The 144,179-nt window shown below is 41.2% G+C and overlaps 3 protein-coding genes across 5 annotated transcripts in view; 2 read left to right on the top strand and 1 right to left on the bottom strand.

The window, feature by feature from the left end:
* Positions 1–36,346, top strand: part of slc16a2 (solute carrier family 16 member 2) — a 38,919-nt gene extending 2,573 nt beyond the window's left edge. The window contains exons 2-7 of the mRNA XM_064326041.1: positions 19,331–19,475; positions 21,454–21,919; positions 23,325–23,468; positions 26,627–26,855; positions 27,973–28,224; positions 28,983–36,346. Of these exons, the coding sequence (XP_064182111.1) occupies positions 19,331–19,475; positions 21,454–21,919; positions 23,325–23,468; positions 26,627–26,855; positions 27,973–28,205 (1,217 nt within the window). The 3' untranslated portion in view covers positions 28,206–28,224; positions 28,983–36,346. The remainder of the gene's footprint in view (positions 1–19,330; positions 19,476–21,453; positions 21,920–23,324; positions 23,469–26,626; positions 26,856–27,972; positions 28,225–28,982) is intronic.
* A 32,604-nt stretch (positions 36,347–68,950) lies between these two features.
* On the bottom strand, positions 68,951–77,783 carry LOC135250102 (transmembrane protein 47-like). The gene is made up of 3 exons (XM_064326040.1): positions 77,356–77,783; positions 74,587–74,727; positions 68,951–69,727 (listed from the first exon to the last, which is right to left on the bottom strand). Exons 1-3 carry the CDS (start codon positions 77,549–77,551, stop codon positions 69,546–69,548), a joined length of 519 nt encoding a protein of 172 aa, XP_064182110.1. The 5' UTR covers positions 77,552–77,783; the 3' UTR covers positions 68,951–69,545.
* Positions 77,784–77,879: 96 nt separating this feature from the next.
* On the top strand, positions 77,880–140,189 carry LOC135250101 (neuronal migration protein doublecortin-like). 3 transcript variants are annotated; one of them, XM_064326038.1, is made up of 8 exons: positions 77,880–78,391; positions 104,310–104,756; positions 109,084–109,427; positions 129,891–129,993; positions 132,681–132,734; positions 135,380–135,478; positions 138,897–138,994; positions 139,591–140,189. In XM_064326038.1, the coding sequence occupies exons 2-8, from the start codon at positions 104,393–104,395 to the stop codon at positions 139,645–139,647; spliced, it is 1,119 nt and encodes a 372-aa protein (XP_064182108.1). In that variant the 5' UTR covers positions 77,880–78,391; positions 104,310–104,392; the 3' UTR covers positions 139,648–140,189. The 3 variants fall into 3 exon arrangements, with proteins under 3 accessions (XP_064182108.1, XP_064182109.1, XP_064182106.1); XM_064326036.1 differs by lacking the exon at positions 77,880–78,391 and adding an exon at positions 96,523–96,635; XM_064326039.1 differs by lacking the exons at positions 77,880–78,391; positions 135,380–135,478 and adding an exon at positions 96,522–96,635.
* The last annotated feature ends 3,990 nt before the right edge of the window (positions 140,190–144,179 follow it).

Genomic DNA, 144,179 nt, shown 5'->3' with positions numbered 1-144,179 from the left:
CTTTACAGAAATTCCACTATCAGATGTGTTCACATTGAAATTTGAGTAATTCTTCAAGATCGGGGCCTCTCTTCCAGTGTTTCCAGTAGCCTATGAGTTTGTGCAGCTGGGTTTGTCTGACAGGGTTGGTCTGACCCCTCTGCACTGTTTGATTGTCTAACAGTCACTCACCGGGGATTGTGCATAGATTGGTCTGACAATGCAATCTCATCCACCACAGCTGTTCAACTATTACATGGGTCCTAGTGAGACCACAGTAATCTTCCTCTGATTAAAAAATAAATAAATAAATAAATCATCCTCAAATTGTATGGACTAGAGCTGGTTATTCCTACGCTTCGGTTAAAATGAAGAATGAGACAATTTTGTCCTTCACCCTTGATTAGGCAAAGTCTAGCCACACTCTTTAGTTTCTTGTGCTTTTATTCCTATTTCGGATTCGTGATCCCAGCCTTTTAAATCTCTTTAATTACGCAAAGATGCCATAAAGTGTGTTTCGAAGCTGAGCCTACGTGGTGTTATGTCGCGGAGACAGCGTGTTCTGCAGAGCTGAGCACATTGTAGACCTGCGGTACTTGTTTTTGTTCGTTGGTTTTAGTGCACCCTCAATCCCGCTGTCGTCTGGTACAGATTACATTGCTTCTTACTGGAGCTCATTAGCTCAATTTCCTCAATGGACCAGCTGTTCCTCAGGGACGTACAATTTTGTAAATCACTGAGAGGGGAGTGGAGAGATGATCATTGAACCAATGTAGTTCACTCGCTGGCTCAATACTCGGGTTTCCCTAAAACCCCCCAAGATTCATCTTAACAGACAGCGTGGTGATACCATATAATCAGATTAAAATAAGGGTCTAGGCGATGCGGTATTAACCCCAGTGTGTTCGTTCAGCCTGTTCAAAGAGTTCACGGTGACATGCTTTTTTTTACCCTCCTGTTTCTGTTTATTTTTCTTTTACATTTTTTTTCTCTGCCTGTCTGATTTTAATCTTGAAAAATAGCCCCACTGTTCTTTTGTAAGCGAGGATTTAATTGGACCGCCAAAGCAAGCCTGATCCACTACTGAGAGGCAAAAAAATGAACAGAGAGGAGGCTTAGGGGTGACGCATTTTCTCAGTTCAGTGGTGCTGCAGACATCGTTTTATGAATTTTTAATACCGAGTTCTAGTTAGCTCTCAAGAATAGGAACATTCATGCTTAATCTGTCAGAGGAGAGCTCCCTTGATACCAAATATTGGTGAACGCATACACTGTTAGGAAGTTTACTTGTTTCAGCAGCAATGTTACTGTATTATAAACAGTATTTTGCTGTTGTTGTTTCATGCAGCATTTCGCTGTAGATTTACTATAGTTTTTATGTGAATTCTTTATGGCCGATGAAGTACTGCAGCAGTCCTCCTTTACTGTAATCCAAAATAAAGTTATGTTCCTTTAATGTGGAAAAGGACCAGTCAGCTGCACTAACGTGAACTATTTATATTTATATTTTTTTCTGACCACAGTCTCTTGAAGGTGAAATTAATCATCAACTTTTATAGGAGTTTTGGTTTTCGAAAATAATATTGTAGCCTTGCGGTTCGCCTACTGTAACTACTAGTGGCTAGTGCGGCTGCCTGTTTCCCTGGAGACCCGAGTTCAAGCCTCGCCAGATCCCTGCTGTTACATTGGTGTCATAAGTCGGGGGGGGGGGAGGGGGGAACGAGGGGGACAGGGCGGTGCCTCACAGGTGTGGCAGCCTGTGAGTGGCATGTCCGTAAGGGCACGCTCTGTGGACGGTAGGGTGCGGCGTAGCGGTACGCTGCTGGGGCTGCCTGACCGCTCCTCTAACGGTGAATTTGTCTTTGGTGCAGTAGTTCCCCTAGAGATCCAGTTTGAGCCGAGCCAGATATCTGCCGTTTCTATGTATATATAATTGTAATTAAAACTACAGTAGCTTTGCTGTTAATTGAGTTACATCAACTTGCTGGTTAATTGTTGCAAGCAAGTTGCTGTAATCTTTTACATTTTCCTACAGTATGGAAACATTTCACTGAAGACAATGTTGTATGCCACTCAAAGGACAAACAATTATGGGACATCAGCAAATAATCCAACAATTATTTATATCCCAGTAGGTCAATTTAACTCTTTTGACAAATAAGACTAAGATGATGATTTTTCTAACATATTCTGTACAAAAAGTAATTTAATTATTAGGCAGATCAGTTAATAAAAGCATTGTAATCTGAATTTTATATCTTTCCAAATGTCCAATTTTTCATCTTTCCAAAAAGAACAAGACCAAAAATCTGTGAGTAGATCTGCTTATGAACTTGTTCTTCCAAAAGAAGGCTTGTTTTCCTTCAGAAAATATGTTGCTGTTTTGTACCGTATTCAGACCATGGGGACTAGCTTAGCCAGTACAGGCTCACGTCTCTCAAGTAAAATCCATCATTCCATTAGTAAATACCTACACTCAGCCATGCAGTCTGAGTCTTCTGTAAAATGTACTGGCATCTGTAATTAGCCTGAGAAATAATACACCTCTATTCTTGGTATGCCCCTGCAGATTTGGTTTAACAGTTATTTTTCTTTAGCTCCCCTACAGAATAATATTTTAGGACCGTATGCTCTAAATCAGACGTGTCAGACTGAAGTCCTGGAGGGCCACAGTGTCTGCAGGAATGTGTGGGTTCCTTCCTGTCAGTTAAGGTGAATGAATTCTTCAGCCAGTCTATGACTTAAATTAATCACTGGTGCTGAAACGCACAGAGAACCAGCAGTCACTGCGACCCTCCAGGACTGGATTGTGACACCCATGCTTTAAATCTGCCCAAGAGCTCAAAATGTGACATTTTTGTGGAACTGTGGTTGTAAAATTTTTGTCAGAATTATTATCGCACTAAACCTTCAGTCATTTGTAAAAAAAAATAAAAATAAATAAATAAATAAAAAAAGACCACCTTAAGATAAAACTGTCCCTTTAGAATGAAGTAGCCAGACCTATTTATCACCTGTAAAATTTCAAAATACAGTTGGGGACTGATGGTAAAGGCACACTTGAAATGTGAATTTTTTGCTGAAAATGTCAGTTATTTTATAATGCTGATTTAATGTGTTGTGGAGTTCTGAACGGAAACTTGCATAAACTGCTAACACCAGATTTGATAATACAAATGCCAGACTAGAATTAGCTGCTTAGTACGCAGAAGGAAATGGGTACATATAATCTGTAATGTGACTAGGAAAAGGCTGCCTGTGCCTGCCAAGCAGTAACCAGCAATTGAACTGAACTACGGCATCAAAACCTGCAAACAAAAAATAATTTCATTATGAAATTGATGCCATACCACCTGCAACGAAAGATGCAGTTACCTCTGCTGATTTGCTTGACTACTGTCAGCTTATCTGAGGTTACAATTTTACTGCTGTTTTCTTGTTATTTATTAATTTATTACTGTTCAATGTCCCACAATGGCCTTTTCAAATAAAAAAATGCTTTCCCCCCAATTTGGTAAACCCAATCATATACAGCCTGTAGTCAGAGGAACACACTTCATATAAAGCTTTAGCGAGCAGACCGCAGGGACTCAACTGACCAGCAGGGGGCCGCTAGAGAGTGATAAGATGTAGATCACGGCTGGCCCTGTCCCTGGCTGGCACTGCTACTAATTATGTGTGGCCCTGTGGGGATGCTGACCACAGTCAGCACAGGCACAGTTGGGATTCGATTGTGGACCACGAGGCCCGTCCACGCACTGGAACAGCGCCTTAACAAGAGCAGTCCGGCTCTTTCGGTTTGGTGTTCCACAGGCTTGGCTCATGGGCTGGGTCAGTGTGTGATTGTGTTTGCATTCCCGTGTGTGTGAGCATGCATGCGTACCAGCACACCTGTCGTCTTTTTTGCTCTCTCTGCCCATTTGATAGCTGTCCGTTGTTTCCAGTGAAATTTGCGGCCTTGTATTTAGGCTATCAAGGAGTGATTTCTTCTGCTCACAGGTTTTTTTTCTCTTCTCAAACTTTCCCATGTCGTGACTGGCAAGTTTATGCAGCGCTCCCTTCGGTGGTAGATAAGATTTTTTTTTTTGTTGCCAGAGGTATCAAGGTTGTCGTTTTTACCTGTTCAGATTTGAAAAGGGATTCTCAAGACCTCTGTACTGTCACCACCTGGGCCTCCATGAAATAGAAAGCCTGAATGGCTGGCGTTTCCTTTTTAGTTCCACCTCACTCTAGAAAGGAACCCACTGATAGCCAGATTTTATTTGAGTTGGGCCCAAGACAATACTTTGCTCTTAACACTGTAAATAAAAATACAAATGAACACAAGGACCTGCCTTCATCTAATGTTTCATTGACTGAGCTTCGCTGCCTTGCATTGCAAAGTGGCAATAGCTTATGATTTGTGTGGAGTAAGTTATGAGAAAGGACTGAATCTGGTCTGTGTTGAAGTGCTCTGATTGGCCTGTGTGCAATGACAAGTTGGCAGTGTGAAACGCAAAGCACAGTCCAGTCCTTACAGAGCACATATTTTGCCATTCATCATCGTTATGTTTGATAAGGTGAACATACTTTCCTCATAAGTACAGTGTGCTGTGATGTGTGATGTGTGTGATGTGTGTGTGTGTATGCATGTGTGTGTGTGTGTGTGCGCGCGTGTGTCTTTGTGAATGTTTGTGTGTGTGTGTGTGTGAGTGAGTGAGTGAATGGGGCACATCATGAAGTTATTTATTGCATATTTTCCTTCACGTCTCATTCACCGTCAGGCTAAACCTGTCTCATTCTGAGGGGTATTTAGTGGTTATCAAATGACTGAAGGGAACCAGGGCTGGTTCTAGCCTTCTTGCCGCCCTTGGCAAGATCACAGAACTGGGAGGGGGGGGTAGAGGTTGGTGGGGGCGGGGGAGGTGAGGGATTGTAAGTAGAGAGATTGATGACGGGGGTGGGGTGTGGTTTTGCCAACTATCATTTTCACATTTTTTTCTTTTGCTGCCCTACAGATGGTTTGTGCCCTCCATACAGACGGCGCCCTGGGTGACCGCTTATGTCACCTAAGCTTAGAACCGTCCCTGAAGGGAACCATTACTGCTGCCAAATGTACCAAATTATCATTGTTATTCATCACAATCAAAAAATTTTAGATACCGCCAATGATATTCTTGGGGCAGAAATGTTAGTTTTTTTAAAAATGCCATTTTCAATATTTTATCGCACAGCTGTCCAAATTGAACCCCCTGGGGTTTTCTTTTGTCTTCCTCGTACTAGTAAGTCGGCTGAAAGATGATACTGCAGAAAATAGAAACAGAAACCTTTTTCACACATGTAACCTTGCCTCAGATTTTTACAGAACTTTCTGAATGTTATAGCCATTTGGGCGTTATGTGAGAGCGAGAGTTAGCATAAAAAATTTAATTTAGACTTGCAATTCACCAACTGAAAACACGCCAACATTTACAGAAATGTTTGGCACTTTCAGAGTTGGAAGCGTGAAGAAAGCCGTGTCATTAATGGATCAAACACACAAAAGCTAACTTGCTTCACTAATATGTGCACCCAGCTACACTGTTTCTTACTACTGCAAAAACAAAGAAAGTAGATGGAGCACGTACACAAAATCAATTATGCCTTACATAACTTTCTATATAGTACAGTCATGCATCAATGTCATGCAGCCTAATTAAACCAAGGCTGCTAAAGTTTCAGTATGTGCACGTGCACATTAAAATGTGGCAGGTTGATAACTGTATTCTTTTTTTCATTATCAAACTACTTGAAGTCAGCCAGCTTCTCTGGCTAGTAAGTCAGAGTTAAAGAAAATGTAATTTATCTTTTAGATTAAGCTTTTAGGATCCCCTTTTCTTCATTAGAAAACATTAGCAAACAACTTATCTTGGCTAATAAGCTGAAGTCAACAAAGTCAAAACGACTGTGTTGGCCAATGTCTCGGTTAGGCCTTGCTCTTGATTTACGTCCACATCTGTTTTTGAGCATTTGACAGCCGCAGTTGTTCAGACAACTGTTACTGGGGCCATCATGCGTGAATGCTATCAAACTGTAAGAACAACAGATTGCTGTTAGCTGTTAGCTGTGTGAACAAGGGAAGGTGCTAACATTGCTGGAAAAGTTAATATGGAAGTTATGAAAGTGACCAAAGCCAGCATGGGTGCCTCTTTATTCCATTCCCTATGCTGTGAGCATTGATGTAGAACCATGCTGCGATGTGCCTTTCCTCAGATTCGGTCCATCGCCGAGATTCAAGTTGGTGTCGAGACTCCATGCCCATAACTGAAAAAAACAGTTTTACAGTTTTGAGGAGTGCTTTTCAATACCAGTCCCATTCATCAAGGAAATGAAAGGCTATTTAAACCCCTTTTCCAGGGTACTTGTCACGCTGCCAAGAGGATTGAATTTCACCTTGCATTTATTTTATTTTTGCAGGGACAGTTCTCCCTCAGTTAAAAGTATTCAGTGGTTACAGAGTCACAGGCAGGAAGAATGCATGCGTTCCTGCTTCGAGTGGAGGTAAAAAAAAAAATCTGTTCTGTGCATCAACTGTGCCACAAAGAATAAAACATTTACTTTTTCACTTTTTAGAAATATTGTGGCAGCTCACTTTTCTGTAGTTTGGTGGAATAGTATTGCATCGTCGGTGCTGGTGGGTGATGGCAGTTAATGCAGAGTTCTGTGCTTAGCGTGTGTCGCGTGTATGTGGCCCTGCGGAAGCAGGACATCTTCCCAAAGCCCCCGCGATCTTCGGGTCCTGGGACGCTGAGCAGATTTTCCCTCAGAGCCTGTCACAGCGCATTGGTCCCCGATGCTGGTGGCGTAGCCCTTGGAAATGTGGCTGCTGTTCCTTTAAATTTTTTTCCCTGTTTTGCTCTTCAGCCAAGCAGACCCTGTTTTTTCTTAATGAGCTTCTTCACTGTGCATTATTAATGTGTTTTGGTTGTCCTGAGAGAGAGAGAGAGAGAGAGAGAGAGAAGAGGGGCAGAATGAGAAGGGGAGGCAGGCTCAGGATCAGTCTGAGCTTTTGGTTAGGGTGCCCTCTAGCATGCTGGGTAATGTGCATGGACATGGGTGCCCTTAGCCAGCGGGCCTGAGCCACGATGGTTCTCTTAGTGGCCGCTGTGGCACTGATGCTAGCTCTTTCTGATGCTAATCACCGCTACCTTCATTGCATAAAATAAAGTAATTACTTGTGTATTTTTTATGGGGCTGTCTGCATTTTGACAGTTACTCAGATTATTGCCATCAGTCTGCACGCATAAATAGTGCAATTATATTACCTTCACTAAGAATGATAAGTAGAAGGCTATCCAGAATAATGAACAGGTTTGCAGCAGGGGTAGGGTGATAAAAAATATACTAAAACCAAGTAACTGAAGTTAAATGAAAATATAACATTTAAACATTTAGGCTGAATTTGATCATGATCAATGTTTTGACAGTATTTCTCAATTGTCATTGCTTGACCATGCATGCTTGACTTGTTTTAGCTTTTTGTGCGCTATTTGAAAAGGTGCTCTTGCCTCTCTCCCAGAAATCCCATAGTGCCATTGCGGTGCTGCTTTCTTGTGCAAATAATTTGTAACTGATGAGTTCAGAAGAACTTCTTGTTCTTGTCAAATCCCGGAGTCGAGTCTAGGGGGAGTTTTGTCAAGTCAAGTGTGCAAACTTTCTTGTGGTCGAAAGCCGTAACAGCCTCAAGAATTCTTTTCACTGGTTGAAAGAAAAAGTTTCTTCTGGAGTGCATCAGGGTTGAAATATGGTGTCAGTTTCACCAAAACTACTCTAAATGTTTTGAGGCCTTGGATATTTATTGTTTTTACTGCGTTGTGTGTCTGCTGAACCAGTGTTTCGTATTCATTTTTAAGCTTAATCGTATTGTACATTTTATGTACTGTGATTCCCTCTACTCTCAAACAAGTGGGTTATTTCAGGTTTTAAGTGAACTATGCCCCTAAACCCTTGTTGCACAACATCAGCAGCCCAAGGTGTGTACTTTTGCCTAACCTGTCTTTCAGAGGGGGATTGAATGCATACTTATTAAGAATACACTGGCAGACCTCAGAAGAAACGAATGCCTTCTTTGGTAATAGTGTGGTTTGACTTCCCCCATTAAAAGAAAAATACGCCAGCTCTGTCCCCCCTGGGACTTGCATGAGTCTAACCTGCCTTCTCCGTCTAATTGGACATAGGTCAGTGTGACACTAATGAACTCAGAATGGATATGTTCTGCAAAGTAAGAGCTTACCTCTTTAACCTCAGTTGTCTTCTGTAATTTGCATTCAACTGGGGGGAAAGACTGGTGTATGCATGTCTAACAGTGTGCTGAATTATTAGTCACAGTGACTGTCAATAGAGTTAATTTTTTGTTAAAATTTCCCAGGCTTTCAATAGTGTAATTAGTTGACCATTAGTCATTTTGTAACTAAGATCTTGGCTGGACTGAAAAGTGAGCCTTCTTGGAAAATAATTTTGTTCAGGACTTTGACAATAACGGATCGAGAGTTGATTTCCCTGAAAATTTTGATGCAGGAACATAAAATGAGGGTCGGAAATAGGCCACACCTTTTGGTTGTTTAATGCCAATTTCAATTTGTTCAGTCCCTTCCCTGTGCAACATGTGCCTAATTAATAAATAATGATGAATAAATCGGCCTAATTAAATTGGATTCAACGTATGGAAGAACTCGGCGACTGAGCACTGTTAATTCCAAATGTGTTCAAATTGCTCTTCTGCACTTGCAGTTCTATGCAATGGAAGGAGGAGACACAGCATAGGACACCAGGAACCTTCACAGAATACCTCTCTATGCTTGTTATGCGTCAGCGGCATTTGTGATCTTCACTTGTGATGCTGACATTGCACAGCTACAAAGCGTGTACCACAGTCTCGTGGTTTCTTGACCTGCTCAGTCCCTTGACACACGGGCCTGTTTGGGTTCTGTGTTTCTGGAGAAACCTTTTTTTTTCGATGTGAGGCCAAAAGTGGGTACGGAGATGAAGGGGATTTGCTGTTCCTTTCTGAATGTAAACATTCATCACACGGATTACGCAAATATAACAGCGCAACCCAACAAATAGACTACAATGAGGAAGTTGGGTTTACTGTAAGGCTTGTGAAGAAGAACCACTTCCATATGACCATGAAATCCTAATCTAATCTTATTAGTTGATTAGTGCCCCTTGCCTTTTCTGGAAACTGGAGAGGGCTCCAGAGGCTAGATATTACAGCGTATTTAATGGAGGAGCATTTAGCAGGTGAAGTTCTGTGCTAGTGTAAGTGTACCGCATTAGTTCTAACTGCACTGTGCTGTTGCTTATTGTTTTCTGGTTGAATTGCATGGTGTGTGCTGTGGGTACTCATGGGAGAGGAAGTTCACAGTTCTTGGTTTTTAAAAAAAGTGCTGCTTCACTGGCATTTTGTTTCCCCCTGTGCGCCTCTGTGAAACCTTGGGTGATGATTTGTCGGTTGAAACGCGCCGTAACGATGTGCGGGTGAGCGCTTTGGAGCAAAAACGCCCGCAGGGCATCACTCACGGGAAGGTGAGTGAGGTTAGTTTTTGAGGGTAAGATTTGGGTCCGCCTGCCCCCACAGACCTAATGTCCAGAGACCACTCACATAATGCGTTCCTACTGCACCAACAATGTGAAATATTCATCACAAGGTGAGTCCTGGTGAATGAATACCAGTCTGCGCAGTTCTACGTGTCGCCGTCTCGTAGGATTTCACATAAACACAAAACCAGACAGAGAAACATGATGCTGACCTTTAAATCGCTATGACGGCAGGGGATGAACATCTGTCCCATTATTCAGAAGCTTCACAACCCTCTCCTGCAGCAGGGATCATGGGCCCCTGAGATCCCAACTGACGGCTACTATTTCAAATCGCAATTTCACCTTAAAACTAGAAAAATGCCAGGGTCTACGTGGGGAGAAATCCAAAACTATGCTATACTTTTATAGTGCAGTCACTGACCAACTATGGATCGGAATGTTTCAGTTTTCTAACATAGTTTGTTCGAGTGCCATGTTATGCAGACTTATGAGCGAATATTTGGACACCTCAGTCTTTAATTTGATCAGTTTAAATTATAGCACAATGTGAATATGCACCTTTTATTCTTCATGGCATGCATAGCCATTTCTGACAAGGTGGTTTAAGAAGATATATTATCCCTCAAAACATAAAAATTAAGAAAAATGAACTAGTAGTTGGTTAAAATTACTTTGTTTAACTACTGGAATTGGAATTTGTTGTTTGGAACAAAAACCAGCATACACCAGGGTCCCCAGGACCGAACTTCAGAACCACTGCTGGAGGAAATTAACAATTGTAAGACATTTGGTATGGTAAGATTTATCTTCTATTTTTGGGACAGCGCAGAGGGTTGGTTTGATTTCCCTGCATGTTTATTGGCCAGCATCTGGGCCAGACCATCACAGTGTGACCACATGACAGCCGTGCTGCTCTTTTGTTCAGGCACAGAATGCAGACGGCCGTGGACGAAGGCGGGGGGGGGGGGGGGGCTCTCTGTGATGCCCACTGATGGTGGAGGAGGAGTCATGTGATGGCCACACTGTCAGTGGCAGGTGTGTGCCCGCTGGAAATCCGCTCTGCAGCCTGTTAGCGCTGGCTTAGCCCCGTGTTTATATAGCGCTGCTAAACCAACGGTAGCGCGCGCGGCAGAGGATCCCGATTGAGATCACTGGGAGATCATGACCGTGCTCCTGTCCCCATCAAACACAGCTGTTGGCAGCAACAGCAGCTGTCTCGGGGTCCGTCTAACTTCAGAGTTAAAATGGAACTGTGCCAGACTATTTAAAACATCACATGTTTTATTGTGGTGTCAGGTAATAGTGATGAGCGATCAGCGTAATACTTTAAGCTACCAAGCCAGCTAGTACTTTGCTGAGAATATGTTGATAAGTCTTGCTACCTTGCTAGCAGTCCTTCTAAGGAGTGCTACCTAGCCACCTACATTTGGTTTAACTCTGTCTGTCTAGCGTACTTTGTCTAGCTAACCTTCCATTATGAAATCTCAAATAATTTAAGAATACTTCTTGTGTTGTATCATAGTTCCCCCCCATTGCTTGCTTGATCTCTCACACAGAAAACCGAGGTATGTAATTTGATACCAGGTAGATTCTGCAAGGTTAAACTATGTAATACTCAGTATGTAATGATTGGCAGCGTGGTTGCTGAACCAGTTGGAGAACAATTAAATACATTTTCCCCATAAATGTCTCTTTCCAATGACTCCATGTTTTTGCTATCAGGTGTGTTTCACACAAATTCCGGAATTTCAGTCTCACGCGTCAGCAAGTACAACGTAACCTTCCACAGAGGCCACTGTTCAGGCCTTGATTTTGTTTATGTTGATCTTGTTTTTAGGTTGGTACTAGTTAGCTCATTCTAGTCTGTGTCTGCAATGTTAAAAATGTAACCCAGGGAAAGTGTTCGGTTGCTCTCCACCTTCCATACCTTCTTTCGTACGTGGAGACCTTTATTCAATCAACATTTGTCCGTAACTTTGACATACGTGTAAATGCAGGCGTTGTACTGCTTTTCACGAAACTCAGTTTGTAGTAAGTTTTAGTGATTGCTGAACTCGATGTGCTTGTGAAGAAAATAAATTCTTGTCTTTAATTGTAAAGAACTGAGGGCAAATGTTTATTGAATCCAGGTTGAGTCCACATTGAGTCTTAATAAAAGTACCAGGTTGATTTGTGTGTGTGACTGTGCGTGTGATTGTGTGTGATGTGTGTGTGTGATTGTGTGTGTGATTTGTGCGTGTGATTTGTGTGTGTGTATGTATTCTATCAACAAAGTACAAGGCATGGCCTCTAAGAATTGGCATGTAAGCCTCTTGCTTCAAACACTCCTCTACGCCTTTCCCTGTGGAAGACAACAAACCAAGTCTCCTGCAGCTCCTACCACTTGAGCCTGGAGATGCACTGTTATTTTCATAAACAATATTTTTAATGAGAGATAACGACTCACTCTGTGAATGCATAATTATTCCATTGTAAACTATTATTATAATTGCTGTTGTAATTATTTTTTGATTGGGCTTTTGATTATTTCCCAGGTGCTTTTTGTTTTAAATTGAAATTAAAGCAAGGTAAGATGAGAACGCTATTACATTATGTGCTACATGTTGAAATGAGTTGAAATGAGGATCAATATGCATGTGTATTTGTCAGACGTATGTCTTAAGACTCCTGTTCCAAACTGTAGATGATTGGGTAATTATTTGCAGCAGTATACCCACCCTGAGGAGGACACACTTAAGAACGATAATGTCAAGATGTGTGGAGGAGTTGTCTGGCACACCCTAAAGCTTGTTAAATCCATGTTAAGTCTAATTATGATCCTGCAAGCTCAGTCCCAGTCCCCTGCACTTGATCCCTTTTCAGAGGGCAGTGCGTCTCGTTAGCTCTCCGAGCCCCGAGGGAAGCAAGGTTTGAATGAAACGACAGTACTGCAGCAAAAAAAAAAAAAAAAAAAAAACTTGAGGTCTGGTGCATCTTACAGTAGTGCTTGATATTGAACTCATGTGGGAGAGATGGTGGGGGAAAGAACCTCATAGTGAGGTCCGGGACTCTAAGAATAATAATGCACTGTATTTCGTGAAACGCTTTTCCCACACTCAAAAGTGCAGTACAGTGCATAAACATGCACGATGCAGAACAACAACAGAATCAACGTAAGTGAAATAAGAAGAACAGAGCAATAAATACATTACTCAGGAGCCAGAGACTGTAACCACTTCACATAGATGAGCATGCTATGTAAATTAAGCAATGTTATAGGCTTAGTCTAACTGGTTGATTTTTAACTGCGTTTAAAAAGACTGGATGGAGTCGGAAGACCTAAAACACTCAGGTCGGTCTTTGCAGAGCCTGGGTGCAGCTGTCCAGTAAGCCATGTGACCCATAGAGCGGAGCTTATTGGAAGGCACAGTCAGCGTGTCAGAGCCAGAGGAGTGACGACTGGACAACCCCAGACAAGGATACGTACATCTGCCTGAGCTCTTGAGACAAAATTAATGAAATCATAAGTTTGTTATCCCTCCGGGTCTCACCACAGCTTTCAGCCTTAAAAGCCGATACAAGGTGTGCTTGTCTCCAGAGATGGAGGATGTCGGCCCTGTTAATCCCTGTCCACATATAGGCAAATATTGGACACGGTGGGTTTTTGTTTATAAACCAATATTGCTATGCGACTGCTCTGAAAAGCAGTTACACACACGCACACCCACACACATACACACACACACACACACACACACATGGACTCGTTCATCCTGAATTCATCCTGACCTCTTCAGGAATGTGGTTAAAATTGAGCTCAGCAACTTCTGGGTGTTCTTTTTCAAGGCGGATATTCCAAGAAAATCGTAGGGCTAATCCTATTGCAATGCCGGGAGGAATTTCTATGGTGTTTTGAGTTTGGGGAATAAACCCTGCCTTAGGCCCTCCATGCCTGAATAAGCACCTTCCTCAGATCTGATTACGGTCTTTATATTTTGGCAAATTTGTGATATCAGATTATCCGAAGTAGACATAGCTGGATATGTGCATTTTCATTTATAAAACAAAGATGGATGTGAGGGTTATTTGATCTGAAGCTGAAGGGAACAAATTCTGTTCTATGTGGCTTTCAGGCTCCCTTTTGTCTTTCTGGGAATTTTTTTTTTTTTTTTTAGGATAGGGAAAAGCCTTTGAGTTCATCTGTTCGGTTGTTACAACACACTGTGTGTACATCTAGCCAAGCTGGGATGATTTACCTAGGGGGGTAATATTTAACCGGTGGGTGACCCAAAAAGCATTGCTTTCTCATCAGCACGCACTGTTCCTAAATGTCATTGGCATTATTGCCAGCCCTGTAGACGGGCGAGCAGACTTGGCACAAACAGTGCAGGTCCTTTGAGGGGGAGTGTGTATGGTGGTCTTGTTAAACTTTCACCGGCTTTGGCATCCTTTGAACCGGGACTGGTTCATTCTGGCTTGGCGTTTCCCTGGATGAGAGCTAGAAGTGCTCGTCGGGGGGGGGGGCTCTTATGCCTTGAGCATGCCTCAGATTCATGGCGGGGGTGGGGGGAAATGATCCATAAGCAGCGTAGTTTGTAGCTCCAGAACGTCATGTCACCTCTGGAGAAGGAAATAAGAATGCGCTTGGCTCCCAATGCTTAGAAACTTGGGTCTTAAGCCCGGCAGGCTAATCGTGTCATTTGCAGTGCGAAGCTGCTGCCGAGGTTGGTGGTTCAAGATCTGCCTCAGATCTACCCACGTTACAGAGGCCTTCTCTTGATGTTGTGGAAAGTCTTAGCCTCGTTTGACTTTCCGTTTGACTCGTTTGAGGCCTTGAAGCTGTGTTTCTGTACCTTAGGTGGCATTTCGTGAGCACAGATGCTGCTCATCGCTCTAAATCTTTTTGTAATCGTGCTCTGCATGCTGCATGCTCCAGCAGTGCTTTCCTTTACATGCAGAAAAACGCCTTTCAAGGCATTCGGTGTGATATGATTTTTATCCGCTCTCTAATCTTAAAGCTACCAGCTAACATTGTGTAAAAAAACAAAAAAACAAAAAAAGAAACGTAGGCTACACATGCCTTTTTGGTTATTTTCTGTGTGCCATTTCGAAGCGGGCTACGCCTGCTCAGGATTGTGGTGACACACATACACAGGCTAAGCAGGCGGAGCGCGAGCCGTGCTGGTGGGGTTAATGTGCTGAGCGGCACAAAGCCAGAACCGAGGCCGATCCTCGTCCGTAATGCTGATCCTATCTGGTCACCGTGAAAAACATCTCCACCATACTCCTCGCTCCATGCTGGTCACACGCTGAATAGACTGATCTCGTTCTCTCTTATTGATACTCCTCTCATTTGTGCTTTCAACAAAAATCATATCAAAGCTGCTGGAAGCTGTCAGAGGTACATGCATAGCAGATGTACACTTAGCAAACTTTAACGTAAGTCCTTCATCGGTGAAAAGATACGCAGCCTGCGTGTGTTTTATTTGTTCAAGATCTAGAAATATGTATGTTGGCCCACTGGTGATTTCCTTGTCACATTGTTTCGCTTATTTTTCAAATTCGGTGCAACATCAAAGCTATCTCACATTTACACTAGATTTTCTTTATCGGTTTTGGATTGAGTAGCAGAGGTGCTTTTGTTTGATCACATGAACTTTTGAATGTTTTCACAATTAGTGGCAAGTAGGGAATTTTCCAGCAATCATCACCATCTCGTCTTAACAACGAGCGGTTAGCAACAGGATGGCGATAAAAGCTATTTTGACAGCAAGCTAACATTGGCTGGTTAGCTTGCTCATTTTGTCGCTACATTATTAAGAACACCGAAGAGATTAGGAGGAGAGAATGATGGACAGATTATGTGTGCTGCTAAGGGGTGAGAAGGGAGAAGGGAAGGAGTATATAAGAGGTAGTGAGTTACTGCTGCCATTATATATATGCTTCACAAATGTCCTTTACGCTCTCCTAATGCAGGCTGTGCAGGGCCATTTTGGTAGTGTTGACCAGTTCGAATTATGGCATGTAAGAACATTTTTTAATCATTATTCATCATTATGTTCAGGCATGTCAAGCATTGTAAATCTCAGCCTTGGCCCATAAAACTCACAGCATACCCTTGATAGTTGTGGCTTTGACTGTGTATTGTTGCATACAGTGCCAAACAAAAGTAAGGTAACAGAGTAAAATTTGTTATTTTTGCTGTATACTTAATACTTAAGACAAAACTGCAGACAATCAGCTTTTATGTCATGGTATGTTTTGCCATTTTACAGAACAGCTGTTTTTGTGTTGGGTCCCACATTTTCAGCTGTGAAAAATTACGTTAATGGATGAACTTAAGTAGCCTAAATCAAAGCAATAAAATCTTAATATTTGGTTGCACTGCCCTTAAGTGCAAGAACTACATCAAGGCTGTGACGCATTGACATCACCAAACGTTTGGTATCTTTTTTGGAAATGCTCTTCCAGGCTTTCACTGCAGCCGCTCTCAGTTGATCTTTGTTTCTGGGAGGTTTCTATTGTCAGTCTCATCTTCTGCAAGTGAAGTGTCTTCTGCTCAATTAAAAATATATCAAGTGACTGACTAGGCCAGTCCAAAATGTTCTACTTTTTCACATTGATGAATGTTTTTGTTGTATAGACAGTGTTTTTGGGGGGATTGCCTTGGTGTAGGATGCAGCACCAGCCAATGAGGTTGGAGGAATTTCTTAGTACATAGCCAGACAATGTCTGTCTGAATTTCTGAATTCATCTTGCTGCTGCCAGCCTCCATTCTGTCATAAATAGAGATGAGTGAGCCTGTTCCAGGAGCAGCCGTGCATGCCCCAGCCATGACACTACCTCCTCCATATTTCACAGATGAGGTGGTATGCTTTGGATCATGGGCTGTCCCTTCCTTTCTCCGCACATTTTGGCCTTCCATTGCTTTGGTAAAGGATTATTTTGGTATCACTTTTTCACAGAACTTTTCTGGCACATATATATATATATTTTTTTTGGTGAATTCTAATCTGGCCTTTTGATTCTTCTTGATGAAGAGAAGCTTGCATCTTGTAATGTAGCCTCTGAAGTTCTACTCTCTAAGTCTTCTGTGTATGGTGGCTTGTAGTATTTTCAGCCCTGCCCTGTGGAGACTGCTGGTGATGTCTGTTTTAGGATTTTAGGATTTTTCTTCAAAGCTCAGGATTTATCTGTCGTCAACTGCAGTTGTTTCCAGAATGCTGTACTTGATATTGGGCTGCTCAGTTTCTCTGCTGTTCTTCTAATTGAATTTTTCTGTTCTCTCAGCTTACAGATTCGTTGTTTTTCAGCCGTAGTTCTCTGGTCTTCATGATGGTTTGTGCTTGCTGACTCCAAATGTAATCTCCACAGATGAAAACAAAGGCTGAAAACAAAGGATAAAACCAAGACTAGACACTCACTGCTATTTTATGTGTGAACAATCCAAAGAAAACACCTGAGCAACAGTTAACACTTGTCAGTCAACTGTCAACTTAATTTTGCACGACTGAAAATGGGGGACTCAACTCAAAGACAGCTTTTTCTGTAAAATGATAAGACATGTACGCATGAAAATAGCATGAAATTAATTTTTTAGTAGCAAACTGCAGCGAGGCCACCAGGGGTTTCTCACTGTGTTTATGGGCTGTAGAAGAAGATGAACATTGAAGTTTGCGCAATGAGACTTCTGTCAGTTTTCAGATATTCTCTTTCTGAATGCTGAAGAACAATCCATCAGTGTTATAAGAGCACATGGAGTCTTCATAAGGACCAAAACTGATCGTTCTTTTCCTTAAGCAATGCAGTATGTTGTAAAGTGCACTGCCTCAGGTTGTTCTTCAACAAGCCTGCTATTCTGGAAGGGGCTAGTCTTCATCTCCGTGAAGAGAATGGACCGCGTCTTATGTTATTTGGCGGGCTTCACAACATAATTATTAAAACATGTATCTTGTTTTAAAAAAGAAAAGAAACCAGTGCTTAGTTATATTCGACTTTGTGACTAATTCTAAATAATGCCAAGAGCGTGGATTCGTAAAAGATAAAATGGCCAAGTGAATCAGTTTAGCCTATTTCAAAGAACAGAGGGGTTTCGAATGAATAAAGGCACCATGCACAGACCACCATTAGGCCTACATATTTCATTTTTTTCTGCTGCCCTGTATAAAATGAGAACTGACTGGCGAGTGTCGGCGTGTCATTTCCGTCACACTCCATTTTTGTATTTCGGAATAAAGTAACTCCAGAAGTTTAATTTCACAAAATAACAACATCCTCCATCCCCTGCCCGGTGATTTCCTCCAGGAAATGAAAGGTTTACTCACCCCTTCCAGCAACAACAACGCTTTTCTTAAGACTTAAAATGCTTGAATGGAAACCAAGACAAGCATCACAGCATGTTAGTAAAACACCTCTGATGGACATCTTATTCAATCCGGCATTTAAGAAGCATCTATGAGGTGCTTGGAATTCAACTTTCCATCCAGTCTTAGGTACTCACAATGATACTAATCTGACATCAGTCTAAAACCATTCAGAAATTTCCCAGTAGTTTTAATGGTGCCTGCAGCTCTTGGTGAGCCGTCTTAATCTCCAGTATTGATATGTTAATAATTCTGACCCTTTGTAGTTGAAAGGCTGAGGACAGTGGCTGGCCTTCTAAGACGGAACTGTATGTTCTTGGCACAGAATAACCTGTTGCCATTTGGGAACGGTAGCGACAAATGGGGAAAGTGCCCCTGGCGGATTAGCTTAAGTCTGACTGAGGAGGCTTTAAGTGAGGCGCGTATGCGTCCTCGGACTGTGCCAGGCAGCAGCTATGCACCTGAAGGCCCTGTATTTTGCAGTCTTTTGTGTGCTTTTCAGACGTCTTCGACAGTCCTGGCACACTGCTCCTGCGCACACTCCGTGCGCTAGCATTCCTGAATGCACACTGAACGGCTTTGTCCTTCAGGCCTGACAGTACTGTGCACTCAGCTAAATCCCTCCAGACCGAGCCGGGATGGCTGCTGTGGAGTGAGGCTGCTGGGCAGTGGTGCTCTCAGCACAGTGTGGGACTATGAGGCCTATGAGAGCAAAGAGTATTAGGATGTTAATGAATGTCGATATGTCAAGTTATTACGATGCACGGTTAAAAGTTATAGCTGCATGAATTGTATTAAGAGACACAGAGTTCCTTTTACACTGTCAGTATTTATTTTGTCTTGTTATGCTTGCAGTTAAAACCAATGAGAGGCTCCCCGTCAGTGATTGGATGTGACTTGACTTTAGATTTGGTTATTTAACCTAATTTAACAGATGCCCATTGAGAGTACTTACCATTTGTATGTTATTTATTTTAGGGGAAAACGCATCCTTTTGTTCTTCAGCTCAGTTGAATATGACCATGTGATGTCACGTGGCCTCTCCCATAAGGAAACCACACAAATTTGTGGTTACTTGATTATGAAAGTGTTTATTTATCATATCCTGTATATGAACATTGTATATTCATTTCATGAGAAGAAGGGGAATGTAGAAGGGGATATACTTCAAAGGGGATTACCGGCATTTCCTAAAGCTTATGTCCTCCTAGTTTTAAATCACAATGTTTATACATTATTTTGATTTTATTTCCTGGCGTGCAGTCTGGGATTTGGAACATACAGCCACGACTGAATTGTATTAACTATGTCTCTCTCTCTCTCTCCCCCCCCCCCTCTCCATCTCTCTCTCTCTCTCTCTCTCTCTCTCTCTCTCACTCTCTCACTCTCTCTCTCTCTCACTCTCACTCTCACTCTCTCCCTCTCTCTCTCTCTCTGTTTTTTTTCAGCCTGGGTTGGAGCACTGGCCATAGGCATGATATTCTTCTGTTCCCCCGTGGTCAGCATGTTCACTGATCACTTTGGCTGCAGGAAGACGGCGGTCAGTGGGGCCCTGATCGCTTTCATTGGACTCCTGACCAGCTCCTTTGCAACGTAACGTGCCCTTTCTTCACACATTTTCAGTGCGATAGGATCTGTTCTGTGCACTGTGTTTCCACCAAACGAAGCTGTGAGCCACGACGTAAAAAATTTAAAATACATAAAATTTATTTTTAATGTATTTTACTACAAGATATCTTACTATGTGCTTTACAACCTGACCAATTGCGTGCCTGACCTTTTTGGGTGGTCTGATGGGGGAGTTGGCGGAGGAGGGTTGAGGTAGACTTCAACGTTTGAGATCGTGTGACATTTGAAAGTGTTCCCACAAATGGCTTTTATGTCTAGGGTGGGGGTAGTCTGCAGGTGAACAGGACAAAGACTTCATCAAGCAATTAACAATATACCACCAGCTGGCTTCTTAACACAGAAGATGAAAGCAATTCCTGTGTTTTTCTGCTGAATACATTAATGGGAACAGAAGGTACCAGTCAGTGGCAATTTATGGCCGTGTTTGTGAGGGGCCCTGTGAGTTTTTTCTGCGTTACCCCCTTTCCAGTCAGACCCCCGCTGGGACGTTCCTTTGGGATATCCTCTCTCTGTTTCACCGGACCCAGCGCTTCCCCCCCCTCCGGGCCACTGCTCCGCCTCTGAAGTTTATGTAATGTTTTTGCAAATTGCACGGCCCTAATAAAGGGCTTTAAAGAATGTATTTAAAGGCCGTCCCCGTACATTTTGTCCTGGGGGGGGGGGTGGAGGGGGGACTGTGAGTTCACTGGTTCACTGTATACGTGCCGTGCCACGGTGGAACAGACCGCATGACGCTAACTGGCTTAGCCGCCATTCCGCCTCTGCTCCTCTAATGGATTTTTATCATGGCGCGGAGGGGGCCGCACACTTCAAACAGGAACTGAGAAATCCATATCATTTCCTTTCACATTGCGCCGCTCTCCTTCGTTAAAGGGCCTCAGTATTTCCAGACGTACGGTTTTTTTTTTTTCCGTCCGCCAGAGTAGCTGGCAGGTAACCTTAAACCTTTCGTCACGTGGTCAGGGAATTCAAGGACTCATCAGAGCAGGTTATTTGCACAAAAACTGAGAACATTGACGGTAAGCCTTTGGGCTCTTTATTTAAAATATTTAATTAAACTGTTATTATTTAAAAAGACGTTTCCATAAATTGAAAATTAAAACCCTTTTCCCCTTGCCGCGCTTGCAAATTAATCCTCCTTAGTACACTTTTACCCTTCAGGAGACTACAAGTCAGGTGTTTCTCAACCCTCATTTGATAAAGTTTCTGTGAGCCACTGCATGTGCAGGCTATTGCCCTTTACTGAATACTGAAATACCGATTTAGGGAAGACTGATTTACATTTAGTATCCTTTCACACCATCTAAGAAATATGTAGTTTGGATTGTTTGTACTAAAAGGATAAATGTGAATGTTTTAAGCATACAGTTAATGAATCTGGCCAATGTGGCACAACATTTTTCACTCTTCAAAAGTTTTTTTTATTAACTGAATATTTCTCATATTTGTTTATTTGGAGTACAATGTTGCAATGTCATTTCTTAATTTTAGCCAACATTATATTACAGGTCAATGGTTGAGTTGGCTTGAATCTCCAATTGGAGGCCCACTTACACAAGATCACAAGTGATTTGTTGTTAGAAGCAACAGAACATTAGTTTAGAAGCAAGGCACACCCACAGAAGTTGGGAAGACTTATGATATCTTTCATCAGAATGTCAGCCTTGTCAGGCCATAAGTACTGTTAGGTTATGAGCATTATAAACAAAACTGGCAGGTGATGACAGGCGATTTTCTTGATAAATGCAGTCAGAATAATAATTAGTTTTTTTCAGTCAAAAGTCTGCATTTTGGAGATTCCCGGCTCTGGGTGGACATAATTGTGATTTGGGATGTTTTTAAACCTTTGGAATCGTTTGAAGATCAGGGCTGTCCCAGTTCGGCCGTTATCCTTCGCCCTGGGCTTGTCCTCCGCCCTGACCTTGTCCCCGTCCCGCGGCAGGTCCCTGGGTGTGCGCTACTTCACGTACGGGATCCTGTTCGGCTGCGGCTCCTCCTTCGCCTTCCAGCCCTCCCTGGTCATCCTGGGCCACTACTTCCGGCGGCGGCTGGGCCTGGCCAACGGGGTGGTGACGGCGGGCAGCAGCCTGTTCTCCATGGGGCTCCCCGTCCTGCTGAAGAAGGTGGTGGGGCCGCTGGGCCTGAGCCGCACCTTCCAGATCCTCAGCATCTTCATGTTCGTCCAGGCCCTGCTGGCACTCACCTTCCGCCCCCTGATGCCCAGCACTGCCCCCGGTGGCCACCCCTCCGCGGGCCCGCCCCTGGGCGTCGGGACTCGCTGGGAGCGGGGACTCGCCCAGGCCCGGAAATACTTCAACCTGAAGGTGTTCTACATCACCACCTACAGGGTGTGGGCGTTCGGTGTGGCCACCGCCGTGCTGGGCTACTTCGTGCCCTACATCCACCTGGTGAGAGACTCCTCAGTTTTCCCAGTCAGGACCCAACAGCTATTCAGCCGTGATCTGTCTGTGCTGTGAACCAGCGAAATGTAAATCGCTACATTGCACAACCAGCGTTGTTTAATTGAAATATGACTGTTATGCTTGAATACAGTTTGATATTTATGGTAAAATATGCACATAGTGAATGGCACACATTTAGTATTCTGTGTGTATGGTTAACAGTGTGGTTTCATGGAGGTATTGCAGTAATTCAGAAGATATCATTATACATTATATTGCAGAAGTAAAACATTACAGTGATTGTACTTTTAGCCTGGAATTTTATAGATGTAGCACTTAATGGCAAGTACAGAATGCGTCGTCTTGCTTAATACGCATCATAGTTTTTGTGGAATTTGAATGATGTGGCTTAACGATATTTTTAGGCAACGGGAACAAGGGTTCACACGCCAAACCTGTAACTTCAAACACTACATGTTACTTTTACGCATTGCTGGGTCTGGCTGGAAGAAGTTCCGGAACGAACCGTACCGGAAACTTCCGTCGGCTTGGAACGCGGTTGCGGTTAGCCGTCCGGGACCTGGGTTTAAATTTAGCCATCTCCACCCAACTGAAGGGGTGTGAATTGAAGGCCCAGAGCCCGCCACAGCAGACCATTGTTTACAGAGGGGAGCGACAGCGTATGAAGTCGCGGTTGTGAAGTTGGATACCGGGATCCCTTCGCCGTCCTGTTTTTTCAGGCTATAGACCAGAAGTAAACAAAACCCCGGCTTTTGTTGCACGTTTTGAGTTTTCGAGTAAAAGGGCCGTGGCGCGGTGGAGAATTCAGACGCGATCAAACGCTCCGTGCACTCCCTAAACATCACACGGCGTGGCCATTTGAAGTTGCCTGCTGCGCGGCAGCTTTCAAAGGAGAGAAAATATTGTATTTGAGTTGTAACCCTTGGGTAAAGGAAGCATTGTGTATGGTACGGTTCTGGGTCCCGAATGCTCGGGTGGGATTGGAGGAGAGCCATTCGATCTGTAGCTTTTTGTTTCCCGTATTTGGTTACACTCGTTTTCTCTTTAGTTTCAAAAAGTATGTTGGATATCCTGTGTAAATACTGTGGAGTAAGTAGTATTTTGGGAATAACAAATACTGATGTAGATAGAACATAAAGCCCTTTCAGTAACAATAGTAGTGGTAAATGGAACATAGGAAGAAAAACTATTTTTAACAATTTTCACATTTTATTACATTTTAAACTTCCATATGCTAATGTTGACCTGTCTGTAGAATAGCTTAGCAAATTAATTGGTACCTACATGTTGCTTTTTGTACCTTGCAATTGATACATGCAGATTGTGTCCTTTAACAGGGTGACTGGGTAACAGAGTGTGATTTTAGCCATTTCCCCTTCCCCTCTATCAGATGAACTTCGTGAAGGAGGAATTTAAAGAGATCAAGAAAGAGTGGGTCCTGTTGGTGTGCATCGGGGCCTCTTCTGGACTCGGACGATTGATTTTCGGGAACGTCGGGGACCTGATTCCAGGAGTCAATAAAATCTATATGCAGGTAATACACAATCGTTTGAGCATCAGTCATGTGTGTTTCTGTTATTTCCGTTGTTTTTTTTGTTTTTCTGATGACAGCTTTTATCTGTTTCTGGCACTCATATCTGGAGTGTTTTTTTCTTCTGTACAATTGTTGTTCTGTACAAATCTTTGGAAATCTAGATACTTTATATGAATGATGGTTTTAAAGTATTTGCGATCTCTTTTGCGTTGGATTTTATGAAGTATTTTTCGTTTATCTTTAATTTCAAAGTGCCATTTTTAATTCTTAGTGGCTTGACCAGTGTTGTTAATGAATAACAGTTTTGACTAAACAATGAACTCTCTCTAATCAATAATGTACGTTGCTAGCAGTAGGCCAACACCCATTGTGACAAGCACTGCAAAGCATCATTTAACCTTGTAAGCGCAACAGCATCAATACACAAAAGCACTGTGCGTTTTTACTCAGTAAGGCCAACTCAGTGAGCAATTGTGTTCTGTTACATCGCAAACAACCTCCAGAGCTAACTTTAAAAAAAATTTTTTTTTAAGAAAATACAATTACAATTACAATTCTGGCAATGAGCACATATTGAGCTGGCTAATCTCAAGATGAATTGAAGATCACTGACATTACGTAACCAGCCCATAATTCAATATCGCCACAAGAGTTTGCATTTAAACGTTCTGCCTTTCGTTCAAGGGAACTGTCTTCAATCTTCTTCAGCAGATTTGATCATTCTCAGTTCGGCCAGGAGTGGTCAGACGCATGACATCAAGTGCATAAAAAAACTCTTTATGAGTGCTGACTCAGCTTGTGTAATTCTGCACTCATTCACATCTGTGATTTTGTGTGAATGACCCATTTGGTACCCTTTGAAAAAAACTTTGAACAATGTAAGGTTAATTGCAGTTAGGCCTGCTTTCTCATGGGCAATTATGCAGACTGGGTATTTACATAAGAGGGTGCAGATAATATATTGCATTGTTTAAAGAAGAACCAGGCCCTGGGAGGAAATGGCAAAGGAGCTTGGGAAGGAACCTGCGGGGTTCAACACTTAAAAATATTTCCTGTGCTTCTCTTTTTCCCATTTTGATGTCAGTATGGACACTGCAGTTGATTGTTCCTGCACCACTGCTCGATCCCCTTATGTGAAAGCTGACTGGAGGAAGTAACGGTAAAAGCGAGCCTCAGAAATGGCTTCCGCTTTTTTCGTTTTAGCTGCAGTAATGTAACAGACCGTGGCACAGGATGTTGAATGATTCGTTCCCCCTGCCTACTCTGGTTGGTTTTGGGGGGGGGGGGGGGCGGGATGCTCGCTCATTTTCTCTGGTGCGTGGATGATCGGTGATCTGTTTCTTTCCCTGGCCGTTCCCATCTGCGCGGGCCCCCTGGAGGAACAGAGGGGCTTTTCTTTCGGAGGCACAGACAGGTTACGTAACCGGAGCGGAGCGCGGAACGAAACAGCGGGGCGGCGCAGACGTGTCCTCTTCAGAACGCGCTCGTCTGGGGATTGACGGGGCTCGCGGCTAACGCTCGCGGCAAACGCTAACAGCTACGCTCTGCGAAGTCGGGACAGGGTTTCGTGGGTCGTCTCCTGAGCGACGTAAGGCCCCGGCTAGTGTTCTAGCCTCCTCCTTTGGGTTCGTATTAGACATTAAAGCTTGTATGATTTCACTTTGGTCTTCACCGGACTGAGGTCAGGGGCCAGCCAGTCAGGAAAGCTTGGAGCAAAAAGCAAAAAAAAAATCACCATCGGGGAGCCCCTGCCGCTCGGATCTCGTTTACAGAACAAACGGAGAGTGAAAACAAAGTGTACAGTGTGCCGCGCGGTCAGGTGCAGTCTGAACTCGGTTAATGGCGCTCGAACGCCGAGTAGTCACGAGACCGGCTTCAGCTGCGCCGTAGCGTTGCCGTGGTCTGAGCTTTGTTTGCATTACCTCCCGTCAGGCATAGCGCAGCCTGGGCCAGGGCTAGCCTCAGCGACTCCTCAAACATGTCCAACAACTCAGCATAGCCGAATCCAGATGAGCACGACTGTAAGAGGGTTTTTTTTTTTTTTTTGTTCCACTTATAAAATTAGGAATGAGGAAGCCTTTCCTTCACACATGCTTCCCATAAATGAGCTGTGCCAAAAATAAATGTCTTTGCTCTTCGCTTCGGTGTGTTTCTATTGGAAACAGCTTGAGAATAGGAGGACAGGGTGTATAAAACATTTAAAATCAGAACTGTTGTTTATATTAAGCCATGCTGTAATAAATTAAGCTTCGCTGAGACTTCAAAGAGCTCTTTAATAGCTGCGTTCAGTGTATGCACGGGTTACATAATCTACAGTACGAGCACGGATCCTCGCTTGGAGAACTGAGAGACGACTGATCTTTTATGATTCCGTGCGGGGGCATTGTGTGTTCACATATGGTCAGGAAATGGCCATTTATTACAGTACTGATGATAGGTAACAAATGGTCTAATAGTGTACACATCAGGCGAATATGAATATTTCTGCTTTATATCATCTCCTGCTGCTACAGGTACAACAAATTCATTCTGCCACACTTTTATTTTTTTACATGAAATATTAGCTTTAGTAATTGTTTGGGCCCGAACGCATATTACAATGCTTGCAATGTCTAGTTGTTCACATTGTAACGGCCTGAAATATGTTTCAAGCTCAGGTTTTATTGTCATATTACAGAACTGAATTCCAATCGCATGACAGAAACAAAGTTTCTAGAAGTTGAATGTGGCAGCAGTAAGGCAAAAAGTTGGAGCACAGTAATCATGTGTCCTTCAGTGTCCTTCATGTTTCATCACATTGTTTATTTTTCCACCTGGCATCGACATTGTCAACTGTACACAACGAGCGAACGCCAGAAAACTGTGAGGTTTGCCGCTCTTCTCCATTTCCCTGAATTGACCGTTGACATCTTTGGGCAGAGGGGGTGGCGGCTGACCCCTGGCACTGCTGGAAGGGATCCAGATTCGGGTTATGCCCAGGGACTGAAACGCAAACTTACCTCTGAGCCCTGGCGAAGGGCTCCGGGCCGGCGCGGTACAGGGTCCGGCGCGCCCGGGCGTGGCCGGCGGGAGCGCGGCAAACGAAGGCCTCGGGGCTTAGGAGCGAAAGGGCGCCGCTAACCGTGCCGGGCCCCGTCCCCGCGTGTCTCTCCCTCCAGGTGGCCTCCTTCGCGGTCCTGGGCCTGGTGTCCATGATGATCCCGCAGTGCCACATGTTCGAGAGCCTGGTGGTGGTGTGCCTGTTCCTGGGGCTGTGCGACGGCTGCTTCATCACCATCATGGCGCCCATCGCCTTCGAGCTGGTGGGGCCCATGCGCGCCTCCCAGGCCATCGGCTACCTGCTGGGCCTCATGTCGCTGCCCATGACCGCCGGGCCGCCCATCGCAGGTCAGTTACGACCCTACTAATGCACAGACTCGTACGATAACGCTTGCTGTTCAAACACTCACATTTCCGTTTCCTCACTTATTCAGAATATGCCTTGCCGTGCCCCCATTTTGTTTCTTTTGCCTTTTGACTGGTACCCATGATGCTTTGTTCAAAACTTACTTTTCGTAGTGTAATTTCTTCAGTAACTGAGACTGTTGCTGATCAATTTTAGTAGACTGTGTAATTAGCTGTTTAATATGATTTTTTTGTGATTGGTCATACATTATTTGTTAATTGTGGGAATGGTGCAAATGTAAGAAATGTAGGCAGTATGTGGCTGCAGTTCATTCTTTTAGTGAATCAGCCCCTCAGATGAACAGATAACAGTTCATAGAGTTTAAGTCGTACTTCAGAAGGAACAGCTGCAACGGCAAGCATGAGATTTAATGAAACGTGTCATAACAAGAAGGCATATATTCTGCAATAGGTGAGGTGTGCTGAATTTACAGTTTCCAATTATTGACTTGGGAATTGGCCTGTTCATCTTATTGTTTTTGCTAACCACAAGTGTGCTGGAGAAAACATTCAAGTAATATTAAGGACTGTGCCTTTGCCATAAAAAACAATGCATTGCCTTGACTCATTTCCTTGTTACACCATAATGTGATGTGTTCTGATCTCATGTGGCAATGCACTGGAAGCCCACTGTCTGCTCGTTAAGTTTAATGACATGGTATTTCCCTAACATAATACGAGCTGCGATTTCCTACACAAACCCCGGTCTGGAGCACCTGCTGCGGCCCATGTCAGTCAGAGACTAGGAGAAAAAAAAAAGAAGATTTCTGTGTGTTCTCGCGGGTAATGCATTGTTGGATCGATACATTTAACAGTGCAGTGCAGTGCATCCATCAGAGCCAGCGGTTCGAGAGGGAACTTTTTCATACGAGTCTGTGAGATTGGCCTGATCGAGTGTACAGCATGTCTTTCCCTCTCCACTATAAGCCTTTAAGCTGATTCATACTCTACCTGGCCCCAGTCCTGGTATTTGTTTACATGGCGGAGAGCCCAGGTCTGGTTTTTCCTTGAGCAGGGGTCCCGCGGGGTACCTGATCTTCCCCATTCCCCCGTTTCGCAGGGCTCCTGCGGGACTACTTCGGGGACTACCACGTGGCGTTCTACCTGGCGGGAGTCCCGCCCATAGTGGGGGCCCTGGTGCTCTTTTTCGTGCCCGTCTACCACCAGCGCATGCAGAAGAGCCGGGAGGGCGCGCCCGCGGACCCCAGCGCCGACCAGATGCTGCCCCCGGCCAAGTACGCCGCCAACGGGGACATGCTGCCCGGCTTCACCGACGCGGAGACGCACATCTGAGTTTGCCCGCCATGCAAAGGTTCGACTCCTCCTCCTGTGCTCTTTCGCTGTTTCCATTTTTAAACTGTCTGTCTGTTTCTCTTCATCCGTCTGTTTATCTGTCTGTCCGAAGTCCGCCCTGCGCAGGTTTTCGGTGCGCATCAGAACGTGTGCAAAATGCAGAAGCGTGCACAAAAATTGCTTAGGCGTGCCAGTCAAACGGTCACAGACCTGTTTTCATTGATTTTCCAGATGGCGCAAGCGTTTGTTTGAGAACATTTTTTTTTTAATGCTGTTTTTGGAAGCGGAATGGATTTTTGTATTTACTCAGATGGGGTGGGGGTGTGGTTGGCAGTCAGGTGCACAATAAAATCTAAATAGTTCAGTGATTGTTCACATATGGTGTGGCGCTCCTTTCTTGGACCTAAGGATTGTGGCTGTGAAACGGCTATCAGCTAAGAAGCGTGTGGTTGCCCTTTTGCCACAATCCCATGATAGGCCAAGTTGAAATCACAATGTGCCTCTATCTTCATGTCTTCCAAAAAGAAATTTACATAAATAAATGAGCACCGTAGACGACTTGTAAAATGTCCCCTGGCACAGTGTACAAACAACATTAGGACATTCAGATGAACAAAATGAACAGAATTAAATTCTCGTCGCCTACCAGCCGTTTACCATGAAGTCGCTAATTAAGCCTTTCGAACTCATTGGGACTTGATAGCTTAGCTGTGGGGGAAACGCGGTTACTTTGCTGTCTCACACTGCCCTCTCTCTCTCTCTCTTTCCTCTCTGCAGGGATTCTGCCCACCAGCAATACTGTGATAATCTGTCGGACTCTTCATCTTTAATTCAGGTGCTCCCCATTTTCACCGTACTGTCTCCCCTGCCGTTTGTTAGATGGTGAAGGCCCAATATGAAATCTTCAACTTAAAAAAAAAAAAAAAGACAAAAAACAAAAAAACCCTCTTTGGACTGATGTTCGTCCCTGGACTTTGTGTGAATGAAATGGCTTAGGAAGGTGTTAGGAAAGTCTGACCTCACAAGCTCCTATAATGGGAAACACACATTACACACTATAGGAAAAGGGTGGGGGTGGGGGGGGGGAGGGGCCTTGATGGAGGACAGGGATTTGTCCCATCTAAAATGGCGTTATTTTGGGGTGTGAACATAATTTGATCCAAACAAATCAGGATTCAGTGTGGTGTATGGGTGAGCTTTTTTTTTTGTTTGTGAAGGAATCAAGTGGGTTCTTGATAGCGATCTTGTCTGCAGGCACTGAATATACAGATTGTCTAATGTGCGTTGGTGGGTGGGTGTGCGACAACTAGAAACGGCATGCTAAATCAAAGGTCTGATCAATGGTAAGAATGTAACCCTGTCTTACAATCCCCCCAACTTTCTTTATTCAAAGGGGCGATTCAAAGGGGAAACTCAAATTCACTAAAGTCACTTTCCCATCAAAATGCTGGCATTGTGCACTGATCGGCATTCACACTCGTGAAAAACGCTACAAATTACTGCCATGGTGTCCTTACGCGTGTCACCATTGAAAAAAAAAAAATCCAGAAGTGCTGTTCTCAGCCTGAGTTTCAGAAGGGGCACTTAACTAACAAAATAGTTGTTTTTTGACTACAATTATTTTTTTTTTTAAATCCCAAAATTTGTCTTAATTTTCAAAAAATATATTTTTGCTTCTTGCTATGAAATCATGGTTAGCTAGTGTGCTGGAACACCAAAATATGTTCTTTTTTCATTGTCTGGATCTTCACCAAATTGAATGATTAAATATAACAAGTATGGACAATGGAAAAAAGCTACTCATAAAATAAATGGAATGCATTATGAAAAACAATCAACAGATGAAAATTTTAGATCTCAAGTTTAGATCTCAAGTTGGAGAACAAAGAAACAAATGCACATTTGATAAATAATTCTAATAGATCCTGCTCTTCCCATTTCTTCTCTCCCAGCTCCTTACTGCAGTCACATAATTAGAGGGTTGCCAGTATTCTTAATCGTTGGTCATTGCAAAGCAATCAGCGGTCACAATTAAAGACATGAGAGGCTTCTTGATTTAATTTGTGACGACATTACATTTCATTACTTTACATTACAATCACATAGCAGATGCTCTTATTCAGAGCAACTTAGAGAAGTGGAGACCATCAGTGTTAGTCTTAGGAATACAAAAATGGGATATCGCCCAGAAGGCACTGATGGCCCAGTTATAATCAATAAGTGTGATGTTAAGCTAACAGACATCCATTTGTATTGGAACAAAAGACAATACCACTAGACAGCCTTATAAAATATCTTTATATATTATCCCAGAATGAAATCCAAAGAAAGAAAGAAAGGATGTCTAAAAGGGTCTGGGGGGCCATGGTGCAATCTGAAGAGCTTCAGTCTGAATTGAAAGATGGGCAGGGTTTCTGCTTTCCGGACTGTAGCGGGAAGCTCATTCCACCAAGACAAGACAAGAGTTGTGACCACATCAGGGGGAGGGGCCAGGCACCAAGAGGTAGCAGAATGAAGAGGTCTGATTGGTCTGTAGATTCTGTAGATAAACTGTTGAAGATATGGCAGAGCTTTCCCTTTGGCGTCCTGAAAGGCTAGCGCCTAGGTTTCGAATTTGATGCGAGCTCCTGGTACCCAGGAGAGGGAGATAAGAAGGGGAATGACACTGCTGAGCCTGGGAAAGTTGACTTATTTGTTGAACCATTGAGAGAACAAATATTTACCAAATTTTTAAATACAGGTCACATTTCAAAACAGGACCTGGTAATAAGTAATTTAATTACAGAACAAACCATGTGAGTGCACTTTCTGATAGGATTTTTGAAAATATGTTTTGACACTTTTTGACACACATTTATGCACTTTTCTCCCCTTGCCCCTTCTGAAAGGCTGACAAGCTGTTTTTGCACAATCTATTGTAACCTGAATTGAATTGACAATGATGAAATTTCGAGAAGGAGCGAGCAAGACATAGCCATTAATTGCTACGACAATGTAAAAAAAAAAGAAAAAAGAGTCAAAGGGTTTCATGTAACGCACTGTAAGCAAATGCAGTGAAAAGCCCTCCTTTACAAGAGGTTCATTTGGACCTCCATGCTCAGCCCATTTAATTTGTAGTCATTATGCCCCCAAAGCATAGAGCTGGCATACTGCCATTTTAACAGCTCCATTTATATAATGACTTCTCCCCACCTCTACCTTGGGTGTAAATGCTGATAAATGGGTGATTATTTGCTGGGAATGTAGTGATGGCGCTAGCTTTTGTTGCTGTTCCCAAAAGCCATGTTTTGTATGCACGTTTCCATTTTGCTGGAATGGGGTTTAGCAGAAAACAGACTTCAGGTGGATTCCTCAGTGCCCACAGACAATAATTTTGTTGTTTTAGGGTACTGCATGTGCTCTGTATTATTAATGATTCATAATGCCAATTTTTTTTTCCATGAACTTTTTTTATGTTGTTATATTAATGAAAAAAGTTGTTTTTATTTGTATTTTTTTTTAACAAAACGCTCTTATATGAAAGCCCCTCATACTAAAGCAAACTACAGCATAAATATATATTTTTCTGAAATATTGCAGTCATGTCAGTAGAACGCTAGAAGGCTTGGTATCGCCTTAAACCTCTTTCTTTAATATGTAGCACATACCTGTATATAGAAGCATTAGATTTCTGTGTCAAATATAAGATGGTTATAAGACTTTGTAATGGACTTCGATAGGAAAGTCTTTTATTTTATTTTTTTAAATCTGCCAGATGTTTTACTGACCTCTCTCATTAGCCCTGGAGTTTCCCGGACTCCTGCTCTTGACACAAATCTGTGATCCTCTTCTGTCAAGCATAGCACCTAGAGCCTCTACAAGCGGGATGCTGGAAAGAATGAACCCTGGTTAACTTAATGACAGAGCTGGTCGGTCACCAGTTTCTGAAAATGACCTCAGAGCACGAAGGGGTTCATTGATCTGTTATTGCACACGCGTACGTCCTGGTGAGGTTGATCTTACCCTTCTGCTTTTTCACCACAACAGCCCGGGCTGCATGTCCGTGTCTCCTTGGGGTGCTAAAAGGGAAGGTGTGCTTTGATTTTGAACTATTGGGCCAAAGCTGTGGGGCCAAAACTGTGGAAAAACCAAAATCGGCGTCGGCTGGTTTCTAGTCTTTGCACAGAAAATTTGTAAGCAATAGTTTGACACGTGCTGTGATGGGGCTGACGCTGGGGCTGAGCCCGAAAGGCCTTTTCAGCGAGTGAAGATCTGCGTCCCTGTCACTGTATAAACAGCTATGCATGCACTGGTATGTAAATGTACACGACGTTCTGCATGTTAGTGGTCCGCCTGGTGTCACCAGTCACCTGTTCCCACTGTCATTTTGGTCTTGCTCCGGTAAACGAGAACGGACGTTCGTATGCACTAGGAAGAAGACAAACACCTGAATTTCTAACATACTTTCTGGAAAGTATACACAGGAAATGAATGCTTAGGAGAGATGAATTTGAACCGGCATAGGTTTTTTTTCCCGAATGGAAGAGTGTGGAGAAGTGTGGACAGATGAACTATACCTCTGTGAGTAACTTAAGGAGAGTGCCTGAGGTGTAGAGCTTGGACGTCTGGCTAGTCGCTGACAGCGTTGCTAAGCAGAACTCTCTGGTCAACCTCATTGCCTGTCTGATAGTCCAAAGCTCACCCACCTGTACAGCAGCTCACCTCCAGCTTTCTGTCAGGTGCTGTCAGTTTCAGTCATCTCTGTAGGTGTGCGTGCGTGTGCTTTGTGTGTGTATGTGTGTGTGTGTGCGCGTGTGTGTGTGTGTATGCATGTGTGTGCGTCTGTGTGTATGTGTGTGTGCGCATGCGTGTGTGTGTGTGTTTGTGTGTGTGTGTTTCAATGTGTCAGTGTTACATTTGTGAAACAGGCTGATTTATTTGGTTTGGTTTTGATTATCTTTGCAAGAAATTGTCACATTATCATCTTCTCTGTCTTTTCTGCACATTTGATGTGCCGATTACTGGACTCTAAGTCTCACAATCACAATGCCTTATATACGGGCATTATGGTTTTTTTCTCCAGGAACTGTAAATAACTAGGGGAAAACAGGAAAAAAAAATCTGTTTCATGATAGGCCAGTGGCAACCACAGGATTAGTTACCTCTCAGGATTAAGGTTTCAATTTTTGCTTTTGATTAACTGTTACTCAGATCATTTTTTTTACAGATAGATTTTTTTTTTTCTCTTTCATCAAGTAATTTGAGAAATAGGGGCCGATTCACAGACGGGCGATACACTGACCGTTTTGCCTCACGTAGACCCTTTCTCAGACTGAATACCTGTACCGATATATAACATATTGTGCTGTTTCATTCATGTCATTCCAGATTCCACTATTCAATTCCTTCTGAGCTGAGATTGTTCAGGGACATGGGAGTATTTAATGATCCAGTGGAAGCCTGTGAGTGAGGGGGTGGGGGGGGGGCGTGTGACTGCACCTCCAAGGACGTACTTACCTCAGTAATCTCGTCGAAATAAGTGTACTCATAACATTTACTTTTGCTATATGAACAGAAGAGGAGCTAGGGACCTTCATCTATCATAATGGGGAGGGGGGGGGCTATAAAAGCTGTTGCCTTTGCCCATATTCTTCTTCTGTACAAATCCACTGTGATGTAGCTGTCTCTCCATACGCTTATGCTTATTAGTATCTGCCTTAAAGGTGAAAAAAATGTTACTTGGGATGGAAATTAAAGGCGAAGTTTAGTCCGAGGCCAGCTACATTTAGATATAAATGCATATGGATACCTCTGTATACAGTTGTATTCAATGGAAAGTTACTGCTTGCATGCTGTGATGTGGTGCTCTTTAATGGTCAATTTATTCTGGTGCAGGAGCTAGTCTGTTTCGCGGTCTGTTTCTCCTTGAGTGTGGAAACAGTCCAGGAAGGGGGTTTTCCACCCAGACTCCACCACTTTAAGAACGCAGTTGTTTCACGCGTTACCGAAGTGACACGTGGAGATTCACTCACGGCGAAAGAAGCTTTGAAAGACCCTCAGGGGTCAAACTTGAGGTGGGGCCTCGTCAGATTTTCCACATAACCCACCACCATGAGTCTGAAAGGCTTTATGTAGAAAAACAGTAATCCTGCTTCGTATGGAAGAACTGTATGCTTAGCATATTTTTGTATGTGCACGGTGTAGTACCTGTTGACTAAGTCCAGGCATTGTTACGGAATACAATTCTATCTCATGAAATGAAATTTTTGCCATTGTTCGTCATTCTGTCTGCATGTGCCATGCACTGAACTCTGCTATTCAGGTTTTGGTTTCTCATCTGCATGGGGTGCACCACATAGATCATAGAACATAGATCTGTCACTCATGTTGTCTTCCTTTCAGTGTATTTTTTTTTTGGGCAGTATCTCCCGAATGTTGGATCCCCATGTTTCATGTGCCAAAGTAACCCATGTAGTCCTTGTTCTTGTTTTGACTGTGTATGTCAGTGTTTAGTTTCTGGGCACATGTCTTCATAATGCTAACAGGGATTCATCCACAGGATGCCTTTAGTATCGTTTCCATTGAAGGAACCAGCACCATCCACTGTCTCATTAGGCACATCCTCATCTTCATTTCGAATGTAGACAAAGTTTCAGGGCTGGTAAATGCTTTTGCCAGTTAATTATGTGATCAGGCGTGATTGTTTTCAATTGCACATTTAAAAATGTGATTTGTCGCTTGGAATTACTTGGAAAAAATCTTGGCGTGAATTGTGTTTTTTTTTTGTGTGAGCAAATTCACAGTTCAAGATGGCTACTGCTGTAGTGTGCCTGTTGTTATTTTTTCTTTAGTTCACACAGTCGGTTTTATTTATTAGTCTGTTCGGTTTCTGCTGTGGACCTGTGCTGCGCATACTCACACATCTATAGAGTAGCGGTGTCCTCTCGTAACAATATGGGGTGTAATATACGTTTAAACTGAAAGGGATCGCCTCACAGGTAGGCCAGGGAGTAGCCCACGAATGGCTTGGTTTCAAGAAAGCACAGAACTTCTGAGAAGAAATCTGCAGTAGTGAACTAATCACAGGAATGTTTAGAGAGTGTGCTTTTCAAAATGTGTCGCCCTGTAATTTGGTGTTTAGTGTATCATTCAGTTTTGTGTGTACTGTTGCTACGATGTGCTAAAAGCAAGAGTTCGTCTAACAAATTGCATCTAGACAAGTTAGCATGAAACAACAGTTGAGTCCCATGTATAGTTCAGTTGTCTCACACGTTTTCTACAATCCTTGTTCGTGCCCAGCTCTCAGTCTGGTTGAGTGAATTTGCCCCTCTGGAAAATGCTGCCTGGGCAATGTTTTAACATTTTTAAAAGCTGGAATTGCTTCTTGGATTGGTTTCCAATGGTAATGGTTCCTTTACTTCAATATGAAGGTTTCAGTGTATGACATTACACATACGTAGAGAGAAATAATGGAATGTGAACGAATGTGGAATTGGTTTTTGATCAATCATATGATGTTTGTGAAACCAGACGAAAGAAAAGTCTAAAAAGACTATTTAATTAAAGTTATTCATTTAAAAAAATACTTAAAGCTATTTTTTCCTATGTGTAAATAGATTAAATGAATTATAACAAATTGTATGGATAGTTTAGTTTAATATACAACCGCAGCAGTTGTCAGATATTAGATTTTAAAATTTGAATTCTGAACTGAGCTTTCAGCTTGATGATGTTGTAACGCATAAACCACTTCTAATTCAATGCAGTGAGCATGTCAAGTGCCTACCTCTGTGTCTTTTCTTACGCAGCTATAGAAAAGGACTCCTCAACAGTTACGTATTTTGAAAACCTGCAAAGTGGAGCTGATCCTGAGTTTGCTCAGTATTGCTGCACTAGCAGGGGCAGATGCGTTGTTACTTCTCTCCCAGGGCGAAATAACATTAACCTCACTACTCAATTCTGGAAGACTGGTGATATTTTTTTCTCTCTACAAAATACACTATAAAATAATAAAAGATAGTGAATCATTTAAAAACAATGAAGTGTAAAGCTGCTAGATATGTGTATGTTAATCTGAATTATGAGTAGGTTTTGGATTTTTCTGTAATAAAAATGTTTTTTTTTTTGTATTAAATCATCAATAAATGTTTAAAACTGCTAAATGTTTGGTTCAAGTTTGTTTACCAGTTATCAAATGTGTGCATCCTGACTACCAAATGATAGAATGCATGGCAGTGTAGCATAATGGATCGGGAGCTAACCTTGCAGCACTGGGTGTGCATTTGATTTCCAAGTGGTTTCTCAGGTGGTTACTCTTGAGCAAGGCTTCAAGCAGAAGTGCTTCAAGTAAAAGTTCCACCTGTGTGAATGGATTGTGTAAACGTTGCTATGGATACGAGTGCCTGCAAAACATCATAGGCGGTGACATCCATCTCCCAGAAAATCTAAAGTTGGGTCTGACGAAGAGAGCAAATAAGGATCCACTTAACAATATGTTCCAACGTTTCTTTCTTCATTTGTATAACTAGCATATGCAGTCAGTGGACCACTGTTAAGTTCAGAAACATTTCGGACATCTTTTAAATAATACAAAACATTTACATAATATGACATATCTTGCTAAACAAGGTGATGTGAAACGAACAGTAGCATTGTTTATGTTAGACTGTGGATTTACACATTGCTTCCTGTTCTTTTTCCCTCATTTTTCTCTTTGAAATTGAAGTGTTGAAATGTGTTGTTGTAGATTTTGGCACATTCTTCCATGTACATTTACACTATAGCAGATCTGGCTACATATTTGTGCAGGTCATCGTTTGTGATCCACAACGTAATTTGAATGCAAATATACAGTGCAGTCTGTAAGCATTTGGACAGTGACACAATTTTTGTTGTTTTGACTCTGTGCTCCAGAACTTTGGATGTGATATGAAACAATGAATATGAGACTGAAGTGCAGACTGCCAGCTTTAATTTAGGGGCTTTACATCCATATCAGGTGAACCATGTACAAATCACAGCCATTTTATACAGGTCACTGGTTATGGATGTGAAACAACAGCAAAATTGCCATTGTCCAAATACTTCCAGACTGTACTGTAGCCGGACCGATGAGATAAAACAAGGACACAGAGACTTGCCTAGCAGTCGCTGCACTTGTTTCACCCTGTAATGAACAGGTAAAGGGAGTCTGTTTTCCTCAGGTCAGTCAAGCGCTCACACTGTTCTATTGTGCGAGTCTGACCTACTTTACTGTTCTGGAATCAACAAGCACACTCTGTCTCCTGACAGAGAGAGAGAAAGAGAAAAAACAGGTCCTTCCATCATACTGTGTATGAAATCCTTTTCAGAGCTGTGCAACTCTCATTTACTGGGCATAGTGCTTTAGGTATTTTATAGGCTTGTCGGTCCTACTGGTATCACACCGAATAATTAATTTTAGCCCTTATACTTTCTATGCACAAAATGTCTTCCTGTTTTAACTTCACATTTTAACAAAGAAATGGCTAATGGCTAATCAACTGGGCTCAACTGTCAACTGTGTTCATTGAAGAAACACAGAACCTTACCTTACTTGAAAATATGTTTCCTGTGAAACATATTAATGATGGATTATTTGTAATTTGGCATAATTTTAATGATAGTTTGGTACACAGACAAATGTTTTGGAATTGTTAAGGAAAACTTCACAGATGTATGTTTTGTATATGTGAAGAACTTTTTTCTTTATATTGAAAACAGTTTTGAAATATATAGTATATACACAAAATACAACATGAAATGGTAGAAGTAACATTTCTCAGTGAATTCAACCAGGCATTCACTTCTGCTCTATATCTTATGTCGCAAACAGATAAAAAAATATGCCAATACACAGGGGATTTTGCTTTTGTAGAAATTGTATAATTATGGTACTGTGTACCCATGGCATAAAATAAACAGTCAAAATACTGTACATACTGCATGCCATCTAAAAATAGAGACTTTAAGAGATATGGGGAAAATAAATAGATTTCTCTATTCTGCTGAGCTTGTTCTACCTCTCTTTACTTAAACCTCTGGTATTTTTTTGTCATCAGTGGTACTGAGTTACAGAGGTCAGTGCTCCAGGGGACAGATTGAAGTCCATTATACACTACAGTAAACTATGGGCCATCTTCCTGTTTCACCGCTGCGGTCTTGCGAGAGGTGCTGTGTGTTTCATCAAGTGGTCTGTGGGGCGGCCGATTGTGGGTGGCGAGGCGTTCGATCCCCCACCATGACACTTTCTATACCATGCTCCCATCTCTGCCTACCCTCTCTGCTTCCTCCTGTCTGAATACAGAGGGAAAAATACGTAATGCGTACAATGTATGCTGTCCTTGGAAATAAAATGGCTGGTGTTCAAAATTAGGGAAAGTTTGCCTTAAATCAGATCCTGCCATCATGTTATTTCTTCTTATTTCTTTCTTCATGAATTATCTTCCTATTTGTGTACATATCTAAGCAACAGATCGGGGGATACAGATTTAATACACAAAAGGACAGTCTTTCCAAACTGTCTATGAAAGGAACTCATTTGCAGACAATAATTTGTGGAGTTGAGACCTCGGTCAGTAAAAATCTCTGTATTTTTAGCTTAATATTAACATGTTTAGAGCAACACTACCCAAACATATATGAATGAAATCTTTGTAGTTTTACTTTCCTAAGCATGCCCCAAGCAATAACTGTCTACCAAACAATAATATTTGGGTCAAAGGAAACAAAAAGCTTCCAGATTATGGTGTCATAAAGAGATAGGGAACCGACCCATTCAATAAAAATGTATATTGTGAATGAAATATTTCTAAAAGGCAAGGTATCTGTAACACAGAAAGAGATATATGAACTGATAATTGACTGTAAAATAATTCCTTATGCTCTATGCACGCTGTATCCTGTAATTAGGTCTTAATATTTTCCTTATGTATGGAAGACGTTGGTGAGACACCAAGCATCTTGGAAAGCCCTTCGTAATGACAAAGAGGCAACTGCTCCATTGACTTCAAAGGGAAAATTAAAAAAATAAAATAATGAATCTGTAGTTCATCGGTGGTAAACTGCTTGATGGATGTGACCTTCCATGTCTTGGTTCTCAAGAAAGAGGTCTTAAACCTGGCTATTAGGTCATAAAGCCATTGAACATATATGACACTCCATTGATATTCTGAGAACACAGCCTGTTGGTGCAGTTGTAAAGTAGAGGACTGGAGAGAGGTAATTGTAAAAATCTGAGCTTTAAAACAAAGAAATGACAAGTTGACGAGAAATCAGATAAGAAATCATGGCGCCTTTGCTGAAATTATTTTTTTTCATATCATATATATTTGAACTCTGTGATGCGGGAAATTACAGCAAATGGATAGAACACACTACAGTGACCATGTTAATAATTAGATTATGCTTCTTCTGCGTTATGTGCCGTGCTTAAAGCTTGCCCGTTATGCTTTCTGTGACCTATTTAACAGTAGGGGATCGTTACTGGAACAACTGACGGTAAGTACATTGTTCAGGGGAAAACAGAGTGTTCTCTTCGCAAGCTTCTCTTCTCAGATCCAGGGTCTAGTGGGTATGTATGTATGGCAAAAAAAAAGAAAAGAAAAATAGATTATGTACGCACTGTACCGGAGGATGCAAGATGCTAAATAATAACGCCTTTGTAATTCCTTTTCTCCAGACTTGGAACAAGGTGAAACCTAATACAATGAAAATAATAAATGTAATGTATTTTAACATCAGCCAGAGTAGTCTAACAGGCCTCCTTTTGGTAAGTGGGTAGTGGTGAAAATCTAAGTGGAAATGGCCCACTCACTCAGCTCACACAGCTTTTCTTCAATTAAATGTCTTGTTTCAATGGTTACGTAAACTTATGTAAACAAGTACATTATTCTTCTTCCCTTTCCTGCCATGAACCTTGCCTACAATGAGCACAATTACCATATGTGTTTGGATGTACCCTGTGAACCATAATGCTGTATTTTAGCTGAGGCCAAATGATAATAAATATATGAACATGTAATCAGCTTTTCGTGAAAAGAATCGTTCAATTTCATTCAGGAACCGTAAGTGCTCTGGAGAGAAGAACAGCTGAACATGAGAGGGAATTGTATTATCTCTTGTCTTTTGATGGAAGTGTACTCAATTACACATAGGTAAAAATAAGTTTATTGAGTCATTAAATTACATAAGGCTGAATAGCCTTGTTCTTGGTGGAAATGCGATAATTTCCTTCTATTTAAAAAAAAAAAATTGGCACCCATGAACATTCCCACCCTAATTTGAAATGATCAGCTGCAGCCATGTGCAAACTCCACTGCAGATTCAGGAGACTGTAGACACCCATGGATCTCCTGCGAAACGTGGTTTCACCAGCTGTTTATTTTCAAATTGCCCACTACAGCCAAGCTTGCACAGAGGGAAGTCAGAGGAAGACCTTTCAAATGTGGCTATGTAGTCCACGGGTACCCGATTGACCAAAAGGAGTTGCTTGAGAGAGAGAGAGATGAAACATGGACCCCTATCCAACTGAACCCTTCCACGGTCTAGGCAAAGCAATCAGGAATGCATTCCAGGACTGTGGGGCTCATCCATGCACCACAGGGCGGTGCCTTAACCAAATGAGTCACTCCCCACCCCTTAAATGATTTCTGTAAATGGATTGCTAAAGATGCCTAAAATTAGTTTTTGATGCTGTTTTTGAGATAATGGGGATAATTATTTTGTTATTTTGTTACTCTTCACTCTTTCATGGAAAACTAGCATGCAGGTATGTGCTAACCTGACAGTTTTCTCCTGTGCCTTGCTTGAGGTATCGACAATATTTACTGCCCATTCAGACCAACCTTGCCCAGTTTTCCTATTAAAAAATTCTGCTGTAGTTCAATCCTGTCAGATGTATTTGGGAGTATTTTAGAGAGGGCTTTTATTTGGAACTCTGTTGCCAGGATATTTTATAGCTGAACATACAGTTCCCCACTTCCCCTGCTGTGGACATGGGAAGGGGGGGTGGGGGGGGGGGTTGGCGGAGGCATGTGGGTCAAGGTCCCGTCTTCGAGAGCCTTTCTCCCTGGAGACCTCTGTGTACTGTACTTCGGTGTGATTCAGAGCCTTACGTAAGGCCTGGGAGGAAGCCTCAAAGCAGCTCCCTCGTTCCACGGCGCATGCAGTCAGTAACCTGCATTCTTGGTCATAAACTGCCTGGGCTCCCCTGCCGCTATCAGCATTGTACTGTCCTGTACCTGTAGTAGCCCTGCCGCGCTGCTCACATGTGTACCTGCTCTTGCTGCTTGTGGTAGGAGACTGCTTGCGTCTACATGCCTCCCGGTAACACGTGTGCCAATTACCACCTCTGTTTCTTTTTTGAGGTTTTTGTGCCTTGTTTTTTTTAATTTTTATTTGAAAGCTGGCTGAAAGAGAATATGTTCGTGTATTGAGCTGTCAGGTTTTTATGTTTTTTTGTGATGAAGACACTGTTATTATATTGTTGTTGTACTGTACTCTAATAATATTGTTTGACTGAAATGTCATTCCAAATAACTACACAAATTGGTTAATGTCTGTTACCCTTGGGTTAATTGTGTGTCCAAACATATTGGACCACAGAACTTGAATGCATTTCGGTAAAACAATGGATACCACAAGAGGCTGAAAATTCAATGTTTTCCGTCATTTTAAATTTTGGGTTAAAACAATGACGTGTGAATCAGATTTATGTGTAATCTGTTATACACTGTAGCAGCTTCGCAGTATGTGATTTCTTCATTACACAGAAGTCACAGGATGTGTACTTCTCACCTGCATTTGAACAGACATGAATTTCAGACGCCTATAAATCATGCACACTAAATCAAAAACTCATACTCTTGCACACTCTTGAGCCCTAAAGGAAGTTGACTTGCCACCGAACTAGAATTTGCGTATACCATGATTTTCTATGTACGTTTACCACAAAAAAAGAGGACTAAATTTAAGTACAATTACCTTGATATCATCCATCATTAATGACATAATTTTGCATGTTGTTTGCTTTCCACTCTTAAGTTGTGAAGCATTTGTTACTAACAAAGTCATCATACCTGCACATAAAGAGTTTAATGAATGACTGAGATTTTTTGTTTGATTAATTGTGTTATGTTTGTAAGAACCAAAATACAAATTTGCTATTAATTGTTTGTCAGAGTTTAGACAAATGTTGATTGAAATTAGGCCTACGTGTGCTGTCACTTTATCATCGGTTAACTAGATACAAAGCCAGCTAGTTGCCTTACTGGTAATTTGTGGCCATGATAAAGTCAAATTTAAGAAGGAATGTTGATTTAATCCAGGCCTTAGTCTTGACATATTGCGGGGTACTTTCTTGAGTACTCTTCTGTTCTAGACTGACCCACATCACCTCTGTGCATATTATCTTACTGTAATTTGCAATGCATAGTGATATATGAGTTAAGTGGCCCCACTTTACATTATACTGCAAGCTGCTGCATAGTGTAATGTAAATTCACAACCTCCAATGAACAGAACCTGGATGAACATGCTAACAGGAACCAATGAGCTCGCTAACAAGCTATTTGTACAAAATCTTGCTGCAACATACAGCTGAGTGTTATTCTAGGAATACTATCCATATATTCTTGTTGGAAAATTGTGGCACTGGCTTGATTTAGGTTCAAGCTCTGTACCAAGGCCATTAAAACCAGCATAGTATGTTGGGAGTAGGGGCGGCATTAGCAGGATGTCAGCATAACATGTTCAGGAAAGCATGTCATATCTCCGAGAACAAATGTGAGAACATTGGTAGATAAGCATGCCTTGGTGTTCCGTGACTGGTTCAAACAGGTCAGAGTGAACATCCCGTACCCCCCCCCCGACCCCCCCACCCCCCCGATCCCCCGCTCCCATCAGTGAGGTGAGACTACGCTTGTGCGGGAAAAATATATGTAATAGTTTATGTAGATTTCCCTGATTGCCTCTTCCAGACCAAGCCCTGCCACACTCTGCTATCTGCTATCTCATTTCAGTTATTTCACACCCCTCAGGCACTTGTGCAGGCTAATGAGTGGTGGTGTGCAGAGACAACACTATCTGTATCTGTTCAACCAACAGAATGATCTGAATCTTGAAAATGGGAGGGTGGGGGGTGGGTAGAGGCCGTGGAGTTGCAAATAAAGTGTTGACTGGGGTGGGCGGGGTGCAGATGAACTGTTAGCGGGGGGCTATCGGTTTGTCTAGCGCATAATGAACGCATTTATCAGTGTTTCCAGAAATACAGCACAACAGGTTTCATTGTGCACAACACATTTTCACTTTTCACATTGCTTCATTTTACATCTAATGCTAATTTTTTCCCCCCACTAAATGAATCTTCCAAATGATCTTCTTGAATATCTGTGGTGACCTTCAGGGAAAGAATATTGTGATGAATCAACATGCACCAGAATGTATCGTTTGGCTGGGAATTATGGGAAAGCAGTAACCTCCAATGTGAAAACTAGAGGGTTGAATAGGGTGGGCTAGCCAAGTGAATGTTAGATAGTGGTGGAATAGTATTGTATTCTATTCTAAGAATTAGATAGTGGTGGAATAGTATTGTATTCTAATTAATACCTGTTTGAAAGCATTTAATTAAGTTTTCACCCTTCACTTTTCGCCTCGGCCTTGATCCCAATCCCACAATATCTTTATACAGCACAATGGGTTTCATTCATGAAACATGCATACAATTAAATTTGATCGTTAACTTTTATTATCTGAATTCTTTCTTTGGTAATGTATGTGCATTTGTAAATGTGGCAAATACACAGAGGCTGTTTATACATAGATTGCATTATTATTCATGCAAGTCATTTTAAGTAGTTTCAGACCTTATACAACTAAATGTTTATGAATACATTTATTATATTTATGTTATACTATATTATTATTATATTGATTTTTAATGTTTACTACATTAACAGACCTATCTGAATAACCTCAAACTTTTCACTAGTTTTTACTTTTATTTAGTTTTCCATTTTGATTTCAATTTCAGTTTAGTTTTAGTTTTAAGAGTGAGTTTGCTTATTTTCTGTTAGATTTTTTTTGTCTTTCAAAAAAAAAGGTTTTTATTTCTATTTCAGTACAATAATAACCTTGTTGGGAACGTGTAATTCATTTTGCTTATTGATACAAGTGATTGATGATTATGATTGATAATTGTATATAAAGACCCACAAGTGTGTAGCCAAACCCAACAACTGAGCAATGTTGTATTTGCTGCTTTTTTAATTTTAGTAAGTTGCATCACCACAGAGAATAATCTCCAGAACACACAAATTAATAGATACAGGGCATACGGTAAGGAGACCAAAGAAGAGCTACCGCTCAATTCAGGTTGAGCACTTCTGACATGAGGTATGCAGCAGCAGTAGCTGTTGGCAAAATGGATACAAGTGAATATAGTCACATAGAGAACTTAGAAAACTTCACTAGACTTTCTTAGTGAACACAGAATTTCAAGCCCACTTCACTGACCCTGCTGAGGTCATGAAGAAAAAACTTTGGTAAATGTGCAAGTCGACTCAATGTAGCGCCTTCCAGGCACCCAGAAACCTGCTGGAATTGATTGCAGCGGTAATTCTCCATGCTTTGTCAGGGCATCTAGTGCTTTACTTCGACGACTCCCCTTTTTGGACCTCTCCCAACAAACAAAGCTTCTAGCAAGAGACTGAAGGGCCAGGAGGCCATGCTTACCATCAAGGATTTTGTTGCCTCGATACATTAATGCTGCTTCACAGTCCAATCCAAACAGACCACAAAAACCATGTTCAGGCTTTTAAATTAACAAGTACACTTTGCTCTGTGCATCCTGGGTTCCAGAGGACATGCTGTGTTGTCTAAAGCTGCACCAAACTGCCTCATCACCATAAAAGACCAGACAAGATGGCACCCTCTCCAAACAATTTTTTGGGGAAAATGCCCTATTCCAGTCTACTTGGTCTTTAGAAGGAAGAATGAGACAACTTGTCATGTTAAGCTGTGCTCCATGAATGCATAGTAAGGTATGTGCATTTAAACAGACTTTAGTAGGTTTCTTGAAAAATGCTCACTTGCTTCCTCTACCCAGACTCATGTCATGAATCTGAACTGCCCGTCTTTTCCATCGCTCATAAGTACTTGAACAGGGGAGGGAAATGTGCAAAATGATAATGTGTGGTAATAAATAGCTAGTAATGATTCAATCATAAAAATGCGGTTCTCTCAATAATTTAAATTAAACGCTAACACATTTTAACTACAAAGCCTTCTCCAGAGCATGTGAAATCAACCAATAAATCCATTTTTATTTGGCTTTGTGCGTTTTACAACGAAATCGCTGCAGGGCTCTTTTTTTTCCAGAGGGAAAAATAAAAATAAAAACCCATTTTGAGACCAAATGGGAAAAACAGAAATATATTCCCTGACATCTTGTGAAATGTGGTTAAATATGTATAAGTCATTAGGTTTGTGTTTCAGCGATGAAGAGTTTGCCATAACCTATGGTGAAAATGATGTTTTCTGTGCTTGGTCAGAGACATGGAATGGGAAAGGTCTAGGATCAGGACACTTCTTTATCTGTGATCGTTTGGCCAGCTCTGACCCAGGCTTCTTTTCACATTTTCCCCTCAGGGAGGAAATATTATCAGTGATCCAGCAGATATGCAGCAGAGAGAAATGAGAAAGTATTCAAAGCTAGTACATAGTGTCAAAAGTGAAACATAGATAAATGACTGTTTATAGTATAGTAGCACAGTTTTATCAGTGATATAGTTGCCAAACAAAAAAGCAGGAACAGAAAAGGTTAGAGAAAAAAAAAACAATCAATGATTGAAGGTTAGTTTGCAATGTAAAGTGTTATGGCTTGCAGAGCTCTCAGACTTGTATTCTAAGGAGGACACACTCAGTTTTGAAGGTCAAAAGTCAGCCCGCAAAGGTGTGGTGTCATCCACACAGACTGGTGCTCTTACCATTTTACAGGTATTTGTGGGCCTCCCTGAAATAGTGTGCAGAGAAATGTTAGCTGGCGTTATGTAAGGAGCCCTAAATAGCCTAGCGTGGCTGTTTTGATCCATTTGGGAACACACGCACACTCGCTAGTTCACGCTGTGCGTTTATCGAGTTGTCAGTGGGAACATTGTTAGCTATAAGGGGCCAGGGAGACAGATGTCTAAAAATGTACATGAGTCATGTCTCTCCTTCCCTTTGATTAACTTTCCGCCTGCCTCCATGCAAAACTTCACATGTAGAAATTTGCGTGCGTTCACAGAGGGGTATATTTGGGCTCAGACTTAGCAAAGATAACCACAAAAAAAGAACATGGAAATTTGTTCTACTTGTTTGAATTCACATGACGCACTAAGCAAACTACACATGAGCCTGGGGCCAGTTCTGCTTGGCTAATTTATTTATCAAATATAACCTGCCATGCACATCTATTTTAGCATGCATATATTACTGAGTGGCTGTTGTCTCAGTGGAAAAACTTGTGAATGAGAATACCTACCAAACCAACTTTAGTCCCATCTCACATTGATGGATATGAATGATCACTTAAGTGGCTCATGAGGTCTGATTTGTGCTGAAGGAAAATGTAAGAAAGTAAAAAAATTATGGGCAAATATTTTGCCATGTATTCACATCAGAGCATTCATTAGTACAGATGTGAACAAGAAATGGAAACATCAATGTAAAGTCACTTAAATATGGTACTGGGCCACCATGTGTAGCCACTGAGGCCTGGCTGTGCTGTTCAAGCAATACAGCATGGAAGGCAGTGCTGTATTTTGAATACAGTCATGGCTACAGGGGTATTGCAACTGTGACTCACGATACAGCACAGCCTTGAGTGCCGTATTGCTTTTATAGAACAGTTACAACATATAGAAACAATTGATGACACAATATTATATATTTTGTAATATTATTTGTAAGTAATGGTTTGTACGTGAAGTGATGCTGTTCACAATCAGGCTGTTTGGTTAACTGTAACTGTATCGGATTTGCAATCACTGTAGAACGGCGTCTCAACCAATCAGGATCCAGGATTGAAAAGACCCATTTAATAAAAAAATGTTCTAGCAGCATCTGGAAAAACTGCCAGAGGAATACAACACCACCTCCTCCACAAGAAATTTAACAAGCTCGTGCTTAATTTGAAAGCACCGTCTCAGACATCTTCCAGAACATTCCGTAAATGCATGATTGGGTTCAGATCTGGTGACTGAGCAGGCCGTGGCATATGGAAAATGTCAGTGTCATAGTCCTCAAATCATTGGGTCATGCTACTACTCAGGCTCTATAGACTTTATGGACATTGCCAGCTTGACAGGAGATAAATGTTTTATCATGGGGTGGGTACGATTACTCACTACCATTAAATAAATGATTGCACGAATACTCCCAAACCTTTCCAGAACCATCAGAACCTGCCACTGCTGCAATATTGTTGTGTGTTTCTGGTTTTTTGTTCATTATCTGTAGGTTCCAGCGATTATAAAATTCACGAAATTGAAGAATTCCTCAAATTTAAGCAATTTTTAAAACTCTTTACTTTAAGTTGCTCATGAACATAGTGCATCATGAATATAAAAATGGTATGCAAATTGACTGAACTAAAAAAAAAAATTATACAAAAAGATTGTTAACAGCAGTGATGAATAGTCTTACACACTGATGCAATTAAGATACTCAAATTAAGTGCCGAGGAACTGATATCCAAATGTTGAATGCAATTGTACTATTGCTGGAAAACAGACAGATTACTTGCTAGAGGAAGGCAAGGTGTATTGTGTTTTTTTTGTGACACAGTCTTTTATTGTGTACTCAGAAAGCTAATTTTGTTTTAATTGATAAATATTAGTCATAGAAGAAATTATTGTAGTGTGATTAAGCATCTGTATTTGGGGGGGGGGGGGGGGAGAAAAAAAACAGAACAGTGCCCTGCCTTGCACATTTAATGTTTGGCCCACAATCAATAACTACAAAAAATGCCTTGGCACTTCAGTGCTAGACCCGATCATTCTATAATGCTACGCTGCAGTACTGCCTGGGCTGATAATCATTTGGTTCTGCTGTGCAGTATGTTGCGTTCGAGTTCTGTGGCACTGTGTGCTTGTCTGGGGAGTTTCTGGGAGATGGATAATAATGACCTATTATTGTATAGAGTATGTGTACTCTAGTGTAGTGTAAGACGGCAATATCTGACATTTTATTAAGGGCACGTGTTTATGTTTATGTGCAGAACAGACTGGCGCTGGGCGGCAGACAGTTTTTCTGGGGCACTGTGCGACACAGTACCTTATCTTAAAGGCTCCAGCTGCACTGGGAAGTAAATTAGGAGAACAGGCCAGATCTGTTAGATCAGAGCTCCCCTTACGCAAAGATTTAAAAAAGCATATTTTATTTATCTTTTACATATAAACCAGCACGGCCTGGTACTCCCACATCTACCCCACCCATAGAGACAGGACCCAGTAGACCTGTAGCCCTACTGTATCCACGTTTGGGGTAGCCTGCTTTCTCTCGCCGCACAGAAAAAAGCACATGTACTGTACATGAAAGCTGAACAAACAAAATGTCCAGGGCCTTCTGCAGGAGTGTAGGTGGAAAATGAGCAGGTCAGCAGAATGTCCAGTTTTAAGTCAACACTTAATAGGTAACAGAGTGAATTAACACTGTCAGAGTTGAATTAACACGGGACATTTTACTGTGTAGAACCAAGTTAGGAGGAAAATAATGACTGCTTTTAACAACCCTGAGGAAAATTAGGAGAGATGTGATCTGAGAGTATAATTTTGATGCCTGGAAGAACATGACTGCCTGGAAGAAAATTCTTTACTGTAAATTCAATGTTTGCGCCAATCTGACAGTTCAACAGAAAGATAACTTTCAGCAGTTGTCAGAATGCTAGCTACCCCCCTGTCAGAAGCAGGCGGAAAGAAATAAAAATAAATTAGTAATGAGTAAATGAGGAAGTTTAGCAGTTAACTTCCTGTTACAGTTAAAGGGAAATTGTGGCCCGAAGGAGCAGACTGCAAAGTACAGCAGGTGGACATCTAGGATAAAGTGATAATTGATCCCCAACTCCACCTGACTGGGCAGGAACATCTGACAGCCTATCGTGTCAAAGGCTATGGATCTGTTTGGAAAAAACATGAAAGACATTGACGAATGAATGACAAGATGCAAGGAAACTAGTCTACGATTGCATGGGCTGAGGACACAAATTACCTGACAACAATTTTTTTTAAAGCTTGGATGTCATATGTGCTGCTTAGACAAATAGATCAACACCTTGATAAAAATCTGTTCCTAGTTCCATTTGAAGAAGCTTACTGTATACAGAGAGAGAGATGGAGAGATGGAGAAATGTCCAAGCATGCATGTGTTTCCAGCCTGTAATTAAACATAGAAGCACAAACCCAGTGACCTAATGAAATACTTTTGCCAACACGTGGGAAAACATTATTTTCCACCCAACTGCTGAAACTGTGATAATCTGAGCCAAGCATGCCAAGCAAGTCAAGATTTCTTTACCTCAGCAGAAACGTTAATAGTTTCAATCGGTAAAAGTAAATCATTTGAATAGCTCTCCCTTTTAACTCTCCTGCAGCTGCAAATTCATGAAAACTTCAAATTGTGATGAAAGTGCCTAATAAGGTCTTTGGTTTCATGTGAAATGAAACCCTCTACTGGGGAAAAAGAGAAAGAGATTTCAGTGAATAAAATAAAGAGACCGATTATTAAAGGCAAATTATAAAAAGGGTCACATAAGCACAATGCACAGATAAACAATAATGGTGGGACAGTAGATGAAATAAGTGGTTAATTTGTTTTTGTTGTGCATTTAGGCTTAGTTTTTATTCCTGTACTTCCATTCTGTATTCTAAGCAGTTACACAACATTTTTGTAGCTGATTACTGATGATAATGTCATTCACTTGACAGACAATAGTTCCCTGGGGGAATAGCCTATCTGTGCAGTAAGCTAAGCATGTCTTATGAGAGGTTTGCCATGTAGATGCTAAGTTCTTGGAAAAGTGGCTTCAACCCAAACTGGGAAATGGGCTACATTATCACTGTGGCGGTACAGAACATACATTGTATGGCTATTTAATTAAGCTAACTGTGTGCGGTAAATCGAACAAATTATATCCATGCTGGGAGAGATGTTCTGAGCAAAAGGAATTGTTTTCAAGACACAAACAACAACCCCTTCCTCCAAACCAATGCTGTTAAATAGCAAAAACTAAGTAAAAAAAACCATCTGATCTCCAATCTTGCAAGTGCATTTTCCAGAGAACACACTAATCTTTGGTTCACAGAAGCAATTATCTGAACCTATTCCTGACGCACACGAGGATGGTTCACAGCTTCCATTCTGCTGAACTCATTTTCTAGATAGGTCATTGCAAACCTTTTCTGCTGTTATGTTAGCGACTACACATGCAAAATTGCAAGCCTACGTGAAATGAAACAATGTTTCACCCACTGACTGGGAGAAGCACTGGCACAAAAATAATGCGTTTTTAAATCAATGCATCTATGGACATTTGTATCCATTCTATCAAATAAATAAATAAATAAATAAATAAATAAATAAATAAATAAATGATTATTATTATGCTTAATTTATCTAACTTTTAAAAGCAAAGGGCTGATACTAAATAATTTATTTTATACACAATACTACCAGCTGGGTTCTGAGGAAAAAGATGGTGTTCCTGATCCATGGCTCTGCACTCTGTTTCTTCAGAGTGCCATCTACTGACCAAAATCTATAGGATTATTGAAAAATCAGAAGTTTGGGCTCACTTGGGAACACCTGCACAATAAATTTGGATAAAATGTCTCATTAGTGATTTGTTTATCTCCAAGGTATGTGCGTGGATTACAAAACCGTCATGCCAAGACACCGCAGCAAGAAAAATGCAGTCACAGAACAGCCAGTATAACTGGGCCTTATTCTAACTTATTCTAAAATAAAATAAATACATAATTACTTTAATCTTTTTCAACAAGATGCATGTGCATTTGATTGAGTCACATGCTTTCCAATGACTCTGCCATATTCTATATTTGAGTCAAACAGCAACTTGTAATTTATTCATATTACATCGGCAACCAACGCCTCTGGCTTACCTTCAAAGGTTTGCTTCAGCTGTCTTCATTTTTTCCTCTATTTGTAGTACGGAATGGCTATTTTCATATAGCATCCAATTACAATTATTGCACAGAGGATGTGGGTTACAGTTTGTAACTGGCCATAGCATCCCCATCTACATTAAAAAGGCAGCTGCAGTATTCTATGCTCATGTCCTTAAACTGTGGCATTTGTCACCATATTTATATCTCTTACCTCAAGCAAGATAAATTGTAGAAAAAGGTCATAGGTGTACACCTGATTGTATTTACAAATTGTATTGTATTTGACTAAGTTTTTGTACGTATTGAAGTCAAAATGTTAAATGTATGCCCTATAACAGACATTTGAATATTTTGCAGTGAAAGGTATGCATGCTTTACTGTCATTGTTTAAAAGTATCATAATGAAACAAAAAAGGTGAACTGGATCAGTGTGATTCTTTTATGGCTGTTACTGGGCCAGGAAGTGTATGTTTTTATTTAATGTCACGAGTCAGTTTTTATAACTATAAAGGACTATATAAACCTAGCCTTTCCTGTGCTACTCTGGAATGTTTTTCCTCCTCAGTGCCTTCCGAACCTGAACGTTCCTCCCTCTCCTCAGTGATTTACTGTCTTCTGTATTTACTTTTTCGCTAAATAGAATTTATTAAAGGGTGCGAGAAAACCTATGAATGCAGCTGAAATTTAACCGTCCGCACAGGTCGTAAATAGAAACGGTTGTTTCTCATGACAAACGTGGAATGTCCTATGTTGTGAAATATGCAGCACATTGCAGCTGCGGGATACATCTGAAAACATCCCCGTCAGAGACGGCCACAGAGGAGATGGCCGACAGTCTGGATCAAGCACCTTATCCATTCTGGCCTGGTAACGAGGCCACAAATCAAGCTGCCTGCTGCGCTCGTTCATAATGCCCTGAGATTTCGCAGTTACGAGGTGCGTTTAACTGCCTGCATTCCATACAACTTGCTCATACGTATCGAATGGTTTCCTAGCCATGGCGTCAGTGGATATTCAGCAGTGTTTCATGGTTCAAAAATTATAGGGTTCAAATTTTATGGGGGAATGGGGCACGATAGCAGTGAGGAGCAATCCCAAATCTCCTGAAACCTGGCAGAAAAATTTTAAGTAAAACGTTTTTTGAAATAATACAAGTGTCTTGGATGACAGAAACATATTTATTGAAGGTCCTTTGTAATGTAGGTTTTTAGCATAGTACAATAAATGGTTCTTGAGATTAACCTACAGGGGACAAGAATTAATTTCCAGGCTTTAGGTGGTAGTCACAGGACAGATTGCCACTGGACACCAGCACTTCATGTTTGCGTCAAAACATGGCAGAGTAGAACAATCCCTTGTAGCAACGTGTTTTTGCAAACTGGGAACAGACACATGACTGATGCTGGAATACAAACGGGATGAGAAGTGATTCAGATGTATGGGGATAGATGAGTGAAGCAGATAGGTGAACTGTGTGAGTGCTCAATCCACACTTTCCTTCGGGGATTTCCAGGGAGATTCCTTCTGTTATTAAAGCCATATTTATAACCTTATTCTGTTTTTTATTCTGCTTGCACGCTCTTTTTATGTGCAAGTTATTGTATCATATTACCTTCTTTACAGTATATTGTCTTTATGATGCTGAAATGAGCTATAACTTCATAATCCGCCTTGGGTAGACTGTGCCCCACCCACACTAATTGCAACTGCTAATGCTGTATGAATAGCCTACACTGTAGCGTGCTTATACTTGCAGAGGTGTAGATTCTGAAAGTTGTGCTGAAATTTGACTTAATTGAAGTAATTCACGTTTGAAGGCTTTTAAAACATTATATTTGCTCTGATATATCAAACAAATAAATAAAATAGAATGCTATATCTTCCATCATAAAAAATTTTGCTAAATATTTAAATGAACATTTCAAATGTAGCCTAATTTATACGGAATTCTGCTCAGGTCTTTTCCATTTTATTAGTTGCCGTTTAAAGGATCGATCATTGCTCTCTGGCTAGGAGTGTGTTCCACTTGTTTTTCTCCCTACTCTCTGAAATGGAAGTATGTATGAATTAAACATCCTTTCCTATCTGTTAACCTAGGTTTGTGCATGTGTGCTTCTACCAAGGCTACTGAACTGAAAGGAAACTACAGGTGTACGCCGATCATTTGATATGGCTGCATATCTGCTCTTTGTCATTGCACGACAAACCGATAAATAATTCAAAGGTAACTCATTCTTAAAGCTCAAAAGGTGTTACAATATCTTGCTGGACGCAAACTCTGGCCTCATTGCAATTATGCTTTCTCTGTCCAGCCAGTCCCATGACTGCATTATATCTGAAGGCTGTAATTCTTTCCAAATGACTGTCATTCTGCCCTCTGATAAGCCATTTTTCCCTGGACCGCTACGATGAAATTGATAGGATGAGTTTTGATTGGATGAGAGACAGTGCTCAGTATTTGATCAGTATTTGCATCACAAATGCACAATAATGGAAGTGTAATGCTGAAATTGATAATTTAGAAAATGGGCAGGAGAGAGATAATGGGATATTAACCGAGCCTGCAGACAGCAGGCATAAATGTGTGAGACTGAAATGATTCAGTAATGGAAACCTGATCATGCTCGTGCTAAATGTGCTTGGAAGCCCCATGGGAAGATACACAATTAGCTATAGTGTCACCCAGGGGGGCACAGTTTCAGCCAGCATGCTACTGTACTTCATGGCTGATTGTACATTAGTAACTGTTTGGGTCAACCAAACACCAGCGGTTTGCCTGTGCCAGCTCTACTGGATGTGTGGTCAATGACAATGACTGACTGCATGCATTTCAGAAAACACAGACATGCTAAAATGTTCAGATACCAGTTATTTTAACCACTAGATATTGACCATTATTTACTGCACAAATGGTCAGAAAGAAAACAAATCACAATAAATACTAGTCAGTCATGTTAACCTGGGATACGAAAACTGGTGTCTACAGATATGGACAAACCTTCTGCAATGATTCATGCACAAATTACTGTTGTTTCATTTTCCATTGAAGGTTTCCAAATATCATTGGTCAACTTCGGGAATTAAAAATATCTGCATACAACTCATTATGTATACATCTCTGAATAGGGCTTTCAGGTTGGGATGCACCCTACAACAGCCTACTCATGGGGGGATTTCCATTTTTTAAAAATGTGTTTTAAAAATATAGCTTTAAAGCTTACAAAAACTTAATGTAAGATATGTACAATGTGTATTTTATTAAAATTAAATAGGAAATGTTTTTTTAAATATGCCATGTAGCACAGATTTAATGTTTCATCCACCTGTGCTAATGGTGCTTCATTCACCTGCTTATTAAAACAATGCTCATTTAAGCTTTGACAGAATATAATGGACTCTCTAGTGTCCTTATGGCATTGCACTTACCTCAATACCATTTACGTAAGAACTGTGAAACAATGGACACATCCTACTGCTGACACGATATAGACAAACAACAGCTGTTGTGCAGCAAAGGAAAGGCAGGAAACCCACTCCCGGTTAGGGCTGGGTGGGTGGTCATGGGCATGCTGTACATATGCAAAAGTTGTTTGTGGCCTGAACTGCAAACAACACTTTATGTATTTATTTATTTTTTAAATCTGAACAAAAGTGGAAAAGATTTAAATGCACATTTTCTATCTGTGAAAATTTTATCACTATGACTGTGTTTCATTAGTATCAAATTTTTTCTTCATAGCAGCCCAGGCTGTTCCTGTTTTTCTTTTACCTTCTGTGTTTTAAATATTTGGACAGCTGATATGCTCATGTTTAATGAATATAGAATAGTAGTCTTTCCTAATTAAATTGATTTATTTCACCTTATTCTTCTCCCATTGAGAACATTTGTTATCGCACAAATGGAATCTCCAATATAAGTTAAATGTATGTCATTATCTTAAGCAGGAATTCCGCCAACATTGGTCTTATATTATGAGTTATAAATGTTTAGTTTAAACTTTTTTTTCAACTTTGGCAACTGTTGAATACAAAACTGAATCAACTTCCAACAAAGTGGTGGCTACTAATGGTTTTATCGCAGCACAGAGTTTCAAACTGTGGAGCAAATGGGCTTTTGCTGTCAGCTAAATGGCAGACAGAGAAGCTTAACTGTCGCCCAGCCAAATGGTAGACCACATTTGATTTAAAAGCAGTCTTGTTGAAAAACGTGTGGGACTGTTAGAGGGTCAAGCAGATATTAAGTACTCTGGGAAGTGAAAATTTATCTTCATTGTCATTTCTAAATATCGTGCCTTACCTGACCATATGGAAAAGCTCTATTTTTTGAAGTTAATATGGCATTTGATTTAATCGAAGAGAACACAAACACCCTGGGCCACTTTTCCTGGTGTAGAGAATTATTTTGTGCGCATACAACACATACAAACCCCGGAATTGCTCTTCCTCTTAAATTGTAGCAAATTAGTTCTACATATTGTGTTTTACTTAATCTTTGAAACCTGTCCTTGATCGCATAAACATACATGTACAGTATTCAACTGTACAGTACACAACTATATATAGCTACTGTGCGGACTTAATGTGAGGAAGTTCACTTGATGTTTTTTTTTTAGAATGTGTTTGCCACATGCGACCAGGCAGAAATGAGGCAAACAAGCGTCACAATGACTGGTGGTAGTCAGAAAGCCACAAAAAACAAAACTTTGACTTTCTTACAGTATCGGAAAAAGTTGTAGTTTCAAGGGAGGGAAACCGTGGTACTATATGAGGAATATATGAAAAAGAATAAAATAACATCCAAGCAAGTCTACTGCTTTTGTGTCACCTACATTATTGCTGTTGTAAAACTAGCTTGAAGGTGGAAGTAAGGCCACATTTATACAACATTTATAAGCAAAATAAATTAGTCCTTCGATACTGGACCATCACTTTCTCGACTCAGAAATATAGACCAGATAAAAATATACCTTTAATCAGAGTACAAAACTACTTGTATGTTTAATTGCAAACGTATTCATCCATACTGACATTTGGGTTTTCATATTATAAAAATAAATATTGTCACAATAATTATTTAAGATCCATTTTTCTCTGACTGGAACTGAAAGCAAATAGTTCCATTCTGATGCGGATCACAGGCCTGACCTTGACTGAGAAAAAAAGCTCCTGTGGGACCAACTGACTTTCCGCCCTACTCCCTGCTCCCTCAGGGCACACCACTGTAACACACTAATGCCTTCAAAGGCTGCGGGACCGCCTGCTGAGTCTTCGCAACAGAACAATTAAATTCAAGTCCAATGGCTATCATTGGCATTTTAAAGGGGACATTTTCAGTTCAGTTCTAAGTCAATTTTTTTTCTTCACATTTTCATGCACAAAATTACTTGTGCTCATTTTTCTACTAAGTTTGCTTAAAATAAAATAATCTATTATAGATAGATAGATAAATATTATATTATTGTAATAGCAAGGAATGCAATAATTCATTTAGCAAAATAATCTTGCAGGGGAAGGTAATTAATCTTAAAACTTAAAAAAAAAGTGTTATTATTTTAAGTTTATTAAGATTTCTGTCATTTTTGCCGTGTGGGCACGGAGTGGACTTGATTGGGAGGTGTGCGCGGGATCAGAGAGTGCGTAAATACGCCGGCTTTTCTAGCATGGGAACGATAAATGCCAGCGCGTCGTTCCCACGACACAGCGATCCTCTCATGTGGTTAATACTTCAGCGGCAGGCCGTCGGAGCGCGGCGCAGGATGCCAGCCTGGCCCCGGCGGGAGGACTGGCAGACATGGAACAGATTAAAGGAGAGCCATACGTCTGCCTGGATGTCATTCACGTTCACCGATGATCAAACGGACGGAAAGGGGTTTGCGTAATCCAAACTCCGCTTGGCAGGGACAACGGCCCGTTGTGTTCAAATTCTGCTTTTAATGCTGTTTGAGTAGCGGAGGCCTCGGTGACACAGAATACTTTTTGTTTTTTTCATAGCATAATCAGCTTAGAGCTGGAGCCACTGAATTAAGCGCAAGGCTGAAACTAAAAAGCGTGTAATGCTGCCACCGAAGGAACAGAAGGATGAATGTCTGCTCATGAAGCAGCGCAGAATTCTGCTAGATTCACCATGATGAGATTGATTCATTCAAGGATTTATGAATATATACTGGTTTATAAAGTTCATAACCTGATGGTTGTCCATAATATTAACACAATTATTGATATTTATTTTTCTCACCAGGATAGATACTGGGCAGAGCATGAGCTGTTTGTGCCTTTATGTGTTTATGACACGTGACTGTACATCAGCATGGAAAAATATTGTTATGAACATAATCCTGAGGTAACATTGTTAGGTATTGTTTTTTATTTTTCTTTACACTGGATCACTGAACATTCCTGACACCTAATAAATAACAAGGAGAAAAGAATTACACCATGCAGTGCTGTGGCATTTCAGTGTTCGGTGAACTTGAACCTGATGCCAGCCAGCCCTTAATGGATTTCCCTCAGATTCCAAAACTGCCTTCTCCCACACGGCTGTCTTCTGAAATGATTTTTTTCTCAGGTGTCACTGCTTTCATCCCACTCCGGACTGGCAGGAGTATTAATAGGCTTTTGACCGTGGCTTCAGATTGGGATGAGGGACAGAACGCTATTAGGGTTGCCAGATTTAGAATTTGTCAAAACCGGACACTTTAAGCTCAATCACGAAAGGGGGGTCTTGGTAACGGAAAACTGAGCATCTGGAAATTAGTTACCGACCAGCAGTGAAATTCCAATAGGTTTCTTAAATTGTCTGGTCGGGACCGCAAATTTAGACCCACAGAAATAATTTTTAAACCTTTCAGAACCATTTCAAAACTTTCCGGTCCAACACCAGCATCTGGTAACTCAAAGTGGTATAGACCTGGCTGTGAACCCAGTGTCTGGACTCAAGTATTTATGCTCACTGAGTTCTGGCAATGGTGTTCCCTGTGAAGTCATAATGTGTGAAAGTGATATGACTAGAGTCTCGTAACTTGGACTTCTGCTTACTTTGCATCCTTAAGGTTCAAACAGTTCACACCAAGACATGCGATAGAGGCGTGCGATATTCACACTTTATACTGTAAGTAGCAGACTATCTGTTGATTGGAATAGATAATGACCTTGGTTAGCCTGGTTGGCTTGCTGGTGTGGTACTGTGCTGCTGAAGTATTTCGAGTGACTGATCAGCAAACCTGATCCCTGGCCTTGAATATTCTCTAAAGTAGAAACTGATTGCTGGTGATGTTCCCATTTACGATCTCCATTTACCCATTTCTCTGGATAAACTCAAAACTGTAATGGGAGTATATTTCCATCTACTATATTCATTTGAATGTTTTCAAGATGGTCAGAATATAATGTGCCTCGTGGAATTGAGTGGAGTTGCATTTAGTTTGATTATGATTAATCTGTTTCGCTATGTGAAGATAAAGCTCTCACAGGGAAATACAGTATACCCATGAATTGCTTCCAGACAAATAAACTGCATTTCATTAATAATATTGAGAAATTCATATTACGATTTATGAAAATTAATGTATGAAAATCAACATAAAAAAACATGCACGTTTTATTGTGACACTTTCAGTTAAAGCACAATAAATAATACATTTACCTACTTATCAGCACATGTATTAACAACAGTCATGTCAGTGCTTTGTGGATCTATTTAAACAGCAATTATAACGTGCATTAGCCCCACTACAGTGTCCATAACCACATAATTGATCCTTCATGAATATGCAATGCACACTCATCTGTTGGTGGTATGGACGATGCACACAGTTGCTCTCCATTTAGCCAAAACATACTTTTTATGCTTTATGAGAGGCGAAGAAAAGATAAAACTTCAAAGATATTTGAAAAAACTTAAAAACAATAGTGTAGAGATTTTGTGATTTTAATAGTGTACAACAACATGTATATTACCACTGGCACTCTGTATTCATACATATTTTTGCACTGAAGCTAGTCAAGATTTCACAGCTTGATCACACACAGTGCATTTAAATGGAAAGATGAAGAAACACAAGTTTATGGCAAATAAAAGGCCTGCCAACTTCAGGCTGAAATTTGGCTGTCACTGAAGTTTTAAATATGATTTTCACATCAAAATGGCTGACTTCAAAGAACAGTTTCCAGAGTATTCTCTGATATCTGAGAGCTAGAGACGGTGACAATGTAACAACAAAAACATGTGCCTCTTTTCTTAAAGCGTAATTGAAAGGTTTCAGAAATTATATTCCCCACAGCTTCAAAAGGAATATCAAATATTGGAAACTACAGAAATGTCTTTTCATCCTGATAAAATTCCTTATTCACTTTATATAATTTCAAAAGTGGAAACAGCCCAAAGGACCTCTTACAGTCTTTCGCAAAAGTTACTGATGTTTAGAAATTACCACGGTCCAGTCCAGTGTCTGTTCAGACAGGATAATAACCTCCTGCTTTGAATTTTTAAAAGTGGGAGTGACAGCTGTTGATAAGATTTGCTATTCTCATAAACACGCGAATTGACAGTGCAGCCCACAACTCAGATTTACGAACTGGAGTATGACAGCTGAGCCGCGGGTACAGTTTGTTCTCACAGAACCCCAGCGCACGACGGAGGTGCAGGAATGCGATTTTCCTCACGATTGGAATGCCGACTTCCGTCTGCCCCTGTACACTCACACTGACTCATCGTTATGTTTTCCCATATCCACCCACCGCTTGCTGATGTTTGTATTAAACATCACATGGTATGTACGTCTGTGTGAATGACACACATTGACCATTCACTATCACTGACACAGTTAATTTGAAGATATGCATGCAATGTTGTACTTAAATACACACTATTTTTGATGTTTAGCTCTCCATTCCTGCTTGGTGTCTGGCAGGAGAGGTGTTGGACTGTGGTGTGGTATGGTGTCAGTGCACAACATAATCAATTTTTCTGTCACACACAGGCGCAGGCAAGACAGAAACAGAAGTGACCAATGTTCCACACACACACACACGTACACACACACATGCACACACCACACACACACACACGCACACGCACCACACACACAAACACACAAATGCAATTGCGTGTGCACTCTGTCTCTGTCTGTTTACTAACATACGACACCCGATTGCTACCTCAATTTATTGTACTAATTGGATTGTTTTTGCAGTTCTATGACAATGCCTTTCCATCTCCATTATCTTACCCATCGCTTTCTTTTCCATTTCTCATTAAAGGGGTACTTCTGCCCAGATTGTTGCGGTTCCCTATCTTCCACCCCTTCAGGCTTTCAACAGGAAGGACACAGGAGTACAAGAGATTACAGCTGCAGCTGACTAATGGAGAAGACAGTTTCTTTTTCCCACCTAACAAGGTGTTCATAATATAACACTGTAAACAAAGAACTCGGCGTATTTGCCTAGCAACCTGACACGACCAATTGTTACAATATTGACGGACGCCATCCTGACCAATCAGAGTAATAGAACTTAGTTTACAGATGCATATACAAATACTCCCCCTAAAGTATGTCATAATTTGAGATGATTCGCACCCTGAGCAGAGCTATGCAGTAAAACTGTGGGGTTCCTGCCTGCTCCCGAGCTCGTAATAAAATTTCCCGAGAACAGCGTTCCTGACTTTGCCTGGTGTTTTCCCTTGGCCACCATCTCAACGGTCTCCCAACTGGTTCCTCCAAGTTCTTTGGAGGGCAGCCATTAGCTTCCACGGTGCACCTGCTCATACTCTATGCAACACTCCAGCACTCAGCGGTTAAAAGTACACGGGGGAGGCGGATCAAGAGCGAGCTTCAGCCTCTCTTTGCATATGCACTGGCTCCCGCTGCTGGCTTACCGCTGCTTAGGCATGCAGATGCTGGTTTGCCGTCGCCCCGTCCGGGAACAGGCAGCGTTGCATTGCTGTCCCTCTGCTGGCACACCATACCGTAACGCATTCCATCCCTGGCTGGAAACGCAGCTCCACAGCAGATAAGTGGAGTGCGTGCAGGGCATTGCATGCGGGCGGCGTGCGTTGGGAAATTTGAGCAGAATACATGCATTCCCTGTACACGTGAATGTTCATCAGCTAAGCAGCTCTTCAGATTCTAAAATTCAGTTGTGGATGATAATATTCTTCGAGGAAATTAAGCAGGAATTCCTCCCGTTGAGTAGAAAGACATATATTTTTAAACAAGTTTCAAACGTCTACCACTCAGTGCATTACTAATAAATGGAAAGGCCTCAAGCCCCTGAATTTTAAATCAAGTCATATAAAATTTTTAAAATGTTTTGGAAACTCAGAATTTGAGACATCTCTGCACAACCCACATGTAGTTACTTTCAAGACTTTAATCTATGACGACCAAAGATCATAGCTTAACTACATACTATAATAAAAATGAACTGATTCATACTGAAAGAAAACATGGCTGGCTCTGAGTATCAGACAAAAAGAGACTTAAGACACAATGGGCCTCATCATAAAACTTTTCTTAAATTATTATTTTCTAATTATTCTTAAAAATGCTCCAACAAAAAAACAATGTGAGCTTCATGACATGTACCTTTGTTGTCATGCATATACCATTTCGCGAATGAGGCCCAATATCTTCCATCATAAATAAAAGGGAAATTAAAGGGGATTTGATTTTATTAAGACTAATACAGACGAATTTTCAAATGGTAATTAAATTATTTTGAAGTAAATGTACGTAATTATATTAGGACTAAGTCTCATAGTGGAAGCACAGGCCACAGATGAGGACAGATGTCATTGGGATTTACTGTGTGCACTGCATGTCATTCTATCCAAAAATACAATGACCTACTATCTGAAACTCTTCCAAAGCCACATGATGCACACGTGCTGCATGTTTGCTCAAGCACTTGATAATCAATCTAATTATAAGTTCTTAAGTAATTTTATTTGATTTAACTGTGGCTACTCTCTTAGAAAGGATATTTTGGTTGATTGCTGGACTGTGGAAACAAAGTTGAGATATTGCTATTTATTACCACTTGGGTTTATTATTTGTATAAATTATGGTGTGTTTTTGTGCAGTGTAGGGTATGCAACAAGTTCACAGTCGCCATAATACGCATTAAGGCAGTCATTTAGAAATGCCCAGAACTGTCTGACTTGCAGAACGCTTCTAGTATCATTGTCTTGCAATTGATTAACTTTATCTCTTTGGAGTAGAATGGACATCGCAGTTTAGAAAATTCTTTTTAAATTCTAATTCTATATTCTAAAGTCACATAAACTAGCAGAAATGGATACACACCTTAATGTTCAATTTTCAAAGAGAAAGGTGGCATCTTGGAACAGTGTAGACCAGAGTAAGGAAGTGAATATGGACACAGGGCGATTAGCACCTTTCATAAAATATAAATCATTTTCATGGAAGAACTTACTTGTATCATTAGCTTATTTTATCATTAATATTATTAGCTTATCTTGTAATTAATTACCAAGCACCAATGTATAGACAGATCAATCACCAGAATCAAATCAAATACAGATTTTTACTGTAAGACATCTACTAACTCTGAACACGGTTCCCACGGTCATGGTTCCCAGTGGTCATTTTCAAATTGCTCCAGCTATTCCTGACAGGGAGAAATAAAAAGCCAAATCTATAAATTGAATTATGGTAAATAGAAACATACATTCAATATTTACAGAAATATGAATGAAGACTGGAATGTCTTGGCATGAAGCCGTATCGCAATGCTCTTATTTTGTGGCTCAATTCAGAAGGTCATGTGAACATCAAGGTTATTCTTACAGACAGTGGGAAGTGCTTTAAAGAAAAGGGGCAAGGCCGATGTCTGACTGCATACTGTGGTGTATTAAGGGTTAATACTCTCTGTTAACACAAAAAAAGAAAAATGTTGAATTTACTCATTATCTCATTGGTTATTTCTCCATGACCTTTTTTGTTCATTGGCCAATAATTACCTAATATGATGTAATGCAAACAGCAAAAAGCCTTGAAATGTGTCCTATGCACAGGTATCAAAAATAAAGTGAAGGCTTTTCTTTGTTTTACTTAGAGTGTAGAGTTTTTAGTTCTCCATTACTTTCTGTTCTGCAGGGTATATAACACGCAGAACAGACGACAGAATGTCAGGACTTTCAAACCGTCAGCAAGCTCCGTAATGTTTGGGACAAAGACATATTTTTATTGATTTAGCTCTGTACTCTACAATTTTAAAAGTGTAAGCTCAGCTTTTATTAAAGGGTATGTTTATACACTTTGGTTTCACCATGTAGAAATGACAGAACTTTGTGTGCATAGTCTCCCTATTTCAGGGCATGATAGTTTTTGGGACAAATGGCTTCAAAGGGAATTTCTGATTGGATGGGTGTGTTCTATTGCTTCCTTAGTGCAGATATAATAGCTATCAGTGTCTAGTCTTGATTCTAGGCTTTTTATTGCCTATTGTAAGTCTGTTATTGGTGTGAGATAAGATATTGAAGCCAAGATTATTTCTTGTAACCTGGCGTAATTTTGATATCAGTACTTTTAATGACAGGCCTAGATTTTTCCAGTTTGAATTAATGACTTATAGACAACGCTTTGTATGTGAGAGTAACTTGGCATTTTTGTATGTTGAAAATGTGTTTTTCATCAGATGAAAATTGCCAAGGCTCTTCCAGAGACTGTAAAAAATAGGGCTCTTCTGTCATTGACGGACATCTTTCTGCATAAACATTGTTAATTAAAATGGACAAGTATTGTTTTTCCTTGCAAGGAACATCTGAAAATATTTCTTTAGCTGTCCCAGAATTCCCCCAGGGACATTGCGGTTCTGTTTTCTTCTGCTTTCATTTGTTAATTGCCCAGTTCGTATCTACAGTTCTCATCAGAAATCCTGACAGCCTTAGGAAATTTTTAACAGGTTAAATGTGGCTTATTTTTGAGTTGTTCACGGCTGCGATATGTTGTGTTTCTGCTACTTCTGCAACTCAACAATTCAAAGCACAGTGTGGCAGCAGGGGAAGATTTTAAATCAGTGATGATATTTACTTGAAAAACAAATAAAACACATAAAGAATAATTGTTTGTCCCATCTATACATCTATCCATGACCACGGATATACTGTGATTTGTTTTGAACAGCTTTTTCGTTTAGATTTTCTTTTTTTCCAGCTGAAGGAATTGTCCTGCAATTTATTACATGCTTAAATTATGTGCATAAAATAAACATGCGGGTGATTTGGGGCTATTGACTTTTTTTCCTGTGGAATATTTGTGCTTAAAAATGCATCAGTTAAATCGTGGATGACATCCAGCCAATGCTCAAGGCTATTTCTTCCTCTGCTCTCCATGTTTATCTCAGACCATAACGGTTTGTTTGTTTTTAATTGTCTGCCTGTTGTTATCTTCTTTGTGTGGTTTGTTGTTAAATTGCAAGTTTTCCAAAATAAACCGAACATGTCCGTATGCAGTCCACCAGGTGGATACTGTGCCACTGGTTTTATGAAAGACAAACTTATTGTAGTGTGGATTTGATGTTTTATCCATGTTAACTTTTCTTCCCTTCACTGGTCACATAATTTCATTTTAAAATGTGACATCAGCCCCTCCGTTGTATTATTAACCTCTTAACCATGGCATTTTAGTGATTACAGGGACCCCTGGAGGATAATAAGTGAAAATACAAGTTTAAATCCCTGTGGGTCACATGATCAAAATGTAATTTTACATATCGACCTGATGATCAATGGTGGTGAGCTGAAGCTATTTTGTGTCACTGCAGTTGTTAAGTTTGAAATGAAAGCCAGCCTCAGAATATAAAATGAATTGCCTGTGACAACAATAAACAGGGAGGCTTCAGACATACCCTGCAGCTGGAATTTCAGTAGTTGTTGCAGACCGTGGGAACACCTACAGAGCGGATTTCACAGACATACAGACCCTGGCTCTCTGGGTGTAGAGGCCTTGCAAACTGCAGGATGCAGGATGGTAAATAAGCACAGCTCTACTGTCTACAGTTAATGAGCACTGCGCTTCTACACCTATGAGCCATTCTGTCTACAGTAGTAGTAGCTTTCAGCTGAAAGCAGCCCAAGACTCCCATACTATGGATTGGATGCCCTTGGTGAACTCAGGCAGTCTAGCGTCCTGGGACGTCTCTAATTCCTTCTCTTGTGGGGTTGCTCAGTCACACTGACTTTACTCTAAATATGCATTAGCATTACGGTCTCCTCTGTTCTGGTGCTTGTAGTTACCCATGTTATTTGCTTTTTGGGCTGCTTGCCATAATGACCATGTGACTCTTTTGTCTGAAAAGCTGGACTGGTTCCTTGGGGGGTTGGGGTTAGGGTTAGGGTTAGGGTTAGGACTGCTGCGGATTTAACAATGTTTCATTCCAGCTTGGGACTTCAACGACTGGAAGAAAAATACAGTGCCACCATGGCTTCCAATGGCTTATAAAACATAAGGGGAAGATTTTGGACACTGTGGTGTCACATAGCTATTGAACTCCAGGGACTCAAAATTCATGCTCGCTGTTTTGCAAAATATAGAATTTGGGGGCTTTCCAATAACCTGCAATCCTGCGTTTACCTGAGATTTTGTATTATGTGTAGGAAGCAAGTTTGTCAGTTTGTACGCAAGCATGCATATTTTGGCATACACTCACTTCCCTAAGTATCGAAGTTAATTTTTTCCTGTTAGAGGAAGAATGATTTTTGGGTGGCAGATTGTGAACAGATGGCAGAGAGGAAATGCGTCAAAATCTCCCACACTTGAGCAGTTAACTCAGACCAAGAGGCGCTATTACTGCTAAATAAACATTAAGATGTGTCTCGGACAATAGTCTGACACTTTTTCATGTTACACTTGGGGTTGTATTAAGGTATATGCTAGAATATTGGTATTCATGTGCAAAGCAAAATTGTATAAATCCCTGAATAACACAGAATTTAAAGTATGATATACTGTATAATATTAGATGAATAGATGCATTTTTTGGGGGTTTCTGTGGAAGGATTTTGATTGTATGCTTATTTCAACAATAAAATAGAGGAACCTCCTCGATGTTTAAAAAAAAAAAATATTTTACCATGTTTGTCCACTAGAGGGAGGACAAAATTAATTTTTTTCCGATTTGGTGGCCTGTCTCTAAATCCCAATTCACTGGGAGACTGTTGGATTGGACGTTGTGATACACAAAAAACACAATACAAATTGAACATATAGATGGATGGACGGATGCACGGACGGAATGGGATGACTGGCCCATGTACAAACCCATCTATCAACGCTTTCCGAAATGACAATACTGCCTGTACAGGCCGAAAAATTTCATTCAAGCAAGAGTGACTGGGATACATCTGGTTAATAGAGACCTATACTCCAGTCGAAACGTGCTCAGTTTGGCCCTAAAATAAAAATGGTCTTCCTAGCTGATAATGGCCCAGCTATTACCTCTCATTTATACCATTAAGATAATGACAAAACACACTCTGTCTCCCACCTGGAAATAATCTCTTTCCAGTCTTTCTGACTAGGCAGGCAATCCTAACACCTTCATCTAGCTATATTAGAGGTTGAACGTAACATTTCCTCTGTATGAACGTTGGTGTTCTAGGGATGATATATCATTGTAATATTGTAATATCAGTACTGCATCAATCAATACTACAGCACACTATTACTATATCACAGCTGTCATGTCATCGGCTGTTCAGCAATAATGAGTCACATTTTGTCACATGCAGACGCATTGTGTGAATTCGAATTCCTGGCTGGGACATTAATGTGCTACTCTTGCCCTGAAGGCCTACCAGGCATTTGTTGAGGAGAGAATTGATTTTGTGTGTGCACAGCGTATTGTGCAAAAATATAAAAGTGTGTAAAAGTATATAGTCACTGATTTGGTTGCCTTTTACATTCCAGGATAATTCGTCACAGCTTTCTCTAACTGTCCAGTTGTGTAGCCTTGGCTTCTATTCCACACGATGGAAATAGAAGTCAAGGCTATGCTACGCATGAATACGTTTCTCCATAAAAAACAAATATACAGTCATCACCCAAGGCTGGAGAAGGTGATAGGCATTTAAATAGGAATATTACTACTGGTTTTCAATCATTAAAAACAGGAAAAAGGTGATATCACAAGCATTCAATTTCCATAGATGTCCAAAAATACGTTTTTACATGTAGCCATTTGTCATAGTTCTACCTTGAATAAATATGCATGTAAACAGTTCTGTTCGGCCTGAGTTTACAGGAATCAGGTTGGCTTGCTTAGCTAAAGGGCCTGGGTAGTTTATCATTAACTTTTTGTGCTGCTGACCTGTGCCACCTTGGCCTGCTAGCATTACAGGTGCTGGCCAACACACAAGAGAGCAGAACCAAGAGTTGGCAAACCGCATCTTTCGCTGCCGCCTCAAAACCCGATAAACCCTGAAAAATGGACACAGACAGATCAAAGGGGCGCAGCGCCAGCATTGACAACGCCAGACAAGCAAGCTGTATGTACGGCGAATAGAAACAAACTGAACACTAGAGAGTTTTCATCAACCTACTGTAGACAAACATCAGATTTCTTGGTGAGTTTCAGCCCTGGTTGTAGGTAATACAACAGAAAACCAGTCACGTTGTACCAGTCCAGCCAACCACAGCTTCAGCACACACCAGCCCGGTTCCACCTATGAAGGGCTCTCTTACACTATGACTGATCTGGGATGTGATAAGCAGAATACACAGCAGTTCCAGTCTGTGCTACTGTCCCTATGCAGTCTAAAGAGGCTACCCTAACCCACCACCCTGCCCCCCCCCCACCCCACCACCAAAAAAAACAACTAAAAAAGAAAAACATCACATTCCAGATTCTCAGAAAGCCATTCTTTCTCTCCCTCCCATCGCCCGTGAAACCCAGGCTGGGAGCAGTTACAGTGTTTTTATTGCAGTTTTTCTTCTGGCTTTGAGAGGCCCCTGGGTTTGGGATCCTGACAGATGGTCAGCGGGGAAGCAGTGCATGTTGGGCTCCCTACAATGGCATGTCCTCTGTGGGAAGCGCGCAGCGTCTACGTTCCTATTGCTGTCGAGCAGCAGCACTTTATGACCGTAGACATTTATGAAGCTTAATGCTGCCACATTCTCCTTCATCGCCTCAGGCAAAAGCCAGCTTGAAAAGACTCAATGAACTTCGATAGTCTGAGCACCTATCAAACAAAAGCAAGTTTAAAAAAGAACGTGTTTTCACTTTCCAGCCACTCCTTTACAAAATGCGCTTGATCACTGGCACCACGTTTGTTGTACCACATCAAGTCAAAAGGTCATACACAATTACAGTGTTCACCATATCTCAGGCAAATTAACAACATTCACCAAGACACCAATGGAGAAGATGAGCTAAATTTAGAGATACAGTTACAGTTAGGACACATGTGTACAGATAGAAAAAACACTATTTAATTCACAATAAAATCTACTGAACAATATATGATACGCATGAATTTGTATGGAAAATCATTAATAAAACTCCAGTATCATTGCTCTTTTTTATACCTTCAGAAGCACAAAGATAGAAGTCATTCTGCTGATTAGAACATTTCCTTTTATTTTTCACTTCCAGTGCATGGTAAGTCAAAGAAACCAATATTACTCATTTATATGCATTGCAAGGAGCGAGGAGAAGGTTCTCCTACTCCTGAAATTTAGCCAATACGCTCCATCAATTGTTTCAGAATTAATGGAAAACTTGATAATAATGTCAATACAGGTGAGGGAAGTGATTCTTCAAAACACATCTTAAATAAAAAAAAATCATTCTGCAGTTTGAAATCAAATAGGAATATATACAAAACTGCCAAAGACTTTGCTTAAAAGAAATTCCAAAGCAGAAACACTGAAACTGTTAAAGCTAAGCATTACTTTTTTCTACTTTTCTTTTGTTCTGTATGGGTGGAAATCAGTAGGAAGGCTGTATGGAGGCAGGATAAGAGCCTGTTTTTCTGTGCATGATCATGGCTTCCAGTATCACAAGGGTGGGGGGGGCACTGGGGAGGGGGAGGCATGCATACAATGGAAGGTCTCTCCATACAGCTGCTCCTCATGCTTCATATCTCCCGCTGGTCAGCAGACAGACTCGGCTAAAAACAGACCAGCCCGCTGCCCGAAGTCTATCGGCGGTTGGCGAGGACTCAGTACAAGGCGTCCTCGTACATGTCCGTTCGGAGGCAGAAGAGGATGCCACCGCCCAGCATGAAGATGGTGGCCCCCCAGCCCAGGCCGTAGCCCCAGTTGAACTCGTGGTAGGTCTGCAGGACCGTGCCGTCGATGAACTTGATCGGGTACAGGACCAGGGCGCAGGCCTGAAGGACCACTGCGAAACAAGAAGCAAAGACTGACTCAGACATCGGGCCAGGAAGTGCCTGTCAACCGCTGGGAAATCGTTTGGGGGCCCTGGCAGAGGGTCGAAGCATATTTCTCAAAGACAGGTAAAACACTCACAAGGAGACGGCGGAGGAACATACAAAATTTCCAATGGTGTTTATATAGAAAACACTTCTCAAGGAACATTATTTACAATCTTTACATGTACAGATGGGGCACCTGATGTATAGTTAAAGTAAGTGCATAAGACAAATCTGGTTTATGTGAAAAATGTCTGTCCTGGGGTTTTTGTTCATTCGCTTGCAAAGGGCACCGTAACTGACCCAAGATGGGTTTTCTCCCCATGTGTACACAAGCTTCGGGTCCAGGCTAGCTTTATGAAAGGACTTAAAAAGGCATAGAGCGACTTCATGCAAAATTTATGCAGAGGCTACACAGGACCACAATGTGTGACTGTAGCAGGAACTTGGCAGCAAAATTGAGATGTATGATTTTGATTATGGAGTAAGAGAGGCAGCGTGAAAGGTAGCCGTAGCCAACATATTGTTTTTTCGGGGTAGTATCTAAACCGAGAATGTGCACCTTGTCCCACTAGACCAAGCTTTAACCTTTCGCCAAATTGCTTTTTTCCAGTTGAAAAGTTGAGGTGAGCTTATCCATGGCTTTTGAAAAGGTTCTGAGATGAAAACAGAAGAACCATAAAACACATAATTTATATGCTATTCATACACAATTTTATTTAAACAAAATGGTCAAGTTCAACACAGGAAACAGAAGAAGCTAACCAGTAGAAAAATGTAGCATTTTCTGAAATTAGATAACAGTTGTGATGACAAGATATATCATATAAACTCCAAAAGGTACTTATTCCAACTCAAATGAAAAATGAGCTGAAGAACATGTTGAATTAACACCAATTCCTTGAAACAATCAAGACCGCTCTCGCTTGGAGGATGACACATTTCCAATTGAGAGACAGGTATCGAAGCCAATTTGATATAGCTCATATACACAAGCACACACGCACACACATGCACACACACGTACACACACATACCTGAAAGATTTCATGAGAGACAAACAGGATCACAGGAAATAACTATTTCCGAATAATGTCGTTCAGCAGGAGCAAACATCTATACTCGGCTAAGGAGATTAAAAACAACATCCCTCAGCTGCTGGAACATCTATATTTTTCTGGGGTGAATAAAGCTGAGACCTGAGCTCAGTGAGGAGCCCTCAGCCAGTAATCAATAGCTGTCCCCAAGCAGGTGAGTGCACTAACATGACTTGCATTTTCATGGACTGCTTGTTCTTTTTTCAGTAACACAAGGACAGTTGCTAAGGTCAAGGTTGGAACACGGGAAATTCCAGCAGAGGTGCAAGGTTAGATTATGTATAGATCCAGAAATATTTTTTCAGGGATGCAGTCTTGTCTGAACCGTCAAATTGGTTCTGCTGCAAGGTAGGAGGAAATCTCAGAGAAACACAGAGGAACAGAAATGTTTTATTTGATAATTTATGCATTTGGGGTGCGTGTTCAGTTAGCCAGATGCTGGGTGCATTCCGCGAATCAGCTAGTGGAAGTAGACAGATGTAGTTAGCTGGACATGTGTTTGTGGGTTTTCTCATATGAATTCAGATAAGATTTTAATGGAGGCTGCTCCATCTGTTAAGTGAAAAGGTTATCAAACTTGGTTTAGAAGGGAAAAGTCTCTGAAGAGTTCGGTAGCTACGGGTTTAAAGGGGAAGTGGCCTCCTATAATGGAAACAGAGCTTTGACAAGACGAGACGAGTCATTGCTAAAAAAGCCCTAGAGGGGAGCCTGCAGCTAGCTGTGGTAATCTGCGACTTTTCACCTTGTGTTCCTGCCTAATAGCATAACCATATGTTACTGTAATGGTGGACTGGACACAGCACAAAGAGAGGCAATTAGATATGATGGCACATCCACCTGATGGCCCACACAGTATGCTGTTTAATGCATACTAAATGTATACAGTGTCTTCTAAAGTAGCGATGTCATTAGGCAGCAATCTCTGAGTAGCAGAAATGACTGATGACTGCTATTTAACAAGCTCGTGATATTTTTCTGCTGAAAACTTCCGTTGGTGAAGAAATGCTGAAAGCTACCTAGCTCACGAGCCAGCAAGTGATACAAAATAGGCAAAGACAAAATTAACAAAACCAAGAATGGTTTCAATGCTTAGATAAAATCCAAAAACATGTTCTATAAAAATGTATATTAACAAAGGAAAACAGAAACGTGTACTTAAATCTGAGTATTATATGTAATTTCTCTCTCTGAAGATACAGCTGGGACTCTATCAAAATTAGAGCCATGAGCACAGCCCGCTAAAAAAAATGGTGACAAAAATAAAACAATTTGAAAATAACTGGAAAATAATTTAGGATGCCAGAGAGTTCAGACTCCTCTGTAATATATCATATTACTAGATTGTTTAGATATTGCAATGTAATTAGGGCTGCTTCGGTAATGGAAAATGAGAGGCCTTGCCCTCTCTGAGAAAAATAATTACATTTGACAGCATGCTTCTTTAAAATGGCTCCAGTCTAAAATTGGATACGGTAAATGTGTTACTTCGACTTCACAATTACCATTGCACAGTGTGTACGTATGTGTGTGTGTGTGTGTACGAATTCATTCATGTTTTGTCAGACAGTTTAAGCATATTACAGTGCATTAAACAGTCAACACCAGGATCTACTGGTCTTTGAGCTACTGTGGCAGAACGCTCTTGAGAAAAGCTAACCCAAAAAATAATTGTTCAAATAAAGTCCAGCCCATACAGTTGTGAACTACCTGAACACACTGGCGGGAAAACAACCCCACTGAAGGTTACTTCATTCTATCTTTACAAGGAGAGAGGGGGCTTTTTTCAAAGTAAGTAAGGAAGTAAAGGGTCTCAAGATAAAGCTAGCACATTTAGAAAGGCGGGATTTTCTCTGACGACTTTCAGCACTAAAAGGGAGCAGCGTTTTACATCAGTGCCTTCCAGAGGGTAATAAACCTGCGAGATTTCCGCAAGAAGACAAGGAAATCAGGAAAAACTTTCCCCACTCTCGTACCATTCTTAAACCACGCTCGCAGCTGGGGAGCTGTTTATGATCTGGCGCAGTGCGCGTAAAGCCACGGAGATGGAGACTTTTCCTCGCAGCACAAATCAGTGTTCAGTGTTCAGGCTGCCTGCTCTTGAAAGGCCGCATTGTAAAACACGAGAGCACAGAGTGGGCCTCCTTAAAAACATTTTGCTCCAGGAGCACCCTGTTCAGCAATGCCATTTCTTAGGGAGGTGACGCAACACAAACACAGAGAGAGGCCCAGAAGGGAACGTTCTGTAGCCGAAGCAAACGCCGCCCATTTCCTTCCTGTCGGACTTGGGAACGCGAAACGAAGGCGCCAGTGAGAATTGCATCTCTGTTAACAGAGCGCACGTGGACACACAGTCACACCTTGGCCTCAGCACCATTACCTCCAAGCTATTTTGAAAATGGGTCCATTTAAAGCCATAATTGCAAACGCCGGGAGGTTAGCTGACAGATTTGAACTATTATAAGGCGTCTTTGTATTTTCGAACACTTGGCAAAAGAAAAGCAGAAGAAAATTCATGGCAAGTTTTGCAAAGCACTTGTGTTCAGCTACTATATTTAAGATTTAACAAAGGGAATTAGAATTGAATTATTAAATTATATATTATAAACAATTTGATTTGTTTGGCAGTTCAAATTAAATGAAGCTAATCCGACTGGTATCCACATTATTCTCATAACCTACTTGAGTAGAACAGAGATACGCACAGGGTAGTGGCTAGTTGAGCTTTAGACAGCGTCTGTTCAATCAACATATTTTACATTTAGCTTAATAAATCCCAAAGAGCTTATTTCAAGCCTCGAGGTCGATATGATGTTGCGTACGTTCAGCAATGAAATCCATGGCAGAGAGAGAAACACAGCAAAAACATCTCTGGGTTCAGACGAGAAAACAACATTGCTTTGTTAGGAATAGTTCTCATGAGTCCACGCATTCTTCACTTCATTAGTGACTGTGTGACTGCCCGTTTTGTGCCCCTAACTGCCAATCCTGTGAGACCGGAACGCACTTGTAAAAGCAGTTCTGGCCACTCATCTTCTCTGGCATAACGTGATAAGCAGGTGCGAGTCCCCTTCCGTGGAGAAGGCTGTCATGATATTAAAATGGCCCTTTGATATGCCGAGGTTACCCATGTTTTTTAAAAACCCACTGACGTTCCGCGAAAAGTGCCTCTGGCACGCGGGACTCGATAAACCGAGAGGCTCCTGTGAATCTACCCTCTTTCATATCAGATATCAGAATAAAACCCATGTTTTGGCAACAGGAGTACTCTCTCGCGAAATAGGATGTGCCTGGAGATCATTTTTCTTCGCTGTATCTCATAGCAATTGTTTAGTATTCGGAAAGATCGGGCCCAGAGAAGCACAGTCATATTGTGCTTATGGGAGGCATTCCTGTGGCTCATTGTTTGGTCAGCTGACCGTTCTGTGACACAGAGGAAGGTGAGTACTGTGGCCAGGCATGTGTGTGTCAGGCTGCGGTCTGCAGTGAAAATGACACGCACCAAGAGCCAGACACCTGCTTGCCTGTGAAGTTTAGACTGAAGTTTATGTAATTCTGTTTGTGTAAGGTGCAATCCAAAAGTAGCTAGTGTTGTGTCTGGAATCAAAAGCAGGAGGGTGTTCCGTGTTCCTGTGTTGCGCAGTGTTGTTGCTAGGGTGGAAGGGAGGATGCATTTCTGTGTGGGCGGCTGTCAGCGGATGGGGGGGGGGGGGGGAGGAGGGGGTGTCGCTTGCCTGCAGTGAAGAGGAAAATGGCCACGGTTCGGTAGTGTTTCCGGTGCGTTCCGCTGCACATGGAGATGAGGGCGATGAGGAAGGCCACCAGAGTGACCACCGCGCCAGCCAGCAGCAGCACCAGGGTGGCAACCTGCCAATCTGAAGGACAAAACAAACAGGGGGGTGATTTGAGGGGTGGGGGTGGGAGGGCAGTGTCACAGTTTGTTCCTCACAGCTCTCCACAGCGTTAGCAACGGCCATCAGACTCTGAAGCAGGCCGTACAAATTCAGCCATCAGTCACATTCGGGCTCCTCGAACGCGGGCGGACATGTTCTCCGCGATCGGCGGGAGAAAGAGCCGCGCGGCGTGTGACCTGACCGCGACAAGAGAGGAATTCTCCGCGCGGGCGACACGCTGGACTCCCCGCTAGCTTCTGTTTCAAAAGGCAGGACCTTTCCCCATTGTCCGGGCAAGCATTGTGCTGCCCTGCATGTTGCCACGGTAACCTCTTCAAGCTTCCCATCAAAGCGTGCATCTGTCTGTTGTCCCGCAATAGAATGCCCCCCCCCCCCCCACGCCCTACTGCCCATATCTCTGGCCTCTGCAGCCTGACATGCCCCCGGGAAAAGGCTAACTTCTCTTGTGGGGTTAATAAACAGCCAGCCCACTGAACCTGTCCTGACCAGCACTTCCCCTGAGCCTTAACCCTTTCTCTTCCCACAATGCACCGAGTGATTCATAACAACTCAATCCTGCCCAACCACACAAGGGGAGGAGTTCTTCAGAGAGCCTAATTGGGCCTTGATTTGTTGTCAAAGGCATTCTAGAAGCTCTGACATCAAGTGTGCGAATTCACGTTGTCTCTCGGTTCACCAAATTCTCCTGACCCTGAGGAGACTCCGCCCTCAGACAAGCTGTCAGGCCCGTTCAGCATTCCCAAGGAGAAGAGCGCTGTCAGACAGTCAGGTTGCGTGTCTATTTGCTATACAACCAACAGAAAGTTGAAAGCCTTCATGAGAAGGAGAACGTGTGCGCTACATGAGTGAGCTACATCACCTGACCAGTTCTGTGGGGAAATAAGAGAGAAAAGCTCCCATCCAAAACCTGGGGGAGGGGGTTAGTTTGATGCTTGTGATAAAAGCAACTGTGTAGCTTTACTGAGCATCACTAACTCACGCATACAGAACAGTGCATCTTCACAGGGGCTCGGGGAAGGGGGAGGGGCTGGGGGAGTCGTTGGGTGGGGGGGGGGGGCGAGGGTACAAACAGAGCATGAAAGTGTGGCATTAATGAAGCTGGAGAGAATCTGCTGCTGCAGCTGTGCTCCTCTGAACACATACTGGGGGAGGCGGGTGTAGTGTGCATTCATGCACAATGGATGCTCCCTGCTGGAGAATTGGGCGTGTGTGGTGGGGGTTGGGTGGGTGCTCCCATGGGCGAACCCGTGTTGCAGATTCTTCAAACGCAGACCCCATCTGCTACCTGCCTGTGCTCTGCTTCCCCCACACTAAAGTGGCAGGAGCCTTCACAGTGGCAATGCCATGTGGCATGGAAGCGCTAGAGAAAAAAAATCTGCGAAACACTGGCTGAAGGCTGGAAAAACAGTATAAACTCTGTGCATATCCACCTGGGGCACAGTTAGCACACCATAGAAAGCAGCCAGACAATATCGGGACCATTGGACCGGTAGTGCTGTATCAGGTTTAGTCTATTACAACCTGATAGGAGCAACACTTAATGTTTGTTCCATAGGTAATACAAAAACTGACAATATGCGCGTCTGTGTGCATTGTACATTTACATTAATGTCTACTTTAGATACAGGCATAATATAGGAATCTGCATCACTATGCACGCATGTTTTTCTCACTAGGGGAGACTAGCTGTAGCATAAATGGTATTCACTGAGAAGTAATTTGTTCAAATTATTAACGGTGTGCTGTTTAACATAAAAAAATGGAGAGTTCCCTGATCATCTGGACCAATGTTCTGATAAACCAAACGTAGAGTGGTTGGAATCCCATCTGCGCGACTGTGACGAAGCATAAACAATGGCCCGTACCACGGTCCACAAAATCGTACAACCCCTCCCCACAGAACAACCCCCGCAGCTGTGAGTCCGTAGGTGCCACTACCATTGACGCAACACGCCCACACCACAGTGAAAAGGGGGTTAAATAGAGCGCCCAGATGGCATGTCACTCTGGCTTAATCGTCCATTAACACGACCCCCTACAGAAAACACCTATGATTTCCGTCCGGAACAACATCACACGCTACAGATGTGGAAAGAGAAGAAAACTTCGAGCGCAACAAATGGTTGGCTGTGCAGTAGACAACCTGGGGATACCAGTTTATTTACATCAGGGAGGCAATGAACCTATCTGTGGATAAGGTAGCCTGTTGCTACGGTATAATCGCAGATAACTGCAAGTTGCTGGGATAATTAGCTATCCAATTTATACGCCAATTACGGTAGCCTACCCGTTACTCAAGTAAGATACAATATTTACTAACATTTGCGCTGCTCTTTAATTATTTGGGAACAACCCGGTGCTTGTACAGAGGACTCCCTAAACAATTAATAGTGGTTGATTGTGATCGCTCTTTGGTAAAAGGCTGGCTTTTCTAAATTATCTATCTTTCTGGTCAAGAATGTAGCCCTGAGGCTGCGACAAGCTACTGCCACAATTAAACACAAAGGGTGCTTGCCAACGTCGCTACATTTTACATTCAACACGCTAGTTGTTACAGGCTTGTTGAGAAATTCAAACTTAGCAACTTACCAGTCCTTAGAGTCGAAGAGCACTGCAAGACAGCTCCGACTTTCCTGCAAGATTCCCATAGTGACAGAGAGTACCGCTCCGCAGTAACCCAAGCAGGGCTCAGTAAAGCCACAATATCCAAACACAGGGCAAGAAACACACAAAGTAAGGAGATCAGTTTGAAAGGTCGGAATACGTATGTTTCATTTACGGACATCTTCTCACATTACATTGACCTGGTTTTCCCCGTGTAGATTTTCTAAAAATATGTACTAGAAAAAAACTTTTGAGTTACAGCGTTCCACCACCCTGAAAATGCAGCTCGACTTAAAGCATGGAAGAGACAAATCAGCCCACTATTTTCCGTGGGTGCGCGCACAGGTTTCCGTGCTACGCCAGTTGGTGAATAGACAGAGGAGGGAACCTAGCCCCCCAGCCCCGCCTTTACTCACTGAATGGGCAGTGCTATGAAGCGCCAAATATGTCAAAAGTCTGACGTAACAGAAAGTCTTTTAAAAAACAGACGAAGCCCCGTTGGATGCGCAGAACTGAAGACCGCACAGCCGACCCAAACGTTCTTGGCATTAGCATACCAACCACCACATAGCTTTAAACTCACACAAACGACTCTTTATTTTGTTCTGTATTTTATTATGACTGGCCCGGATATTTACTCAGAATATTTAGCAGGCTGCTGTTCCAAAATACTGTTCAGAAGATTCTGAAAACAGCAGAGCTTGGCAGTGCAGTGATATTAATTATCTCACTGCCAAAATGCCGGACCCCTCGCAGTTGGAATCATGTTGCAAAACTGTTGTTAGCAAAGCTATAGCCAGGCAGGCATGTTTGCTACTATACAGAATCAGAAACATCACAAAACATCCAGTCAAATGACAGGATAGCTTGTCCTGAATGTTTAAAGGCAGGATTATTTTTAGCCTTCGTGTGGTCCTGTGTTTACAATCAAAAGATCCCTCCGTCTCCAACCCCGCCGACTCACCGGAGTACTCAACTTCGGCTATCTAGCTACCTAAGGTAGCTAGCTGGATAGCAAGAGGTAAGTGTACTTACAGGTCCAACAGAAAAGCCAGTTTTGCATCGCTTTTAATCCCCTTTGTGAACTTCAGCTATAAAACAGAACATGGTTATTTTATGTTTTGAAGGTAATAATCCTGCATAGTATGCCTTTAAAATACCCGAAGATGCACTCATTTGGACTAACACAGAAACTTCACAATGGAATTTCAGCAAAATGTGGAAGTCAAGATGCTTTATCTTCTGGAAATAGAAGATGAAAGTTTGTTGTTCACAGTATACCCCACAGCCCCCAGGACCAATTCTTAAAAGACATGGACTAGTTTAAAGTACCCAAGTACACCACTGCCACCTCCACCTGAATTCTTATAAAATGAGTCACCTAATGGGCTGCCTGTTAGGCTTGGACTCAGTGGCTTGGTATATAGCTAGCCATTCTTCAGTGTCATTTTTAACAAATTAACTAATTTCTATTGACTGCTATGGTCTGTTTGCTGCACAACGTTTCTTGTCATATGTTTATGAAATTAACACAATCCTTTGAATTATTTATTTAGTGTCCAGTCACGCCTTGCCACAATGTCAGTTAATTTCAGATACAAAACCTTCTCTTATGCATTTTCACCATGTGCATCAACGCTGTTAATTACTAAGACATAGATAAACACTTTATTGGTCTGTGTTACTTCTTGCCTTAAACTATTGTATTCACAAGCCAGAAGGTAATTCTTATTATTTTTGGTCACAGTGACATTTTTAAAGTGCGCCGTGTGTTTTTAAGACCATGCTGAATGCCAATTATTCTGGCTGCACTTTAACCCATGTTAAAAATAAATCCACTGCTGGCTGGCGTTATGGAGACTGAGAGGAATCCTAGAAGGTGAAAGCAAGAATCAACGAAAGGAAGAACAGAACCCAGGGTAGCTTCACCATGATCACATCTCTGTAAGAGTGAATGGACAAGGTAACGACACAAAGAAGAACAGTTTCAGTTCTCGACCTCTGTTAGAGAATTGCCACGAATGTGGTTTAACCCGGTGGTGTAAAACCTGGAAGGCTGCAGTGTCTGCAGCTATTACTGGCTTCCTTTCAAATCAGCAACCAATTAAAGACTTGATTATTTTTGGATTATTTAGCCTATCAACATCGTAATTGAATCACTGGTGTTGAAACACACTAAAACCCCCTTTGGCTTTGTTACCACACAATTATACAGTGACATCCCAAAGTGATGACAGTGACTAAGGGAATATTGACTCTGTTGTGCTATTTTGGATGGTTGCTCCTGAAAGACCATACAGTCACCCTTGTTTCTGAGCCTTAACAGAAATGGCACGACGGTGCAGTGATTGGCGCTGTTGCCTCACAAGAAGGAGGTTCCTTGCATGTTCTTCCCATGTTCACATGGGTTTTGTCCAGGTACTCCGGTTTCCTCCCACGCCGAAAGACATGCATGTGAGGTTAGATATACTCCTGCCATTGCTCTCGATGAAGGCACTGGCCTCAGAACTGGAGTCGGTCCCCGGGCACTGCACTCACTGACCTCTGCTCGGACTAGGATGGGTGAAATGCAGAGGACAGATCACCCCGTGGGACTCAGTAAAGTGCATCTTATCTAACCTAACTGATTTCATGTGGAGGGAAATCAAATATGGGGATGGGTGGGTGGTTTCATAAGAGGCATCTGCAAAAAAATAGACATATTTAAAAGAATACACAACTATGTCAGACCGTAGTCTTCTCCCAGAAGATGGCTGCCTTCTAGTTCCACCTGCTTTGCTTGTATCCTTCGTGCCGAAACCCGCTGTGACTGAAATATCCTCCGCTCCGCCAGAGCCATTCCCAGGAGACACACCTCTGACACGCAGACTCGAGCCCTGTATGGAGATCTGACGGGAAACCAGTCTATCAAACGCAGTGCATTGCGCAAAAGGGGTGCAATCTGGGATGCCACTGACTGCAAAATAGGCTACTCTGCTTGCGTGCCCACAACAGCTGCTGCCGCTTTAATGTTGTCGCTGATGAGAACAAGAAACAGACAGACCGATTTAACCTTATTTATCTGCTCTAATGCACCATATGCCGGATTAAAAAAATTGTTCTTGAAATAAGTACTTTGACATTGCGGGCTTTGTTCTGACACGTAAACAGTGTGAATGCACTAATTTGCTTAAAACTTAACGCGCATCTTACTATGAGTCAAAGAGTGTTGTGGCAACGTTGCATAATGATTAGAAAACTAGGCCAGCAGCCCGGGGTTTGATTCGCAGATGGGGTGTAGCTACTGTATGCTTGAGCAAGGTACTCAACCTGCATTACTTTAGTAAATATCTAGTTGTATAAATGTATGTAAGAAAACGTAACATTCTCTGTCAAAGAGCATCTGATGAAATATTTGGAAGGTACATATAAACAAGCAAAATGTGTTCTGAACAGAGTATAAAGAAAATAGGAGAGAACACAGGAAATAGGAAAGAATGCTTTAAAGGTGTTTTGAAGACTTATATCCCCAGATTCATACTTCATTCATAACAGAAAACATACTTGACATTAAGTTAAAATAAGACTAGATCAAAATAACTTTGGCAATACTCTTTGGGGATTTACATGGTGTTTAACATAGAATTTAAACACAAAATATGGGAAGTTGCACAATGCATTTTAACAGCTGAAGGTCTATCTATCATCAAAAGAATAATATTTCCATGAAAGTGAGTTAAATAACACAATGATTTAAAAAATGATATTTAAGTGAAGTCTTTGTTCTCCTTAATGCCAGTGTAATTTGAGAAACCCCGTTGAAGCTTAAATCTGGAAATCAGGAGAAAATGGATCAAAGTTGTACAATTACAGAGAGAGGAGTAATGCTCAAATTCATTCATTGTGCAGTAGCTGAAGGCACTGTGTATTGAACAAAGAGCTAGCTTGGATTCTAAAAAAAAATCAGAGATCAGTCAGGTGAACAACAGCCATTTTTGTTGCCCGCTGTTTCTGTTTGCCAGTATTGGAGGGGCTACAATGGGATCAGATGATCTTTGTTCCTGTGGCCAACTGCCCCCGCGAGTAAACGCAATGCTACGCTACACTACACGTGAACAGACAGCTCCACTTTGACCTCACCGCTGTTTGTCATTCCGCACTTGAGTGCAGCGCTTCCACGCTCGGTATCGGCGTTGCTGACACACTGGCTCTGAAATGAGACGCGGCGGGTCGCTCGCACGAGAGAGAAAGAGAGAGAGAGAGAGAGCGGTGAGCGCCAGAGCACGTCGATCCGGGGCCCGCCGTCCTTCACGTGCGCCCCTGTGACGGCGGAGTCGACGGCAGCCCGTGAAAAGAACGCACTGATGCCGCTGATGTTGCTGAACAAAGATCCAGAGCTTTCCACGGGAGCCTGTCCCTTTCTCTATGGGAGCTGGGGCCAACTCTCCCACGGAAAGGACATACTATGCGGCTGCTTTGTAGCCCCTGATGGCCGCCCTTTCAAACACTATCATCAGCTCAGCTGTCAGTCAGTGCATCTGATAACACAGGCATAGCCCCATTCGGGCATATTGCCTTCAGGCTCCACCCACATATATTATTAAAATAACCTGAAGTTGAGAGACATTCATTTTTGTTCTGTTGCTATGCTACAGCCAGTGCCCTCAATGGAGGTATGTCACAATTATTTTAACATAAGGTTTTCTGACCAGCATTTTCCTCAGTGACTTGTTTGCAAACGAATAAGTGCAAAATAAACAAACTCTCTCATTAGGTAGTTTTCTAGGCACTAATAGTGGTACATTTTTCAAATATAGAATATTAAAAACATAGATTATTTTTTTGTGGATAGAGTGGATATCTATTGAAGACTTTACTGCTCAAGCTTTTCATTGGACAAATTTGGCTGGCTATGATACTTGGTCACCACTGGATGGCAGCAATACAGAATCCTTATCTTGAGGCTATGAGACACAGAGGAGCTGTAAAAGGATTTTTCAGCCATTTTATTTAAATGCACTACATATGTGTACATGTCTATAATTAATTTAGTAGCAGTACTGGTATCCTTCAAAAAGGTGTAGAACCTAAAATAACAGTATGGGAATCCCTAATTCCAGAACATGCTGTCAAACTGCTTTACTGACAGTCAGCAATGTAAGAGATAATATGAGTAAAAATGTCTTTCATGTTTATTTCTGTATTTATGTATGTTGGCAATGCCAGAACTAAAATTAATTGAACCTTAGAAAGGAGACTATCAGAGGAAAAGATCAGTAGATATCACTTATTTGCTAGATTAAAAACATTGCAAAAGCCATGTAAATGATTACATCATTCCCATTAAGAGTGAAATTAAAACTCTAAGTCTTCTGCTCTGCATGTCAGGAAAACCATTATGCTGATTCTTTGAGCAAACCCAGCATTCACTTAAGTCATCTATCTGATTCTTAAGGCAAACTCTGCATTTAGATAAGTCATCACTCTCGTTCTTTTGGCAAACTACATTCACAAACCTTTTAACTAATTTAGCAAAAATGTAAAGCTACCCAGTCATTCATATACATTATAACTCAAAGATGGTCTCATAGGCTTGGAGTCATATAACCATATGACCATCTCTGGGCACACCCTGAATTCATTAAAGTTACTTTTGATAAACGTCATTCTTAGTCTTTGATGCTTTGTTTGGTTACAGCATAAGTATTCTTAATTTTTCTTATACAGTACATTCACTGACACAGAAAAAAACAAATAAATCAATTGAGGTCCTTAACAAGAGATAGCCTTTCAGCCTCCGCTCAAAAGGACTTTGTGGCGGCCTAGCAGTCAGTACTGTGTGGCGGCCTTGCAGTCAGTACTGTGTGGCGGCCTTGCAGTCAGTACTGTGTGGCGGCCTTGCAGTCAGTACTGCGTGGCGGCCTAGCAGTCAGTACTGCGTGGCGGCCTTGCAGTCAGTACTGTGTGGCGGCCTTGCAGTCAGTACTGTGTGGCGGCCTTGCAGTCATTGTGTTTCTAGTGATTTTCTAGGAAGCAGCCCCACAGTCAGCAGTTTGTGATGGTAGACTCAGTCAATATATTTCAGTGCCTTCACAGTTAGTACTCTGTGGTGACCTTCCAGACAGTACTCCCATGCTAAGCAGATTATAACTTGCAATCAGTAATTTTTTAGTAGGCTTACAGGTTTGTGATGCCCTTAAAAGGTTGGCAGTCTTATACTATTTTTAGTGGTGGTCTTAAAATCAGTACTTAAGACAAACTTTTCCACTAAGGCTTCTTCTGCCCCATTGTTTCATTGAGCTCATCCTCTAACTGAGCTCATCTCAATTTAAATTAATTTACCCCAATCACATATCGTCCTAAGACCCAGCAATTAAATGTTGTCCCCTGTAGGGGACATGAGTCTGTGGTCTTAATCTCAAGAGTCGTATATTCTACTATGCTGACACCAACACTGCAAGGGACATTCAATAAAAACGAATAATATTTTCGCATTTAATTTTTTTTGTCATCCTAGACACTTGTATTACGTCAAAAAAGAAAATCTTCTGAGGAGGATATGAAAGAGTGAGGGTATAATTTTGTCCTTTTTATTTTACAAAATAATAATTGACTTATTGACTAAAAGATAATTACACCAACCTATACTAAATGGCTTGTTGGGGGCGCAAGTCAATTAAGTTATTAATTGCTTGTTAAATCTTGCTATTATAGTCCAACATGGTCAAGTGGTAATTTTTCAGAGGAACAAGGACAACAAGACGTGTCACCCAAAACATACAGGACTTATTCACTGGCCATTTTACCATGGCAACAGGACAGTGATAAATTATGCATGGGGAGAAACAGAAAAAGAGGAGAAATACTCCAGAATGAAAAGCTGTTTAATTTACTGTACAGAAATGATGTACCTTTGAGAGGCTATGAAGGGCTCTCAAGATGGAGCTCAGCTTAGCCCATCAGAAAGGCTAAGAACTACTTATCGTTGGTCACCTGATTTAATACCGTTCTCTCTAGGAAAAGGGCCTGCACTGCCATCAGAACCATAGACCTTCATTTCACGTGCACCTCTCACACTTCAGTGGTTCTGACCGAAACGATGGCCTTATCTCAGTGAAAAAGACTGAAATCCCAGATTGATGTTCGTACAAGTTTAAAAGAGAATATGAAATTTGAACAAAAGATTAAAAGATTATTTCCATACTAAAGATAAGATTATGTTTTCATTTGAATAATGGAAAATGATCTGTCCATTTCAGTCTTGATACAGTGAATGCATACTGACTAAAATAATAAAACAATATTCAAAGTGAATAACACAACTATAAAAAGTTGTAAGAATCTAAGCTGATCAACATTGTGTACCATACGACATATTAAAGTTTACAGTAGAAACATAATGTACTTCTAAGTTGGCACTACCTGGCCTTGCAACAGTCTATTATTCTGATCTTTTATTCTTTTATCCCCATTAAAGAACATCTTCTGATGCTGGCTAACTGTTCCAAAGACTTATATTGCATTAAACAAAGGTTTTCTTTTGCAAATATCTGTGACAATTTTAAAATAGTCTATCTGACTATCTGTGAGTAGCAGCATGCTTTTTATTCATTGTTGTCTGACTAATCCCAGAGGGTTGGCACAGATCTCCTTCGGGAATGTAAATATTGCATTTGATTGAAGTGTCTGTCTGCATTTAGCACATCTACAAATGATTTGATGCATGAAGAGGCTGCCTTAACATCTGTGCCTGGGTGTACAATTGCAGCTTGTGACTATTTAATATGAAATTTAATTGATGGGTAAAAAATCTGTTGGAACACAACTGAGCTTATAACTCTGGCCTAAAATATTGCCAATGTAAGGTATAACAGAATTTACATGGAGGTAACCAACAAGCAAAGAAGTTACTATGCACCAGCACATCATATTGAAAACAGCAATAAAAAATCAAATCAGATAGAAATGAAGCTTCAGCTGTGCCTTAAGGAAATGCAAAAATGGCCCTTTTCACTTATAGCTTGTGAATCATTCTGTCCTGTTTCTAAAGTGTAAACCGAAAGGCAATCAATATCTAGGAAAAATGAACAGCAAGGAACTCACCATCTTTCACACCAGAGGAGGTGATAATATTTCTTGGCAGAGAATTGATTATGCCTCACAAGAGACCTTGAAAAGGATACAGACGTCACTGCTGGAAAAAAAAGAGAAAAATTCTGCAGTGCAGAATTGACCGTGACCTTGGCTTTTGTACGAATATAGAACTATCTAGACTCTGCGTACCTAAATTTAACAATGACTGCCACAGCTTGAGAGTGAAGGGCGGAGGAAATTAAGCTATCGTGCACCCAGTACATTTCTATCTTTCAGCGCTGCAGCAGAGTTGGGGTTTGGCTGGTGTCATTTTGTGACATTTGTGACAGTATTGTGACATTTGTGACGATAATAATTTAATGTCATCAGTGTCATAAGCACCCCCAAGTAATGGTGAGAAATTAAATTTAATCAGACCAGCGGCTCTCAAATTCAGTCCTAGGGACCTATTGTGTGCATTTTCACTTTTGTTACAGCCAGTCATAGTTTTTCCAAAAACTTCTTTTTAGACAAAACAAATTAGGCTTGTCATTTGTTTTATCTCTGGACTCTTCATTTTCCACAAATAGTTTAGTTTTTGTGAGCAGGTGTCCACATTTCAGCATATAGGGACTGCCCCAACCACCCCCACACCACCCCAGATTTTCCCTGGGCAGAAACCATTACTATGTAGCACAGAGTCAAAGAATTCCTGACCACAGTCAGAGTTGGAACGGGTTGTGCTCTAAATGGATGCACCACCTCTTAAAATGCCCTGAAAAGGGGATTTATTGTATTGGTTTATTTGATCAATTTTTGTCTATTTTAATATTTGTCTGTATATAATTCAATCCTATGTAAAAACAGCATTTGTGGGCAACTGGGGGGAACGTCCTATTTTGTTATTATAATAACAATACATCAATTCAGCAATTATATAACCATTAATAGGAATGAAATTGAGTTCAACTTGGTATGTGGGAGAAATAGGGGTCGTACAACGATAGCCTTAATTCAAGCAAGGCAAAAAAAAATTAAACAGACGCTCTTGGCGTTCACTTACCCACGTTCGCTGTTCCATGAGGTATGGAAGACTATGAAATGTAAGCTCATTCGGATTTTTTCCCGGTAACTTCAACATTTTCTGAGCTTATATGAAGAGTACTAACGGCAATGTTTATTTTCCCGAATGCCATTGGCAAATCGGTGGCGATATTCTGTGAAAGAGTGTTTTTGTAAGGGAGAAGGAGGTAATTTTTATTTATTTATATAAATAATGCATTGTCGTACCACAACAGCTTCATGGGGGCGTTAAACCAAGTGTCTCAGTGGTCTGTGCTCATTGAGGTGTTTTGTATTTCGGTCACGGAACGAACATCTATGTGACTGTGGAGTGTAAGTAGATTGCCAATGAAGAAATCGGTTGAGGTGCGCTGACAAGAAAGGCAGACAAGAAGCTAAGTGTGTTCTCGTACAGTAGCATACAGACGATACTCACGTTTTGTATGCTCTTGAACGGAATCGAGCGCATTTTTCTGGACATTTTTCAGACAAGATCAAGAAAGTTAAAAGGATTTTTTTTTAAACAATAAAGTTACATGTCGATTATGTACGGACGTGGAATATGGCGGTACACTCAACCACGGAGATATACGACCTAGGAATACAACAAGCATTCAGGACTGGTTACAGTTTTCACGCAGCCATTGGCTACCGCCAGAGAAACCCAATCACCACCTTGCCTGATGGTCATCATGCTGGACAATAATATCATCTGGAGGAACTTTGCTACACCATCACCTCATGTGCATTCCGTCCTTCCAATCAACACCACCGATTATTCTATTTTGACAACAACTTTCTCAACAATGGGACGTCCGGACATAAAGATGCCCAGTTTCTCCACCTACCTTGGAATTTTTATTTGCTTGTTATTGTTTCTGCTGGCCTTGATGATAGTAATGCTTTATCGAATGAAGCACGTTATTGCCCCTTTGCCACCAGACGTGGAAAGCGCAAGTCAGAATCAAGTGTATACCGAAGTCGAACTTTGTACTTTATGATTAGCCGATGGATAATTCGTTTTGGAGTTGACAGATTGCCAATGAGCGAAACGCTTGTAGTTGTTCATCAGAATACTAAAACAAACGAAAAACTATTAAAGTATTAAATCTGAAGTATTGTGTAACAAAACTCCTCTGTTCTCTATGCTGTGTTCGACGGGTTTTACTTGACAAATGAAAAGGCACAAATATTCAGTTAAACGAAAATCTAAATGTCAAAGAGAAGGCATTTAAAGGCCACAGTCTTATTTCTCCGGAATCTTGTGGGGGCTGTTTGGGGCAACGATTAATTTCATACTTTGCTTAACTTACATGTGATTTTGTCTCGCAAATCCTTTAACTTCAGTGTGCTTAAAGTAATACTTCTTGAGTGATATTGGTTTCATCGACGTATTCTCATTATAACATTTGCGTCCACAGAGAAAGGCTGATGGCACATGTTTTTAGCTGAATGATTTAATGACTCACAACTTGGTAGAACCAGAGACCATAACAAATAATGAGATCAAACAACACATTTGAATGTTCAGACATACACATCAGACCATCATTTTTAAAGAGACGGTTTTATGAGAAGCTAGTCACAATGCTGTGGTGTCAGAAAATCTTAACATTTAAAACAAGAAAGTTTCTGGGCTTGTACTTAAGCTCTTGGTAATTCTGTGTTCAGAGCACTTACAAATAGTACTATACACCCAGTGGAGCCAAATTTACTTAAAATTTTAATGAAATGCTTAATTAAAGGCCAGGGCACTCTCCTGCATTAACATATGCTCTGGCACCTATTGAACCTCACTTAAATGAGTGCTAATGTGAAAGAAGGGGTTGCCTGCTAATGGATTTCACCTCTGCTTTCAAGCACATGAAAGCTAATTGAAGAAGACCATGCCAGCGTGATGTCTGATTTCTTGTGAGGGACCTTAAAGGAGCACGACAGACAGCTGCTCATTGTGAGCCAGCTCATTGCAGTTCATTTCTATTGTCCAATGTTAAATGGGGAGGCAGCAGGTTCAGAAGATCTATGTTAGAACAGTGGAGCTAGGGAAACCTACCAAGAGGCAGTTAAACTGAAACAGAATGGTCTTGAGTATTATATTTTGTTACCTTACATGCAACAGGGGTCATGTCCTTATAGCAACAAATTCAGACTGCAAAAATATTTACCTTGGAAAATCATCCCATCAGAATAAAAATGAAAGTACTATTTTTCAGAGATTTTTTTTGTGGTGCTTTTGACTTGCTTGGACATTTGAAAGTTTTGGTCTGATACAAGTTCATACAGTTCTGTTATGTAGCCCAATATGAATATCCGATTAATATTTGCGTACTCAAATGCTTTATCTTTTATATTTTGATTTAAGATTCAAATGTTAGTTGGAACCTTCTAAGCATCAGTGAAATTTAAGTGTGAAAATGTTATGAGAGCCAAAACCATAGAGAAGCCAGCGATCTTCCAAAAATACTGTTCAGGCCAATTGCAAGGTATGGAGTTATGGATGGACATACCACAAAGGGGAGCTCTTCTCTTCAAACTGCTAAGGAAAATACACTTGCTGTAAAAAGTTTTAAAAAGTTCAAAATGTACTGTTTGTCCTTTACAAGTACAAGAGTTCATTCAAGCTTGTTAAAATAAATTGTATGTTGACCAAGGTAGTCATCCTCTCTGACTAAAAAATTCCCCTCTTGGAGGGGAATTTTATTTCAGGATGTTCAAATTTAGTAAAACTGAATCTTTCCATAGGAAGCTGTAGGTTCATGCAAAGGTTAGGGTTTATTTTTCCTGGGTCCATGCATGCTGCATCTACGGTGATGTAGTATGAATTTTATCTGGAATGTAGGCTATTTGAAAAGAAAGGAAAATGGCACTTGCATTTTTCCAAATCCATCTCTTCCACTCAGTTGGACATGCATTTCTGTTTTATGCCATATGTTGTTTTTTTAAATTGTATTTCATTTGAAGGAGTTAGGAGTTGGCAAGTTAGACATTTTCATAACAGCCAAGTGTAAATTTGTGCTCAGCTGCTACATAATCTCACATTGCTTAAGAAATGACACATACCTGGGTGACTGTTATACTGTAGCTGGCGGATTTATTTCTCAGACAGAAGAAGAAAAGAAGGCACAGAGAGCCAAGTAGAAAAGTTTTCCACCAAGACAGGCTTAATGAACAAAAGATATCACTTTTTATTAAAATAAATAAATAAATAAATAAATAGAAAAAAACTGAAAAAGGTGTTTTGGGCTGAGTGCTAAGTCATGCTTTCACACCATATTGCACTGCATCATAAGTCATCATCAGCTCACAGAAATAGCACTGTTAGACATGGTTTGTCACATAACAAAAAAACTGTGTTATGTACAAAATACTTGTTCAAATACTTGTTCAAATGTTTCCACCATCATTAATGCTAGGCCCCAGTGCTAAGGGGACGCTATCATATCGCTTACTCTAATCCGGCCACATAGCATAGGAATGGTTTAGGGGGAACTATCACATCTCACTGGATGATGTGGCTTTCATTTGTCACGCTGTAATAATTGCACTTCCCACAAGATGGCACACCTGCCATTGCAATAATTAATCGGTCGACCTTCCACTTCTTGAGTACTTCAGCACGACTCTGCAGCCATGATCACTGGTTCTTTCTTACTAATCTAATGGTTTGTCTAATTCACACGTTTGATGCAGGCAAAATGACTCGCCATTTTTTCCAATTCTCTGAACGCACTACTACAGATATTGGGCGTTCACACAGTCCCACACCCCTCAAGAATCAGCCTCACAATGTCACAGGATGTCACAGGAGGAACATGTTATTAACACAGTCGTTAGCATTTTGTGGCTAAAAGTTAGACCTCTAACTCACGCCTACATATCTCTTTCTGTTAACCTAGACAGTACTGGTTTCCAGAGATGTGCTAGATTCACTTGTGGTGAGTGAGAGGGGAAACAGTCCATTTAAAACGTGACAAATCAAGATTAGAGACTTTTGTGTTCCCTGTGCTAGCACAGAGCCAACATCCCTTCCACCTGGAAGTTAATGCAAAAAATGATTGTTGTTGCTGGAAATATCAATGGTTATGTGCATGTTGTCTAAAGGACAAACATCAGCCATAATCTTATCCTACTGTTGTGCTGTAGAGCCACTGAATGGAAAGACACCAGGGTTTTGTGGTTGAAAAGACAAGCAGAGTGTGTTAATCTCCAGTAATCTTAGCCTGACTTCCTTCATGCATGTCATTTTACAGACTCACAACCTTGCAGTACTGAACAGGTTGACACTGACGTGAGCTATACCCAACTGCCAGGGACATGCTTTTCTAGTACAGTAATCCAATTGTCAGTTACATTTTCCGATTAATCATGTTATCTAGCTGGGAGTCCAGCTGGAGGTGGAGATAAATGCCAGTTCAATAAGCCTGACCTATTATATAATGCTTGCTAAAAACTTGCTAGAACAAATCAGATTGCAGACAAGCCAATCTTGCAGACGGTCTCTTCCCTTCTCAGATGCTTTGTATCTAAAGCCAGAACTACCCTCACAGTGACATGTGTTGTGTAATATCCTAATATATTCTAACACATTTGCTGTCTGTTAATCTGCATTAACACCTGTACATGTCCAAATAAGTCAATAAATAAATATAAATAAATAAATAAAAGTCTTTGATGTAGTGAAGCTTATTGTGAACTGGGTAAATCTATTTGTTTTGCAGTGTGTCACTTTCATACATACTTCATTATAAAGTTGACACTACACATGGCAGATGTAGCACATTCTGACAATTTCACAAGCCCAAATTTAATTACAATTATGTCTATTTCAGATAGCTTGTAAGACTCATTAGATAGAGGCACTTTAGTTTCAGTGTAATTTGGTCTCATGGAAACAGGGCTACTGTCTATTCACCACAGTGATCCCTTCATAAAAATGGTGGAAAAAAACAGCATAGCAAACTTGAGGCAGACCAGCAAGAGTGATTAAGACTTTTATGGCCCTTACTGCTAAACCACGTGCCGTAGGATATGCTGTATGAGAATAAAAAATTCCCAGCGTCCTCTAGCCTGACCCCGCTGTTATTAATGGGCTGTTTGGTTTAACTGTCAGCCATCACATGCTCATTAATTTTAAGGGTCCTCACCTGGCACATTTCAGATTTTTACAGCCACGCGCAAATGTGCCAAATGCTCACCAACGAGTGGCAGAGGAGCTGTCCAAATGCACGTCTGTGGGTGAGTGCTGCCACCGGCTGGATGTTGAGAAAACTTACCCCGCCTCAGCAGCCCCAATAGCAATAATAACCGGATATTTCTGTAGGCTGATGCTGCACAAGAGCTGCATAAAGCAGAATGTGCTGGGGATCTTCTGCTGTAGTTGCTCTTCATCTTCACTTAATGTTGAGAAATTAAATTAGAATTCTGGTTATTTAAAGCTGTTTAGTTCCAGGAATAAATGTCATATTTAATGAAGCGTTGGCCTGGGTTCAAATAACATTTGTCAAGAAAATGTGCTTACAATTAGAAGAAATTTCTTTAAAAAATATCTTTAAAAAATATCTCTATGAACACGCCCCAGGCGAGTTGATTAACAGCTTTTAGGGAGGGGGGGGGGGTTGGCAACCTGACAACCTGATTTCACAGACCCACCTTACTCAGTACACAGCTCTTATACATAAAATCTAATTTAACAAACATTACACAGGGAAGATGTTAATTAATTTATGAACTATCAACGATAGTGTTTTTGTGAAGAAAAACTAACACTAAGAGCTAGCTAAGAGCAATTGTTTATTGAGTTCAAGGACATTGAATCCTATATTCGGAACACACAATAGAATTAGAGAGGATTCCACGATGTGCCAGATTTGCTTGTTGTTTTATAAGGTTTCATCATTGCTGAAGTATCTATTTTTGCTAGTAAATTGTAACCTTTGTGGCACTGCTAGGCTGGACTGAATAACAGTCTCTGTGTGGGTGGCAGGCTCTTAGCAAACTGGCTGAGCATGCCGTTCCAGTCAACGCCCCAATGCTTGTTCTCTTTCACACAGCACTGTGTGTAAGACGCATGCCCTGCCATCCATCTCCAAATGGCTTCATTAGAAATCCACACAGTGAACAAAGCTGCTGGTGCAGTGCACAAAAGGTAGCCGGTGCTGGTAACCATAGTGATAGGTCTGCAAAGATAACTAAAAATGCAGGTCAATATCTTTTTCTCTTTCCTCAATTTTTTCCTGCTGTGTGTTCCTTCTCACCATGGCTCTTCTGTCAGCTCCGCTGCACTGAATGAGCGCTTTGCTCTAATTATTGGTATCAAAATGGCCACCCTTCGCTCCCGCCCAGATCCTCTGGGTAATCTTAATAGAACAACGACAAATTAAAGGGACAAAATCTCTGAAAAAACCCACTGATCTAATCGGAGAATGCTCGTAATTAGACAAGCTGGCAGATCGCACTATGACTTCTGTCATTTCAGAGCAGAATCCAGAGCCAGCAATCACGTCTGGAATAAACCAAACGTGATAGGTACCAGCCGATGGGTGAAACAGCTATTTTCAGTCCACGCTGTTAGAACGGCGAGGGATCAAAGGAGCTGTTAGCGAGCTGTTAGCAAGAACTATGGTTTCTTTCTTCAAAAGACGTCTTCTTGGGAGGTAATTAGAGCAACCGAGTAGCGCAAGCGATTGAGACAGATGTTTGGGGTGGAACTGAGGGAGGCGGGAGATTCTGAGAATTAATATGGGGGTGAGGCAGGGGATAAGGGGGCTCCTTCAGACTCGCTGTGAGACATGGCGTGCTGTTCCGGTGAACCCGTTATGAACTCTGTTTCACCTGGCTGACAGGACATGCCCCGCCCTGCAGCCGACCCACCTTCTCCTTCTGCATGCTGAGCCACACACACACTGCTGCTGCTGCACAGAACAGCTTTCAGGGGGGAGGGCAACCTGCCAGACTGACTTCACGGTGCCCCCCCTTACGTCTCAGTGCATGGCTCGTATCCACAGAACCTCGTTTAGCAAACACGACACGGTGTAGATGTGAATTAAGACACGGGCAATTAAGTAAAGTGGAGCGGACAGTAAGTGATCATGGCGAAATTTTAACCTTTAACCTTTTAAGCCTCACAAAATTGAGGATGCGAGTGAACCAAGAACAGACTGCCTTGGTTTTCCTGATGCTTCATTCTCGCTGATACTTCAGGGACCCTTGCTCTAAAGAGAACCCCTTTTTTTTATATGTTTAAACGAAAAAAAAGAATAAAAAGCAAAAAAGCAAAGATGGATTCATACAGTTTCCCTTTTCACTGACCTGGATAGAAGTTGTATGAGAGGATATGAGAGAAGGCTGTCCGGGCAGTGCATCGATAAGTCACTGCAAGAAGCCATTTTCATTCTCTGTACCCATGACCAAGCATTTTTCGTCAGACCAAAGAGGTTACTGTTGTTTCAGAGCCGATCACTGATGTACACTGAGTCGATTGCACTGCCCATTAGTTTGATGAGTCCTGTCATCACCTAGCCCCCCATGATAAATGATGTCAGAGTCTCTCACCAGCATGTGTTTCCTGCCCTTTGTGACTCTGCTGTCTCTTTACAGTGAAGCCTGATGTAATAGCAGTGACTCAGATTGGAGACTGCTGAGCTTGGCAAAAATCTGTCACGATTTATGGAAATAATTTTAATGTAAATAGTATCTAATTTAGTCTGCAAATGCCACCATCAACAGACTGCATGGGTCATAAGAACAAATTAATGCCAAAGGAAACTAGGTAGTTTAAAATTTAAAATTAATGCGAAGTTTCTCTGATGGATTAAAAATAAAATAAAAGCATCACCATGATAATTATTGATTGAAAGCACAGAAACCACAAAAGATTACATAACAGTAATGACACAAAGATGAATCACAGTAGCAGCCATGAAATGGCTCCCATCTTTCCTTATTAAAGAAAACACACAGTTTCCTTGTGTGTTAAAAAAGATAAATGCAAATTTATACTTGGATGTTTGAGGAAATGTTTTTTTTATATAGAACAAACTGTGCCTTCACCATAAAACTGTGATGATGCAAAATTAACAACATAGACAGGGTGAGAGGAACCACTGCACACTCAAAAACAGGAATGTATATTATCCCTTACATTTTAAAGTAATAGTGATTCATTTGACATTATATTAGAAAAGAAACTTGGAGACTTGTCAGTGATTTACTGTACACAGAAACCCACAGGCATAAACGCTCTACTTAGAGCAGACTGGTTCCAACCTACTGCCCTTATAAAGACAACCTGCCAGCCAGTTCCACAGGACAGGTATGAAAAAAAAAGAGCGTAGATACAGCCCATAGGCATGTCTTATTACAGTATGAGAGAAGGTGGGCATATGGATGATTGGATTGGTAAAGTGAAGCAAAAGGTAGAGCGGACATTTAGGAAAATCATTAAAGGCAAATGGCACACCAACTCAGAATTTGGATCTGCATAAAGAAACTACACCTTTTTGGAAGTGTTTTGGGGTTGACATTTGACAGTTTCTAGTGTTAGTCTATTGGAAGTTCGTTTAAAAGTGCTTCAAGATGTGAATTATGTGCACTTGAACTTGTGTAAAAAACGTGTGCGAAAGTGCCCTGAGAGTGTGCACACTTGTCCCTCTGTCCAATGGGGGTAAGGCACACGGCTTAACTGGAAGCAGTTAGTCTCAGGAGGTACACGGTTTGGCTTTGAATAAAGTAGCTTTCTCTTTTAAACAGAGCACCAGTCATTTTGCTCCACATTGTGATCAAGCTTCCAGGGAGCTGAGCGTGGCCCGAGAGCGAACCATGGCCGATAAATAATAAAAGGGAAAGCCTGTTGATATTAGGTGGCTCTACGGCGAGGCTGCCAACGCGCCCGAGGCCTTTATCTGGCCCGGCACAATCTGTGCGGCTGATCAAATGTTATCAGGGAGGACATCAGAGATTTAAAAGTGTAGCCCTGTTTAATGAGATCTGCCTTAAATGGAGCTGACAGAGAGGGAGGCTCACGGCATGACGTGAGAGCAGAGTCATCGCTAAGCACATACCTTCCACCCCCGGTGCATGCTGGGAGGCCGGCACAGTGAGGGGGTGTGCGACACAAGAAAGCTATCAGATGTTCCTGCGTATACTCTCCCTCCTAACACAGTCATACACAAAGGCAGTCAAACATACTGTAGCTAAACGCAGTGGTTCATGTGGAATATGGGCCAGTCTTTCTCTCTATTCTGAGTTGTGTGTACTGTGACTGACATGTCCCAACTAAACTGTAAAATTTATGCATGTGGTAGGTTGACTAGGATCAATACATTTCATCTTACATATTTCAAGCATTGTAAAGCAAATGTTAGGGTAAAATACATGTGTATATGGATTCATGAATGTGTGTGTGTGTGTGTTGTGTGTGTATGTGTATGCGTGTGTGTGTGAGTCTGTGTCTGTGTGTGTGTGTCAGCATTTTGGATGGAGAGGCTGATGTCACCTATTGTTAAAAGAGAAAACTTGAAACAAGCCGCCTTCGAGTCTAGGTATACGATTACATGTTGATGTTTCAATCAGGAGTAGTTGGTGATGAAGTCACAAGTTTCTGTTTGGTTATGAGACTTGCATTGATGAAAAGCATTTATTTCTGAAACTGCATTTTATGATTAAACTTTTATTTATTTTACTATTATTTTATACCTGTGCAATATATTCATATTAAAATAATTTTTTCAGTGTGTGACTTGGATGTTAGCGATAATCTGACTATCAGTATTCCCATATAACTTTTCAACTTGTTAAATTAAAAAGTTCTCTAAACCAAATTAATTCCTCCATTAGCAATGTGCTGTTTATCACTGTTACATTGTGTTATGAACTACAGTGTACATCAGATTAGAAAATATATGTATTATTCAGTCATTTATACAGATTAAACTCACCTTCCATCCACAAAACTACAAGCAATGACTAATTAAAAATATCATCCACCATGACTTTGCTCGCTGGTCTGTAAATCGCAGGCTTTAGGACCCAGCAGCCGCCTCCTCCTCGTAGGCAGGCAGAGTTGGCTGGCTGAGGCGCAGACAAAGGCAATGAGAGAGATCGTCTCACTCTCCCGCAGCATCCGCACACCCTCTCGGAACGCAGGGACGCCGGTGAGTACGCGCGGCGCATTGCATTACAATGAAAGGCAGGCGGTTCAGGTACAAACCAGCTGTACCTTGGGCAGTTCGCCATCTGTCCGAAATGTTGTTTGTGTTGTCCGAGACCTTTTGTAAGGTAATTTGAAGCTAAAAGGTGGAATGTATCTAAGAAGGCAGTATAAATGAACAGGTGATTAAAAATATGATTGCTGCTACTCACCCCTTTACCTTTGCTTTCATATAGAACCATTGTATTGGCTATAAGTGTGTCTGGTCACTGGTATGTGTCATCATGCTAATTCAGAAGCATTGGTTTTCAAACTTTTTTTTTTCATTCAAAAGGCTTCAGTGATTGACAGGCGGGATCAGACAGGCAGATTAAATCGGCATCTAAGAAATGCTCAAGTTGGTTAATTACTTGCGAGAGTCCAAGATTGGCCTGTGCTGTGTGTGAGATAGGTGTGGGTCTCCATTGTGTGGCGAGGGAAGAGCTGTCGTAGACCCAGCCTCAAAATGATGTAATGACTTTAAGGGGGTTAGGGGTGACACAAAAGATCACGCTACCCCGTTTTGCGCGTGTGTTCCGGGCACAGGAGACGACACTTGTCTCCGTCTGCAGCCCGGCTTTAGCCAGGGCTTCCCGGTTTAGCTGTCACGCTCGGACGCGGCGGCTCGTGCGCGTGGATGGGAGTGGCCGCACAGCAGCAGGTTCAGCTCAGACAATGGGATCGCCGGCGGTTTCCTGGCCTGGAGGTCAGCCTGTTTTTACCACTGTCCGGTGGAGCAGATGGCGCCGGGTCTGTCAGTCAGGGCGAGCCCCTTGTTTCCCTGGCCCTGCTGCCTGCAGTAAACGCCCATCTCGCTGCCTGAAACAGCCTGTGGGCGGGGTAGCAATCAGCACGGTCCTTCAATTGATTTTTCACTGAAGGTCTGCAAAGTTGGCCCGGGGAGGAGGGGGACGTTCGTTTTATTCATTTTTACATTGTTAGGCTATTTTTTTTGTTGTTAGAAATGTAATTTCAGTATTTTATCCATTTGTATGTTGTATGTTGTATGTTGAAATATGCAAATCAAAATTAGTGCCTCTATCATGTGCCCCAGCTAGGAGACAAACCTGAATCCTTTGTATTTATGGCACTAGTTCCTAAGATAGTGAGCAGCACTGCTACGAATGATCAGAAGACTTTTGAGTAGTTCTTTTCATGTTGCCCATACCATTGTTGTTGAGCCAAAGGGTTACCAATATCTTTTTCATCAGCTGTCTTTGTTAATTCCAGGGCAGAGCTGAGTCCTTTTGGGGTTGCGGTGGGCAATAGCCAACCACCAGAATGTTAAACCTGGATTTTTTTTTGTTTGTATGAGGGGGTATGAACTAGCAGTTCAAACTGAGGGGTGAGAATTTGGGATGATCAGTAGGGCTTTGGTGGCAAAACTGCTACAATTTCCCAGCTGTATTCAAGAGGTTTATAAGAGGCAGCAGCTAAATTGATGTAAAGTTAAGTGGAACCTGATTGCATGGAACATTTAAGGCACAACTGTTGAGTGTTTGGAAAAAGCTAACCGTTCTAGCCAAATAAGAATCACTTACAAATCACTTTACAAATGCAGTTTCGTGCCTTTACAAGCTTGTTAAAGTGACAGAAACCAATGTAAATGACTTATAGACTGTACCAGATATTTTTCACTCCCATTTTGATTAAATTAATCCAGAAGGGACATTGAAAAACTGCATTGATGGACATGCTGGTGGCAAAGAGCACATGTTTATTTTAGATTGAGGATTTGAGCCATCTGGTTAATTAAACTGACAGGGACCAACCTAACACCAAGAAATCCAATAATTGTGGTCTAAATATAGATCAAAAGCTTTGTGCACTGTTTAAAAATAGATCCCTTGAGTAATGTCCCCACATGCAGTGGTATTCAGAGGGGTGACATAGACTTTGATCAAGACTCACCTAATTTTGAACTTAGGTCACTGTCTCTGGAAAGTCTACTTTTTATTTTGAGCTTCAACCCCAAAAACCACATTAAAAGGACCAGTTTCAGAACCAGTGAAATTGATCTACTCTTCATACCACATATGGTTTTACTGTAGGCTGATACAAAGCTTCCATATGGAATGGGAAAAGTTGTAAAACAAAGATAAATACTGCTCTGAAAAAAAAACCTAAAGTGTGACCTAATTCTGTTGTTGAAAAAAAATCATTTGATGATTGCAGATGATGGCAACTCCAAATTCTCGCCCTCATAAAAAATGGAGGATGAGTTGGCTGAGAAAAAAAGAGGTCTTTCCATTAGGCAAGGAAAAAGATGACTTGAACGATGCTGACACAATGCTGATAAGGGTTTCTATTAGGCTGAATCACCAGGCTAACCGATTACTTCGATGACAATGCCCGTAACTACTTACTGTTCATTACCATGAGAGGTTACACTGCATTTCTTTAGCAGATCCTTTTATCCAGACTAATGGCTAAAATACATTTATCTGATCTACGGTGAGATAAGACCAGAACTTTACTTCAGTTTCCTCTGTTGTTTGCAGTGTTATGTAGCTCACCACCTGTTATGTACTGTACCTCACTAACCCAATCATAACATTTAAGCAACTATTATCCTGTGCCAGGGTCCCAGTTTTTTTATCCTCGGTTGGGTTCTGTCGGTCATATAGAAAGCATTAAAAACAATCAGCTGGAGTCAATTGCATTTGAGATTAAATAAGGAATGAGCTGAAATACAAACTGTCATGTGAAACCTGTATTTTAGCAATCAATATTTGAAAATCAATTATTTTAAAGCAAGCGACTATGTAGTCAGCCTATAGCTTGTAGCTTTCAAACAGGGGAAAATGACACATTCGTACAGCTGTATTGCTGCTTTAATTTTGCGCCTGGGGCATTTTTGAAAGCAGTCATGTTCACCAGCTTTCTCTTCATATGTGCAGTTCTGCATAAAAAATTCAGAAATAAAGGTACGGTGGAGGTACATTTTTGTTCTTTAAGGAACAGATTTCCCAAATGTACCCTGAAAGGTGCAATGATGTTCTTTCGGGCCTAATAAGTACCTTTTACAAACAAAAAAACAGTACAAATTAAACCCATGGCTAAGGGAACAATTTAATGTACCTATAGGGTCGCCCCCAAGTGACAAGCGTTGCACATTTTTAGGCACTTTTTGTACCTTTTCTTCTGAGTTTGTAGGGCATGTAGATACGGGACCTTTAGAAGAAAGTGCTATATGGCCCAGTGTCCCATCTGGGTCAGAAGATTGGGGATGGGGGTGTGGCAGAAGGTTGAATGAGAATGAATGAGAAACCATGAGTGCACACGGCATTGATTGAAGACTGGGGTTGGGAATTGATCAGGGACGGGACAATGCAGTGACCCAGGAAGTGTGAAGTGTCTTGGTCCAAGATGGGGCATTTTATTGACGTGGACACAGCAAGGGACTGTTTAGAAATTGGCTGTGTGCAACATCCTGATCAATAACCCCGGGAAGATTGACGAACAAGGAGCAATCCAGGAGCATTCTGTTAATCAGAAATGGGACTGGTGGCACTGGGATATGACTGGCATTATAGCTGTCTTTCTAAGAGTTATAGATCATGTGGTGCTTTGACACATAAAGGAGGGGGAAGTGAAGACTTATGTATGCTAACACACTTAATAGCCATTTCATACAATATAGAGTGGTAGATTACATTAAATAAAAGCTGCATTTCTTTTACGACATAGCTGGGTGAATGCCAGGAGTCAAGGCAGTAGTGATATTTTGTGACTTGAAAATCTACTCAGCTACTAACTTTTAAAATATTAGAACTGTGGCTATTAAGTGAATTATAAATGAACTTTTAATGCCACATGATTCAATTAACCAGCTGATTATTACCCCTGAAAATGTGGGAAAAACTCTTCTTCCAGAAATATTATTTGTAGCTTATTTGGTATCTGCTTTTGTAAGTGGCTTTGGCCGAACGCAATCCAATAAAATGGTATGTAACGCTTAACTTCTTTCATATTATTAGAATGTTTCACGTCATTTATCATTCAGACATGGTTGGTGGGAAGGGTGACATCATTAGGTTTCACACCCCTAAAGGGATTGCAGATGGAGAGGCTCAGAGCTTCAGTGGAGAAAATAGCTTCTCCTGCATCGAACTGAGCCTGTGCTTTGTGTTTAACCCCCTCCCAGTAAGGGCTGCAATTTGTGCTTCCGCAGGTCTTTGCAGAGGCCCTCAGTGCCCGCATTGTCTCTGGGCTCTGTCCCTGGCACCAGTGTCAATCCTTCAAGCCCTGATAGCGAACATAAAAAAAGACCCCAAAGCCTGTAGCCATAAAGACGCTCGACTGAAAAAGGGTTTCGAGTGTATTCAGTCTTTCAGACGAATCCTTTGATTATTCAAAACTGCAGACCCAGAGTGCAGTCAGACCTGGGTGACGGGTAATGCTTGGGCGGGCATGTTACCCAGACACAGTTGGGTAATGAGAGGAGACCGGTTTTTCTTTAGAATGAGCAGATGTTCAGAGAGAGAGAGAGAGGGAGAGAGCTTGGCATTGACTGGACTTTTTGCACCGCTTGGCATCCAACTGAATGCTTAACTCACTTTGTGTCTGCTACAAAAAGAATTCATTAAGAGCTATTATCCAATCATGTGTCACTTGTGTCTTCCTGCTTTTGAAGAAGCATGGACTCCATCCATAATTGGATATGTAGCATTGCTTGTATCAAATTTTTCCATCCATGTTTCAGTGATTATCTCCAAAGCACCATGTGAGATACAGTATATACGTGCATACTTCAACTATGATTTTGCATAAGCCATACACCAAAGCGACGTATGATGTGCTTTGCATCTTGTAATCAGAGAACACATATAAAAAAAATAAAAAAAACGGTACCTGCAAAGCACTCACAATCTATTGCCACAGACTTTTAAATGAGGCTTCAAGCTTGAGACAGTTGTCAGGGGGCGTCATCAAGGGGAGGAAGAGACTCAACCCTAGAACTCTAGTGTCGGTCTCTACAATGGATCTAAATATTTAACACATGACACGATCAATTCATCACTACGACACTTCCTTTCACTGACTGGTAACGCAGTGTTGCTCTTCCACAACCTGCCAAATTAATCACCTGTTCCTCTCAATTGCAAGCAATTACAGGAATATCACCTAGGTGACCAGTTCCTGCATGTTTTTTTTTGGATGGCAACATGAGAAGCAGCCACACATTTCATTCCACCATCTCTTCCCAACCACATGTCTCTTCCCAATGTGTGGGCATAGCCATTGCCTGGTCCTGCAGGGCCTGCTGCCGCTCTCTCCCTCTTGCCTGTACCACCAGACCACTTTCACTGACTCCAAACTCTGCTCTTCGGCCTTAGCTGGTCTTTCCCCTCACATCTCACAAAGCCACATCCCATCTTTCCTTTTTTCCTTCTGTAATCCTCTCTGCACAAAATTCAAGACCCTGGTGTTTCTGCCAAACAGGTCAGGCGCATGTTGCAATCATCATTATTAGCCATTATCTAGCAGGACTTTGTGGGCCATACACAAAGTTTTTTTTTTTTTTTTACCTAACTGGATCGCCAGTGGTAGAATGAGCTATTTAACTCTTTCAAAACCGCAGAATAGCTTTCATAAATTAAAACAGAACATAGACTAACATAACATCCAATATTTGGTCACTCCTTAATCCCTTGAGAGATATCTGATATTAGTGTTACTGATCATTGTTAGGCAAGATGAGTATGACAAATTATAATTATAATTATGAATATTATTATAATTATAATTATTGTATGCATTTTTAAAAAATGTTATTAATACTGGACTTCGTTTGTTATTCAACTGTGGAAGCCCAGTATTTGCCTAATTAATAAAGCCATGTAGTTAACATAATTACAATATAATTATATTAAGATAACTTACTTAATATACATTATATGTTGTTATATCTATCTATGCAAATTGAAAGGAAATATGCCCATAACGCCAGGGGAACACACAGAGATAAAGCCTGGTTTTTTGCTGCAGCATTTTATACAAGTGGTTATCCATTGGTAAGTGGCATGTGATAGAATAATATTAAGAGAAATGTATTGCTGCAGACCTTTTTCATGGCCCACTCACCATGCTAATTTAACTAAGGCATAATTATTTTAACTGGAAAAATTATGTTTATCACAAATATCATTCATTAGAAAAAACCGACTGACTGCTGATTGCAGGGAAAAATATCTCTCTCTCAGAAGTTACCGACTCTGAATATTAGTTTTTACAGTTACAAATATGATGGCCTGGATTATTTAAATGAGTACGGCTCAGGAAATAGCAATGAATACACACAGTAGTGTACTCTGAATGGGAAATAACTGAAGCTTGCGAGTAAGTTATTAACCACCTGAGGTAAAAGAAAGTAAAAAAAAAAGTAGCAACAAGGCTATGGGTGTCCTTTTTGAAATTAATCTAGCTTCTCTCTGTGTACACTTGCAGTGTTAAATATCCACACAGCCCTTTGGATTATACTCTCAGCTACAGAGCTGCTGTGCTTTGCAGCGTTCTCGCTCACCTGGCGTGCAGGTGATGAAATGTTAATGAGTCCTGCTCTGGTCGGAGCACTCCAATCGGGGTTCTGTTTCTTCGCTCTCCTGTTACCGTCATGTTGTGTTATTTATTTATTTATTTATTCATTCAGTCAGAACGACTTCTCTCCCTGAGTGGTGTGCGTTGTGTGTGTGTGTGTGGGACGGGTTCAGTCGATACTGATGGTCCTAATTGAAGGCTTTGCCTTGAGCGCAATTCATCTAGGAAAATCAACTCTTCCGGTGGGACAGAGAGAGCGATACCTGATCCAGGCTGGCCATGAAAACCAGCAAGTGCTTGAGCACGACCGGGTTGCCTGCCATGGGGAAAACAGTTACCAGAAAGGACAGGAACACAAATTGTGTGTGCATCTTCGAATATATTATGGATTTTTAAATGTGCAGCTGTGGTCAAGGACCTGAACAGTTCAATATTTTGAAAAAGCTGCTTGTGATGTATTTGTACTTTAATTTAGTATGCAGTGGTTAGCACTGTTGGCTCACGGCGATAAGGTCCTTGGTTTGCATCTCAGCCGGGGCCTTTCTGTGCGGAATTCGCATGTTCCCCTCGTGTTCGCGTGGGTTTCCTCCAGGTACTCAGGGTTCGTCCCAAAGTCCAAAGATATGCAGGTTTGGTTAATTGGAGAGTCTAAATTGCCCATAGGTATGAATGTGTGAGAAAATGGTGTGTGTGCCCTGCCAGGGACTGGCAAACTGTCTTGGGTTTATTCCTGCCTCTTGCCCAATGCATGCTGGGATTGGCTCCAGCACCTCCCGCTACCCTGACCAGGAATAAGTGGGTATAGATAATAGACGGGAGGAATTTAGTATGCAGTACATGCTGTTCTAAAGTTGAGAACTTCCGCCTAGAAGACACTGTTCTCTGATGTCAGTTCCAGATCAGTGTTTAATTAATAACTTGCTGAAATATATTTTATTGAGAGTTCAGTCACAATAAAATCCAGTGTGCATGATTTGAGAAAACGCTGCACTAGAAGTTCAGATGCTTGATATTTCGGTGCCGTTGGATATACAGTACAAGTGGGTGTCATACTAATAGCAACATAAAACATTACAACATTTTGCGTTTTCTTTGTCAGGTTTCTCCACAACACCAAAGCTCACTTCATAGCATCGACCCCCCCCCGCCATCGTTACCGACGTCCCCCTAGCCGCGGCCGCCATGGATCAGGACTTTGGCCACTTTGACGAGCGGGACAAGATGTCCCGGACCACCCGGAACGCCCGAGCGAACGGGCTGCCCAGCCCCACCCACAGCGCCCACTGCAGCTTCTACCGCACGCGCACACTGCAGGCGCTCACCAACGAGAAGAAGGCCAAGAAGGTGCGCTTCTACCGCAACGGCGACCGCTACTTCAAGGGCATCGTGTACGCCGTGGCCACCGACCGCTTCCGCACCTTCGACGCCCTGCTGGCCGACCTGACGCGCTCGCTCTCCGACCACATCAACCTGCCGCAGGGCGTGCGCTTCATCTTCACCATCGATGGGACACGCAAGATCACCTCCATGCAGGAGCTCGAGGAAGGTGAGCCGTCACACCATCTGCCCTCAGGGTCTCTTTTGGGGGGGGGGGGGGGAGGCAAGGGGGGGGGGTGTTCTTTACCTTAGCAGCCATCCAGGGGTTCCCTAAGGCTGTGTCCATCAAAATTCAGCGTATGGACAAAACTGACTGAGATTCTTTGAAGCCAATTCCTCCCCAGTTAATTACCCTGTGTTCATGCAATTACTGGATAGGCCTTAGAAATACAAAATGTAAATTCCATGTGAAAATGCCCCACACAAGGCTGTGATCCCAGGGTCCCCAGCTGAGACAGATTCCTCTGTATCGCCTCCCTGTAATGCGGGAACTGGCCAGGTGACAGTATGCACAGTTAGCGTGCTGTGTCTGAGCTTCTTGAGTGAGTCCCTCACCCAATCTCAATGTGTGGGATATGTAGTGCCTCTGCGTCTCGTCTCCATGGGGAAAGCCGATTCCGTTAGAGCCCGGCTTTAGTGCCGGAGCAGCTGCTCGTCTGCCTCTCCGGCCAGCCTGCTACAGGGGATTAGAGCGAGACTTTGGGCCTTCAGCCCCAATGCTGACCTGCCAACGGCATCAGGCAGGGACCGTAATGCAAACTCAGCTCAAACTCTCTCATTCAGTTAGGAATCTGACATTTACCATGTCCCTGTGCGCACTTTGCCCTTGTTTGGAGGGTGACGATATGCTACATCAGGTAAGTTGGTAGCGGAGTAGTGACCATCTGACACACTCACCATTAACAGACTAGTTAAACTCACATTGCAGCCATTACAACCATCACAGAGTCCATTACAGCCGAGTGCATTCGAATGAACCATTAAGGCCCATAGATGTCTGTGATAGTGCGTAAATTGGCACCTTCCAGGCATTTCCAAGGTGTATGAGACTGCATTCCCTCGTCCAGAGGTGCAAGGGCTCTCTTAAATGCTTTACTGGCTAATTAACTTGTCACAGCACAGATTGTAATCCAATTAATTGAGAAAATATCCCGGGAAAATGGCTGGTTTCTGCGATTAATTACAATCCTAACTGGGCTGTTATTGGATTAGCTATGGTGAGTTTTGATTTCACTTCTACGCGCTTCCCCTGGTTCCCTGAGAGTACATAAGATGAAGACATCATGGTGGCTGAGGCCCTGCATATCCTCAGAAACCCTGAACACATTTTTCTGATTACAGTTACACTCGACTACTCTATTGCTGACAGGAAACCTCATCCAAACAATGTATCACATAGCATTAACTGCTATGTATTTTCTTGGAGGGTTAAAGGCTTCAGGTATGTGTAAGGTTATTATTGATTATGTATGAAATTAATAATTAATGTCAGTTTATCTTACAGTTCACAGACCATGTCACAGCTGTGAGCAGGATAATCACCTGGCTCAGGGGCTTTTAGATGGATCATCTCTCCAATGTTGAATCTTGTGCAGTGTAATGAGTAGATAATTTCAATTAGAAGATAATCAGAAGCAATTATAATTGGCAGTTATGTCCATTTGATGTAGATTGTGTATCTTGTATTTGTCTCTGATCCCAAATAAATCATGTTTTCTCAGTACAAATTGCAACCAGAGACATCAGGGTGAATTCTGCCGCTCTGTAACCTCTTTGTAGAGCTGTTACTGAGAGCACTGTCAGTTGAGTCTATTTAAAACACCTCTTATAATAAGTGTGACTGCCTCCAGGGAGGGCACATCTGGGCCCAACTGTCTCTTTCAAACAGCAGGAAGATTCCGTCTGCCTTTCAGGAACTGCGGTTGATCTGATGGCGTGGAATCCTACCCTTGTTCTGTTTGGCTTGAATGTTAGGCACGTCTCATTAAACATTAATTATACCTCTGTTACTCTTACTTGAACTAGTTTCCCATTTTAATTAGTTCACAAATCATCGTTCCGTGTCATGAACCAGAAAAAAGGCCCAAACTCAGTTTTTAAAATCAGATGATGGGGGCCCATAGTTTTACTGTTTCAACGGACTTACAGTATATCATTTTAAATTTGAATACGCCTTTCAAGGTGTATACAACACTCGACTTGCTGTTTTCTATATTATTCACTCCACTGGTACTCCTCTAATCCATCATGTTTGTAAGCAAGCCCCATGGATGTTAGACAGAGCAAAAATGACTTCCTGACTGAAACAAGGAATAGGAAACAAGAGATTCGCTTTAGTGAATATATCATACTGTCACAACATATAATCTCCAGCATAATTCTTGAAAAGTGCATTGTGGTTTTGGGGAGAGCTGATCTTTTTTTCTTTCAGATAGTTTTCCTGATTTGTGATTCACACTGAAGGGAGGCAGTGGCAGAGCCTGCTTTTTCTGCACAGTAAAAAGTGCCTGATCTTTTGACACAGAACCTAAAGTATGCAGTTTGAAGAAAACACCCTGCATGCAGGAATAGACATCTCCTGTAGATGTGTTGTAGATGTGGTGAGAACTTGTGAGAGAGACTTTCTGTCAGACGCGGAGTGGAAGGAATGGGGAGAGAGAGAACGTTTAGGAAACCAGATTTAAAAAAAACAATCATTGTGCAGAACTTTGTATACCATAAAGTGTTTTTCCATATGGAATGTCTTTATAACGCAAGCAAACCATATGTGAAATTCCTGTTGAGCCAAACATTTTGTGGAGGGCCGGTATTTGGCACTTCCTCTTCCCCACATAGACCTGTGACCCCTGCCTGTCCTCTCTGTCACCATCTGTCTCTGTGGCAGGAGTTTTCGGTTACGTTGAATACCCTCTCTAAGTGGGCTTAGCCTTCTCTGTAGACAATCCCACTCTGTCTGCTCATTTGTTTGTGGTGGATTTACTCAGTGCATGTCAACGTCTAAAAATGTCAAAATGTCCTCCCCAAAACACATTAAATTATTATTTTTTTATTTAACCTTTATTTTACCTGGAAGTTCCACTGAGATTGAATAATCTAAATGGCATGTATACCGAAGGTCATTGGAACAACGACAAAATGCAGGTTCGATCAGGTACAATACTCATTATGTAACAGTTAATCATAGCCATGAACACAATATGTCCAGTACACAAAGTTAGAATAGGCAAGGTCAGGGAGTCATGTTAAGTCAGACTAGGAGGCATGACAACAAGCTACAACATTAGCTTGAATTACAAGTGTAATATAAGCACTGGACGGAGGTACACTTATACGGATGGAGCTGCACTTACACTTACATCTCCTCTATCAGAAGATTCTGGAAGACTATTGGAGGACAGAAGGGGATGAGGGCTTTTCAGTGTCTCTTCCTCTTCCATGAGATAATTGACCCCCTACCCTCCCCATGTGGCTTTTTGGTCAATATGTGCAGGCTGCAATTAGAGGGAATGACACCCGGGGTGGGAAGTCATACAGACTCATATTTAAAAGGACCGGCCGGTAGATGACAGATCATGTCCTGGCATTTATTTTTCAGTTTCCCCCAACATCCTCTAATGGAAGTCCGATGATGAAAGCTGAGCAGTAATATTGTCATGACGGCACATTATTGATTGAAAGGACAGAAAGCATTTCCCAATAATCATGTGACGCTGATTTTAATGCTGTTGTTAGTTGCTAACCATAAGACCGGTGCAATAAAGTAGCGGTCCAGGTATATACTAAATGGCTTATATTATGGAGTTCTGGAGTGTGGAATATATCTATATCTCACCAGACTACATACAGTATATCTGCCCATTGTACAAATTAAATTTAATATTAATGGCATAATGCTTCATATTTACATAATATCCTCTATCTCAAAAAATAAATTCCTGAGCTGATCCAATGCTAATCTCAGCAATACTGAATGTACAAAGAGCCTTGATTTTGACAGCCTACTACTGCCAGTTTCATAAATGAACAAAAGCACCACCTCTTTGATTCATAGCCAGAAATGTTGAAGCAAATTTGCCAACTCTAGATAATGAGATGGAAGCCACTGTGCTGACCATTTTAAATGTAAAATAAGTACACCTATTTTCAATATTAAAAAGAGGGAGATAAAATCATGTGTAATGAACTGTGGTCTAGATATATTTGTACATTAATGAAATGTTATTTCATTTACATGTGCTATCAGTAGACCCACAAAAAAAAAATTACAGAAAAATCTTGAACCTTATTCAACTAATAGAGGTATCCGATGACCTTGTTACCTTGGTGAGAAATTTCAGATGAGCTGTGTCCCATGTGGTATTTAAACCTGAAACCCTTCCCAATTCTCCATTGTGCTATTTAGCACACATTCCTGAGCAAGCGGAAAAAATATGCACCGCATACTGTAGAAAAAGCGAGGCCTTCCTCCTCATCACTCCGCTTTCCTTCCGTCACAGGAGAGAGCTATGTCTGCGCGTCGGAGAACTTCTACAAGAAGGTCGACTACACGAAGAACGTCAACCCCAACTGGTCCGTCAACGTCAAGGCCTCGGCCAACCAGAAGGGCCTGCAGTCGCTAGCCAGCGGCAAGGGGGCCGGCGAGGCGAAGGAGAGCAAGGACTTTGTGCGGCCCAAGCTGGTGACGGTGATGCGCAGCGGCTCCAAACCGCGCAAGGTGGTGCGAGTGCTGCTCAACAAGAAGACGGCCCACTCGTTCGAGCAGGTGCTGACCGACATCACGGAGGCCATCAAGCTGGAGAGCGGCGCGGTCAAGAGGATCTACACCCTCGACGGGAAGCAGGTACGGCACACGCCTCTCCGGCCCCGGTGCTCCACCCCTCTATGCTACATGGCTCCATATTAGAGTACAAAGGTATGGTCAGCGGGTCTCAAAATGTGGAGCAGGACCCACTGAGTGATTGGTCCCAGGATGCCTTCAGGATTAGCCCTGGAGCACGCAATCTCATAAAGGTGTCAGAGAAATGTCTCTGCGCATCTGTCAAAACATCAGTGATGTGGGTTGTATTGATACGTCTTTTTAATTTCTGGGAAATTTATTGTGGTACTATCATGGTATTAACATTACGATTGTCCCACTGTGATCACTTTCAATATGCATTTCCCTTGTAAAACATGAGGTGGCAAATATAAAATTAGTTTGTCTCAACATTATCAGTGAAAAATACGCCCAAATCCTCTCTGATTTTTGGATTTCCAATGCTAGTCCATGGTGATAGAAAAGGTGACTTGCTTAAAATAAAACGTAAAAGTCAGTGCTTTCTATTGAAAGAAACATGGGATATCATATTCCTCCCGGTTCTTAACAAATTAGATAAGACGCAGGTGTTTAGACAAAGCACAGTGGTGTGGGACCCACATTTAGGATTACTGAAAGTATTGCTTTCATGGAGAGTGCAGTAGCCACAGGCCGAATATAGAAGTCATCACTGAAATCTGATGTTGGCGAAACTTGAGAGGACAACAGTAACCATCGAGGTGACATTCGATGCGGCAATCGGCAGCGTCTGGCTAGGTTTGTTGGTCCACAAAAGAACGTTGTAGCTTTTTCATCTTTTTTTTTTTCTTCTTCTTTACGATGGATCCAAAGGCAAGGCGATGCTCTTTGCAGAACTGTAAGTGATCCGGCATCTGAATGTGGGGCTTCTGTAACTCAAGCCGCTCAAAAGCCTCACTGAACAACTCAGCGTACACCGCAGATATGCATGAGCACCCCCACTTCCTCCTGTTAACTTTAAGTACCGCGCTGAAACACTATGCCCTCTCAGCTCTGAGGAGCATCTGACTCTAACAAAGCAGGGCTTTATGGACGCTTCGAATGTCCTTGAGGTGTTTGTACAGTATGGCTACATGCCAGACCGCCCCCGTGTTCCTTTGTGATCTCCAATCAGTGCCTGACGTGTCTTGTGAAGTGGGTGTCGCATCTATGGACAGGCAGGAAGTGGTTTTGAAATTTGGGATTGGGATGCTTGTGGGGGTTGCATTGCTGGTGTCCCCTTGCCTTGACAGTGATGGCAGGTTTTGCTGTGTGGGTCATCGTTGAATTAGGAATGTCATGTCATGATCCTACTTTTTCCCTGCATGTTCAATAAGGCTGATGTACCCTATGTATAACGCCAGTCCCTCCTCCATTTTGTGCTTCTCATAATGTTTTAGAATCAAAAGCTGCTTAATGAAGTGTGTGAATGTATTTTGAAATTCCAGAGAACTTTCGTGTCACATTTAACAGGCTATTGGTCTATGATTTGCATGCATTGGTTATGTATAATATCCTAGAGAAGGTATAATTTAAATGATGAAAGTCAGCCTTTTTCTGTTCATAAAAGCCTTGGGGTGTATTTTACAGGAAGTGGGGCATTAATGATTACCCGAATTTAGAATAGCAATTTATTTCCCACTATCTTTTAAGATTTATTCGATATACTGTATGGCAGCGTTTTCTTCCGCGGCACACTTTCCAAATTTACAGAATCTCATGGCACACCACTCTCAAAAGCATAAAAAATAAACACCATTATCAACATTAAGATTTTTTTAAAGGATTTTTCACACGGCACACCTGACCTTGCCTGACGGCACACCAGAGTGCCGTGGCACACCGGCTGGGAAATGCTGCTGTATGGTACCATATTAGAGTTATTTCATATAGATTGGAAAGACCGATTTGTAGTTGGGAAGCCCTACATTTAGAGCTCATCAATGGGCCTGCTGTGCAGATTAAAGATTTAAGATTTAATCTGAACCATTTTGGTTCTCACTCTCAGGATGCAGACCATGTGATTACGGACAGACATGAGATTATGAGTTTAATAAATAACTGGGACTGTGCGTGATTTAGATTGTTTTCAGTTTTCTATGGTATCTAGGGCAGGGGTGTCCCACTTGGCTCAGCAATTCTTATGCAGTTTGAAAGCTAAGGGGAGAGGACAGGACCAGACAGGGTGCATAGATGCAGTATCCAAATATAATCCACCGCCAGTACATTTAGCACTGTCATAGAAAAGCACTCACCCCATATTTTTACACATTATTTGACACTTCCAGAGTGAGCCACCTCAGGGCTGTCTTTGTGTGGACGGAACAGTCAATCAGCCTACAGCTAGTTTTCCCTCATGCATTCTTCCCCCGAGCCAGAGGCAGATTGTCTGTTATTTGTGTTAAACATAAAGTCAATCTCAAGTCTTCAAGTCTAAAAGGACAAGCATTGTTTCCCTCCTGATCTTTAGTGACCAGAAGTGGTGATAAAAGTAGCTGAGACTGTTACTTCTGCTTTAGCATGTCACAATGCAGGCGTATCACAAAAGGCAGATATGAAGGGAAAGGCTCTGTCTGGTCTGTGCTGCAGTACTGACTTTAGAGGGATAGTCAGTGCTGCAGGCATTACATCTATAGGAGCTTGGTGATCCTACAGGTGGCACTCAGCTGCTGCCAAGGGCCTGAGGCTTGTCAGGCATCACACCACCTTTTGTGTCTGTAGCCTTTCCCCCCCCCCCAGTTTCTGTTGGATGACATATCATCCTGGTGGCCAACCATTTCCTGTTTGCCATTATCTTGCGAGAAGGCACAATTGTCTCAGAATGAAATAGATCTGCCACTTTTACTCTATAAGCAGCTGATGAATTACACCGATCACTATAGATGTGCCCAGTGGCATTTTTTTTTAAGGAATGTACTCAGTGATCCCTTGTGAAGACAAGGCCGGCTTTGATTTGGGAGCACTGCTGTGAACCAGGTCAAGGGCTAAGGCCTTCTGGGAGAGAGGTGTCGTACCTGAATGCAGGGCTGTGCCCATGACTGTTCTCAGCCGTGCTCTGTGGGAGGAGTCAGGGGATGTGTACTGTACACACGGCGCAAACAAAAGGCCTTTACTGGGCCTCTGGTGCTGCGGGTGACCTGGGCCCACAATAAAGACTCTGAAGTTTAGAATGATGTCACTCGTTCAGATGCGACAGGCACAATACACCGGATGTGTGTACAGGGGCTTTCAAAGACTGCACAGTCATTGTGCAAAGGCGTTTGCTGCTTCAGATCAAAGAAGTTCAAGTGTGGTGCATTTATCTGTGATCTACGATTGTTTCACTACTGCCTTTGAGTCAGGAGTAGTGAAGCAGGATTTAAAGGAATTTCGGCAGCATAACTTCTAGACCTATTGAAGTATACATATGTCAGTGGATGGTTCAGCATACATTGCAGGATATTAATCCAGACCATTCATTGAAAAGACAGCGGTGGGTAAACAATGCAGCACCTGTAATAAAATGTAGTAAAGGAGTGGATGAGGAAATACTAAATCAGAGGTAAAGTAGTTGAGGATGTGTGCATATAAATTGTGTCTCCATAGTCTATTACAGGTTCTAAAAAAGTAGCAACAATATGTTTCCTCTTTGTCTCAAAACTAAAAATATAATATTTCTAAAAATGAAACCAAACTTTATTCTGAATGTTTTCATAATTATATTTCCATAATAAATGTTCAAAGTACAATATGCACCATAGTGTATGTATATGTTTCCTCTCATTTCTTATGAACTGTGGAGCCATCATCTCATATGAGGACAAGAAAACAGAAATCTTCATGCTATTTAAGCAGCGATTCATGATTAATTTGATTGTTATTACACCAAGTACCGATCCCACAGCTGTTTAAGAGCTTGAGTAAATGTTTAGTTTTTTCTCTTGGAATCTCTCCTCTCATTGTATTTTTGGTGAGAATTACACACACGTGGCCTGTATATGCAGAAACATGAGAGCGCAGCACAGTCCCTCTGCTAAAGTGAGGAATCAGTGAACCGCTCGCACCTGAACTCATGGACACCTTCGCGTATTCTGGGCTACCGATGGTGTCTTCCACCCAGCCCGGTGATTCCCTCCCCGCGCAGACGGCTCTGACACGGCTCTCTCTGGTAGGCCTGAGCCACCGCCTTTCAGCCAAGCCCTCCAGCCATCAATACGAGCAGTGTGGGGAGGAACGAGTTCCTGAGTCAGCATCAGGGAGATATGCGCCTGCAGCCTCTGATAAGCCACTCGGCGTTGGTTGGGGAGGGGCTACGGTGTGTGTGGCCTTGCAGTGCTCAAATTCCGCTGTTTTTCCTCGCTAAGTATCTGTAATAACATTATCCGCCCTCACACATACAGGGGGGGATAACAGGCCGCCATTGTCCCTGCAGTACACTGAGTTTTGGCTGAAGCCGCTAGCCAGGCCTGGCTCTTTGGTGGTTAATTCACATCTAATTCCAAATCCCGCACTTCGTATATCGCCATTGAGAACACTGCACCCAGGGAAAACCGGGATTGCGAAAGCCATTGCCTATTTTCTGGATGCTCCTACAGCCTTTTTTTTCCTCCCCTAGGGAGGTTGTCCTCAATTAATATGTACTTTAGAGCGCTCTCTGATCTCTTCCAGAATAATTCAGTTTGCCGCATCACGGAGACAAAGGGTGGCATTCTGGCCACTGACACCTCCAACGGGAGCAAGATTTGCAAAAGATCACACCCAGATAGTGCATGAGTTTTAAAGTGTGCGATGCAGTGATGTGCTATGCAGTGTGGGATGGGATTTGCTGATCCACGATCTACTGCGAATAAAATGAAGCAGCATTGCTGTATTTTTCGACAGCACTTATTAAGCCCATTGGCAAATTGGTGTGTAACTACTAAAGTGAATAATCTGGTGACTTTAAGTCACCATGTCCTGCTGTATCAGGCTTTAACATGTAATGACAGTATGTCAATAATGACCTGTGAGACACAGCCTCTCTCTCTCTCAATTTTCTCTCTCTCTATTAAATGGCTTTAAGTCTATTTGTTGAGATCGTCCCAGAGGAACTCTTTAAAACTGTATAGAAGTATAACTGGCCTCTGCTGAAAAGCAGTGCTGCTGTGTCATCTTCAATTTGTGGACCTGGGAGGCTTGTTTCTGAGGCATCTGTCCTAATGTGTCCCATGTCATGGAAGCCATTTTCTGTTTGGGGTAAAAGAACACGGCTGCCTGTTTATAGGAACAGCCTGAGCTTGGAATGGACTATATCATGGGACTGTAGGACTTTTATTGTCTCTCTATGTGTTTTGTTATATGTTTATACTGCTGTTTATTTATTTAAATCATTGTAAAGCACCATGTGATTCTGCTGAAAGGTGCTATATAAATAAACTTTACTTATTTGCTGACTTACTTTTTACATTTCTGCAGACTGTGTGGTGGACCTTGGCTTGATGTAAATCAATCTTGATTGGATGAGGCGCAGAACCAAGTCCAGGTGGACAAGCCAATGCTTGTTTTCAAACCACTTCATATGCCATTGTGTGATCAGTTTGATCACAAATAACACAATGGAATACCCCAAGGGGACAGATGGTGGCTTTCTACCAAGAACAGAGAGAAGTTCAAGGGCTCAGTGGTTTCTGAAAACATCAACCTGTCCTTGTGCATGGCTAGGCTCATATTTCAAATTCATCCTATTGAGAAAAATATTTATTGTAGATATGGACATATGTATTTTGAAAATTAATTGGTGATGACTGAAATATCATCATTAGATTTCAAACTCTATTTTGTGATCTTCTAGTTGCCTAATTAATACTGGATGTGGAAAATATGTCTCTTGGTATCTTGTACTGAAACGCATGTGTAATATTTTAAGGATCGTTTTGTATTAAGAATCTTTTCTATTTAGATATTCTCCATCACATTCCTGAAGATTATTAAATATGCCCCCTAGACAATTCATGGAATTATTGGAATTTTGCCTGGCTAAGAAGTTATGTAGTCTTGCTATGCTTATTCTCTCAGGTTATTTAAACATTGTTGATTGATTTCACCCTTGTATTGTTTGGCCCTCTGTAATCCCCCCCAGCACCACTCCCCGGTCTCCACATAAAAACCCCAAGCTCCTTTGTTGTGCAATTTCTTGCAATGGGCAGCCTGAATTTCTTTGTATTTGTACAAATGGTTACCTTTGTCTTCAGTCAGTTGTTGACTACAGTATATAATATAATAATATTAGATAGGCTGGTGTGTCTCCGACAGCATTGATGCCTCGAACCCTCAATCTTTCTTACACCCTTCCCACAAGTCAGCATTTCACTACATTCACATACATAAATCTCTACATTGCCATTAGTTTTAGACACTGATCTATCAAGACCGGATTGGTCTGGGCAATTATGTAATTAGATCATTTTCTGTGGGAAACAGTCTAAATTTATGACCAATCAGTTGTATATTTTTTATGACAAATAGAGGAGGTCTCCATCATTCTACAAGTGAATCGTTGTCTTTTGATAGTGAAGCTATCATTTGTCACCATTTAGCACTATTTCACACTTGCAGTTGTTTATTTTTTCCTTGTCATAGTTTTCCCTTTACACATTTCTGTAGTATTGATTAGATCTGCCTAGAGATCACCAATGAAAATAAGCCTTTGAGCCAACCTAAATGAATAATTAATAAAAACTACAATAAAATACGATTCCTTTATAGAACGGAAATTGCTTTTACTTACATTTGTACCCATGTTCTGTTCCTGTGAGTTGTTGTGCATGGTATCTATGGAGCCTAAATTTTATGTGTAAAAAACAGTAAATTCAGTCATACCTATTAGCCATTAAACTTGATATAAATAATCAATGTATAGTGAATGTAATCTTATTTAGTGTTCAACAAGCTAATAGCTACCGTATATTCAAACCTTTTCACATTCTGGCATCTTGACTTCGATGCAAGAAACCTCTACTGGGATGTACTCACATATTTCATGGATATGTTCAATCCTGTATTGATTCAGAGCAGGCATCCAGCTGATATTTATGTCAACTGGATGACCATACAGAGCTGATAAATAAGACTTGATTAATGCGTCTGCGTAATATAAACATTACTGGATCTGTGTGACACCTGCTCTAAAATGATTGCTCCGCACCAGCAGAATATCAATTCGGAAACATCCATGTTTGGAAACTACAATCGTGCCTGCTACTGGTGCATAGTCTAGCTCTGATCACGCTCAGGATGTCCCAGAATAGAGCTTCCTGCCACTGCACACCCACATAGCGTTTTTGGGCTTTGACTGACACTTGGACACGTGTCACACAAGTCTGCACTCCACGAAGTGTTCAAAGCTCAGTACCCAGTCTGCAAGACGCAGCCAGAGTATTGATGTGCCCCCCCCCCTCCTCCCCCCCCCTTCGTTCTACTGCTGCTCCTATCTCCATCCATCTCTGGCAGCTGGTGTGACTGGTTGCTAGGAGACTGTGTCTGCAGAATAAAGAAAGCCATGATGGGGTGGACTGGTATGTCAGTATTCACTTCCTGGATCCACATAGCCCATAGATTAGGGTAAATAAAGGCTGACACTCCCACTTTCTTGTAGATGGATAAAAACCAAAATTAGGTTTCCCCTGATATGCAAAAGCAAATTGGATTAATGCCAGTCGTACTGCTGCACTGCCTATTGTAATGTTTCATTCTGTCTGCGAGTTCAGTCTGTGCAGCGTGTGGGTACAAAATGGTGTGAAGAGTTCACACGCCAGTGGCTGTAAAAGCTTGCAGTCTTGATTTATTTTGCCCTTCCTTGCTGGCTGACTCCCTCTGAGGTCTTTAATTAAAATGTTTCATTCAGCTTTAGAGCAGATAGGGATTGATGAACAATTACCATGCAAGAAACATTTTCAGTGATACACTCATTTCAGCTTCATCAGGTGTACTTTAACAGATCAAAGTCGTGGAATGAATTATAGAAGTATGGTGCATTCATTATAAAAAAAAAAATAGAGAAATGTGATATTGGTTATTGAATGTTGCAATAGAACGTTAGCATTCCCTGGGCAGAACTGAGGTCCTTCACGTGCCCTTGAATGTGCATGTGGGGGAGCGGCCATCTTGCCACTTCTTTCTCACACTGAAGGCAAGCACAGCCTAAGGAAGTGGGGGAGGGCCGGATTGGGCAGGTTGTTTTAATTCACCCCAAATACAGAGCGCTCCTGTGCTCTGGGTAGCGAGGATGCATCCTTCCTGAAAGGGGGGCAGTCGTCACAGTGATAGTGAATAACGACACAGCACCTTGCCATGTTTGCTTTGAGCATTATCCCGTCTGTGTCACAGACACGAGAGGCATGTGGAATAAGCTGTGCTCTACTCAAACATTTTTTTAATGCCATTTTCAGTGTTCTCCACTCACTGTCATTTTTAGTTAAACAGGTGAATGCAATTATATTCTTGATACAGAGCATCTGTGAAATGAATGTAATGTAATGATCACTGTATTTAATCCATTCAATCTGAACCTTTTAATATTTTTCATATGCTAATGTCTTACTGGAGGCATTTCCCCTATTTATTATGAAAACAAATTGCTTCTCTTTAAAGAGATGTAAGTGATGTAGAGGGCAGCTTGTAAAAAATGCAGGAGGGAGACAGACTGCAGTTTCAGCTGAGCTATGCAAGGATCATGAATTTTCCTAGACAGTGGGAGCCATGCTGAGCCTAAGGAGTTAAAAGTATGCTGCAGAGGAGATTGCCATGGTGATGTGGTGGTCTACAGTATTGGATTCGGTTTCCTTGACAACAGCACTGGGTGTGCTGAACATGCTCTTTAGCTCGTCCTTGATGTGCAGAAATAACAGTGGTATTACTATTACTGCTACTGCTGCTACTACTACTATTACTACTAGTACTACTGCTACTACTACTACTATCACTACTAGTACTACTGCTACTACTACTACTGCTGCTGCTACTGCTGCTACTACTACTACTACTACTAATAATAATAAAAGACATTTAAATATTTTCTTTCATGGTGTTGGAAGTGCTTTCAAAATAATAGAAAATAAACTAACAGGACACTTAACCTTATGGAACTAAAATGAGGGGCGGTGGGAGGAAAATTCCTTGTGCAAATGCAGCATTTTAGCCACCACTGAGCACATACTGCTTTGAAAATGATCGATATGATCCTGAAATCTATTATAAAGCTGTTAGCTTGTGAAAAGAGCCCAGCATTTCTCAAACATTTTCACCATCTGCCAGAGACGTAAGGCATGGCCATTTTGGCCATCGATAAAGTGTGTAGCAATAGTCAGGTCTTGAAGATATAAATATGTAAATTTTTGGGTTTTCAGAGTAACTGTGATTAAGAAAAAACCTTATATATATATATATATATATATAAATATATAAATATATTATAAATATATCTGCTAATTCTGACACTGATATGCTGGTTAATGTTAGTGAGAGGAACATGAAGACCTGATACTATACTTGTAAAACCTGCAGAATTTTACAAACAGTTGCCAGTTGCCATTGGAAGCTGTCTACCAAATATTGGTAAATTTGGAATTTGAGTGTCATCAAGACCAAGGCACTTAGTTAAAAAAAAAAAAACAATGATAAATACTGTTGAAAGCTCCATTCTGAAATAACTAATATATCTGACTTATGAAATGCAGTATTAGTGAACAAGTCATTTACTGCTCATACAGGATGTAAACCAGACAACATTTTTGTGACTTTTGGCAATAGTGCCTAAAACAACCACAGAAATGAGGCCATGAGCCAGGCATATGAGTTCTGACAGTGGAAAAGGATAACGTGAAACTGAGACGGAGACAAGACCAGAGATGAGTGGAATCATGGGAATACTTCTATTCCTTTTTAATGTTTTATATGATTTAACTCAAGGTTTTGTTTTTTAACGTTGTCTTTGTTAGCAACTTTAATGTTCATCTTTTATGCTGCCCCACTGGCCAGGTGTCTCTTGTAAGAGAGATTTGTAATCAGATTTTAATGAAACTTTACCTGGTTAAAAGAAAGCCTGAATAAAAAAATATGTGAGCAGTCAGATTAATCTTGACAGCCTATGGCAATTGCTGGCAACACTCTCAATATAGCGATGGTGCCCCTGAATTATGCTAATGACATCAAGACATCCCAGCAGCCCCTGGGGCACTATGGCATCAGATACCAGCTGGATCCACAGGCTCTGTGAGCTGGACTACATGAAAAGCCTCTCCCTGCTGCAAATCCCCCCAGCTATTACTCAGCATTGTGAAGAGGGGATTGGCTGCATTTGTCATGCACTGACCACAGACGACAGGCTGTTAATGCACCACGGTGGGCGTTTGAATTTCAATTTGTCTAACTGGCCCCATTTCAAGAATGTTCTCAATGCCGTTCCTTTCGGCATGAGCCACTAACATTACCCTCCTAAGGGGGGAATTCAGTTTATAAAAATGGATTTGTTGTATCTTACCGTCTCGCTATGAAAAATCAGAGCCAAAATACAATATCCCAGTGAGACTTATTTACTTAAACACCCCCTACATGTTTTTTTTAATTTGTAGATTTTGTGCATTTCTGCAAATCTGAAAGAGAGTTTCTTGTCATAACCGAGTTATATTTTTCACCTTTTTTCAAATAATGTGTGGCAAACAAGGACTAGTGTTACACAGCACAGTTGGCTTACTAGCCATTTGACTAAATTAGGACATTAACATGTTTAGAGTTAGAACTTATTCATAGCTAAAGTACACCAACTGTATAAAGTTATATTGAGGTAGTTACCTTCAGATGTAACATTATTCCAAGTTATTCTTCCAGATAATTCCTCATCATGGATTGTCTTTCACGGTTGTATGTGTGCCAAGGGGTCATGTTAGTCATTAATGGGCTGATGTGAGTCATGTATTTTTGAATTGCAACTGTCCGGTAAGTCCACAGTGAAAGATTTCCCCGATATAAGCAGGAAGTGGAAACCTGTGCTGGCTGCTACTGCCGAGTTGAATCAGAGTTATGGCAGGAAGTAGGCAGCAATGACATAACTGTCTCACCAGACAGGCCTTATGAGTTTCCTGTCCTTTCTGATTTAACATTGTGCTTACTGAAGCTAAAGGCTAAACCAATTATTGGCGCGTATGACATTGTGCGAGTTAACTGGGGTAGGGATGGTAGTCATGGCAACAGTGCAGCCCAGGGAGGGGGGTCTGAGCGAGCTGTCCATGGTGCTGGCCTCCGCCTAGCCTCATGGACAGCTCCCCTGCCCCCCCCCCCTCCCCCGGAGTCCTTTCTTATTTGCTTCCCTCACTAGAGCTTCTTTATGTGGCCTAGAGTTACACGTTGCTTGACATTGCATATATTTTTTAGAAGTACGGAGGAGGACAGAAGGACAGGGTGAGACAAAATTCCACTCCTACACTTCCTCTGAGCAAAGGGTGATCTCTGTGTTTGCCTGCGTATGTGATGGTGTAGGAGGAGAGGTGATAATTCATCACTGTTTGCTATTTACGGTCTAGAACTATAAAAGGGGGAAAGCACTTACAGATTGCAGTTGCAGCTGTGCGATTAACTGGTCGCATGGCATGACACTGTGTAAAAAGATGAGAAGGCAAACTGGTGAAAAGCACAGACTGTTGTCCTCAGCCACAATACAGAGCCTATCAGGTTGTCTGAAAGCAGCTCAGCTGCCTGTGACCCACATCAATGAATCTGATGAGTGTCAATGCTGCTTTCGACCTCTCCCTGTAAGTTTTCCGTTTGCTTTTTGAGTTTTTAAGGGCTCCCTTTCCATACCAGCTGTTTCACGGTCTCCGACTCTGCCTTTAATCCTGGAGCTGATGCGCCGCTGTGGTTGCTTTGAAGCCGTTTTCATGTTTGTCTTCCTGTTTGAACTTCATTATGCTCGTCAGTGAGAGGGGTTAAACTCACTCCTCGTGACTGAGGTGATGTCATGTCTGGGGATTTTTGCTGTGCTTAATGGAATGTGCTGATACAATAGAGTTAACCAGAGACAGACACCCTATGCATTGTCTGGATACAAATATCATTCATGTCAAGGCTTCTGAAAAGCTTTGGTGCCGCCCCACTTAAATGTGCTTTTAAATGCATTATGTCATTCTTTTTACCTGTGTATCGACTCCTGATGATTGTATGGCTATTATTGTTGAGTTGCAGTTTGCTTGCTGAGATGGTCATCAAATCACCTGGAAGTTGACTTTGAAAGACTAGCAAATAGACATGCAAGTTTCTATGATCTTTTTTTTGGTGGGAGGAGCATCAGTTCAGCTTTTTCATTAGCCCCACTAAAGTGGTGGATCTATTGACTGAAACCATCATCTTATTGTGTGGTTGCTGAATATGGCTTGGGTTTGAAATCAACAGTGGTGATCGACTGACACTGTCATTACAGAGATGTGACTGTCAATAGTGGTTGTAAAACCCTCTGGTGTGAGTTTGATTCAGTTGTTCCTGCCATTAAAATAATTAGGTAGAGTGGCTTTTTATTGGCATTGATTTTGTGATGTTTCAATGTGATTTTATTGTACAAATAGTGTGGAGTTAAAAATCTGAATTCAGATTTCGATACAGTATACTTTCACCAGCTGTACTGTGAGGCTTGGTAAAAACAGCTATTTCAATGTACAACCCCCCTTTTTATTTGCTGTCGATTATGGAAGATAATAGCTCCAGTAATGTGTCTGCACTCCCCTTTTCACACCCTTGTCATATCTCCACAAATCACAGCACATTACTATCTGGTATCACCATAAAGCATCTTTGGCGGTGCAGCCAAAATATCAAGTGCTCCAGTTAGGTTTTATAGTCAAAGCACCTTTACCTCAATAAAATGACCCATTTTAAAATGCTCCATCTGATATGGGGAAAGAGCCAATGTACACAGTAAAATGTTCAGTGTTAAATAGACTCATACAGAGTACATATGGTCCCTATTGGAATCGTAGGTACTCTGTAAGAATTGAATTAACATTTCACTGTGTGTGTATTTGGGTTGGAAATGGCCCTGGTTGTGTCATCACAATGCAGTAACTGGCAAATATACAGAAAGTCAATAGTGTCAATGAAGTGAATGTAGGCTACATGCCTAATATAAACAGTAATAGGAGCTCTTAGCAGACTTATTCTACCTGACACCTCTGAGTTATAAACTTCAGGCAGTTGGTTTTCTTACTGAAAACTGTAATGAAAACATTCACTATACAGGTGTAAAAATTAGTATTAGAATATGTAGGAATGAATTGCTTTTGAATGGGCCTATTCTGTTATTAAACATTTGCTCAAATTGATCTTAAAGGCCGTAAAGGAAATGAACAGAAATGAAACTCATTTGCGGGAAGAGGCCTCATTTGAAAGGAGACAGAAAAGACCTGACGAGAGACGATGAGGTCACCACTTATATTGACGGTCATTTCCTCTCACCGCCGGGGAACCTTTGGGAGATATTGATTCCAGAGAAAAAAACTAGAGTTTATGTGGTCATAAAATCTATCTGAAGAGGTGGGGGAAACGGAAGTAAGCATAACAAAACAGACACATCCCCTTACCAAACTTGTAGAAATGATCAAATTACACATTATCTTCAACAATATTATGCAATAATGCATAGTTGCATTATAACATGTAATACAATTCCTAAGAGTTTAATGCTGGAGTCAAATGTAATTTTGTTTTGTTCTGTACTGTACATGCCAATGCCACCTACCTCATATTCCACATCAAAGTCGATCATTCCACTGTGGTGGAAAACCAGACCTTTGATTCATTCATTGACTTCATTGACCTGTATTGTGGTTCTCTTGTTTGAACAGTAATGTGCATTTTACCATTAAACATCTGGTGATAACCAATAAAACCATTGTTGCATTCCACATTCCGATGAACAAACAAATAATTTTGTTGTTTTTGCACAGCTACGCTCATAACCTAGAGATCTCTCCCCCCCCCACCTCCCCTTCTTCTCCAGATGAGAATTTGGTGGTGGTCTTTATCATTGCTAGCAGGGTTGCTTCAGCACATCTCGAAATACAGTAATGAATTCCTCCTCCAAAAAAAAAGTGTGGTAATTGCTCCGCTTCAGCAGTGCATGGAGATTAGGCCTAATTAACTGAGTTGCCCAGGGTGACGAAAAAGATTGTTGCCGCAGAGATGGACAGACAGTGAAAGGGAGGAGGACGATAGCTTCAGGGAATATCATTTGGTTTTTTTCTTCCATAGTTAATGTGAACAAATGCATTGTTAAAAAGTACAATGCATCTGGTAGACCCCAGAAAGGAATGAGCCAAATGGAGGGATGGAAAAGCAGCTTTTCTTTTTCCACTGTGTCTTTTTATTTGTTTAATCAGTGGAGGCCGTTATCTAATACTGTTATGTTTTCATATTGTACTTAAGTTTTATCCTGTTAATTAGTGCTAATAAATGAATTGCACTAGGGAGCAAACACAATGTGTGGATGCATCATTCATATCGTATAAAGTATGCTCTACAAATGAAGTTCATCATTATTATTATTTATTTTATTTTTTGTATACTTCTCTGTTGGGCACTATTCTGACTTCTTTAATGTGTGTGCGTTTTTGTAATCAATGCAATAATTTTACTACTTCTTGTCGTTTTCTTCTTTTCAACATACAGATACAGTATACTGTACATAAAAATGGTGTTTGTGTTTATTTGGGAACTGGGACTGCTATTTTTGGCTTTTGAAGGTAGGCTTGTATATGTTTTAAAGTGAGCTGGGTCCCATTCCAGCAGGAATTCTTGGTTAAGAAGCTGTAATTATTTTTTGTAATATGAACTGCCATCTTGGCAGAGAGTTGATTGTGATTAATGCTTTAACCAAATCATTGTTTGTTGTACTTAGTTTGTTCAGCTAAGAATATACTCTGATATAATTCACGACAGCCTAAATGAACTGGTCTGAAATCTCATTATGCTCATATCGATTCCCTGTATTGAACTTCAGCATCATGTTTCATAATCAGGAATTTTAAGTGCTGGTATTACCATAAAATAAACAAACCTGGAACCACTCTGAAGGGCATTTTTTAGTCTCGGCCATTACAGTACCTCTAGACATCAGAGTTCAGAGTTTGAGGCCCAATCATGGGGATTTATGATCCCATTGTCTCAGACTGGAAACGACAGAGAAAGATTATCTGTGTCTCTAGCGAAAACAGTGGTTTAATTTCCATGGGCTGAAAGTCCTTTTGGCATCTCCCACTTGCGGAAAGGAAATTTACATTTTTATACAGATCCAGACCCAGAGCAGCTGAAGTGAGAGACTGAGTTTATTTACAGTCTTTTGGGTCTTTCGGTGTGTGAAGTAGTGCAACGTGAATACTATTTCAAGATTGAAAGTGTTGCTCAGACGAACAGTTTTCAGACCACCGCTATGCTTTCTTGGTGGTTTCAATCAACGCTTGGCCGTTGCCTTGTTCCTCCACAGATTCTAAATGTCAGCTGAGATAACATCAGAAGCACATCATGCATGGAGGCAATGGGAGTGAACATCTCAGGAAGTCTGATGCACTGTGACGGTGTTGTATTAGTCTCATAGCAAGAGCAACAGATGGTTTCTTGGTGATTTCGAGGGGTATGTTCTCTCTGCAGGCTGTGGGAAAGATGATGAGAGGATGAGAGAAAGAAGGAGGAGAGGGGGAGAGTGAGAGAGAGACAGAGAGAGAGAGAATGAGAATCAGAAGATAAGGATGTGTTTGCATATGGACTATGAGCTGCTCCTCTGAATTCCCCCCACCTGCTATAGAAAGGGAAGCTAATCTCTCTCGCCCACTCGGAAAGTTCAAATACTCCCGGGATTAACTGTGCCCTTTCTGCTGCAGGAGAAGTGATCTCACAGCAGTTTTACGGTCTGGATCAATCGGTCTTATTTGTGCTTTTTGATAAAATGATAACTGGATAGAAGTGAGGTTTAATGGTTTCAAAAAGTTTGCGTATATGTTAAAAAGCAAGAATGCATACATTAAACATTCAAAGAGCATTGATGTTTAGCCCTTGCTGTTCTTCCTGAATGAATGGTGATAATTGCTGGTTGGTGGGTATTGCACTTTTGTTGTTTCCGTTACCGAGTAACAGTTAAGTTTGTTCTTATTCTGCAATGGCTAAAAGAGATCCTTGAGTTCATGTGGAATCCATTTACGGTTTTGGTTGGTGGGGAAAAAACTTGTAGCTGTTGGAAAGTTTCTGGATCTAAATTAGAATTGCTACTTTAAAACAGCAGTAGATCCAGCCATTTGCTGGATCTGGACTTGGAGAAAGCATTTTGGGAGATATTGTCACATCAAATTAGACACATCCCTTTCTGTGTTCCCTTGTGGCCAGTACTGCTGCTTTGGAAATGGGATGGACTTTAGGAGGCATAGCTGTGGGCAATGGTTTGGCCATAACTGCCTCAGAAAAATGGCTTTGCAAAGACTACAGTGCATGCCTCGAAAACACAGACAGGCTTTACGGATTGCTCATCATATCAAGCCTGTCCCCAGAGACTCTGAAAATCTGGGATACACTCCAACAAAAATATGCCCTCTCCGGAACCAGGGGTGGATGCAGGCTAAACAGGATGTGTCGTGTGGGCAAGAAGTGCATCCAGCCAGAACCTCTTCAGTTAATGTTGCTGTATGATCCTGATATCATTTGTTTAGATGGAGCTGTAGTATCACTGAAATGGAGGAAAAGACCATTTGTTTTCATTTTTGAGAATTTGATAGGGGTCTTCTGTATCTTTTATGCTCATCTTTTTGCCTCTATGGACTCTCTTGTTCTATGAAGATAAATGAGGCTTTATCAAGGGAATTCGTCTGTTTATTTGCCTTAATTTATTGGATCATTTGGTTTTATTGGTGTAGCATACTTTGTTTGGGTGAACTTAATTTCCAGATTTTGCCTGCTTTGCATATCATTCAGCATGATACAGCCTCACAGTGGACATCAAGATTCAGATAATTCTCCTGATTGCTTCCTGCCTTATGACTTCAATCATCATGTTAGAGTCCAGGGACAAACAAGTGGATGGACTGTGTTGCCTTGAGACTGGGGAATGAATTTATGTTCCAGAAAAAGCAGATACACTCCCGGTGGTTGTCCGCATTCAATTCAAATCACTCACGCTGGTGTGCCAAGCTGTGAATGCTACTGCCCTTTTCTTGACTTCGGACAGTGACAAATGACAAATTACACAACACAGTCCAACCGGACCACTTCTTTCAGCATTCTCTGGCCAGCTGGCTGTCCCATCTCTTCCAGCAGTCAGCGGCTACTTCGTCTGGCTCTTCTCTGTCCGCCCACAACCGCTAATGATGGAGCCACCCTCCCCAATCCGCCAAGAAGCCAGATTCACCGACTGTTTTCTGCTAACATTTAAAACCCCATAGTTTCACACAACACCACAATATTGTAACTTTGCCAATTTCTGGTTCTGGTGATGTTTCCTTACCATGTAAGTTGCATGAAACCAGTAAAAAGTGTGTACCAAAAATTGAACTGTAAATTTCATTAATACAACAAAGTAAATTAAGGCATCAGATTTGTATTAAGTCAGTTTATTACAGTGAGCTAAATGTGGTACTAGAAAAAAAGAGTAATATAATCTGTCTCCATTTTTTAGGAAACTTGGCCTTAACTTGACGTATTACTGTACTTTTATACCGATGACAATTACCCTGGTCTGAAATATTTGACAGAAAATTTTTTTCTCGCGTTTCACTTGACAACATATCTGTTCTGTCTTTCATTAGATCAACCACAATCAAAGTTCATGCAATACTAGACTGAAACAGGAAGCCTGAAATTCCACTTTTATACGTGGCCACCCAAAGGAGCCCCTGGGATCTTCTGCATGTAATATATTTTTAATAATGAAGTTGGTGATGTGTATGAGCGAAGCGTCCTGCTTCAGTTCTCAGGACGATGGGGGTTAACAGATGGGTTGACAGATGGGGGTCAGTAAGGCTGGAGTGCTCCCAGAATTGGTGCTTTGGTAAAAAAAGGTCACTGAGACCAGCTTAGCATGTCTCCACCCTGCTCCCACTACCTCCATCCAGAGCACATCCACCTCTGGTCTTATCGATGTATTTCATCGGTAAACACAGAAATCAGCTCTGGTGAATTTCTGACCCCCTCATATCTTTTCCCTCCACATCTGTAACCTATCCACGCAGATTCTAACATTCAGACTTTCAGCAAAGCATTTTCGTGTGTTTTTACTTAAGCCCTCAAAGCAGGATTACATCGATTCCAGTGCACCGTTCAATGTTTTGTTTTCAAAATGATTTAAGTTACACCCTTAAGTAAACTACGTTTATCTGATTAGCTCTGGCTAGCAATTGTTCCTGCTTTTGAAAAAGACACATTATTTTTCCATCAGGATATGATGGCAGCTGAATAAACAACAGGGGCATTTTCCTTGAAAAATGACTTGAATTAACAGTGAATTCTGCAACTCAATTTAATTTTTTTATTTTTCATTTATTTATTTATTTTTGCGGGTAGGCTAGGCGTCATGATCATAGTTTTGTCTTTCTGACTGCCGTTCCTCAATCTGGGAATGAAGTTTCCTCTTGTCCTCTTGAATCTTCTCTTGTCTCGAGTGCCCCCCCCCACCCACCTTTTGGTGTTTTCTCCATCACCCTCTTGACCATTCTCATTCTCTCAAGGAATCTTGCAGTTTAACAGCTTCTGATTACAGTAGTGTCTCTCAAGCTGTTTGTTCAGCTCCTTCTACCAATCTCTCGCCCGGACCATTAATATCAGCTCCCCTCTCATGATACAGGTAAGAACTGGCAGTTCATACCTGTATAATGGGGCGTTTTATGGAAACTCATACAAACTGATTAGAGCTGGATATACATGCAGCAGGTCTGAGGGTTATTTAAACACATACTGTACATTCTGCCTTCTGGGTCAGGACCTAAGTGGGACAGAGAGTAAGCACAGCTGGTCCATCCTGCCATGGCTTCACTTACCTTAACTGGTAACTGTTCTGTACAACATGGTAACTTTTGGGACTGGCTGGCCAGGATTGACATAAACTCTCCACTAAAACAGAGAATAAATCTGCATATACACCTTCAGGGACCCTGTTGCCTGAATATAGAGCCATGCACTTATTGGCTGTCCAGTGTTCAAATAAACTCATTAGTTTAAGCATGAGAGGTGATTATGAAAGGGTACGTTCTCATTGTGGTGGATAGCCTGTAAACAAGTACAGCTAAGATAAGGCATTTGTTAGTAATCCCTCTCAGCATCTAGTTTTTGGATTGTATTCTTGGTTACATGATACTTAGCTAATAATGAATGAAGCGGTTTGGCCTATATACAGAGCTCTTCAAAAATAATTGGCACTCTTGATAAAGAAGATCAAAAAGGCTGTATAAAATAAGCAGTGCAGGTAATTAGCTGTATTGTGCACTCACAAATGTGAAGATTATTGACAGGTGTCAAAATTATTTGTTCTGTTTTCATACAGCAGTGTTTTTTCATCGTTATCAAAGATGCCAGTAGTTTTGTAGCTTGCTATACTTCTGAGATGCATAAGTGCTAGTCTACCTATGAGGAATGAGTTGAGGAGTGCCTTGGCGACCAGAACCCTTCCTCACTGGGGAATGAGAAATTCTAATAATGGGCCATCGGGTTCAGTTCAATGGTGCAGTCTGGGTTCAGTTCCAGGCCATGGACTAGATCACTGTCCTGAGTATGAGTGCTTTTAGCTGGACGTACTCCCTGACTGTCCACTCCCAGCTGGAAAATAATTTCTGAGATAGCGATCTTTTTATGATTCATGAGTTCATTATTTAGCTCGTAATAATGCCTTCTCTCACAAAACAAGTAAAACTGGATGGGTAAAATTACGAAAGAGGCTCGTTTTATGCCTGTGCTGAAAAGCATTTGGTTCTGAGGAACGTTTTTCCTTTCATTTACACTGCAATTTGACCTCTTCTCAGTCACTTTAACTGTAGCCTTTCAGCCATAACACATAACACAGTATTTAACAACACCAGAGATGGGATTCAGTACTGTTGTTTTGAGTATTGGCCTTACCACAATATTTATCTTTCGTTTTATGGCGAAAATAACAAAAAGTCTTGAAATACATTCCAAAGAATACAACTAGCAATCCAAGACTTGTGTTATACAAAGTTCAGACCAGAATGTACCAAAATATTAGGTTACATCCTCAGAGTAAATGCTTGGCTTTGTTTCTTAAACCACACCTGGAATTCATGTTTGTTGTGCAGGAATTTGCTGAGATTAAAATATCTTGACCCTGTATGTTTCTTTCACTTTTACATTTCACTGTGGTGTTAGTTACGGCTCATCACAATAGACTTCACCTTGTTAGATTAATTGTATGTTAGATATGTTAGATTCAACTGTTCTGTCCTTTCCTTACTGTGACATTACATCAACATGTTCAACAGTCTAGTCTTTTTCAACTGGCAGGTCACGTGTCTCCAGGATTTCTTCGGAGATGACGATGTCTTCATTGCTTGCGGCCCGGAGAAGTTCCGCTATGCTCAAGACGACTTCTCACTGGACGAGAATGGTATGATGAATATCCACTAACTTTTCCTGGACAAGATTGGTAGGACGTATCTCCACAAACTTTGCTTAATGACTAATATACTGTAGACTAATATTGAAAGTATTAAAAGTTCATTACACCTTAAATTTATTTATTTATTTATTTATTTATTTATTTATTTATTTATTTATTTATTTATTTATTTGGTTTTCTGGGGTGTCAGCTAGCTGGTGACTCAGACCGTGAGGTGACATCTCAAAGATGAGGTTGATGACCGTGTTATCTCAACATGGTGACGCATGGCTCGGTGTGCGGACAGTCTCAGTGGAGCAGGATGCAGCAGACGAGATCAGTCTGCCAGTAAACAAGATAAAATTCCAGGGCCGTCCTCTGAGATGACTCAGTGCGTCTCTTTCCAAAACATCATATGGTTTCTTTCAGGTGGCCTTTATTTTTGATGGCCGTGAAATTACTGTGCTGATGGATGTTGTCATAGGTGATGGTGGCCAATGAGATCCCTTTCTTGTACCGGGGTATTTTTTTTTGGAAAGTATGGAGTTTTAAATTTCCCTTGGAAAATGTTTCACCATGACATCACTGACAGCTCTGACACGGTAGACTTATTGTTCTTCTTTAGTATGAATATAGATGACACCACCTGCAATGTCAGTGTATTGGATGCAAGAATATTCTGGACCATTGACGGATCAATTATTCCTATTCGATACAACAACGACAATGAAGCACTCTAAGAATTATTGTCAGCGTAGTCAAAACATAAAATAGTCATTACATGAAATCTATTGTGCTTCTTATTTTTGCTTTTCTTTACAGCATAATAAAATCTGAATGGCCTCTTTGTAGCCTACCCAATATCTTGTGGCCTCATAAAAAGTGTAGATCAACAGGATCACATGAAAGACGTGTCTCTTTCTTCAACATGGCAGCTGCAGGAAAGGTTTTTTCTGCCGACAAAAAAAACTTTGCCTGCTTCAATCGTATGGCAGTTTTAAAAGGAGCAAAAGTAACACGGCTGAGTTTGTAAATATTACATTACAGGCATTTAGCAGATGCCCTTATCCAGTCCGACTTACACACATTTTTACATTGCGTTTACATTGCATCCATTTATACAGCCAGATTTATACTGAAGTGATGCAGGTTAAGTACCTTAAGTACCTCAAGAGCACAACCACAGTGTCCAACCTGGGAATTGAACCTGTGACGTTTAGGTTACAAGACCAGCTCTTACAAGTAGGTCTCTTACACACTGTATTACATCAAGCCTTCCTCAGCGTGTGTGAATGGCGTGTGTGCCCTGCGATTGATTGGCAACCTGTCCAGGGTGCGTTCCTGCCTCTTACCCACTCCATGCTGAGATAAGCACCCTGATGAGGAATAAGTGGTTACGAAATTGGATTGATGGATGGATGAAGAGCTCATTTAGCAACAGTGACATCTTTGTCTTCACATTTACTGTATAATTGCTGTCTCCAGTGGTACGATATAGTCCTACCCATTTCAAACCTGTACCATTTCAAGTAATTCTGAAATGAGGTCGACCAATTAGCAATACAGCTTGTTAATGCACTTGCCTGGCAGCAGGTCAAACTAGGCTGCTCTTTGGCATGTACCCACATTCCCTTGTATAAAGCAAAATGTGATTGAACACCTGCTTAAGCAGCCTGTAATGTACTAAAATTGAATTAAATATTGAAAAAAAAAAAAAACTAGAACATTGTAATTGAAACAATATTTCAATAAACTGTGCTTAAGCAACTTGTTATAGTTCAGAAATGTTGCAAGAAAACTCTTTTTATAAAAAAACAACTTTATTCTCTTATCTCTGCAATCTTTTCATTTGTAATAAATAGTACCCCAAAAGGGAGACTCCAGCGATTTTGGATGTTTTTCTTTCATTAAATCCAGATTCTGTTTAGCCCTTGTGCAGTTTGTGGGAAAACTGTCCATCCAGCAGTATTTGGTGGTGGAAAACATAAACGATTTAGGAAAACCAGTCTTAATTAGGCAGTGGAAAAAAGCAAAAACAGGAAAACTGATTCTATCCAGGACCAACCCCCCCCCATACACACACACACACAAACATCATCATCATTAGAAGGCAGAAAGGACGACCAGTGACCTGCCAAGTATTTTGTATTTTGTTGAGGCCCGTGCGAGCTGTTCTGCCAACAGTCAAAGATTCCTGATTCCACAGAAACAACAAAAAGTTAAAATCTCCAGGGGACTTTGTGTGTGGTTTTTTAACTTAGGCCTCTATTCATTTTAGTCCTAGGGTTTTAATCAGCTTGGCTGTGGTACAGATACCCTGAGTAAAAACCGTGCGCAGTAGTGTGGCATGATTGATTCTGACAGAAGAAGAAATGCAAACTAAATAAGAAAAAGGCACAAATCTATAAGAATACCAAGGCTCAAATGCGACTTGAATGTTCTAAAATGCAGATTAAAAAATAAAATAAAAATCAGTCTATGATCCGACCTACAGGATTTGGGTTCTGAATAGACAAAGAGAGTGTATTTTAGCCAGCAGACTGAAATGACCACAGTGCAGTATTCAAGCTTCCTACAGCCCAGGGCTTGACGCCTGCCATGTGATTTAATGATGCATGTAAGCGTGTGTGTGTGTGTGTGTGTGTGTGTGTGCGTGCGTGCATTTCCTTTCTGACAATATGGCTTCCTTCTTTCAGCACACTTTCCCTCCGGGGCCAAATCCAAGTCTGCCCAGGGTGCACAAAGCCAAGGTCAGTGTGAATTTATGGCCGCTGCTGTCATCACACACACAAGACACAGATCTTCTCTGTGTGTGAGGAAAACAACTCTGCTATGTCACAGATCACATCAGTACTGCACTTACACATATAGAATGACTGGTGGATGGTTTCTATGTTGAATGTGGCAGTGAGGTTTCATCCATGCCCAGTATTTTAAAAAAAATATTATATTCATGTAAAACCAAATGCATGTAAAATCAAATGAAAGCAGCATAAATCTGATTTTATCTGAATTTATGAGGGATGAAATACTATTCCAGCTGTGGGTTTCTTTAAGTTTAAATTATACATCACTGTGTCCAGACTTACTGTAAATTATACTGTCACAGGCTCCCCTCTGCCCACAATGGAAAAAAAAGTAAAGAAGCAAATTCATTTTAGTGTCCAGGTGGTCCATTAGTATTAACATGGGAGACGCAGATGATACCGCACAGTTCTGTGCTAATTTTATACCTACGGCAGTAAAATAAAATTAATTACCCAACTCCCACAAACACTGCACGAATCATAGTTGTTCTGTCACAGAACTAATTGATGTTTTTAGTAAGTTGCATAGACCTTCATCTGAGCATGGCAAAGGTCTGTCTGACCATACATGTAATGTTAATCAGTTTTGTGAAACCATGATTCATAAAGAGGCAGTATGTCATATTTATTTATTCATTAATGAATTTATTTTTGGTGTTCTGTTTCTTTTATTTTAGAAGTATGTTTCAGGTTACCATGGTTTTGATGCTGTAAGTTATGTAAACAACTATTTGAAAGAGGCTAAACAAGAGATATGCCATAAAATAATGTACATAAAGCAACAAAAAAGTTGCATGTTAACTGAATAGAGAATTAAAGCTATTTGAGGATTTTAATATTGATGCTTTGGCCTGGATTAAATAATTGTTACAAATTAAATTAGATTTACTAAGACATGGATGTGTTGCATCCTTTCAACACAATCTTCTTCATTAACGCTGCTGATCATCACACTTGCCAAACTGTGTTTTTGAAGAAGAAAGTAATGCTGCCATTTGAGTGTGAGTCAAAATGATGGTCATATTTGGTCTGAATCCAAGCCATTGTATCCAAGTATGACAATAATGACGTCTTCTGATCACCAAAATCTTTTTTTTTTTTTTCTAACTGCATAATGGATAATTTATAGGCTGTAGAGTGGGGGCAGCAAGGAAACGTAAGTGTGGTTCCAATATAGGGCTGTACACGGCACTGTTGGGCTTTGGAAGAAAATGCAGCACCATTAGTTACTTATTAGCTTTAGTTCAAACCGCTGTTGTGTTGTGGTGGTTTTATACTGGAGTATTTAATAGTACGTAGTACCAGTTTCTTTAGTTTAAGTAGGAAATCAGTACTGCACAGAAACTACTGTACAGGAGCTCAAATAAAGAAACCAAATGCCGTGCGGAGTTTTACTCTTGAGTTTCTAAGGATTTCCTGTATATAGTGCATTTTACCCCCTTGTGAGCCATGCCTGCACTCTGTACACTTATAGAGTGTAGAGTAGTATTAGTGAGGGGTGAAGGCCTAGGAGACAGTGCATAGGAAATAAGTGATGGCATCTTGAATTGCTTGTGTGTATCTATACTTGTGCCAGAAATAAAGCTTCCCATTTATACTAATAAAATCAAACTAATTTCACATTAAAATTGAATTCTCGCAGCCAATGCTGTCTTTAATACTGACTAACTTGCATGCCAGTGCAATCTGCCTGTCGGGTTAATATCATTATAGTTATTTGCCCCCCGTCTCCTCCAACAATTGGATGTATGCTCTGCTTGTCCCCCACTTTTAACCCCCACCCCCTCTTTGCGTAAATACCGTGTTGCCACTGTGATAAACATTGTGTCGATTAACTATTTAGAGGCTCTTATGATCAAAGTGAGGTGTACCTGCAGGAGCTGCTAAATTTGATGTTCATCTTTTGCAAAGCAATTAAAAAAAACGTGTACTTCATGGGCTCATTGTTCCTGCGTGCCCCAAATGAAGGACACATTCAGTAACTCATCGCTGTGAATGGTTTTTTGCCATGCCCTCCAAAAGTTGCAGTTTGTACGCAGACATCTGCATACAAAAAAGTGATTTTTTGAGGGCGGACTGGTGATTTTTGCACTTGGCAGCACAATATAAAAACATTCTGGTTTATATGTTTTCATATGCCCACTCCCGCCCCCCCCCCCCCCCCCCCCCCCTTGAGTAATGACCTCCATGGGCTACATTTTACATTTTAAGACAGTTCATATTACACATGTATTGAAAACTGAAAACATACGCACTTCACAGTTTTCAATATCTTTGGCTGGCTGGATTTGTAGATAACAAAGTGAATTGTGTTCTTCCATCTCAGCATTCGCTGAACCTTTGGGAAATGTTTGAGAGCAGTATTACATACTGGCAGTGATATGGGCTGCTTTAAAATGGCACAGTGAAATTAGCCCTCGCTTCCCCGAGTGTTTGCAAGCTGCAGCGTGCAACGATACTGCACTGTACTTAGACAGACATTTCATCACGAAGGCAAGATACACAGGACGTGAGTTGTGGTGAATTCACTTATCAGTCGCTGGTTTTAACTGCATGTGTTTGGATGGGTTTTTTTAAAATCTCCTCAGAGTACGGATCAGCGAAGATGAATCCTAAAGGAGTCGCTCAGAGGAGTTTGACCAAGAGCCCCGGACCGGCCCGGCGCACCAAGTCCCCGATCGAATCGAGTGAGACGATTAATATCTGATTCATTCATGCTCCATTCTCTGACCGCGACAGGAACTCTCTCCACGTGCACACATGCCCATATCAGTCCTCTCTTCATCTGCAGTTTTAAAGCAGAAAGATACCCTCAACTGCTTTACTCATATATGCTGGTTTTTTATTTTTTGTGTGTAATAGGAAATTTTCAGGATAAATTTTGGTTGTTTTATTTCAATTATGTTTTGGTGATGTAATTCATAGCTGTCCTTTGTTTGTATCCTTTACCTGTTTAATTTGGCTTTGATTTTGAATTTGCATTCTGCATTTTTTTTGTATATAGATTTTTTTAACCTCTCCATCTATTGATAATTTTCAGAATGGGTCAATTTTTGTGGCTTTGGTTTAGTTTTTTTATTTAAATTTTTTGCTGGTGGTGGTGGTGGCTGTGAGGAGGGAGAGTCCCCCTTTTCTCCTATTTGGAGATGCCAGATGTGCTATGCTCTTGTGTAAACTCCATGTTGCCCTGCAGTTGAGTATGTTCACGCCTCCAATAATTTCTACACTACAGACCACATTATCCAGGGCAGCAAACACTATCAGAAAAGAGGCCCATCACCCCCTTTACTTCACCACCCGTAGGAAGCTTGTGAGAAGCCAGAGAGCTCCTTTGTAGCAATTACCTGAGAAACCCAGGCCAAATATTGTCCACTCTATCACAGCAGGACTCAAGAAGTCAATTATTTTACACTACTGGACACTTGAGTTCATCGTCAGCTTGTGAAATAGCCCAGACACAATGCAGTAACGTCATAGCTGTGGGGCTCAAACTGCTTCTGTGGCAAGCCTTTTTATTGACCTGGTTTTTTTAACTGATCTTTTTTAAACACTCTGGAGCCCCTGAAAGCACCACCAACAGAATTAAATGTCCTGAAGACAAACTGGCATATTTGCTCCAAAGAACATTTTCCGGTACTTCTCACATGACCTTGTGTAATGCTTGATCCCTAGTGGACAATATTGGCCTATAAATTCACTGATTGGTCTACACAAGGTAACTCCAATGGAGATTCGTTTTCCTTAGCATTTACAATGCAGAGGGAAACTAATGAGGTGCCGTGCAATGCTTTACTCCTGTGTGACATCCAGTGCTCTCCCAGTTTTAATTGAGGCCAGGAATATTAGACTCAGGATGCACACAGAGTGAAAAATGTGCCCGTTCTCTCAGAAACAGACGCACACATGCAAGCATCTCTCGTGGGGACTGTCGAGTCACCTTGGCAACTCGCTGCTTGCCAGAGACCTGAATTAGAATGTTTGGCCCTGCTAACAGCCCCAACAGTGAGCAAATGAACTGATGCCCATCCACGCTCTGGTCCCAGGGACACACTGACCCTTCTGAAAGGCATGCTACTGTAGGCTCTGTGCTGATGGACTCAATCAGGGCTGACAGGTACTTTACTGCTGTGGCCTACCTGCTGTTTCCTGTACAGCTCAGTTAAGGACACGGGGTATGGAGAGGAAGTGGGAGGATGGTTTCAGCTCTCCTTTTTCCGTAAAAAAAAAAACCTCTGTGGTGGAAATGCAGTGTTGTTCTTTTCCGGTGAGATCAGCCAGTGCTTTGCCACAGTGCATGAAGGGCCTGGGTCCAGGACCCATTCTCTGGAAGAATGAATTCTCCTGAAGGATGGATTTTAAACGGTTGTGACGGGACGGCTCAGTTTTAATAGATAGAGCCGCTCTCAGTGTGGGCCGCTGGGAGCATGATGCAGGCCCACGTGCTGGCATCCCCACGGATACCACTGTCCTTACTGGAGGAGGACCTGGGATACATAATATTTATTGGGGGGTGGGGGATTCTTTTTATTTACCTTAAAATTTTGGTTTCAACAGTAAAATATGAGCTTATTCTTATTCTGTTTGGTTTCACGCATTTTTTAATAAATGTACATTTTGAGAAATTGACGTATATGTGTACAAATTGAAACGATTGGTTTATTGTTGATTTAAGGGTGTTGACTTATGCACGGTCAGATCCTTTGTTTCTTCCGGCATTACTGTTTGCACTTTATTTCTCGCTCTCGCTCTCGCTCTCTCATCTCTCTCATTTTGATATTTGCATGCCAATTTTTGTTTATGTACATTTAGCTTTTATTTCGCAGCTTTCCTTTCAAAATAAAGAATCACATTTTGCAATAATGTTTTATAGTGTTCTTCTGTTTCCTCGCTAAGCTTTGTCATCATTTACCATGAAATTTTATTTTGTCTGGTTGCTTTCCAATATATAAATTCAATACGTGAATTCAATAAGGGCTAACTGTACAGGGTCAGCTTACCTTGTGGCACAGAGTGGTTATGCTTGGACCGGTTCCCACGGTGACCATAAATCAGCCTCTCACAGTCACTAAACGAGGGCGACAGGGTAGTGTGACGCTTTGGGAACTGGGCTTGTAACTCAAAGGTTACGAGTTTCATCCCCAGCGAGGGCACAACCATTGTACCCTTGAGCAAAGTATGTGATTGTACTTACATGCATTGTAGTACTTACTGTTAATTTAATTGCATTGAATTAACAGTAACCCAAAACTCATTTAGTAAAAATATCCGGTTGTATAAAAGAATCAATTTAAAGATGCAATTCCTTCATCGCAGTGCATATGAGCATCTGCTCAATGGTGTAATGTAAACTCTGTATATATGCAGTTCATATATAATTACTAAAGTGCATTACAGTGGATCTCCAGTATAAAAAAAGATGTATCAACTGGCATAGTTTTAGAGTTTGTTATTTGAGTTTTCAAACTGCTGACATGCTAAAATTTAAGATGTACTTATAGACAGCAAACATCTGTGCATAAACACAACTCATTACATAAATAGATTAAATTCCATAATCATTGTTTAAAATGTGGGAGGATATTTAACTGGAAGCACTTCATTTCTGGGGGTGAAGAGGATGATCATGATTGTTCAGTTTATAGAGATCTGCAAAGAAGAACAGGCCTATCATTCTCAACACCTACATACAGAGTGAACCTGTATGTGTTACATGGGATAGCTTTGTGACCAAGTTGCTACACATATTTAGCAATATCTGGAATTGCTGTGCATAAGATAATTCACAAAAGCATGTTGGCGAAGGGAAAAAGGATGTCTGTTTTACAGACAGGGGGATTACTGTCATTGATTTTAAACAGCTTACCACACAAGCTGCCGGAGGAGCACCATGCCACACACCAGCCCGCCTTCTGTTGTCCAGCGGTATCCTAGCAACCTTCCAGCACCACAGAGAGGCTCCGGAGCGAAGTGGCTGGGGCGCTCTGGGCGGCAGACATGGCTTCCTCCACGGCTTCCTGAATGGCCGCAAAGGGGCTAGCATTCTGGGTGTGGGGCGGTTGAGTGTCATTTAACCCCCATGTCCCCCCCTTTCTCCTTTGTCTTCAGCCAATGGGACCGCGTCCAGCAGCCAGCTTTCAACCCCCATCTCCAAGCAGTCCCCCATCTCCACACCAACCAGCCCAGGCAGTCTTCGCAAGCACAAGGTACAGTAAGCCTCCTACTGGTCACAACGCAGAACTGCGGTTCGTAACTCACCCATATCAGTTTGCGTCTTCAGAATGGATATGACTGGCCTTTGCTCATGAAGTGATTTCCTCATGCAGAGAGAGACTCACACTGATATTACACAGCACATTTTAATCTATAGATTCATTTTACTGATTCCTTTCTTAGTATATTCTTCATTCGAGTGAAGTAAATTTGTGTGCTTTTTGAACTGTGCATTATGACCAATGCAATTAAGTGATTGGATTTGTCCAAATCCATCTGGGTCATATTTCTCTTGTGTCTGATCTGGAAAAAAAAATGTTGTTTGCGACATCTTCTGTCACTAATGTTGCATGCAGTAGTCTGTACAGCCAGTTGTCTGATTGGATGGACCACTGAGCACAACCTGCAGCAATGTGATCTCAATCTAAAAGCATGCAGTTGAATGTGCAGTTGCTTCAAAATCCATGTGTGAGCTGATGACCACATACATCTCATATGCAAAAAATGATACTGTCAACTGTAATGGAATGGGACTGAGGCTGCAGGGGTGGACCTATGTGACGACCTTGTCTCCTCCCCCCTGTGACAGGACCTATACCTGCCCCTCTCTCTGGATGACTCTGACTCCATGGGGGAGTCCATGTAGACCCCCCCTTTCTGACCCCTGATTCCAGCTCAGCTGTGCCCCTGCAGAGGCATCTTTGGTGCTCTCGTCTGACGGACCTCTATCTCTCCACACTAAGACTGCCTGTCCTCCACAGCACACGGTACTTGGGAATCGATCCAGAACAACAATCGCCACATTGTTATTTACATCTGAGGTGTTGAGGTTTTATCTTTGTTTCTTAGGGAGCCCTGTTTGGCTTGTGATACAGTGATGTAGGCATTTTTTTTACATAAACTGATAAATTACTTTCCTACATGAAATAGTAGACTCTCCAGGCATTTTTAAACTGAGGATGATTAACTGCACATACTTTTAAGTGCATGCGGCATAGTCATAAATCTACTTATGCGGTCACACACACACACACACACACACACACACCATTGCCTGTTTTCAGCCAGTAATCTGACAGTTGAAACACTCAAATGTTTCCCACAAACTACTCAAATTATCTAAAATTAAACTTGGTACGGCAAATTTTGGAAAAGCGAAACTGGCTGCAAGCTCTCTATTTACTAGTTCACGTTCTGAGTTTCTTTGAGAACTGGAAGGGTGGGCATAGAAGGTTTTTAGTCTATTATACTTGTTTTTTTGGATGATATTCACTCACTGAATAACAGCAATTTAAAACGTTTTATGAGATTTCATGGGTGGACCTTCATCTCCTTAAGAGAAAAGGCTCAACATTTTTAAGCCATGTGAACTTAGGTGTGTTTCAAACTCTTAACAAGGCCATTTTAAATTCATAATAACAATGCAACCCAATGTTTTTGTTGTTTTATTACAAAAGCTCAAGACAAGTAAAAATTATTGTATTAAATATTTACTCATGTACATGTAGATGGTAATTGTAATTCCGTTAAATTAAATGGCCATGCAGTCCACCTCTGGTCAGATCTACTCTTTTTTGTTGTTAATCTTGTAAGAAAATTTCCCACAACCTACAGTTTCTTGAACTAACGAAGAATATCAAGAATAACGGTTCAGATGAGATGACAGGGTATATATTTATTAAGTGATTATCTGAAATTTCTCAGATGTTTGGAAAATATCATTATGATTACACAAAAGTGAATGCACTATATTTCCATTAGATTTATGGAGTAGATGTTTTAAAATTAAGGAATATTTAGGAAACATATTTATAACACAAATCCAGCTGGTATCCTATTTATCTTGAACCACTTTTGCTTAAAAGCTTAAAATGAAAATACACTGGAATGTGAAGGGTTGAGAGAGTTATAGTTCCAGTATAAATTGATTCATATGAGTGAAAACAGGTTGGCTGAAAGAATGATTCTTGTTTTTCTGCTATTCCTATCAACGGCAATTATCTAATAATATCAACAAGCTAAGCCTGTCAACGAGTCATTAAACTATTCCTAAAGAACCCTTTGAAATATACCCTGTACTGTACTTTCCAACAGCTAGTCTATATGGTAGAAATCATCACGTGAAGAAAATGAGTTATAAAGTTTTCAACTGTGTCTCAGAAAACCCTCTGCTTATTTTCTTTGTCTTATTTATTTGACCTCTCAGCATTTCTTACAATATTTCATTGTTAAGTGTCCACCATCACCGCAGAATGGAAAAGGAAATTCTCTCACCTCCGCTGGTGTTTTTAAAAAAAATCTTTTGATAGAATAAATGGAATTACTTTCATTTCATTTGTTCTTGAGATTACAGGAAATCACAGTAGTGGGTCGCTGTTCTTCTTTATCTTTTTATGTTGAGCCAATGCATTCCTGGTTGAATTACAGGGAAACTTCACCTCAGCCCTCTTCTTTGCTCTGTCACAGTGGTTTGTTCAGTGCTTTGTAATGTTCATCCAATGTACCGCTCTTGTTATTTCAGTGAAGTCTGCTGCGTTGCTCTGTATGTACTAGTGTTGTTAAATAATTGATCTCATGTTGCATTCGTCACAGGTGTGCTTTTTCTTCATTCTCAAGTCACCTGACCATGTTTGCATGTGGCACCCGTTCCCATAAAATAGTGCTCTATCCCTGTATCTTCCCCCATATTCCATATTCCATATTGCTCTTTGTCATGAAAGGCATGCTGGGATTCACCAAGTGCATTTCAGTTACAGAAGACAATCAAATGCAGATACTGACGAAACAATGAAACACCTGAAATTGCAATTCTAATCATGAAATATTTATTCTCATCACCTCTTCACGTCTCTATGCCAGCACCACATCAGCATTTTGATCTTCTTCAACATAAAAAACCAATCCATATTCTCAATGATGAGGAATGGGGATTTTCGTGCAGCGGTGATATATATCGATCTTCTTATTAACTGGTATTATATGTCAAAGATAGGTGTGTCATAGGTTAAGGTGTGGAGATGGGGATGAAACTATCACCCCTGAGCACATGTCTGTTCCTCTATTGTTATTACAGTGTGACTATCAGAGATTACTACAGTATGACTATGAGAAGTTACTACAGTATGACTATGAGAAGTTTCTGCGGTGTGACTGTCAGACATAATATCTAATAATTCATTTGCTAGTTTCATTTGGCAAAGACTATGTTTACCTCTATTTGTGGAAACCTGTTGACAGTTGACAGTCCCATCACATTGACAGTATGCAATTGTAATTGTTCTTTACCCCAGAGCATGCAGTTATGTGGTAATCATATCCTGACTATAAAATCCAGAGGGAGAACCACAGTGAAGACCACAACCCATTTCATGGGAAAATACTTTTCGTGTGCCAAATGCATTTTAATGCAGTCCCTCATTGAGTGCCTGTAGTTGCTGTAGATTCAGCAGACTGGGCTCATACAATAGCACAAACACACGCGCACACACACACACACGCACGCACAAACACATTTGCACACACACACACACACACACGCACACACACACCGCAGCCTGTTCTTTATCCTATTTCAGATGACTGTCATTAGTGTCGTATGTGTTTTAAGAAGTTAGACTTTGGTAGAAATGTGCTGTGTTTGAAGTCTCTCTGTTTATGACCCGGTCAAGATGCAAGCTGATGTTCCCCTGGCTTGCCTGTCAGAGAAGGACCTAGAAAACCATTCACTTTCACAGCACACTTCAAACAAGGAATATGAAAGAGGGAACATGGTCTTAAAACAGAGATTAACTGTAATTTGGCTAATTTCATAATCTCGCCTAACACATCACATATTGATAAATGTCTTCATTGTTTTCATTCTGTGTGTGGTGTTGTCATATCTATGACATGTCAGGCATATGTAAAAATGACATGTTACAGTATATGCAGGTACAAAGGACTACTACTGTAAATACATGGGTGTCCTATGGGGTAACTCACCCTTCTTATTGATCATGTGCTGAAATACCTCTCGTTCTGTTGGGGTTATATTTTGATTTATTTAAAAGTTAAACCCAGAATTGAGAATCATAGCTTCATTTATCTGTACATGAAAAGTCCTGCATGCATTTCCTCTGAGTATTTAAGAACAGCATTAACATTCAACATTGATTGCTGAATGTGACTGTATCCAAAATTAAAGCCATTTCCATTGCATTTTAATTTTTACCTTTTAAAGAAGTAGACAGCGTAGACAAGTCCCTTATTGTAAGTTCAATCTCATTGGTACAGTATGATTACTTTTAAGAGTCCAGCCCTTACATTTAGTCACTGAAAGGTACACTGCAAAAAAGCATTAATGCTGTATTTCTTTTGAGACCAATCTTATCGGACACCCTGTGTATAGCAATTTCTCTAAATGGTAGGCATACTTTTTAAACAGCATTTCCTTGCCAATTTTGTGGATGTTTTTATATCACATTTATTGAATGTTTATATCAAAATATCATAGATTGTCATCTGCAAAAGTCACAGTTTTTGCATTTCTGTGACGACAGGTACAATCTTTTGTTTTTGAATGGTCTCCATAACTGGAGCTTGTAATTATTTTTTGATTTCAGAACTGGAAATGTATATCCTTTCCTATTCTCTGTAGGGGGAAGTTTTTTATTAGCTATTTTTCAAATTGCCATTGTGCCAGTCTATTTGTACATACATTTTTATGATTGCCTTTTACCATTCTTGATTTTAAGTGTTCGTTTATATGCTTTTCAAAAAAGAGATAACAATTCTGTTTCAACTGGATATATGGTAATAAAAAAACCAACAGTTTTACAATTAATTACAGTATGAAATATATTTGTCAATAATTATTCCAGTCTTATTAATACTTTTTAATTTAATCAGTTATTACTTGATTGATACCAGTGAACAGACGCACATTTAAAGTGTAACCCTCCTTTTAAAAGTAACCACTGGATTCTGGTGTGTAGTCATAGCAATTAGTCAAGACATAGGTGGCATGTCAATTCGTAAGGTTATTGCTTGCAGTTTTATTTTTTCTTGGAAAAAAAAAATAGGAATAAAAAAGCATGGTGTTTATATATTATGGGTGCATGCTCACAGTGTGCTAGGATATCTGGTCACTGTAGAACCCACATAGGAGAGGATGAATTAGGTTTGATTCCACGGAAAATG

Source organism: Anguilla rostrata, chromosome 3 (assembly GCF_018555375.3).
Source record: "Anguilla rostrata isolate EN2019 chromosome 3, ASM1855537v3, whole genome shotgun sequence".
NCBI lineage: Eukaryota > Metazoa > Chordata > Actinopteri > Anguilliformes > Anguillidae > Anguilla > Anguilla rostrata.
The sequence above is the reverse complement of the archived record's forward strand: the minus strand, read 5'-3'. Positions and strand labels throughout refer to the sequence as shown.

Coding starts and splice junctions, on each gene's coding strand:
- LOC135250102 (XM_064326040.1), bottom strand. CDS start 77,551: ATGTCCGTAAATGAAACATACGTATTCCGACCTTTCAAACTGATCTCC. Junction 74,728..77,355: donor CTCTTCGACTCTAAGGACTG/GTAAGTTGCTAA, acceptor TTTGTCCTTCAG/ATTGGCAGGTTGCCACCCTG. Junction 69,728..74,586: donor CATTTTCCTCTTCACTGCAG/GCAAGCGACACC, acceptor CTTGTTTCGCAG/TGGTCCTTCAGGCCTGCGCC.
- LOC135250101 (XM_064326038.1), top strand. CDS start 104,393: ATGGATCAGGACTTTGGCCACTTTGACGAGCGGGACAAGATGTCCCGG. Junction 129,994..132,680: donor CTTCTCACTGGACGAGAATG/GTATGATGAATA, acceptor TCCTTCTTTCAG/CACACTTTCCCTCCGGGGCC. Junction 138,995..139,590: donor GCAGTCTTCGCAAGCACAAG/GTACAGTAAGCC, acceptor CCCCTGTGACAG/GACCTATACCTGCCCCTCTC.